This window comes from Rhamphochromis sp. 'chilingali', assembly GCF_963969265.1.
Source record: "Rhamphochromis sp. 'chilingali' genome assembly, chromosome: 15".
NCBI lineage: Eukaryota > Metazoa > Chordata > Actinopteri > Cichliformes > Cichlidae > Rhamphochromis > Rhamphochromis sp. 'chilingali'.
Window position 1 is genome coordinate 29946960 of NC_137942.1, and position 144179 is coordinate 30091138.

At 40.5% G+C, this 144179-nt stretch overlaps 7 protein-coding genes across 25 annotated transcripts; all 7 read left to right on the forward strand.

The window, feature by feature from the left end:
* Window positions 1–8493: 8493 nt before the first annotated feature.
* Window positions 8494–24178, forward strand: LOC308411518 (homeobox protein Hox-B8a). 3 transcript variants are annotated; one of them, XM_080905444.1, is made up of 3 exons: window positions 8494–10073; window positions 14408–14813; window positions 23182–23317. In XM_080905444.1, the coding sequence occupies exons 1-3, from the start codon at window positions 9641–9643 to the stop codon at window positions 23186–23188; spliced, it is 846 nt and encodes a 281-aa protein (XP_080761570.1). In that variant the 5' UTR covers window positions 8494–9640; the 3' UTR covers window positions 23189–23317. The 3 variants fall into 3 exon arrangements, with proteins under 3 accessions (XP_080761570.1, XP_080761571.1, XP_080761572.1); XM_080905445.1 differs by having other exon boundaries at window positions 8502–10073; window positions 14411–14813; window positions 23182–23315; XM_080905446.1 differs by lacking the exons at window positions 8494–10073; window positions 14408–14813 and adding an exon at window positions 16579–18711 and having other exon boundaries at window positions 23182–24178.
* A 2542-nt stretch (window positions 24179–26720) lies between these two features.
* hoxb3a (homeobox B3a) lies at window positions 26721–106025 on the forward strand. Of its 17 annotated transcripts, none has more exons than XM_080905047.1 (6): window positions 26721–27357; window positions 55631–55932; window positions 68370–68751; window positions 91408–91474; window positions 98439–99148; window positions 102195–106025. In XM_080905047.1, exons 5-6 carry the CDS (start codon window positions 98560–98562, stop codon window positions 103064–103066), a joined length of 1461 nt encoding a protein of 486 aa, XP_080761173.1. In that variant the 5' UTR covers window positions 26721–27357; window positions 55631–55932; window positions 68370–68751; window positions 91408–91474; window positions 98439–98559; the 3' UTR covers window positions 103067–106025. The 17 variants fall into 17 exon arrangements, with proteins under 17 accessions (XP_080761173.1, XP_080761172.1, XP_080761179.1 ...); XM_080905037.1 differs by lacking the exon at window positions 26721–27357 and adding an exon at window positions 47282–47560; XM_080905046.1 differs by lacking the exon at window positions 55631–55932.
* LOC308411217 (homeobox protein Hox-B6a-like) lies at window positions 34330–38437 on the forward strand. Its single transcript, XM_080905058.1, has 2 exons — window positions 34330–36367; window positions 37996–38437. The coding sequence occupies exons 1-2, from the start codon at window positions 35794–35796 to the stop codon at window positions 38274–38276; spliced, it is 855 nt and encodes a 284-aa protein (XP_080761184.1). The 5' UTR covers window positions 34330–35793; the 3' UTR covers window positions 38277–38437.
* On the forward strand, window positions 38593–45613 carry hoxb5a (homeobox B5a). Its single transcript, XM_080905057.1, has 2 exons — window positions 38593–43359; window positions 44658–45613. The coding sequence occupies exons 1-2, from the start codon at window positions 42678–42680 to the stop codon at window positions 44903–44905; spliced, it is 930 nt and encodes a 309-aa protein (XP_080761183.1). The 5' UTR covers window positions 38593–42677; the 3' UTR covers window positions 44906–45613.
* hoxb4a (homeobox B4a) lies at window positions 60630–66062 on the forward strand. Its single transcript, XM_080905059.1, has 2 exons — window positions 60630–63003; window positions 64293–66062. Exons 1-2 carry the CDS (start codon window positions 62532–62534, stop codon window positions 64595–64597), a joined length of 777 nt encoding a protein of 258 aa, XP_080761185.1. The 5' UTR covers window positions 60630–62531; the 3' UTR covers window positions 64598–66062.
* A 3561-nt stretch (window positions 106026–109586) lies between the features above and the next one.
* On the forward strand, window positions 109587–115494 carry hoxb2a (homeobox B2a). Its single transcript, XM_080905056.1, has 2 exons — window positions 109587–111544; window positions 112893–115494. Exons 1-2 carry the CDS (start codon window positions 111061–111063, stop codon window positions 113699–113701), a joined length of 1293 nt encoding a protein of 430 aa, XP_080761182.1. The 5' UTR covers window positions 109587–111060; the 3' UTR covers window positions 113702–115494.
* A 21977-nt stretch (window positions 115495–137471) lies between these two features.
* On the forward strand, window positions 137472–142490 carry hoxb1a (homeobox B1a). Its single transcript, XM_080904543.1, has 2 exons — window positions 137472–139340; window positions 140660–142490. Exons 1-2 carry the CDS (start codon window positions 138512–138514, stop codon window positions 141004–141006), a joined length of 1176 nt encoding a protein of 391 aa, XP_080760669.1. The 5' UTR covers window positions 137472–138511; the 3' UTR covers window positions 141007–142490.
* Window positions 142491–144179: the final 1689 nt, after the last annotated feature.

Consider the following 144179-nt stretch of genomic DNA (forward strand, 5'->3'; position numbering starts at 1 on the left):
GAAGAAAAAACAAAGAAACAATAGGTCGGATGTTGAATCCTGGCAAGGGCCTGCATCCAGTAAAGGGTCACCAGGCTATCCCCCCATGCCTACCTTGGAACATGAAAGCAATACATAACTAGAAACATACCCAGATGTCACCAGGCTTAATATCATCTGTGTCACATATTATCAGGAAATACCAATGTGAAGTAGGCTACTGGAAAAAAAAAACATACATGTTGCTATACTTGCCATCCCAATGAGCAAGGCCGGCGGATCTATGGATGAGTAGAAAGCTATCATTCTCCCTGACCAAGAAAATTAAATTCTATTATTTTCTATGTGTGTTTGCGTAATTGTGTGTACTTGTATGTTTTGTCTTTCTTCTCGTTCTTTTCCCACACAAGGCTCCAACATTGTTACATATTAAGCACTTACATCAGCGTGTCGTCCCTTTCCCACATTTTGATTTTACCCTCTGTCGTCTGGATATGTGTAACTCTGTGGTGGAACACAACAAATAAATAACTTTGCTTGTGTGTCTCCCTAATAATAAAGAAAATACTCTCTGCTCAGAAAACCCTCAGTATTTTCAGGAGCGAGACGATCTGGAAGATGATAAAGGGTAAGAGTTTTCAAAACACAAGTTATTTGGTCTTTTTTGTATAAGGCACTAGATAGGAAAGTAAGAGACTCAGGGGGAGTGGAGCATAGGAAGCAAAGGTCCTTGCAGTGTGGTATAATCTGATTGTTAGGGTTTTCTCTCTCTTTTATTTTCTGTGTTATTGTAGGGTCTTTACCTTACAGTACAAAGCAACTTGTGGAAACTGTTATTGTGATTTGGCACTATATAATTAAAACGGAATTTAATTGCTCTAATTAATTCAATTGAATTGTACAGCAGCACTGTCAAATCATAGTCTGACAGTGACTTTGAAGAAGAGGGTGAGACTGTATATCAGCTAGCTCCAAAACAAGCCTGTTAGCAGCTAGTAATACAAAAAAGTATTTTATGTTTTCGATCCAGCAGTACCAATAAAAAGAGCAGCAATGTACAATGGAAAAAAGCATTTTTGCTCAATTTGCAAGTTTGCTCACAAACAAAAGAATGGAACAGTTTCTAATTGTTAAGGTATTTTAACAGAGGGAGGCGGAATATTTAAAAACACGCACACATGACATAAACAATATAAATTGAATTGCATGTGACAGAGTGAACAATGTGTAGAGAGAGAGTGTATTTGAGTGCCAAGCAAAACAATACTTCAGGTTAGCACATATCTCAGGAATGATTTTGACCCACCCATGCCACGTCTTTGAACAACGTGCTTTACAAGTTAGTTAACAAACACGAGCTCCCTCCTCAGTTTTTCTATAGGATTGTGGTGTGGAGTGGCTAGGTCACTGCTTCTTTAGCCACACATTTGTTGCTGAAGTTTTTGGGTCATTGTCATGTTGGAACACCCATTAATGATCTAACTTCAGTGTTCTCTAAGAAGTTCTATGAATTTGACCCTCAATGTGCTGAAGTCTTCCTGTACGCTTAACAGAAAATTGTTTTCACCTTCATGCCTGATTGTAGAGATGCTGTACTTTGGGTCATATTCACTATTTCTCTTCCTGCAAACTTAACATGTTGAGTTGATGCCAAAAGCTTGATTTTGGTTTTGTCTGTACTTTCTCCCAGGCCTGTACATCTTCACAGATCCTCCAACATTTCAGTCTACGATATTAGAGGTGCTGCAAAATGTCAATCCATACTGACACAATGTATTGCCAATACCGTGCTTAGTGACTGTGGTCCCAACTGCCTTAGATCATTAACAAGCTCATCCTGTTTAGTTTTGTGCTGATCCATCACCTTTGGGGCTCCAGATCCAGGGCGACTAAGCATTCTTATATTTCTTCTATTTCTGAATAATTGCACCAATGTGTGGCAAGGTCAGATGTTAAACAAATACAAGGCACCTTGAAAAAGTGTACTAAGTCGCATTGGTCTTGTACAGGAAATGGCTACTGAGAACAAATGGGGATTAGATTTAATTTAATGTAATAACTTAATGTATAAGTTATTGAGTCATATAATATTAAAAGCATCTCGAAACTCACTGACAAATTTAAATATAGGACAAATTATCTAGAAACCCAACTGCCTAACCTGTAACCTTAGTAGGACAATTAATAAGCTCAGCACAGCTTCTGGACATATGTAATGTTAACACTTTAGCACAGCTTCTGGACATATGTAATGTTAACACTTTAGCTAAAGCATTCATAAGATATTAAATTGCTTAAAACACCACTGAACACAATATGTTACCTGTAATTAAATAAAAGGCAGTTCTGGGAACAGCTTATAGTTATCAAAAGAAACATAACACAGCATAATAAATATATTAACAATCTTCTGTCTGCTGATTTCTTATATATTGATTGTATTCATTAGATTTGAGTTTTTGTTAATTAACATATTTTCCATTTAATTTTGAGTACACCGATTAAATTATTACATACATTTTTAGTTAATAAAATGAAGAATGGTAATAATGGTTGATATTTTTGTGATGGTTCTAATATGAAAGGCTTCTAGGAGGAGCAGTGGAAACAGCTTGTTGGAAAGGGTTAGAACTGTGATGGTGACTGCAGTTTGAGCACAGCCTTTCTGCTTCCTCTTGGCCCAACCAATGAAGCCTGGGGATTTAAGCAGATTTAGACTCTGGCCCCAACAAAGACAACCCATAAAACATCTGTGAACTCGACAGCAGATGATTGTGATACTTCTCTGAGGTCTGGCAGGGTCTGAGCTTCATTAAATCCAGAAGCGCCTGGTCTCCTGCATCAGGCCTCCTTCCAGCCTTAGCCTGCTGTCCCAGGGAGGGCAGCTGCAGACTGTTTCAACCTAGTGTGTATGTGTGCACACTGAGGGGAGAACTGTGACACATGGCACAGTAAATCTAGGAGAATACTCCAAGCAGGAGTCCCCCATAACAACATGCACAAAGATCGAGTTAGGTTCGGAATAGTAGTGCAGAAACACAAGGGTGATATTATGGTTATATCTAATGAAGGAAGCAGTACAGTTATTGCGGATAAGAGAGACTTAGTAGCAAAACTGGACTTTTTAAGGAATAAACTGCAGGTAGTTTACCAAGCAAAACATTTGCAGTAGCACAAATTTTTTTCTGAGATTTATTAAAATTTGCACTGTCTATGTAGATTTGTGCACCAGAAGAAATTCCTTTTCTTATTGATCTGTTTTTAATAAAATTCCAACTCTTTGGTCTGGAGTCAATCTTGGTCATAGTGTTGAATTGCAATCCAAAAGCCATCAACTCCAGCATACAATTCCACTGCTAACTCTACTATTTTGTCTGTAATGTATCCCAGCTGTTAGATAATGTAGAGATTCAGATCTGCTCATTGTGCAGTGATTTAGCTGTGTGGCGAAAGTAGGCACAGGTCTCATCATTTCAGTGATATTTTCAGGAACTAAATGGGCTGAACAAGACAAAGCACGTGGTACTATTGCTGGCAAGAAATCATATTTCAGCCCACGTGGATGTGGCCAATCCAGTACATCTTCACTTTATCCTCTCATATTAAGTCCACAGATAATAACTGCCTCTGCTGACACATTCTGGGTGGATCTGAACGCGTAGCAGACCTGCCTCCCCCCCTGCTTTGAGATTCTTCTATAATTCATCAAGCTGTAGAGGAAATCATTCATATTCATAAATTTACTTAAAAAGAGTTATGGTCCTGCTGATATAAATGACTATATGGATCACATCATATCAGCCATTCTGGACTCATTAGCAGTTGGACAGCAAGCCAAGTGCTGTTGGCTGCATCGCACATGTTACAGCTGTCTCTGACTATGCTGAACAACAATAATAATAATAGCATCAAACACAGAAATAATAACAGTATGTGCACATGTGACAACTGCCTATTAAAGCATAGAGAAAAAGAATATAGGACAGAGGAATTAATAACTGCTCAGAAAGCTGAGCATGCTGCTTGTTTCTTACTGAACAAAACTATTAAAGAACTAATAGGACTGGGGCAAAAATTAATTAACAAGAACAATGAAAATAACAAAACTACTGATACAACTACTACTGTTTCGACAAAAAGTAACAATAAGAATACAAAGAGAAATATGTTTACAACTCTTACATCATAAATAAGGAAAGATTTGAAAAAGGAAGTTTGAGAAAAATAAGTAATTCATATCAAACTTCCCAGGACAAATTTCATGTGCAGATTTCATCATTTAATATATTTTCAATAATATTTATTATCTGAATTTTTAACCTCGATACGGGGTTAAAAAAATACAGTGCTTAACAAAGTTATTAGACCAACACCCACTGTATAATAATAATAATAATAATAATAATAATAATAATAATAATAATAATAATAATAATAATAATAATAATAATAATAATAATAATAATAATATTATTATTATTATTATTATTATTATTATTAGTTGCAGTAGTAGTAGTAATTAGTAGTAGCAGTAATAATACTAAAAAATATAGTTTTTGAATGATGAGCAATCTGTCTGATATAGACAAATAGATATCCGATCGTAAGGTATTCTCTCATTTAAGGCCAATATGTCCGAGCAGCGTTTTTCTATTGCGGCTCTTTTTCTTGTTTGTCACATAACTTATTTTACACACTTCCTATCTTCAAACACGGAAACAAGCAGCAAAAGAGGAGCAGGATGTGCTACGTGTGTGCCTTGGGGGGGAGGGGGGGGGGGTGAATGGGAACGGATGCGTTAGAAGAAGCCGCCACCGACTGTCGTAAAAATAGCGAAGAAGAAGATGGAAAAGAGGAGAATAGGCGGGAGAGACTGAGAAAAGATTCAAGGCGGTGCGGCGCAATAAAAGAATATGATGGCAATAAAAGTTTATAGCTTATAAATTTCTGAAAGTTAAGAACTAAACGGCTGTAAAGCAAACACACCTAGAGAAGAAGAACAGCGAAGCAAGGAAAGCCACAAAGACGGAGGAAATATGAAAGCAAAGTTTCAAATCTCCCTGCTTGATAATTTATTTGAAGCCTTTTGTGAACTTAAGCTGGAGTCATGAGATGAAGGCAAATGTTAGTCCAAACGTTGAAAAATTGTAGCTATATTTAAGACTTCCTGGCTTATAGATAAAAAACAGAGAAAAAAAACTTAGAAAAAAGACAAAACAATAAAAATAAAAACATCCTCCTTCTCCTTTTTAGTTTTCAGCTTCAGGACTTTTATGGCTCTGTAGCCGTTTGGTTCTATGGGCCTATTCTGGCAGCCTTGTGTGTGTGTGTTGTCTTCAATCCCATCTCCCTTTGTTTCTCTCAGATGCATACTTACAGCGGAAGCCATAAAAGCCACCACCACAAACAAAAAGAAAAAAACGCAGACTGCAGACTCAGTCAGACAGATTGAGAGCTGACCAAGTATCGGGCTTGAGCTCGGGCTGTACAGGGTGGGAGGGCAGAGCAATCTCCGCATGTTGCTGAACCGATGGATTGAGCTGCAAGAGGATTTTTGTTTGTTTGTTTGTTTCTCTTTCGTTGTTTGTTTTTCCCTCAAGGGGATTATAAACATGTGATACATGTGCTAAGCTATATTCAGAGACAGAGTCTTATGCTTTTATTACTTATGCTAAGTAATAATGTTATCCTATTCATTTCTCTGTGGTTTTACCATTCGGCAACTTATAGTGTTCACATTCCCACAGAGGTGAAATTGAGGATCTGGGCGGCAGTCTCTTCAGATAATGGTAACAACTGCTTTTTACAGTCTGTTTACAACCTGCAATTTAGCCACCGCGCACACACGCGCACACACAATCACGCCACAGGTCCCGCCAAACATTAAAGAAGCAATCATGCGCTGTAATAAAACCGGTTTGTCTGCACTGAACTGGATACAGAGTGGGAAACACACTGTTCACTTTACATCACTGCGGCTTTGCTCATTTGAAAATAGAAAATCAGGGTAACCAAAACACAATTTCAAAATACCATTAAAAATGAAAATAGCTTTCTATTTTCTTTGACGCTTCATCATTAACCTACTTACTTCCTCTCTTAACTAACTGTAAATAGTGGACTGAAGTGTCACAAAAATATAGTATTAGGATCCATATAGTATCAGTCATTCATTTATAATCTGAGAGAATCTATAACTGACGAGAAGGTCTGAAACCTTATATGTACAACATTAGTTACTTATAACATTATCTTATGCACATTTTTGGCAAGTTACATGCCTTTGTATTTGTATATATCGCGGTTATGATAAAAAAACCCGCTAACTATATTAGAAAAAAATAAAAACATAAATTGTATATTTATGTGTACATTAGTAAATCTATTATATGCAAACCGTTACATAAAGTCTAGAAGCTAATCGTCCTGGGATTAAACGTAATCTATTTTAGGTGGGCTATAAAACCTTACATAAAGAAAAGTGTAGTGTGGCGTAAAGAACACAGATAAAAAGCTGCAATCTTAAAAATTATAGTTTTTACTGGTGTTACATTTAATGTGGAGGTTCCTGGTTTGAATTTATTCGTTTGTTGTTGGTTAAAGAGGTGTCCTTGAGACAGAAAAATAAATCTATTATCTTTAGTTCACTTTTGCTTTTGGGGCAGTGTTTTGTGGTATGAAAGTAAGGCAAGTACAGTAAATTTCATAATGCCAGAAAAAAAAGAAGTATATCAGCTACTGGCTGCTTTAAGCGGATTATTTCCCCTTTAATTTCCAGAAACACATTAACGTGCCACGGATCTGTTTTCATTTCACTTCATTTTTTTCGCCACAAATCCCAAATCGACCCTCGCATCAGACTCACAATTACGACGCAGGGTTTTATTTTAAAGCATCTTATTTAGCTTTATGTGCCGACATAATAGAACCATAAAGCCACATTAGAGGCTGTCTTCCTCCCCTGCGGCCTTACTGTAGCTGACCGCTTGATGGCACTCTTGCTTCACGGATATTTCAATTCTCGATGAGGCTTTCCCTGCCTTGACGGGAAAAGGATTCATTTGAAGGGGGCGAAACTGGGCCTATTCCATTTTGATGTTTTGTAAAGATTTATTTTAAAGAAGAAGATGATACTTTTTGATTTTGGTTTAGGAAATTCGGATACCTGATGACATTTTTTTTTCACTTTGCTTTAGAACAAATAGTGAAATCTGAAGTAGTTGTAGGGCGTTTTACAGCGCAGTGGGCGAAGAGGAAGAGGCTGAGGCCTTGAAAAAACTAATAACCCATTGGTATGCGGGATATGTATTTTCAGAATTCTCATTGAAGACCTTGCTGCGGGGTTGTAAAGGTTTGCTCTAAAAGGTGAATATACTATATATGTTTGTCTTAATGGAAACGTTTTATTTTAAATATCATCAAGGCCTTACCTCGTGCGATCATATTCTTCTACCCATTCTCTGATATTTTGATCAGAGTAGATTTAATACGTAGGAATTGTTAGCATTGTTATTTTTCATTTAGTTAATCCCGCTCTAAATGCGCTGCTGTGAGTGTGAACGCATATGTCTAGATGTTTACGGCAGAACTGAACTCTATTTTTCTTTGAGCCCTCGTGCTGTTTTGCCCAGTGTGTGAACATTTAGCTGTTTTTTTTTGGTTTTGGTTTTTTTGAGAACCACATTCTCATCTCACCATGTAGATATCAAATCTCATAATCATACTCTTTATTGGAAGTGTAAAACACGGAGTGAAGAAGTTTCAATAAGATCATATTCGGGAAATAAAATATGGCAGCAATTACTCCTCGTAAAGTCAGGCAGACAATCAGCTGATTTAAAGGAGCTCAGTCTGTAATTCTGGCTGTTGCCGGAATTTTGGCCTCTTGTGTCATGGCCGTGAAACGTAAATAAAATCAATTCTGGTAATTTTAATTCATTTAATGTTTATTTTGGCTGCTTTTAGCAGCGATAGCTCGAAAATAAAATAATATTAACCGAGTCTGAAAACGACTTTAGAGCAGCTGCTGTACTGGAACTCCCATCACAAAGTGGATGAGTCTTGGTAATTAGATCAAATATTTATTTATTTATTGTTGCTGTTGTTATTATTGTGCCGGAATTGAAGGAAGACGAGACGAAAATTACGATACGTAGCAAGGATAGGGCTTTTATGGCCTCCAGTTTTGCAAAGGGCGCGTCGTAAAGCCCCCTTTTTGTTTCTCAGCTGAAAGGACATAAACAAGCAAACCAAGCCCCTCTGCTTTATAATTTGTCTCAGCGTTAGCAGCCACGTTCTCCTCGCCTGTTACATTTGCTGGTCATCCTTGCATATTTATACAAGCACATGATTATAAGAAGACGTGTTTATTTTCTGGCCACACGCAAACATCAGCAGTCGAAACGGAAAGAATAATGCTAAAACCTCAGTTAAATTTATAGGGAAACTCTGGTCTACTCACCCCCCATCTACCCTCCCCATCTCTCGTTTCATTGTGAGTTAAACACTCTCTGTCGGGTTCCCTGATATTTTCACGCCTTCGCTTCCACTGCAACTCCACTTGAAGGAATCAGGGTGAGAAATAAGAACGATTCATTAATGACACACATAAACATAGCAGCACCGGTGCAGCCAACACTAACCTGTGCAAAACTTAAGGCTTCGCTTTTTATTTTGGTTGGATAGAGGAGCGGTGTGTGCGCGCGCCCGTGTGTGTGTGTCCTCTTTTCTTGCTTTATATTCTTCACCTTCTTCATCCTGTTCTTCTCCTTCCCCCGTTTCTTCTCCCATCTTTTTTCCTTCTCTCATTACATTTTTATAATCACAGGCGCACAGAGGCTCCGTCAGACGGAAACTATCATCTATCAGTTTATAAGCGCGTGCGTGCGCAAAAAGAACGGGGGAAATTGAAAAAAAAAGACTCCGCATGTGTTTGTGTGTGGTTTGCGCGCGGGCTGGTGCACACTTGTCGGTATGCCTCGAAACCCAATGGGATGAAGAGCTGATAACAGATGCAAATTATCCTTGAAACACACACACATACACACACCCTGGCCCAGGAGGCGAGAGAAAGAGAGGGCGCGTGAGACACAGCCGGAGAGAGGGGGGGGGGGTGAGCGAGAGAGAGCGAGCAAGGGAGAGAGAGAGAGGGAGAAGGAGAAAAATATGAAACAACTCATTTGCAGGGGAGTAAATCACGGAAAAGCCGTTTGAGAGCGCGACAGGGCTTACAGCGCAAACACCGGAATTGTGATGCGCACGAGCCCTTCCTTATCCTCTTCTTCTCCTTCCTCTTATTTTTCTTCCTCTGGGCTGGAAATTCTATGGAGTCACTGTGATTATTGTTATATTATTGTTGTTGTGGTGCTGGTTGTGGTTCTCACATTTCCGGCTGCCGTCACCGTTACTCACACCGCAACCGACTCGTCTGTTGCCGCCGTGAGGTGGAAAATACTACAACAACGGTCACTTACACCGGCGGCGGACTTGCCTCACTCTCCCTGCTCACTATCTGTGTGTGTGTGTGTGTGTCTGCCTCAAACCGTACCACAGAAGCAGCAGGAAAAAAAAGAAAACAGTTGAAAGCCACTGGTCTCTTCCTTCACCCTGACTCTGACTCTGCCGAGCCGAACACAAATTAAAACAGAAAACAACACAAAAGATGAGTTCATATTTCGTCAACTCGCTCTTCTCCAAATATAAAAGCGGGGACTCGTTACGTCCGAACTACTACGAGTGCGGGTTCGCGCAGGACCTGGCTGGCAGCCGGCCCACCGTGGTGTACGGCCCGAGCTCCGGCGCCACCTTCCAGCACGCTCCGCAAATCCAGGACTTCTACCACCACAGCGCCTCGACGCTGCCCAGCAACCCATACCAGCAGAGCCCGTGCGCGGTCACATGCCACGGTGAACCAGGGAACTTCTACGGATACGACGCCTTGCAGCGGCAGACACTTTTCGGCACCCAGGACGCGGATCTGGTTCAGTACAGCGACTGTAAGCTGGGAGGCGCGCCCGGACTCGGGAGCGAGGACGCGGAGGGCACCGAGCAGAGTCCCTCGCCGACGCAACTCTTCCCTTGGATGAGGCCGCAAGGTGAGGAAATGGCGAGTCTAGTAAATTTTTTCTCTTCTTTTTTCCCTCCAAACCATAGAACTTCACTCCTACAAAGCAGTCTGCAGTAAGAGCAAAGCTGCTTGTCCTCCAGGAACCGAAGGCAGAAAATATAATCATACAGGGAGCAGGAAATAGTGGGAGAAAGTTGGAGAAGTTGTTTTGAAAGCAGCAATTTAGGGAGAACAATTAGAGGTTCCTGCGTTCAAAGTGGGGAAACAATAGCACGTTTATGGTTTTATTGGTAGCAGCAAAACATGTGTGAATGACTTTAGGGTTTAATTGCACCGTCCCAAACAGAGAGAGGAAAAGCCCCGGGATAAGAAGGGGGTGATGGAAAATAGACAAGAAACGGGGAGAAATGGTGGTTGACGAGGGGGAACTGAACCTCAGTGCCTCCAGTTAGAACTAAACGCAGAAAATCTTAGTTTCAACAGACAGGAAGAAGATACCGAGATGTTGAAGGTAGTTGTTTCCAGCCTCACCGACACATTTTGGACATGGAGCTCTGACCCCGGTTAAACTTTTACTGGGCTTTGTTTTTTTCGGTTTACGACTTGCCTGTGGTGGGATTATTTGGCTACACGGTGGTCAGTTGTCTACAGAGCTCAGAGAATGCATGTGAGAACAGAGAGAGCATTTTTTTGCCATTGCACAGCGTCTGTGGTTTCTAAATTCACAGACCTCGCGTAACAAAATTATCCCCCAGCAGAAGTCCCTCGGATTCATATTTAATTCGCTTTTGTGTTTTGTGGTGCAAAAAGCCATTGATATATAGATGAGGCCGGATCGGTTCAACTCCTTCACATTATAAATCACGTAAGATGCATAAATGTGACTTTCTTTGAAAGAACTGTTTTAAAGCAGAGCCGGGTTCTAATTTATAACGTAAGGCAGCACCACAGTCAGACCTAAAGACTTGTGCAAGTTGGCATTTTTGTTTTTTGTGCTTTGAAGGGAGAGAGTGAATGGACTGGCATGTATAGTAGCCTGTTTTGTCTGAGTCCATATCTCTCTCTCCTGATCTGTGTGTGAGTATGTGTGTGTGCGCGCGCGCTTATTTTATGGCTTATGTTCTCGGCTGTATTTTCAAAGTAGGGCTGCAGACGCTGTTATGACCTGTGCTGAACTTTTGTGACTTCAAGCTAATGATCATAAAATTAAAAATAAATAAATAAAACAACAACTCAGATGTGTATTAATCTGAAGCTACCTTCTCTCCATCCTTACAGGATGCAGCTTTTTACCCAGCTGCTAAAGAACCTAGCAATAATAATAGCGGGCAATTCACATTTACGCACGATTTAGCAAAGCGTTTCCTACAACATTTCCGCCTCAGCGTTAGTGTAAATTCTGGTATTTTACATCTTAAAACGATGTACTTGCTCGACTCCCTGCTTATCATAACTGTGTGTGTAAAGTCTCTTTACAAAAACAGAAACAAAATAAAATAATGATAAAATGGAGACGCACCAGAGACCGAGCGGACTAAGGTTTTAGTCTTTTTACTCTTCTTCCCCTTCCATTTCATTTTATATATATATTACACCCCTCCTTTGGAATATATATATATATATATATATATATATATATATATATATATATATATATATATATATATATATATATATATATATATATATATTCCAAAGGTGGGGTGTAATATCAGAGTTTGACTGTAAACTTGCGAACATGAGCCAGTTTTACGACTTCACCCCTGTGGTTGGAAGTCTTGATAAATGATTTCTCTGTACGACCTTAAACATGACACAAAGAGAACAGAAATGTGATTAGGCCAGCTAATAAATGTCTATGTGTAATGGTATTAGTTCCCGTTGGCCCAGCTTTCACTGGCATCTGCTGTCTCCTTCCTCAAATGTCATCTCCCGTACATTTATTTAGTATTTGTTCCAGTGGCTTTGTAAAGGAAAACAACTAAATTTGTTTCATTACTGTAAGCTTATAACAACATTTTCAACAATAGAGCATGCCACAAAGGTAGCATATATTCTTAATGGAAAAAACACAAGCTAACATTTATATGAGAAAGATAAGTAGAACTATTATTCTACTTATCTTTCTCATAGACACATATATTCTTCGAACACAGGCTGTACGTAAACGGCGAGGATTGAAGGTTCAGTTCCTCGTGGTGTTGCGTCGTAAGAAACTGTATAGCACGGCTACTGTCACACTCCTCTGACAACACACACAGAGGACCTCTACACCGCTTACAACTTTTTGCATTTCCATGTCTAATCTTTTCCCGCGGCTTGTTGCCATATTGTGGACATGTAAACTTTGTGCTCTTTTTAAAAATTAGACCGCAACCTGTACAACTGTTTCGGTAAGATGTGTTCTTGATACAGTGTAGTGCAGGAAATTTCAACATTTACCTAGTCACCCCTAGTGTCACCCCTAGTGTCACCCTATATCAGAGTGGTCGACTATATGAGACTATGCCCTCAAACTTTACTTAAACCCTTACATTTTAGCTTTGCGGAGAGATAGTTGTCTGCATGTGAAATGGGGGCTGTAGACCCAGAGTCCACTAGAAGTCCATTAGAGGCTTGACGACCCCCCGTCCCCAAAAAACAAAAACATCAAATATGAATTTTCTCGCTCTCTCATAAAACATTCTTATTAGTCCAATACGGTTCAACGTGTTCCCAGATCGATGGTCTTCGAGCACGATTAGCGACAATCAATACAAAACTTGTAAAAGCTGAGTTTCCCTTCAGAGCAATACTTTGGACGCAGCCTTTTTTACTTCAAAGCTTTTATGGCCACTGGCATATTTTGTCCATGGCACGGCGCTCCCTTTTTATGACATAATAATAAAGGCGAAAGACAAACATGTTTATGGAAATATAATCACTTACACAAATGTCCTCTTTGTATAAACCGTGGAGATACTGCTGCCAGGCTGTCATGGTTAAATGTGTCGTTTTAATCGTCCACTTTACGCTGAAACAACTTGGAGTTTATTAACAGCCCCAAGATGTCATGTTGGATGCATTTTAGCTTAACCTTTAGACATTATTTCAATTTAAAACATCGCCCAGTTTGTTGAATAATGTACCTTCCAAGGGTTTATATAAAATGATACGAATGCCAGAAAACAACCAAACCATATCAATAGACTACAGCACAATGCGGACCTGCATTTAGCAAATGTTTTGAGAAATAGTTCCTTCTTATTCCAAAATTTCATTGTGGGCATCTTTTAAAGTCCTTAGAAAAGACCTTTAGGCTCCTCTCAAATACGCTGAGTATTTTTCACGTTTGAAAAGCATTTACGATGCATTTATAGTACTAAATATTTATATGCACAAGGGGAAGTCTTCAGTTGATTTGTCTACATAAGAGACGTCTTAATTACTGCAGTAAAACCGGCTGAGCGGTATAGAGTTTCAGTTTTTAGACTCGTGTTCAAAGAGCGCGTGCGTCCATTTTTACTGTGCTCTTGTAACTTCACGTACGGCTGTCACATAATTTCACAGCGCCTGCATTAAACTGTTTTTTTTTTCCTTTGGCACATGCGTATTTGATCCAGACTGCAAATTGTATAACACTGGACGATGTCTCGCTTTGTGAGTCGTGTTCATTTCTGTCTGTAAACGAGCCTACTGTAATTGGCACGAAAGCTAATTCCCCATCATTAGCAGAACAAAGAACTTGTTGGAGGAAAAGCGATGACCTGGGAGTGTACATGCCAGTAGACGCCTCCAACAAGGTGAGGTTTAGACGTACAAGGTGGCAATTTGTGTATAGTGTTGAAATTGTTATAAGAGCAATATGAAATATAGACATGTAAACATTATAAGTTAAAGGTCAACACGAAAGGAGCCATAGCAAGTAGACAAAAAGCACTGATTTAGATGGGAGAATTTAGCAACACTTTGGAAACTTATTTTCAGGCAAAGTCATCAAACGTTTTTTGTTTGCTTAAGTTAAATTTCATCCACATCCACCACTCTTTTGTGTATTAAAATCAGAGGCGTTTCAAAATGACCGAGGAGACTTTGCTAACACCACGATGCACTCACTACAATATTCGCAGTCAGTTGATATTGGTAAAGGTACAGTAATACGTCAGAAATAATGAGAGCATTACCAAATCCATAAGAAAAAGAAACACTCAAAATATCACGAAGGCGAAGGTAAATTTTCACGAAAACCTGAAAGTGCTGAAGGTTTCCCACGCAAGTGCATTTGAGTGCGTGTGTGCGTGGTGTCAAGTTGATTATTAGACATGGAAGAATGAAGTTTTGTGTCTAACAATTTTCTCTCTTCACTCTCCCACCTTCCCCCAGTAGCTGCTGGCAGGAGGCGGGGCCGCCAAACCTACAGTCGCTACCAGACCCTGGAGCTGGAGAAGGAGTTCCTGTTCAACCCCTACCTGACCCGGAAACGCCGTATCGAGGTGTCGCACGCGCTGGCGCTGACGGAGAGGCAGGTGAAGATCTGGTTCCAGAATCGGAGGATGAAGTGGAAGAAGGAGAACAACAAGGACAAGTTCCCCAGTAGCAAGAGCGAACAGGAGGCAGTGGAGAGGGAGAGGAGGGAGAAGGAGCTGCGGGATGGCGTCAGCGGCGGAGGTGGCGGTGGTGCAGGAGGAGGAAGTGGAGAAGGAGGTGGTGGAGGAGGCTCGGTGGCAGGCACAGCGGGGTCACAGGCTTCTGTGAACGACGATTGCTGCGAGAAAAGCCACAAGCAAATGTAGGGGAGAAAGAAAATGGGGTAGATGGGGACAGGGTGGGTGTAAATGTTAGGCAGGATGGGGTGAGGGGTGGGCTGTTTTTTCTTAACTGAGGCCACTGGACTCCCCTGCTGTCTCCACGATTCAATCGTTGGAAGGGAACGTGAGTTTCTAAAAATGGTGACTGGCTAACTAGATGGACTTGAGAGGAAAAAAACGTGACAATGAAGCAAGAAAACATAGTCTACACTAGTGTTTAAAATAAACTTAAAAAGAAGAAAAAAAAGATAGCTTTCTTTCTTTGTGGAACAATTATCGTGGAAACATTTCTATATTGTTAGAAGTTAATCATTAACAATTTTATCTTTGGCAGCTGTATAGTTTTTAAGTTAAAATGATGATGATGATGATGATGATGATGATGACGATGATAATGGTGCACTTTTTACTGTACTTTTCACTTCTATGTTGTTGTTATGGCAATGATTGATGATGATGGTGATGACGTAGCAATTAATGAAATTTCCAACAACATGAAACTGCCTATTTATGCCGTTTTAGTAGGTCGGGTCTCTTTTTTACACCCTCTAACTGTCGTTTTTTCCCTTTGTTTATTTGTTTGTTTTCTTGTTTTATTTTGTTTTTTGATCGGTGGTGTTTGTCTTATGTTGTTTTCTCTTTGGGGAGGGGGGTTAAACGCATGCGCGCAGTGCAGATTCAAAAGCAAGAACATTTATAAGAATAAAAATGGGAAAATGTGATAAAAAGTCGAAGCTGAGGGTTCCTTTTATGTCTTCGTATAATCGTATAATCCCCGCCTTTCATCTTTTGTGTGGCACTCTCCATCCTTTCCCGCATCCTTCCATCCTTTTCCTTTTTATCCCTCTTCACTCTATCACCACGCAGACTTGCCAGACCGCTCAGTTCACGAGGCCAAACATTTAGCCTTGACTCGGAAATCTCTTCTTAAAACAACAGACATCCACCCTCTTATACCCTCACGGTGACACACTCGCGCACAATCCTCATCCTTCCAAACATTACTTTATTTATGGCGTGCCACTCCACCTGCATTTACATTATTAGAGACCTCTAAAGTTATCATTACACCGTCTTCCATCATCATCATCACGGTGATACTTCAGATCCGATTGTTTCCATATGGGAAGCTCAAATTCAGGGAGCATGCGCTTGTCCGCATTCACCTAAACTGTAGCGTATCCGTGAAGTCTGGGTTTGAATGCTATCAAATCACTGAATATTTGGCTGGTCGGGTTTTCAGGCGTTGGCTGGAAGACAGATTCAGAGTAAAGCTTTAATAGGACGACAAATAGGCTTCGAATAATTGCACAAATCTAACAGGCTTTGACATATTGAGGCAAAGTGGACCACATGTGCAGTTTCCACAATAAAAGCACATGCACTAATGTATACCTAAATGTTCGAAATATTTCATTCTGTTTGTCATTTTTAGTTTTAAGGTAATGAACCACAGTTAAGAAGCCTGTACTTGAAAATATAATTTCAGAGTACATATTTACAGACTGCACTTGTTCATTTCACTAGCTGGGCTTATGTCCTCAGTTTAGGTTTGACAGCGTTTAAGTAGATAAAGGCGAATGGCTCAAACATGAATTAAGCTGCGGTTTGGAGAAGGCCTTGGAGGGGACCCGTGGCGGCTCCCGGGCCTGGCAGATACTCATACTAATGAGAAGTGAAGACGTGAAAGAATTGAAAAAAAAAAAAAAAAAAGGGGGGGGGGGGGGGGGGGGGGAGAGTGGGGCACCAAAACGAGAACGAACGGCTTGTAGAACTGGGATAATGATGTGGTCCCGCTTCTGAAATTCAGATATTTTATGTCCAATAATATTTTACCAGCAGGAGATAGAGACACACTGTAAATGAGGGATATGGCAGTTGTAGTTGTCAAAATATAAATGTTTTGGGGCACACTGGACAACATTTCCAAGGAGTTTTTTTTATCATATCTGATTGGTGAGCTAAGTAATCATGACTGATATATTTCTGATTTAATAAGCACTTTAAGTATGATCAAAGCATACTATTAAAATATCTAATCTCGGCGGGGGGTTCCTGATGTTAAACAACTGCATGCAAACGTCATAGCCATGCTTTGCGATCTTGTCCTGCTACATGAACAGTTAAAACCGAGACAGATGCCACCTTTTTTCAGAGGTTGAAGCGTACTACATCCGATTATGTCTGACTAGTCACCAAAAACAAATCTTTTTTTCTCAATCCTCAAACTCTCCCTCGTTCTTCCAGTTCATAACTCTTATTTAGACTCAACTCGCAGATTTAATCCTGATTGAATTGAATGCTGCGTGGAAATTGAACATCTAAGGACGTAGCAGAGCACCTGCACACTAGGTGAGTTTCTCTGAATCTACGAGGGCGCATGATTCATTAAAGCTGAATTCAAGAGTAAAGGTGATTTATGAAACGGCATAGAGAGGTGCGCTTTGTGTTCTTCGGTGAATTTGTATAAGATCAAGACTCGGTATGCTTGTTCTTGAAACCATATCCATTACTCGTTAACTTTTGTTTGGCTGCTTTATAGTTGGAGCGTGATATGGTATGAGCAATATTAAAACGTAATTTTTTTTTTTATATTAGTGGAGAGATTTCATCTTTCACCGTTGGCTCACAGAATTATTTTCAAAGTGACACCTTTGGACTGCTTCCATTAAACGTTATCTGTTGTTTGCATTACATCCTCGTCTATCACTCTGCCTGTACTGACCAGACAGCAGCGGCCCACTGCAGGCACACAACAGCTCGTCTGTTCTGCTCTCTGCATGTGTGGTCCCCTCAAACCATGAGCCCGGACAAGACACTGAGAACAAGAGAATTCCGTTTTCTGTTGAAGTCTGCTCGGCTGCTTCGCATACGTTCCAATTGTTCTTCTTCTAATAGTGTCCTCTGCTGTTTGTTTGAAGCCCATTTCAAGTATGGCAGTTAATGATTTAACTTTGAGTTGAATATTTGTCAGATTTCAGTCTTCTTGGTTTCTAGGTGATTGGCGAAGATTCTGAGTTGCCCCGACTTTTTTGTATAATGTTCTACATGTTGTAGGAGTCACTCCCTGTGATCCCTTTATGATTTTGCATCCGGAGGGAAACCCCGTCCGCCATTGGACATCTTGACATCACATGGACGCTCCGTCACGTGTTCTTGGAGGCAATGGGAGGTGGGGGATGAGAAATACAGGGTGGGGTGATTGTGTGTGTGTGTGTGTGTGTGTGTGTGTGTGTGTGTGTGTGTGTGTGTGTGTGTGTGTGTGTGTGTGTGTAAAACTATAGACAGTAATACCCCACCAATAATTCACTGTCGCTCCTAAAAAGATCGACATTCAACCACCCAGGCCCACAAATCACCGGAGCCAAATTATGAGTTCGTTGGACTTCGCCAACGCGCTGTTTACCAAATACCAACAATCCACAATGAGCTGTGGACTGCTTTCAGCGGACACTTCAACTTCTCACTGTCCGTCTTCTTCTCCTTTTCCCGCCGTGTCTTCTTCGTGCGCCTTCGTGTCCAGAGGATATCGCCACCATTATGCATCCAGTGAGAGAGGCAGCAGCAGAGTCCAGTTTCCTCCCTCTTCTTCTTCTCCTCCCTCTTCCTCTTCTCCTTTATCATTTGGGTCTTCTCTTTCGGGACTAAACGGGGGCATTAGGGGTGTTGAGGCTACAGAAATATGCTCAGCAGGAGGTTATAACTCACTGGGAGTTCGGCCGTTGAGGTGCCCCGCAGAGCTGTTCCCACTCAATCGGACTCAGTTATGCTCGCTGGCTCCGAAGCTTCCTGAGCCGACCTCCAGGAGGCAGAGCAGCCCCGATCAAAGAAGGCTAAACCACGAGAGACTGCGTATTTACCCCTGGATGAAAAGCTCAGGTGAGGAGAGATGGGGATAGAAAGTTATGAGAGGTGATGAGGCGCCCTCCCCTCTCGTCAGCTGGGAACACAGGGAGGTGAACTAAGAAAGAGAACTGAGTGTGTGTGTGTGTCCTTGTTCGTTAAACGGTCTTTAAACTGTTGGCCCGGTTGCGCAGCGGCCACTGTGGGTTGATGAACTATGCCTGTCAGGGTCTTTTGCAACTATTTTACAGCACCCCTACCCACTCTGCAGTTCTTTTATGGCTCTGCCATAATGCCATAAAACCAGAATTTAAGACTTTATGAATATTCATGAGGTGATATTGTGTTTAAAAGGGGGGCAGGGTGGAGCTTTATTCTGACTGTTTGAAAATGAAGAAAAATAGTTTTCACCTGGCCGTCAGGAGTGGAATCATCACAGTCAGTGTTTGGCTCAGCTCACCTCATCCTTATGTTTCACTGTCTGCACAAACCAGTCCGCTGAAAGCCCATTGTGCTATTGTACTGTCACACAATAAGCTAACCACTATAAACACTATAAACTAGCAGATCTTTGAAGGCTTGCTCTTTCCCACGAACTGATCTGGCATGCCGACATCGAGCTGTATGCAAAATGGATACTGAGTCTCGAACTACAACAAAGATACCATGTTTTGTTTTTATAACTGGTAAAATTGAACATGTGATACAATATGGGATGTAGGTTAGGAATACTGTTGCGTAAAACCTCCGTAAAAGCGCTGAAGATATCTTTGCCCCACACAGTAAACAGTCACGTGGAATCATATAGGAGAGAAGTGAAAAATGTTAAAGCTTGCCTTGCCTCGCAGGTGAGAACCTGAAGGTTCTTCCTGCGCTTTTAAGTGGCACTATTATAAAGATGTATGGTCAAAGCTGTCATAAAAGGAAATCTTATAACCAAGTATTTGTTAAATAATTAATGTACACTTACTCTGTGCTTTACTTTATGTTTTTACGATAAGAAAAAAGCAAAGACAAGTTTCGTGTGTAGGGGACCCAGGTTTCACTATTATTTATTGTCACCATACAGTCCTCCTGTCCCACAGCCCCCGTGTGGGTGCTTATCTCACTGACAGCATAACAAAAAATTTGAAGTGTCTTTCATTTCAAGAGCTCCATAATGTATAAACATTAAACTGTAAAGAATGAAGAAATTATTTTGGAGTTTCACGTTTTCAGGCAGAAAAGTGAAAACAACGTGTGTCATATAGAATTATAAAAACTTAGTAATGGACAAATAAAATACTAGCCCACATATTGTGGCCTACAAATATAATTAGAATATTTTACCAAGACTAATTAAAAATCTTTTAAAAAAAGAAATGGTGGGAAATCACAGGCAGGCACTGCAGAGGCACTGCAAAATCCGTATTGTTGTTATTCCTAGTCTTCTCTATTTTTATTTAATGTGTATTGAGAGACCGAGTGTTCTGAGGTCGAATCAGCCAATCAATTTATAGATGTTGATTTAGATCCAGGCATCCGAAGATGACTGGACAGAGAAGACCCGGATGTTCCCGTTGATAGTGTTGATTAAGGAGACTGCTGGCCTCTCTCTTCGAATGTGTATGTGCGCACAAGCACACCAACAGACTTCTTTTCAATTACTTCGTTTTGGTTTCCCGTGTGTGTGTTTGCACCAGAGAGAGAGTAAGCAACAGCAAATCCCCTTGTTGTCACTGACTGCCAGAGAATTCCAAATCTGGCTCAAGAAAATCACTGCTGAGCAGAAAATATTACCAGCGAAAATGAATTTCACTCTCACTCTCACTCACACACACACACACACACACACACACACACACACACACACACACACACACACACACACACACACACACACACACACACACACACACACACACAAACTAGCAAAACATGTCTAGGTGCTGACAGTTACACATACTGATCTGTGGCACAAACCCAGAGGAGACTGCACACACTGAGATACTCGACAATATTCTTGGTGAGCCTTTAAGTGCAGGTTATCGACTTTCTCTTTAAGGACAATGAGAGCAATGTGTATGTAGGCATATATGTAAACAAATATGAGTTTATGTTTGTAATTACTCTCCTTCAATCATTATTAATTATTGTTATGGACTGTGAGTTAAGGGGAAAAAATACCATATAACGTGTATACGTGAAACAGGAGAAAACAGTGAGATATCCACTGACATGAATAAGAATAAACAGATAAACGCATGAACCAGCCAGTTATTACAATGTCCTCAAACACAAATAGCAGCTGCAAGGATGGAAGTAACTGGAAGTATTTTTTTAATTAAATGTATTGATTACATTCATAAATACATTCCCTGAAATGTGTATTTAATAATTACATCTAAAAAGGTGGAAAAACAAATAACCGTGGACAGGAAATAAACATCAGAACATCATATTCTCTTTTAGCATTTGAATGTGACAAGGTTGGTGTCTGTGTGTGTGAGAGAGAGAGAAGAGAAAGAAAGAAAGAACAACAAACCAAAAAAAAGAAAGAAAAGAAATTGAGGGCTTTTGGCTGAGTGAGTTGACATTCACAGTGGTGCAGTGTTGTCTCACAACAAGATGTCCCTGCGCTTGAATCTCCTCTAGGGACATTCGCTGTGATGCGTGCTCTCTGTGTCTTTCTCTTCAGATACTCTGTCATACTAAAACAGTGCATGGCATTATGCCATTTTAAATCGACCACAGGTGTGTGTGATCATGAATTGTTATATGTTATTTGTCTGTGTTACCTTGTCACAGATTAGCAGTATTTCCAAGCTATATCTGTCTTCTTGCCCTGTGAGACCTGGAAATCGAATAAGTGGAAGGAAATGGATGGAGTCAAGATTCTTTTACAAGCTCATAGACTGATTTTTACCCAAAAGATTTCATTTCCTAATTATATATAATTAGGAAATGAAATCACATCATGCATAATCACACACACACACACACACACACACACACACACACACACACACACACACACACACACACACACACACACACACACACACACACACACACACCTACCTACCTTTCGTAAGTATGTATTTAATTTTTGCTTTTTGGTGAAATTTATACACACAGAAAGGAATGATGGCAAATCACAGACAGGCACTGCAAATCCTTTATTGTAATTTCTTAAATTTTGGTTTTGATATAGATTTTATGATTGCACATCTGTGATATATGATTCTTGTATAGTGACAAGTACAACAGACAAAGATTCATGAGCTGTGCTTCCATGTCATACAGTCAATGTCATTTAGGCAGAATAAGAACACATTCATCAGAAGACCAGATATTCTGATTAAAAAAAAACTAACCTTTAATAGATTTTATCTATATATATTCACTAAAAGTATTTCATTGTCTTGAATGGTATTCAAGCTACAGCTGCAACTTTATTGGGTTCACCTACAATTCACATAGTAGAAGAAAACGTTTAGTCAATACAACTTTTATTTATTTTTTGTATGATCATTTTGGAAGAGATAGTTTTACTGTCAATATAAAGCGCCTTGAGGCGACTGTTGTGATTTGGCGCTATATAAATAAAATTGAATTGAATTGAATAGTTTGTTTTGAAGCTGTACAGAACACATTACAATAAGGGGACTAGATTTGTCTAAAGGTTTTTCACAAAAATTATATTTTCAGTACATAAAAATACTCAGTCATCATTCCTAATGATAAATATATATTTGCCCCATTAATGATGTCTTTATAGACAATGATGTTGATACAGATTGTGATCCGTCCATCATGTGTAAATATTTTACAGGAACCATGTAAAATACCTTCTCGGTTGCTATACCTAGATTTTCACTGGGTTACACCTAAAAATGTCGTGCACTGTGATCCCAATTGAAAATCGTCCAGTACACAATAGATTTCCACTGATCTCTAAATGTCATGGGTGCAGTACAAGAAGCTTTCTTTTACTGCGATGTGCAGAGGAAATGCGCTTGGACGTTTTTGTGGTCGGCAAATGACCTTTGAGATTTAAAAATGTGACCTATTTTTTTTTAACCTTCAGGCGATGTGTGACCTCATAAACACAGGAGGTCAATGCAGTTTCACGGATTCATGCATTTTTCACAAGAAGAGGCTTTTTTCTTTAGTTTTAAATTGAATTAACAGTTCTCTACCAACATTGCCATGTGCACGTGTCCGTTTACACTGACTGTATTAATTAGTTAAAAATTACACATCAGTAATCACAGTCAGACTGATTATGCCCGTTTCTCTAAATTCTTTCATTATTTTTGTAGGTGAAAAGGATAGAAGTATATCTCAGACAGGCAGAAGCTGAAACTACGCGTTTCCCCATCATTTAAAAGTTTTTCGGGTTTGCCAGAAAGTGGAGTCGAAAACTAACCGACGAGTCAACAAGCGTTTTTTAACCTACATCATATTTCCTAATCTTTCGAGGAAGATTTTGTTTTGAAAGAGAATGTGTTTTCTTCTGTCCAGTCTCTGACAGACGAAGAGGCCAACAGACGTACACGCGGCATCAAACCCTCGAGCTGGAGAAGGAGTTCCACTTCAACCGGTACCTAACGCGTAAACGGCGGATAGAGGTCGCGCACGCTCTCGGCCTCACAGAGAGACAGATCAAGATCTGGTTCCAAAATCGGAGGATGAAGTGGAAAAAGGAGAACATTGTGACGAAGAGCGGCGCCCCCACAGCAGTGAGTCGAGAAGAAGAGGAGGCGGTCGATGAGGAGGACTGATGTGTGACCATAGATTTTAAGAGATAAGAAAAATGTATCAGAATTTACAGGATAGGACCATTTTCAACAAAGAACTCTTCTGTTACAATTCAAGAATCCTAGACTCCTTCGTGTTATTACCTCAAGTGATTTGCGGCAGAAAGGCACGAGATGGTTGTTGATGCAATGAACAGCAGCACTTGTGACTTCTGTGGATTCGTGTTATATCTATTCCATGTGCAGTTGTGTATGTATATATTTTTATGTTTGAAAAAGTCTGAGCCCATAAATCACAATCCAAGAGCTATACTAGCTTTTTGTTTCTGTTATTATTGTTCTTATTATCACTTCAGAGCGAAAGTAGGCAATCCTCTCCGCAATATTTTGATTTGTCCCCTCAATATTTAGCGGAAGAGGTTAATTTATATCCCCCCCTCCCCCCATATTTTAATGCTACTAATAGATTAAAACAGTAAGATTTATTTTTTTAATGACTCAGCAGGTATTCTGCTTAATGGGAAAACTGTAGGAAGAATTGTCCGCGAGCAGTACTGCATTATACTCCTGTTTGTTTTTGTGTTATTTAGTGTCTGAAAGTTCTGTTTTACCTTATAAGACGTTGTTACCATAAATGTATAAAGATAGACCGAGACATTTCATATGAAACATTCATGTGGTAAGGTGCTCCAACAAATTTCGTTGCAGCAGAAGGCTGATTTTTATTTTAAATGATCGCGTTTTTAAAATAAAATTAAAATTAATCGACTGTTTGCACCAGTGCTTCCTTACTTAGTTGCTGTTAGTGCATATATATATATATATATATATATATATATATATATATATATATATATATATATATATATATATATATATATATATATGTATATATATATATATATATATATATATATATATATATATATATATACTGAGTAATTTTATATACTGAAAACATAATTCTAGTGACAAATATTTAGACAAATGAAGACTGAATATAATATTTTCCCCTAAACTTAATTTTTAACAGTCGCTTATTTTGAAAGATGTGCTTAGATATAATTGATGCTAGCACAGTATTCTTCGAGCCCTGTAAAACTAAAGGATGGAATTATAATGTAATAAAATACAAGATTTGGTATCTAGTGGGATCAAATATTTGTACAAAACGCAGTTGTTTTGTTTGTTTGCTTGATTTTAAAACAAACAACCAAACATTATTGACTATACATCGATCTATAACATTAATAAAGGCTAACGCTTTTTATTCATCACCATTTCAATATTTAAAAATCTTTTTTATGTTACTAAAGAAAAGGGTGTTATTTACAAAAACGTGCTTCAATAATCCAAGTCCTTTAGCATCAGCAGAAAATCTTTGTTACTTAAGATAAGAAAAAAATGGACTTTCTTGTGTTGTTGTTGTTCTTCGGCCAAAAATATCAAGTTTGCGCCTTTAGTATCATCAGACATTTCAAGGAGTGTTTGCCTTAAAAAGCCACCCAGTATCATAACATGAGTGTGTGTGTGTGTGTGTGTGTGTGTGTGTGTGTGTGGGGGGGGGGGGGGGGGGGGGTGCATCCATGAAGAGGCCAAAAACTCCAATAAAGGCATCAGACGAATAAAGCAGATGGGAGGATGGACTAGTTCTTCGTCCTGCTCTATCTGCTCTATGCAGTTGTTTTGTTTTCAGTTAAAATTTAACTCGAGCTATTCAGATAGAGGAAGCATCGGATCCCCTTCTCCTGCTAACCAGACAGTGTGCTGGTTTGGAAAGGTCACACATGGGTCAGTGAGGGTTTAAAAGAAAATCTGAAATCTGCCAAACGTCGAGCCTGTAAATAGGACGCATCATACAGAGGATGACAGAGATAAATGCAGACCAACTTGACTAACAACACAGAAAATACTAATTCTGCTAATATTGGCGCTTTTGATCATATGGGATGTGGTTCCAGTCTGCTGTCAAAGCAAATTCGCTTATAAACTGGGTTTTAATATCAACGAAACCTAATTTAAACGTTTGAAAGGTCTTATATTCTTTGAAGAGATCTTCTTGTAGTAGATGCGGGGAATGGTTCGTCATACTGCAGCAATTTAGACTGCAACCTCTTTAAGATTCAGGAAGCGTTGGATTTGGACTTCTTTGTGGGAGAACAAGACCTGCATTACCAAATAAAATGATGCGTTCAAAGACTTTACGTCAGGTGTACTCCAGACACTCGTCGTTGAAATGAAGCTCTGATGTGCTTGAACACACAGATTTCTAACTGTATATCTGTAAAAACATTAATATACTTTCGCTGCAGTTTCTGGCTATCCTCGGCTTCGGGCCTGCAGGTTTTAAATGGTGACGCCTTGCCGCATTGCGAAACCACTTTTACTCACAACATTTCAAGCCGGGACAGGTACTACACTCCACTGCTGTTTTTTGTTGTTGTTGTTGTTGTTGTTGTTGTTGTTGTTGTTGTTTGTCTAGGGATCTCTCATTTAACTCATTTTCACTTATACATTTCCACAGTAGGCTACGATACACTGCGTTCAATCCCTTGTGTCATAACACTTTAAACGCAAAGAATGACGTTTAAACTAATTCATTAATAATTAAAAAATGTCGCATAGGCGGCTTCAAAAGATGAGAGATTTCTGTTGATTCAGCTGATTCATATTTCAGCACCAGGGACGCAGACTTTACGTTCGTGCCACTTTCACAAAAGAAAACTTGTCTGTGTTTTGACACCAGGTCTTCTTACAACAGCAGAACACGGAATATTGGTGTTGTACTAAAAAAAATCTCAAATGCAGTATGGAAACAGAAACTTGTTTGCTCCACATTATTCCTCCTACCTTGTCTTTATATAGCTACATCTGGTTTCTGAAACATTTTGGGTCTAAATATTGTCACGTGTCGTTAATGAAAATATAATGCAAATATGACAGTGAAGATAATAAGGAAGCTCTGTCTAATTATCTAAAACGAACAAAAATCAAATAAATATAAAGCATGACATGAAAAATCCACAATAATGCGTGGCAAAATTCTTCACGCTCTCCAGTGCTTTGAAAGCTTTTAGCTTGCTTTTTAAGAAGCGGTCGATGAAGAAAATGGCGGCCTGGAGAATGAAATAAGAGAAGGAGCAGCTCGGTTCTAACAACACTCCATGAAGAAATGCAATAAATTCTTTGTTGTTTTATGAAAATTTACAACTTTGTGATACAAGTTTATGAGTGACCGCGCGCGGGGATTGGCCGACGGGCGGGTCATGTGGACGCGCTTAACGTGAACATGAACTTTTTATGATTTCCCAAGTGGCTATATTGCTGCAGCACTCCGCTCCGGCCCGAGCTGCCGCCTGTCCTTCCCTGCTCCTGCAAGGCTCCACTCGGAGTCCGACCACCGCCAGGAAATGAACACCCGGCTGTAATTAAACGAGCGAGTTAATGAGAATATTTGTTGTGACTGTGGAAACCGGCACGGCGAGACGCCGACAACAAGCCGCCCCTCCCCCTCCTGCTTCTTCTCTTCCTGCTTCGCTATGGCTTCTTGCTCCGTCTGGTCTCGTGCTGCTGCTGTCTATTCCAAATTGGCGGATCTGGATGAGAACAGTTCCGCTGTGATGAGACAAAGAAGGGGCGAGCAGTGGGACCCAACCCGGAGAAAGCATCCCGGAGATGCCCTCATGATTTACATTTTTAATTTCAATTTGACATTTGATTTGTCACTTGTCACTGCAAGGATGATGAAGACTACGGTGGTGGTTTGACGCCTGGGTGACAGCAGTCCCCCATCCCCAGTTCCTGCACTTCCTCAACATTACATCCACCTAATTACCACCCAGTGCAGGGCTGTCTCGTGCCATTCCAGACTGCCTGACTTGTTCGAACGCAAGGAAGTGACCGGCAGGTGTGTGGGCTCGTGACGGATTATCAACAAACGGTAAGAGCCGTCCACGCACGTTTAACGCAACCCTGCATGATGCGCATTGTTAAAGGAGCAGAGAAAATGAGTCAGCGCAGCTTTTCTCAATTCTGCAGCATCTAGTTGATTCATTTGTTTTTTGTTTTGTTTTGTTTGTTTTTTCTAAACGAAGCGTTGCTCCGCCATTTCAGAATAAACGGTTTCCTAGCTGGATCTATACAGATATATTGGTTAGTTTAAATAGTGGTATTAGCTGTCGAGGAGCCATCTATTGCTCGAAACTCGGCTGTTTGAGAACTGAAAGATTAGCTTCCAGCTTTTCCTCCAAAAGCTGCGCATTGTGTTTGCAGGAAGGAGGCAAATGTGCAAATGAAAAAGACTGGCTTTGATCTGATGGCTTTGGCAGAATTTGAAGTCCCTCATTTACTATGACTTTTAAAGATAAAAGCAACAGTTTTCTATTTTGGGGGTTTGCATCTGGCTGCAGGTGAATTGAAGATGAGCTTCTGGGGTTTTGTCAGTGTTTTACTTCCAGCGTGTAGGTTTTTCTGTTTCGATTTTTTTTTCATTAGATTGACAGCGGGTGTGTGTGTGTGTGTGTGTGTGTGTGTGTGAGAGAGAGAGAGAGAGAGAGAGAGAGAGATAGTTTACAAGCAAGGCATGTTTGTCTGTCTCACTTTTATGACTTTGGTTCCCTTCTCATTTCCTCCCTGGAGCAGACGTTTTTTTTCTTTCCCTGCAATCACAACCCCACAGTCACAAACACACCTGTAGGTGTCATCTCCTTGGTCTCCAATAGCCAGACTTTTCATCTCAGAGCGCGCGCACACACACACACACACACACACACACACACACACACACACACACACACACACACACACACACACACACTTGATCACAAGGACAAAAAAAAGAAGATTTTATCTTTATTTTTACCCTTGTCTGACAAATCATCATCACCCAATGTTTAAAGCTTATGTGGTTTTTCTTATTGTAACATGTTATTTACTAACGCTCATATGTGCTCCTTGATATTCCTCCTCATACAAAACAGGGTCTGACTGATTATCTAAGAACATTGCAGGTCTGCAAACGGCTGTGGAAATTTTCGCTGGACAAATATACACTTTAACAACTTGTATTTTACCTTATAGTCATTTATTTGGTTGTTGTCAAATTATTCACAAACCACTCATAGAAATGTATGCACATGTATTTTTACAGTTAAACCACATTTCGAGTCGTTTCCAATTCCGCTTTGTAGATGAACAGCTAACACAATCATTCTTATGCAGGATGGTTTAAAACACACAGTAGACACAAGGATATGCCTAATAGTAAGCTGTAGCATGATGAACATATATCCTAGAATCAACAGTCTTGCTTTGTGAGAAATTCAGTATTGTCAATAAACACCAGTTCTTTAAGATAAAGTCACTGCCTCGTTTTAGGGATATATTGTGAGCCACATGCAATACGCCGTGCCGGACTTTCTAAAGCCACGATCACACTAAGTCGTGGCTACAGATCTGCGGCACTTTTCCAATTCTTTATTCCGTCTGTAGTGGTAAACGGAACATAAATCAATCGTGCATTCGTTAAGTTACGGGGTATGCTGAACGTGATAAGTAAAACAAACGCAAACATAGAACAGAGAAATAAAATGTATAATAAATTATGTATATTTTTTTTAAATCTGTTTGCGATTAGAAGGCATTTCTATTGTAGGGCCTATCTTACAATATAAAGCGCCTTTATGAGACTGTTGTGAGTTGGCGTTGTATAGATAAAATTTAATTAAATTTGAAATTGAATTTCTTTTTGGTCCCAGGTACCGTGAAACATTTGCTTTAAAAACATGACTTTACTGAAATGCATTGAGCATACTTATGGGTTTTAACAAACACGTATGCTAAAATATTTATATTTTTGTCGCAGATATCAATATAGTATTGAGGTTATTGAACAGAGAAAGACCACGCAGAATCTCAAATCAGCTATTGACACTCATTATTGTCAGCAGTGTAGTATTATTTTTATTATTATAATCATTGACTAGGTTTAGAACAGCAGTATGCGTGTGTGTTTATGTATGTGTGTGCATTAATAATCACGGACTCGAGAGATGTTTACGGTCTTATTTACCATATTTAGAAGTGTCATCTTTAGTTATACATTTTTCACATACTACAGATGTAGTTATATTTAACCGTCAAACAATTTGGATCATATACAGATGTTAATGTATGTCTTGAAATTCTGGAACTAAAATGGATAATTTAACACAAATATAATTGTTATATAATACTAAATGAAGACAGTAACATTTAGAGAGTGGTATATAAGGTACGAGCAATGTGTGTCTTTCTGTCTTGTGTTCTCTGTTTTGGTAGATAAGTTGAAGCCAATAGTCTGTTTTCCTGTAAAGCTGTGATCACACAGCTCTGGGAGCAACGGTTATAGACAGACACAATCCGGAGGCTGTTTGTGTTCGACGGCAGTCCTTACAATGAAGCTTCAGAGCAGCCCAGAGTCCGCACTTAACAAGACACTCTGGTGCCATCTAGTGTTCCGTTAACAACAATACCAAAGAGCACATAGACGCATACACAGGTTCTTCTTTCTCAAGACTCGGAAACACAAGTTATACATCCCTGGGTCAGTGTCAATGCGATTTACAAAAACCATGCCCGCAATTTTACTTATGTATTACCTCTGGAAAAATAATACCAGGTCAACCCCAGCGAGTGGCACAAAAAGCTTTTGTGTGCTTTCACAAGAGTGTATGCTGAAGATTTTTTTTGTCTTTGATGTAGGGTTGGAAAGGTCGACTTGTAGCACTGAGGTAGAGAAACGGGTGTTTCTCTCCGTCCTGCTTTGTTGCCAAGGTTAGGCTGGGTGCTGTTACACTGCTGAATGAAACGTGGAGAAAACCGTGTGTGTACAAAATCCCAGAAGAATGCTGTGCTTGTGTGTGTGTGTGCGTGTTTGCGCGTGCGCACGAGCACTGGATGTGCTCAAGGAAAAGTAATTCTGGATGCAAAATTTATGCTGATTGGTCAGGAGGGCTGTTTCGGAATAGAGCGGCAAGCAGGGAATGTGAGTGCATGGGCTTCACCGTGTTCGTGTGTGTGTAAGCATATTAATTCGTCCTTGCTTTGTGGTTTTATCACTTGCGCTTATCTGTAAATCTGTTGTGCAGCCCCACTCAGATATATGTTTCCAGTTGTGAACGTGTGTGTAATCATCTGAAAGACCCTCATGGAGGGAAAACTATGGCGTTCTGTTTAATTTATGACTTTAGCATAGTCTCACTTTAAATTGAGTATTCAATTTCAGAGTATTGAGATCAGATACAACATTTGTTTTCGCTTCACCTATTTGTGGTCTGCGCAGCGGATAAATACCTCGACAGGATTTTCTGTGCAGTTAGAATAACGATTGCCAGGATGATAGTACCAGATAGTGCCTTATTATTATTATTATTATTATTATTATTATTATTATTATTATTATTCGTCTGACCAAATAATGTCGAACAACACAGTTTGAATAATCAAGCTCGAGTCTTCTTATTTAGCCGAAAAATATGCGGCTCTTTCTGATGCTGCATTCACCCACCCGTTAAACTTTAACTGGTCCCGAGGCCTTTTGTGGCTGAGGGCTCGCGTCCACCGGTAATAGTCCAGTGAACTGACCTGGAGCGCGTGCTCACAGTACCCTGAAGGACGCGGCGAGTCGACTGGCGCTGCCTGGAAACGATTAATATATTAAACAAGAGAAAGTACTAGTCAGGCAGTTTTTTGGAGTTTGTCATTAACTGGTGCAGCAGAAGAGGTCTCTTTCTCTCTCTCGCGCGCGCGCGCACGCACACACACACACACCGAGCAAGAGAATTAGCAATAGAAGCTCTATGTATCTAAACTCTGAACACATGAACTTTTTATCTCCAAGCATCACAACTTCTGCAATCTTCTATACGATCCTAAGAGCGAAAGTATTCTACTTATATCAAAAAATGTCCCCGTTTTTCCTGACATGAGTAAAACCCATAAAATATCTAAATTAATGACATTATAACAGACCACCTACTTAAAATGTCTGCTCTGCCAGACAAGGACCAGTCTGATGCGCGCAGAGTTTTGAACTCCTTTTTGTAAATAACTCGTACTAAAATGACACATAAGAGTAATTTAGTAGGATAAGCAGTGAATTTTTAATTTCATAGACGGTTAATTATTTAACCCGTGAAATGCTATCGATCCTTTCACTGCCACGGCTGAAATAAACCACAGGTGAGCTGCACAGTGCTCGTTACTTGTGCGGAGAACAGCACATTTGTTCATCTGCTGTTTTGCTGCGGGCCTGTTTTTCAGTTCGTAGCCATTCCTCGGACTTTACAAGGAGTCATAAAAAGTCATAAAACCATAAAAGTCCTGAGTTCTCTCTTTCTCCTTCGCACATACCCCCCTTCCACACACACACACACACACACACACACACACACACACACACACACACACACACACACACACACACACACACACACACACGCAAAAGGTGAAAGGGACCCATAAAGCCATAAAGCAGCCGCCTGACTCTTTCAGCTTTAATTGTCGATAATCTCTGAAGTTTCCCGGATTCCTGGAGTTCCTTCAGCGCCTCTCGGCTGTTTACTCTGAAGCTGCACCATTAAATTTACTGTGCAGGAATACAGCAGGCTTAAAACGCATATCCGTTTAGAAAAAAGATGGGATTTGTAATTGTCATCCAACCAATTTTTAACGTGGGAGAATGTCCCAGAATATTAACTTTTTTCTTTCTTTGTTTTCTGATATAATCTAGACCATTCCATCTCTCTACAGTTTCTATTTATTTGTGTCATTATGATTCATATACTTAAAACAGATTTCGCTTCTTGTCATTACCCTGTTATTAGTGTTGGACCAGTGGTAAAAACTTAATAACTATATAGCTAATGACTGGAAGGCTGTTAGCCTACTGATTTTGGGGTGGTTAAAGCAGCTAACAGGCCATCCGAGGTAGCTTATGTTATTTGTGGTCTTTTAAGTCTCCCATTTTGTATTGTAGTTACTCAAATAAATAATTCGTTGAATTTCGGCACAAAGGTCTAGCACACCCAATGTCATGGTAATGCTCTCAGCAGCGTCGGTACACAGCCCCGTTCCCTTTTTTTCAATACTGGTGGACGGCAAGTTAAAGTTTGGTAGACTTCAATATCCCCGTCAACACAAGGAAATATCAGGCAGTAAAACGCAACAAAGCATAAGGTCACGTGACATAAAATGTGACTTCTTTACTAGCTTTAAAGCAGACTATGTCCTTCTGCTATTCCTTTATGTCCACCCCACTCCTCTCCCTGACACACACTCGCACAGGGACCAACCATCCGGTTCTCAAATAGCAAAATGTTTCCAAAGTTTAGGTCGTTTTTTTCTTTGCTCTGCTCTTTCGTGTCGTCTGCCACTCGCTTCTCCCAACTGCAATTGCATCTGCAATGACACATAAATATATGTCCACGTGCAACATGGAGGACAATGTCATCATGCAGTGTTGCCTATGAATATTTCCATGCAGTCACATGATATAAGATGATAAGATGATGATATTTCATGTTGCTTTTCCAGCATTAGAACCAAACTACAAGTTCGTGAGATCTCCTCTGAAGTTATTCTTAAATGTTACATTAATCTATACTTTAAATAAACTGCTAATCTCTGCAAAAATTGTCATATAAAATACATAGATGCTTCGTAACAAAACTTTCGGTATGTTACTATACCAACACTTCAATTGGCTTGACAATATTCTTAGCTTAAGCAGAGCTGTACCTCGAATCAGGAAAAGCTATGATTCTGCCTTTATATTATTATTAGTATTATCATTATTATTATTTGTATTTTTCAAAGTTCTTTCTTCATATTTACTCTGTGGGCTGGTGCTGGTATAGGCCTACCACAGATATAATACCAAAGCCACAATCACGTTAATACCGTGCTAATGCAAATAGGCTGTATATATAATAATAGTATTACCGTCTTGTGTGTGTCCCAGGCTGTAGGCCATGCCTGTCCTGTCCCGACTGTTAGTGCTCATTAATGATTACACCACAGTCAGCTCCAACACAATGCTGTTGCTTCCCGTTCCCACAAAGTGGAGAGGAAACGGAGCGTCCTGCCAACAAGAGAGAGCGAGAGAGAGAGAGAGCGAGAGGTCAAAATAAAAGTTCAGAAGACAGATTCTCCATCAGTTTGTGTAATCCTGCATAGAACGCGCGGCTCGGGGATTAAATTTCATATTTGTCCTCCTACGACGAACAGTATTACTTTAAAACGAAGAGATGGGGGAACTGATGAAGTGGGGAGGTGAAGTAAAAGTAAAAATAGGCTTTGTCTCTATCGGTAGTCAAACTGTCTACAGTTTGGCCATTCAGACAAGTCAGAGCCTGTAGAGGAAGCACAGAAAGACACCGAGAGGGGGGGCGACTTATTTATGACTGCGGTTATTTTACGACCTCAGCGACACATATTCCGTTTGTGGCCGCGAATGAAAAGCACGCCGAAATACCCGCACCCTCCACCCAGCTCGACCCTATTTATTCTCCTCTCTAATTTTGAAGAAGGAAAGGGAGGTTCTAATGTTTCTTTGCGAAAAGAGTGCAAAATGTGTCTGTGTAAATTTAGTTTTTATTATTCTAAGGGATGATAATAATAATTTGTGACACTAGTGTACCCATTAGCTATGTTTTTTTCTTTTACATTTATAATTATCGTTCTACATTTATAATTATCGTTCCATATAGTGTAAAACTGAGAAAAAAATATAATATAATTTTACAGTAGTAATGCAGTATGTTTTTTTTGTTAGTGGTAAAACTAACAAATCTATAATAACGGCGTTTTTTTTTATTCGAAGACTTCATTCTAATTGTTTTTTTTAAACAATGCAATATATTTCGGTTCAATATAAACATGGACGTGGCCATATATATATTGAAAGAGCTTCAGGCGCGTGGGTCTAATGAGTGTCAAGATGACGCTAAGAAAAAAAGCAGAAAGAAAAAATACTTCTTTTCTTTTTTTGTTTTACATTTCAGGCTAATCAGTGTCACCGGAGAAGAAAAAAGGAAAATAATAAATCACTGCACACATTGATCAGACCCAGCACCCTCTGGCACAGTATAGGAGTTACATTTTTCTGACTGAATAGTCTTATGGTACTCTTATAGCAGCATATGTATGTGTGGATATATATATATGGATATATATGGATATATATATATATATTTTTTTTTTCTACATTTCTAACTATCAGATTATGTGCCGAAAATCCCTTCCAAATTACTAAATTAGTCTTCTGCTTTAGAAAATAGCAGCCTGCGATAGGAGTAGGACACACACACTGGCCGAAGAGGGGACATAAACTACCCAATCACCAGATATACCAATTGCAAATATACAACACTCCAATTACATGGCCCATATTATATAGTAGGCTGAATCTAATACTAGCATCACACACACTGCACCACACACAAGACGCGCGCACGTTCCCGGCTGTGATTTACGCTCCACAAATTCATTTTAATGCGGTCGGTATTATCTCCAAAGCGCCGGGAAACATATTTTATTATTCGGTTGCCTTCTCTCCCAACCCCAAGGGGAAAACGCGCATACGTGTGAGAACTGCTGGTTTTTATGGGTCCAACAACAGACGGAGGAAGACACACGGGGAGAGAAAAGAATCAATTTAACGCGTCGAGGATTCCGGTGTGATTGCGCAATGTCACCGGGAACAGAAGGAAGATTAGAAAGAGAGATTAGATACGAATTAAAAAGGAAAGAAAGGAAGAGAGCGTGTTTGTGTGTGGTGGTGGGGGTGTATTCGGTAGTTCCCAGACCTCCTCCTCTTCCTCTTCTTCTTCCTCTCCTACGAAAGGAAAACAGCGAACGAATGCCAGGCACAGACGCGTCCCATTGGTCAGTTCGAGGTCAGCTGGTGTCTGCCCTCCAACCCCCCACCCGATACCCCTTCTCGCCCCGTCCCGTGTTCTCCGATCGCATACACACACGGAGAGGTTCTCTCTGTTGCCCCCCACCCTCCACACGCCCCTCCGTCCCACACTGGCACTCAGCCCACCTAATACAACCCCCCCCCTCCTCCCAATCTGCGATACACTAAGTGATAGCGGCAGCCCGTCGGACTGTCGGCTATAAAACACAACAAATCATAAAGTGCAGGCAGGGGAAGGCAGAGGAAGCAGGACGGGAGGGAGAACCGTTAGCTGCTAGCCGTTAGCCTCTGCCTACTCCTCCTCCTTCTCCTTCTTCATCGAGTGAACGTTGTTATTGTGTTTGTTTCGTCCCCTCCTGTCCTCCCCTCTCCTCTTCTCCTCTTTTCCGGCTTCTCCTCTTTTTCTTCTTTCTCCTGATGAATTCCTATTTTGTCAACTCCTCTTTCCCGGTGACGCTACCGGGAACGGGTGGAAGCGGGCAGGCGGCGGCAGCAGAGTCGTTTTTGGGTCAGATACCTCTCTACTCATCGGGATACGCCGCCGACCACCCGCTTAGGCACTACCCGGGGGCAGCAGCCGTTACCGCAGCTGTGGCATACAGCACCGGCGGACCCGGCGCACACCAGGACAAACCGTACCCGGCATCCACCTACTACCAGCAGGCGGCCAATGGAGCATATACCGGACACCGGGCGACAGCAGCAGCGGCGGGGGTCGGTGTTGGGGGCGCGACCGGAACCGGTGCCTGCGACTACGCCACGGCAGCGGCGGCAGCGGCGGCCGCAGCTGCAGCCACGAGTTTCTACAGGGATAAGGAACACCCGTGCGCTCTGGAGGAGCATCAGCTCGCGCTCAGTCAGGACGGCGTGCAGCGTAAAACAGAGTGCGTAGGGCTCAGTGCAAAGGGGCTTTTCGGAGAAACGATGGAAGACAAACAGTCGGCGTCAGTGCCCATTTATCCATGGATGCAGCGGATGAACGCCTGCAACGGTGAGTGTCTTCTTCTTCCTCTTCCTCTCTTTCTTGCATATTTTATGATCCCAGTCATAGAAATGACGTTTGTTTCCTCTGTCAGCCTCTGTTAGATTTCCTTTCCTTTTCCCCTCCTCCTGCCACAGAAGCTGCTTTATGATCCCCGTTTGTTGACCTGTCAGTCCGTCATGTGCGCTGTATTTTATTGTCCGTCATAAAACGGGTTTGTTTGCATTGCGGGTCCTTTTACTGTAGCCTGTGTGACCCGTGACGATGCTACCAAGTAAAGCAAAGTGTGGGGGAAAACAAGGAGCAGATAAAAAAAAATAATGATGTAGATATAGAGGAAATACAGAGATAAGTCTAAATATCCACACTCTATTAGTCATTCGTTTATTCAAATGTGTCTGAATAGTTCATCTTTTATTTTTGAAAACGCTTTTCCTCTCAGACATACTCTGCTTTGAGACATGACCAATAGGATGCGATAAATACTGTTTTGTTTTTGCTAACGTTTCTTTTCTGTGCTGATAAAGATATATCACATTTCCTGTTGCTATTATTGGTTTTGACCTTTTCTATCTTATCGTTTATTGAGCCTCCGCAGCGTAGACAGTGTTATTCACTGTTGATTCAAATCGTATATAGATATAGCCTAAAGTTTAAAGTGAAAGTGAGGCAAACCGTGGCGGAAATAATGTGAAATAGTTTCATTTAGTCGGCTCTCCTAAAAGTTTGTGCTTTTGCACTCTTGCATGATTTAACCTAAAGTGTTAAACACTGTCCTGTGCTGCAAACCATCCTTAAGAGAGAAAAACGGCCTGTTGAGGGTAGAATGAGTAATAGCAGATGATGCAGAGCTAGTGTTTTGTAAAGCCCTGCAGGACACTCCGAGTTATGACAGATGAGGTGGGTAACATACTTCGCCGCAAATAAATATATATGGAGGAAAACAAAGAGCGCGTTATAAATGACAGTTAAAGGTGCAAATAGTAGCCAGAGAGAGGGGAGAGTTATTTATGGTCATTTGGATTTAGATATGAATAGCTTGTGGCATGCAATCCATGCTCTTACTTTCAAATCAATACATAAACTGAAGTTGCCTTAATTGCCTTATTAGTGAAGATCGGTGTATACACACCACAATGGGAATTTATTTTCTGAATTTACTGCTACTTACCATCAGCAACATTATATAACATAGTTATTCTCCGTGTTTCATAAACCATGAAGTTCAACTTTCCTGTAGAATGATTGTTATTGTTTTTATTAAACAAAATAAGAAATCCAAGTTTTCACTTTTCACAAAGCCAAAAATAATCCGCGGCTTCGCAGTCAGAGTAAGTAAACATTTTAGTAAAACAATGTTAAATTCACATTAAAACAGTGTCCTTAAGGGATGGCGCACATTGTTAGATGGCAGCCATCGTCTGCATTGTTCTTTAATGTGAACATTACTAATTCTTAATTTAAGCGGGGGCAAATAGCCTTGATAATACTAAACAGGCACTGTTGTGGAAACTTGTAGAATAGAATAGAATAGAATATGCATGTGATGAAATTTTCTGGTAACGTTTTCTTAACAGAATAGTTAACGCCTCAGTGTTGTTATCTTGGTTCAAATGTATCTGTCTCTTGCTTCTCAGGGACCTTCAGTAGCCCCGGGAGACGCGGTCGGCAGACGTACACCCGCTACCAGACGCTCGAGCTGGAGAAGGAGTTTCACTTCAACCGGTACCTCACGCGGCGACGTCGGATCGAGATTGCGCACGCGCTGTGCCTCACGGAGCGACAGATTAAAATATGGTTCCAGAACCGGAGGATGAAGTGGAAGAAGGAGAACAAGCTGATCAACTCCTCTTCTACATCCTCTTCTTCTTCCTCTACGGCGAACGGTGCAGATGAAGAGGAGAAACGGACTGAGTAAAACAGGACCAAAAATAAACTAATGTAAGACACGTAAAAGGAAGGGCAGAATAAAAGAGAAGACATGCTGATTAATCTCATGCCTCCAAGTTTTTCAAGAGCACCCCCCGCATTTTTTTCTCTCTCTCTCTCTCTGTTGTTTTTTCTTTCTTTCTTTCTTTTCCTCACCTGAGCAGTGGTGAAACAACGGAATGGGGGGATTTATTTTTATCCCTCTTACATCAACTCTTTCTGTAGGCTGTACTTGAGTGGTCTTATATTTGGTAATAATTTGTAAAACACTCTATAGCAAGGGTTATGTAACTGTGGAAAGGGACAGATACGATAAAACCTGGGAGGGGAAAGGAACATGGCGTTAAATTAAAGAATACAATAGATGAATGAACACTTTTTTTAAAGGCCACCAACACAAGGCCACAAGTAGTTTTGAAACACAATTTATTGCTGCATTCCGCCTACCGATTTTTTTACTGTACTTTTTTATGGCTATGCATATTTAATTTATTTCATTTTATTTTTTATTCTTTCAAAGACATCATGTAAGGCACTTGTTTTAGGGTTTACAACTTGTTTTGGGGGCTTTAGAACTTGACTTCCGGCTGTTTCCTTCCCGATTTTGTTTCTTATTATTTGTAAATGTGTGTAGCCTTTAATACCTTTAAGTACACGTGCAAGTATGCTCTGCATATACACGAAGGGAGGAAAAACTATTGGAGGTATGTATGTCTTATGGTGTTCATATTTAAACTGTACAGAAATAAGCAAGGGAAAAACACCTTGTATGGTGAAAATAATGTAACTACGGTTGAGGGGAATTTTTCAATATCGGGAAACCTGTTGAAGCTTTGGGTGGGGTTGCGGTTGTTAACCTACTGATGATATTCGCCAAACTACCTAAAACATTCAGGAAAGTGTATATTTTATCGATTTTTACATGTTTTGGTTATGTGTTATTGTCAAGTAATCACATATACTACCTATGACAAATGTTTAATAAAATGTAAAGGAATTTATGGAGAAAGGTTATTTTTATAACGGGGATAGGGTGTGTTTGTGTGTGTCTTGGGGCATGAAATGAATTTTCATTTATTCTAACATTAATTAACGCGCAGTAAAGGTTAGTCAAACTCAACATTACTGGATTTGAGATTGGTTTATTTTATGATTTAGAGGACAACTTTAACACGCTTGAGCCTTTTAGCCTCTTACTGGTGTTAAACGCGAGGCTGCGGCCAAACAGGCGCACGCGACGATCTGGAAGGAAAGCGACGAGGAGAGTGAGCTGCTGATGGCGGGCTCAAACTAAATGATGACCAGAGCGAGGCAGAGAAAGTTGACCTCTCCTCGAGCCCTGCAGCCAGACACGTTACACATAGACACACACTTCACGCAGACAAAGTGGACAATGTCCTCGTGACCTTTTAACTCTACTTGTCCCCTGAGTGACCGGCGCGTTGTATCCATCTTGGAAGTTTCACTGATGCGGGTGCAAACACACACACACACACACACACACACACACACACACACACACACACACACACACACACCACTGCACATTAGCTTATCTCATGAAACATGAAAACCATAAAGACAAATATGGTCTAAATCAGAGTTACTTTAGAATGATTTCATTTGCCGGCTTTTCATTCGGAACATTCAAGATATATTTCTGAATTTTCCAGTTATGGGTATAATAACACACATAATAAGCATAACAGAGAACAGATATTTATTTATTTATTATTTGACGGTCTTAAGTCATACCAAGCAAGTGCTGTTATTATAGCATGTATCTAACGAATACACATTTTAAGTTTAGAAAAAAAAATCCTGTTGGAATACTACCAAGACAAAGATGGCATAAGCTGGTAGTAAATAATTAATAAGCACACCTAGAAAAACCAGCCTCGCCACTGTGCGAGGCGAAGAACTAAAGCTTTCACATGATTTAATTAATGATACTTTTAGTTATGTTATGTTTGAATTTAATACTTTGAGAGACAAATTGAGAATATAGTGAGACTCGCAATGAAATGACCTCAAGAGAAAATCTATTAAAGCGTATTCTGCAGCACAGACATATTCAGTGTACGTTGGTTTCTTTTTGTGTTGTGGATATGACTCGATTGGCGATTTCGTTCCCATTTTGAATCAGTTGTATGACTACGTGCTGGCAGATGTTCTATGTTAAACACAGTGGAAATGGTTTTACTGTGAATCAGGGGGGCTCGTCTTTACATATTGCACATACGTGCTTGGTGTTTAACATATTTTAAGGAGAGAAAAACGAAGAGGAAATGTTTCATGTTGTTTTGTTCTTTCTATCTCTACTGAAAGCTGTTCTCTACTGAAAGTCTCAATTTTGAAGAAGAAAAATTGTTTGTTTGTTTTTTGTTTATTTGTCTGTTTAAGACAACTGAACATTAGTTAGAAAGAGTTTGTCTTAGACCACAATCTATAATTGGTTAAAATATCAAAATCTCCAAAAATGAAGCATATTGAAATCTGCGTGGCTCTTTGAATGAGATTATTAGAATAAAAGGAACTGCATCTGTGCGCAGGCACTGGTTGCAAAATGTGCTCTAATCTGGGCTCATACCTTAAATTCTGACCCTCCTTTATTCTTACTCAGAATGCGACAAATTCAATATAACATAAAGTAAACGCAAAACACGTGCAGCTGAAGAGATAGGTAGGTTGAGCGAAAGAAAAGAGATGGATGGATGGATGGATGGATGGATGGATGGACGGACGGACGGACGGACAGATAGTTTTATTCTATGCTAAAACTGAATTATGATTGTCTTCAAACTGGCCTTATTGAAATATTTAAATGTTTTTCGTTCAGTGAGCTCTTTCATGGAACAAATTCAGCGCGATTGTGCTGATCTATAAATACCAAAGGCAGTGTGCTGAGAGGAGTGTGACAGCTGGGTCTTTTGTGGCTTTAAACCCCATGTTGCTGTTATGTGTGCTTGCCCGTGTGTTTTAAATGTGCCTGCTACTTTGTAATATTCAAGATGAATCCCATTCCAACTGCTGGTTTCTTTAGCCGAGACTCTGAAATGTGGCCTGCAAACTGCACACATTTCCCCACTGAGCACATCCATTTGTATCATTTCACACATACACACAAAGCTCTGGAATTCTTCATCTGTCGCCTGTTCTAGCTGCTGTGCCGGAGTTACAACAAAGCGTGTACACCCGAGTGCACACTGAGGCCTACTTCAAACACGCAAACGCTTAGACACACACAAGCACTCCCGCGGCTGAAATGCACCCAAACCCGGGAATCAACAAATCATAAATCAGCAGATTTCCATCCAGTGTGGACGTCACAGATCAGGTTTAACATTCCTCGTCTGCAGCTGCAAAGAAGGCTTGCAGTAAGAAAGAAAGAATGTACAGTCGCAGGCCAGTCGAATTGTCATAACTCAAACATTTTTTGTAGTATTGACTGTTTAGTTTGGTCTGTGATGTATTTATTTATTTATTTGTTTGTTTATTTTTGCCTAATTTTTGTGATATTTTGCACTATATTTCCTACTGGTGTTTTGTACCTGTGCCGGAAGTTGAGGTACAAACAATTAGTGCAGCAAGTCGAAACACTGCATAACACAAAAAAAACACGTGTATTTTATCAGTGAGACCGCTTTTTGGTAGAACTCCGGGATAAATATCAACAGCTATCAGATGTATGTGGAGAAAGGCTAGTTACTATTTTTTTACCATGGTGTTCATTATTAACGTTTGATTTTACGGTTCTTACGGCTCTTAATTGTGAGACTAAGCAAAAGGTCAATTAACAGAGCTGAGTGATGAACAAACACACACACAATGTTTTTTTTTTTTATAGCATGGATATGTCATGGACTCTTGTGTGTCCTTTCTCCCTTAACACTTCTTTCTGTACAATAAATTATATCTGCAGTAGGTGGCGCTCTGAGCTCACCCCCGACACCTCTAGCAATAAAGAGAGAGAGAGACGGAGAGAAAGAGAGGGAAAGCTTCCCCCGCCCAATCTTTATCATTTGAAACCTCAGAGCATAAATTACCTCTCTAAAGTCATCGGCGAGAATTTACGACTGGTCAACAAAAGCACGTGACCGTCCCCCTCCTCCTTCCTCACTACGTGTGTGTCTCTCTCTCCTCCCTCGCCTCACCCCTCACCTCCCCCATCACACACACACACCCCTCCATCCAACACACACACACCACCCCACCCCCATATTTGGACGGCGCATACATAGCTAAAAACGAAGTACAGTGCAACGCCATAATTCACTAATACATCATAAATCGTTGAAAGTACCAGCGTTATAACGACCCAGAGAAATCTAACAAATCAAGCGCCCCTTAGTACTCAACTATAAACCTGCAAGTCTCTAAAACAACCTAAATGAGCTCTTATTTTGTAAACTCGTTCTCGGGGCGCTACCCAAATGGCCCCGAATATCAACTGCTAAATTATGGAGGCAGCAGCGGCGCAATGAACGGCGGGACGTACAGGGATTCTTCCTCCGCCACCATGCACCCTGCGACGGGCTCTTACGGCTACAGCTACAATGGCATGGACCTGACCGTCACTAACCGGGGAGGGGGAACCAACAGTACCGCCAACGCTGGAGGACACTTCGGGGGCGGCTCAGTTGGTGGGGACTCGCGGGGTTTCGGCTCCCCGGCCCCGGACAGGGGGTTCAGACAACCATCTAGCTGCTCCCTCGCCTCTGCGGCGGACTCCCTGCTGTCACCCGGCAACGAAAGCACAAAACTGGGCGCCCGGAGTTCGTCTCCTCGCTCGGATCAAGCAGGAAGCGGTAATCTCAGCTCACCAAACCTGTCCTCCGCCTCCTCCACCGGCGGTGGCGGCACAGTGCAGCGTTTCACCGAGCTGGATGACGCGTCACCAGAGATCGAGGACTTGCAGCATAACCGGGACACCAGTCACGCCAGCAATCCGCCACCCAGGACCGGGCATAAGCAGGAGGGCGGTCCGACGGGATCAGCCGCTGGCAACACTGGCAGTGAGGCGCAGACACCACAGATATTCCCCTGGATGAGAAAGCTACACATTAGTCATGGTACACATTGCTCTTGTGTTTACAACTTATTTTCCATGTATCCTAGAAGTTTCGGGCGATAACATTCATATGACTGGTTCAGCAGAATAGCCTCCGTGTTGACACATGGGACTGGTAACAGTTCAGTGCTTGTTGTACCTATATCGGGGCTTCTTAAAATGCACATTAATGATTGTGCAGAATTATTGCTGCTTTGATCTGTGTAAAGTGGATGCTCGAGAACAGCAGGAAGATACCCAATTAGCCACGGTTCTTCGTTTTTCTCTGCACCTTACCAGACTTTTTTCTACTGCGTCAATTTCATATTTTCGTGTGGCAGTCAGAAATCAGTTGTCAAGATTATGAATCTCAAATGAATGGCATTTAATCGTGCGCATTGTGTTAATATTGATGCTTTCATTTTAAATTATGTATTCGTGTTTTAAATACTGATATGAAGATCTAAAAAAATCGAAGCAGTACACCCCAGAAAACGTCTTAGTAGAAAATTCCCATTACATTTTCGTGTTTTAGAAATCAGGAACGCCGGACAATTGCCCCTTCTGTCTCCTCTTTTTTATTTTAGCAAATTCCACAAAAGCGTCATAAATCTGTCAGGGGAGAGACGAAGGGAAGAAAAACTCAACAGGGCTGGGAAGCTGCAGACAAAGCCGGGCAAAGAAAGAAAAAAAGAAGCAGAAAGTGAGGCCAGGAAGGCTTTGGAAGCGGCTTGCTCCTTTGAAAAGTGAAGCTTTATTACGGATGGGAACTTTATTAAAAAGGTGAGGTAGAGGACGGGGCAATAAAACCCTGAAGGGTGTAAAAAAATGGGGCATATAGAGAGGTGATGGTGAAGACGGGTGGTTAAAAAGGGAAAAAAAAAGTAATGTGACAGATAAAAGCAAATGTTTTAACCCAGGCTGTGGAATGGAAATAGCAGAAATAAAATGTGTCAAGAAAGGTTGTGGTTAGGATGATGGACAGTTTTACTGTCTCCCTTTACGCTCGGTGATTTTGATAAAACAGTAAGTTTAATTCCTTGTGTATGCGTGGGGGCGTTAGAGGTTGATACAATAAAACAAACACCTGTGGCTCCAGTCTATGAGAATCCTTTGACTCATAGAAAACATCACCCTAACAGAGGCGTTCCTGACTTTAGATTGATATTTTCAAGTAGTTCTCTTATACTGGAGTGTACTTTAGAGCGCTGTAAAATACTGACTATATATTGCGCACTCTATTTTTGGACTCAATAACAGCCCGTTTCTGTCGCGTGTTGGCGCATCTTTAAAAGCCCTTTGTCCTCTCATCACCCTCAGATATGACGGGCCCCGACGGGAAACGGGCACGGACGGCATACACCCGCTATCAGACTCTCGAGCTGGAGAAGGAGTTCCACTTCAACCGGTACCTCACGCGGCGGAGGCGGATAGAGATCGCGCACGCACTCTGCCTCACGGAGCGGCAGATTAAAATCTGGTTTCAGAACCGGAGGATGAAGTGGAAGAAGGACAACAAATTGAAAAGCATGAGCCTCGCCACTGCTGGCAGCGCCTTCCAACCCTAGAAATATCTTTGTTTTAAACCAGAATCTGTCTTCGTTCATCTCTTTAGAGATGATACTACCATGTACACGCTTCCCTGGAGGAGGGAAGAAACAAACCAGAAATAAAAAAAATAAAAAAACTTGAAGAAAACAGCAAAAGAGAGGCCAGCAAAAGAAGAAGACGAAGACGAAGAAAAAATATTCCAAAATGTAATCAGAAACACTTAAGAGTACTGTACAGCAGCGCAGCACTTTTCATTTGTTCGGTATGTCGGTCTTTGGTGTTTTAGGGCAACGTAAAAAAGAATCATGACTGTGGTACTTGCTCTTGTAACAAAAAAAGTGTTTCTTTATGATGTCCTCTTTTAAAAAAGGAGGGGAGTCACGGATAAATATGCTACCTACCTTATGTCCTACTTACAACATTGCTACCTACCTATTGTTTAATGTCTACGTATCGTTTTATGTGTCAAGTGTGAATTTTTGTAACTGACCAAGTGCTTTCTAGAAAAGTTAGCATGTGAGCGTTTATTGTAAGTTATTTACATCCAGTAAGGCACGTATATACCCTCGCCTACCCCAAACCCACTATACTCGCTGTCTTACCATTAAATTCTGCGCTATTTGAAGCAGAAAGGGTGTGTGTGTGTGTGTGTGTGTGTGTGTGTGTGTGTGTGTGTGTGTGTGTGTGTGTGTGTGTGTGTGTGTGTGTGTGTGTGTGTGTGTGTGTCCGAGTTTGAAACTTAAAATAAATCACTTTGCCTGTATCTGTTTATCCATCCAAAAAGTTGTGTACAGCTCTACTATTCAAAAAAAGCTGAACTGTATTATATTGTTATTATAATTGTAATTATCGGTTCTATGCTTCTCAAATGATGTATATAGATATATATATATTGACATTTTTAAATGTGACCAGTTGGCTATTTGTAGGTGCAGTATGCGAGTTCGTGTTTATATGAGTGTGTGTGTTTATGGCTAATGGCTACCGTCCATTAAGGCCTGTAACCTGTCTGCCAGTGAGCTTTTTGTATTTGTTTGTAGCTTCAAGTAAAAAAGCAAAAACAAAAAAAGCAAACAAGAAACCCAATAAAGTTCATTGTACTCATTAAACAGAAAGACTGAAGCAACTGCTCATAATAGAAACAGTTCCACAAACAGCTTAAGGGAAATCTAGATTGATACCGGCTTTGTGTGTGTGTGTGTGTGTGTGTCTGTGAGTGTGTGTGTGTGTGTTTGTATAACATACTGAAGAAGTGATTCGAACACATATCGTTTTTGCATATTACCTCATCTATACCATATTTATATCATATATCTTTATGCAAATCTGGGGCTTTGGTTGGCATCAGTTGCCAAACACCGGTGGCTGTGGCTTCTCCAAACTGCACGCGGAAGTCTTCTTTGGCAAGATACCGAACACCAAATTGCTCTCTTTGCATATCCATAGGTGCTGTACCAATGTGCCTCAATAGTTAGGAGTGGCGTGTGTGGTTATTTACTAAAGCAGTATTATGTATTGTGCCAACAATATCAAACCATTTACTATTTTTACCTGACTTCCAATATAGGCTGAAATCAAGTGGTTTGATTTTACATTATGTAGATCTGGCTTAACTCTTCAATCCAAGTTTAAGTGTCTATTTTCGCCTCTTTTTGTAGTTTTTTAACGCACTTTCTGACATATAATGCACAATAGGTACACCATGCATAAAGACGCAACACATCAAGCATGATTGTGAGCATCAAGCGCGCAATCACTAAGGGGGCCACACACACACACACACGCACGCACGCACGCACGCACGCACGCACGCACGCACAAACAGAATCACTGGGTTTACTGACAGTTTCTTTTTCTTTCTTTTATATGTGATGAACATCAAAAGTGGTCAACACACACATAGAACAGAGAGAATTACAAATACAAGTATACACAGAACACACACTCACAAATCAGTTCTCGACTCTGCTGACCAACTCTGACAAGACAACAAACTACCCGCGGTGGACAAATTGGTCACTTTTTCTCCTTTCCGCCCGAACGAAGGCTACTCCCGGGCAAATTAAGTTTCCTCTCCTGTAAACAAGCGACTGAACTTTTAAACTCACCGGCTCATGGTGCTGCCGTTTCCCTACTCCTACAAGGCTTTCCTTCTGAGTTGCTGGGGTGGGGGCTGGACACAGCCTCTATCTCCTGCTTCTCCTCTGTGTGTGTTGAGATATATTTTTAAAGCTAACCTCCTTCTACGTTGGGCTAAACTGTAGAAAAAAGAAGGCGGCTTTGACATTTACATGTCAAACAAATAAGGGTTTTTATCTCCAAGTTGGATCGTAAAGGTCAAGCCTGGACTCAGACTGATACCTCTCACTGGTTCGCTTGCAGTCACGTGGGGTCCCATAAGCTTAGTTTTATGGTTTTGGGGAGTTGACAATGTACTATATATTTCGCATTCTCCAAAGCAAGTGACGGTTTAACTGCTTCACGGGGATCCTAAAGAGGTCAGTAAAGTAGACAGAGAAAGGGAGAGAGGGAGTATGTGTGTGTGAGAGAGAGCAGGCCACTACTACTGGCCGCTACTCCAGCTCCGGTTCACAATACACTCAGAGACCGTTGATCTCCGCTCTGCTTTGCTCTGTGGACGCCGGAGAGAAAGAGCTTGGACTCACAGCACAGTAAGTAGTGACGGCTGTCTGCAAGTGGGGGCTAAGTGGGGAGAGGAGTCGGTAAAGTGTGTGTGTGTGTGTGTGTGTGTGTGTGTGTGTGTGTGTGTGTGTTAGAGAGAGAGAGAGAGAGAGAGAAACAGAGAAAGGGAGAGAGAGCGGGGGAGGGTGTGGAGGTGGGGGGTATAATTACCTTGTCACTCACTATGTAGTTCTAGGGTATTAATGCGCTGGCGGAGTGCCGCCAAGCTCCGGTGTATTTGCCAGCGACAATTAGGACTCGGAGAGACTCGGAGAGTCCTTGTCGTCGCCGGTTCGGGACGTCCGATAGTTATTACCTCACAGATGACGCAAGATTAGAATTGTCTTTGTATGTGCCAGTATCCCCGCATATACGCGTTTCATTTTGTGCATAATGATGACGCGCAAAGTAAGAATGGTAATTACTACTTGGTTTACTGTGGGGAGAGGTGGTTGGCAATAAACACAAAGAGACTAAATTCATACAGTGATTTTAAATCTGTGTGTATGTGGGTTATATGCTGAACTTTAGGAAAATAAGACGGAAAACCTGTGCGCGCTATTTTACCACTTCTATTTTGCATTTTCAAATTTACTTGAACTATTTTGATAATACGTTAGCTGAAAGGCTAATGAAATCACACCGAACAGCAAATGTTGCAGATTTCGGTTTATGTGATCTTTGAAAGCATAAAACTCTTGTGACTCATATGTTCACTCCGTTCATTCTGTGATCAAATAACATTTTTACCCACGGCCAAAGTGTGCGTAAAATGGATTTTGTAAATGATTATGAGTTGTTAAAATCAGCCACTACACTGATGGAGAAGAACACGCAGGCGTGTATACACAGGCTGTGCTGATAGGCGTTCTTGGGGACAAGACCTTGCCCCCATGTTTTTCTATTTTTAATGCGGGATGCATGTGTGTGAAACAGCTTTGTAGATGAAAACAAGGCTCGCCAACTAAGTCTTTAGAGGTATTGGTTTTACGCCGGGGCTTGGGCCACACACACACACACACACACACACACACACACACACACACACACACACACACACACACACACACACACACACACACACGGAAATGCTGGTAAATTAACCCAAACCTGCCAGACCCCAAACTAGTTATTTTACTCTGACCAAAGTGTTACCAACTTTCACAGGTGCAGGCGCTGGAGCGAATATTGGTGAAATTGTTGACACAAATACAGACGCTTAAAAATGCAACATCAGACATGTATTCTAATACGAGCTAAGCGTTCATCACATGACACTAAAGCACCCTTGATGAAAATATAACTTTAGATTTAACCAAACCAAAACATGATAGCTTTACTTAAGCTAGCAAGCCTCTATCAGTCTTTAAGTTAACCGGATACCCAAATAAATACTCGTAAAGAAATGAGTTCTGGTACGGGTCCTTGACAGAACAGAATTATTGCATATTTTAAGGAAATGTTAACGAAGGTAGATGACACAAACATGATTTATTCAATCAGAACATAAGATTCACACAAAATACAACGCGAACTAATCGATTTAGCACGCTATAGCATATAGCCATAGTTTATCCTCTAAAATGAACAGGATTGTACATTTGTTTTATTTGTGACACGGAAAATCGTAGTTTAAACCTTTAGTTGGTGAACACCAGTACAATTTTATCAAGAAATATACAAGCTGGTCGTGTTGTGAGTAAACTAGGAGAAGAGTGGTAACTGTATAGCTCTTTTTCCGACCCTCCAAATCAAGCTCTTCTTCTGTCTAGAGTGGGACTGAAGCTGTCACACGAGCCATCCTCTGCCCCGTGCACGCACTCACCCTGTTGCTTTGAGCCATCGTGTAAATTGTTTAACTGAAGCTCAAATTTCGATACATATCAAGTCCAAGCTTGTTTCTATCAGTTCTTTTTTTTTTTTTTTGAGAGGTCAGTGTCCACTGGTCTAGATCGCCATGGCGTCAGCGACGCCATAATAACTCCATAAAATGAACAGATTTCTTCATTGAAGACGGTGACAACATGAGGAAGATGATTCCCAGGCACAAGAGAAAATGCTGTCTGCTAAAAAAATTCATATCTGTTTAGAGTTATTATTACGCTTAATAGAAACATGTCACATTAAGAAACCATAATTTGGAATAAAGCAGAACAAGGCCAAGATACGCTGTTTATGTTCTGACAAAATGTAATCTGTTCACAGAAGGATTTTTTATGCTGTAGTTTGATTTTTTTTATTTTTAAGCAGTTATTTTGTCTGCTTTTTCAATCTAATAAAACCTCTCAAAGGAAGTATTCTCCACTCTGTTTTACAAAGTGTTTTGCAGTGGAAGTAAACCTGAACTAAACCTATTCTTACAATATTTATACATACAAGGCTCCTTCAAGTACGAGCCTATTTCTCCTACCTACCACCACCACAGAGTTAATCCTGTGGCCTCTGTGCTGCTCTAATAAGAGAGGAGAATTCCACTTTTCGGAAGTCCCTCTCTCCGCTCAAACTCTCATTTATTATGTTCACTTTACATGCGAAGTAAGTCCGGCTGGCTGGTTGGCCCGATGTATTTTCAGTCTGGGGATTCCTGGCGCTGCCCTTCGCCATCGCAATGATTTTTCACGAGCGTCACAAGAATGTTATTTAAAGTCATGTTTGGGATGCCATAAATTATTGAAGCACCGGTTGAGGGAGGAAGACTGGGATAGGGGAGTGAAGCAAGAAGGCTCTTTCCCTCACTGTAAACGTTTATCTGATAAAACAAATGAATTCCTTTTTTAATTAAAAAAATGTAGTTGATTAATTACCTTAAAATAATAGAATGTTTCCCAGAATCGCAATGGTTTTTATTTCAAGCCATTTTTAGTTTGTGGCGCAGTTAAGCACAGTCGAACGTAATTCCAAAAACAGAGAAATAAGGAAGATTTTTTATTTTTAAAATAATTTTATTTAAATGTAATGTAATGTAATTTAATGTAGGTCCGTTTTATTTTGTTTTATTTATTATTATTATTATTATTATTATTATTATTATTATTATTATTATTATTATTATTATTATTATGTTCCTCCTTTTTCCGTTGGTTTATAAATACATACACACGAGCGTTTAGGGAGCGGCCTAGGTCCTTGAGGAAGTTTCAGTTCGGTAAACAGGAAGGCAAAAAAAACCTCCCTATTTCATTTTTCATCAATTTCCTCCTTTTAGTGATGATGCAGGAACACCTCCCTTTAGCACCAAGAGCCTACACTCTCCCTATAGCTCCATAACCTGTACACACGCAGGGACAGGACATGACACGCGTGACACAAAGTAGTTCCTTTTCTTGTCCGGGTAAGCGAGAGAGGCTATGACATGGGAAGGCGCAGCAATGGCTTTGTATGGGCTCCTTTGTTTTTGGTGTGTGTGTGTGTGTGTGTGTTTCCCGTTTATGTACACAGGGCAGCTCCAGTGTACAGACGCGCTTCTTTTCAGTATTATGTGTAATATGTGTATTATGTGTAGAGACTTGCTGCTCCTTTGAACCTGTCCAAACTGTCAAAAGGCGCTGAGTTTGGCTTTACAGCCTGTGTGTTGGTGATGATGAGTGAGGTGAGTAACTAATGCGATCGGCCCTTTTTCTCCTTCCCATTGCGCTGCAAAGGTGTGTGTGTGTCTGTGTGAGAGCGGCTGCTTTGTGTAGGAGTAAGTGGGGTGTGTTTTGCTGTGTTTGGTAGATTTATTGGAAGGGCATGAGAGAGCTATGTATATGTGTGTGTGTGTGTGGGGGGGGGGGGGGGGGGGGGGCTGAGCATGGGAAAATATTCAAATTGTGAAGAAATCACTGACTTGTGAGACAAAGTTATAAAATAAATAACTGAAAGAAAAACAAAAACAACAAAATCCAACTGCCAACCTTTGCCCATTTTCCGCAAATCCCTGTGTCTTTTCTTCCCTCGTGTCACTTGGTGTGATTGCGCTGCATTTAAATAGGCATTTGCGGCCTTAATATCTTCAGCATAGTCTTGGGGTGAACCACGCGGCCAAGCCTCATGAATAATGCATACCAAGAAGTCACCGCCAGGTCAGCAGAGCCTGTCTGCTGACCTGGCTCTACTCTGGAGGAAGAAAGGCTTGCAGGTCAGCGTTAACAACCCCCCCCCCCTCTTTACAGAATTCAAGTGTATGTATATTTACCTCACCAACATAGTGGGCGGGTGGAATGAACAGGTGGTTGCTTTAAAGTGTTCTCCATTTTGATGGTAAAAAAGGGAAATTTGCCTAAGCCAAACGTCAAACTTCGACAATTTCAGGCAGAGCACTGGGCAAATAGACCGTTCAATTAACCCACCACCAAAAGGTTGACTATTAAACACACTACCAATAATACAATAGCCATAAAACCAGCGCTCATTTTGGATTTAAAGTTGCTAATTGAAAATAGCCTGTCTAAGTCACTGAAAGGCACCTACAATCAGCGCTGGATGCTGGGAATAAACAGAAAGATGCTCTCACTGACTTCCTAAGTGTTTGCACTAAAAAGGCCTTTATTAGTGGCCCTTTGTGCAATTTGAATAAAGCCCGGGTAACACCAGAACGGACTTGTTTGGCAATGGGTTATGAGAAAGTTCAGGTTATGTCAATATTTGTTCTTTTCAAATATATAATTTAATTTTGTTAAAGTTTTATGTATAGAAGTTGCGATCATTTTAGATAGTTCAGTCACATAATAGTTATCATAATGGAGAAGTATGCATTTAAATAACAGCAGATAGGAAGTAGCTTATAATAACATGCAACATATGTATAATGAAGGAAATATACACATTAACTTGTTGCAACAATCAGTGTGTCACCATCAAGCGTTTTGCCATCACAATGGCGTTTTGCCATTCCAATAATTACTGTGCCTTCTGTGCTAATTCATATTTTTAGAGCGCTTTGGGTGGTGGTGAGGTTGTACTCTTCTTTCTATTTACCTCCATTCTGTGGTTTCAACATGCCTGGGGAGGTCATATTTTTTCCTGAGAATGCAGCTCTCTTGCGCCGCCACCAGAGCCCGCTTTAGACCACTAGGAGGACGAGAATGAGCTCAAAAGACCCCCACGTGCCCTGCCCTGCTCTGCCTGTACCTCTCTCCCTCCCAGCACGTGCATCCCTTTGAATCCTAACTGACGATAACCTGCAACAACCTCCCGTCTATCTCTCTCTCAGTTAAAATACACAACTGTCAGAGCGGTCGCGCTTCTCTGAAGCTGATTGATGGTGATTGTATAAAAACACACAAGTAGCCTGTGCCATTAAGTGTAAGGTTCAAAAAGTAAGATAAAAAAAAATGTCATTTAAGCACTTAATTATCATTTCCTTTAAACTGCATTGCTAAGTAGCAGCAGACTCAGGTAAAAACACAAAACCAGGCAACATTCAGTCCAGCAAGCAAGTTATTATAGCCTTTAGCTACTATAGGTTTCCTCCGTCTTATTCCGGCCCAGGGCAAAGACGAGGAGTCTTATTATCAAGAGAAAAACATAACTGGATGTCCGAGCTACTACCCAGCCTGCAGAGACAGGGTCACTGAGTTGAAGGGTCAAAAGTTCACCGTCTTGCGTGAGTTCCGCCCTCGTCTCTACTCACTCACTCCATCCTGGACCAATTGCTGTATGTCAAAGGCAAAAACGGAGGAGGGAGGGAGTCAGAGTAGCCGAGGTTGGGAAGGGGGTACGGATGAGAGAAATGATAGCAGGAGGCAAAGGAGAGGCGAAGGCCTGACCTTGCCTTCTCTTCCCCAGTAATAACAGCAAAGCTCCTCCTGCAACAATAATGTGCGGGCGGGTAGAGAAAATGGAGGAGTCAAGGTGGTGGGAGGGGAGGAGGTAAATGGATGTCTGGGGGGATTACAGGTGTTTGGTACACATTTTGTTCACACCAGCTAGAGTTTGTTTCAAGTATTCACGTTATTTTTTTCTTCTTTTTTTACACCCTTATACTGAGATGAATTACCCTTAATACCGTTTGCAATAAATTTAAAGATTTCTGAATATTTGGCACACGCGTGCATGCGCGCGCTCACTTGCATAACTAAATATATGTGGTCTTCAAGCAGGGGTTTTATATTTGATACTAAGACATGTTGATGTGTGTTTGAGGATGCAAGTTTAGTAAAGCAGAGCTCTTCCTCTCCGGAGTCTTATAGGCACAGCCCCGTAAAAAACCCCAAAAAACAATCAAACTCTTATCTCGCTCTACATCCAAAAAAATATTACTCCCCTTATCTGATTTTTCCTTTGCGAGATTAACGTCCTGTACCGTTTGCTTGGATTTCCCCCACACGTCTTTTTCATTTTCTCATTCTTTCTTTCCGGTGCTGCTAATAATAACAGCAATAATAATAATATAAAATGAACTAAAGTTGTTATAGAAAATCTAGGGAAATTTAATAATTGTTGCAGTGTTACATTCGGATATTCGTCCAACTCGGGAGATGCTGCTCAATCATTTCTCATAATCTAATAAATTTAACCTTAAAGATGATGATTAGAAGTAATCTTAAACTGAACCTTTTCTCTTAGAACAGGGCAGTGTAGAGAGGGAAAGGATTTGGACTCTTGGAACAGCTGATTTTCTCAATAAATTAAAGAATAAACAATGAATCAACTTTGGCATAAAACAGGCTGACTTTTCGTCTTTTCCACCAGTACACATACGCACATCCTCCGAAGGTAATGGGGGAATAACTCAGTTCAAAAATGTTGCGTTTCTCTGGGTTCATCCAGAGTTCACCTCATTAATTCAGTGTATGTCGCAGCCCACGCGCCTGTCTGCCTATAGCAGAACGGTTTTAATAATCTAGCTTCCCCATTTGCCCGTCTATAAGTACCAGTTTCTTTGCCTTGGTCCTTATCTATCCAGATACATACGAAAATATAACCCAAACTGAACAGGTACCGAACAGAAACCTACATTCTACCGATAAAAATTTTCAAATTTAAGCGCTCTGTGGACATGTGGCTGCAGTGAACTCGATAAGAATCTATTGGCGGTTTGCAGAGCGTAATAATATCAACATAAATCCACCTGATACCCATGTCCGCAGGTTCCAAGACCGTTGAGCACAATACAAGCATCTGTTTATACGAACCCCGCTACAGTGCACTGCATTTGTTTGGACAAAATATTCTTTTACAACTCTCTGAAGAGGCGGTGTCGTTATACGATCTTGGTCCACATGACACCGTGCACTATTTATATCTATGCAACAAAAGGAAAAGGAGAAATGATCCTGGAAGAAAAGACTGTGTGTGTGTGTGTGTGTGTGTGTGTGTGTGTGTGTGTGTGTGTGTGTGTGTGTGTGTGTGTGTGTGTGTGTGTGTGTGTGTGAGAGAGAGAGAGAGAGAGAGAGAGAGAGAGAGAGAGAGAGAGAGAGAGCCCCTTCTTCCTCCACATGTACTGGCCATTTTTCTTCGAATTAATGACTCCAACTCAATTTAGTATGACAGAGAGAGAGGAGGAGAAGAAAGACAGAAAGAGGGGATGAGGCACAGAAAGGAGTGGAAGAGAGGTGGAAATGGCAGAAGAAAGGGTGGGGAAAGGGGAGGGAGTGGGAGAGTGAGAAAGAGAGGGAGAGGCTTGGCTTTGCTCGGGGTGAACGGGAGGTCAGCGCGTCTCACCAATATTAAAATGCGTACCGGGGACGCGGGGTGACACGCCTCGCCCGTTAAACAAAGAGTGTGCCAAACTGGCAGATTAATTTGAAAACTTGAGTTCATGCACACGCACACAACACTTAATGCCTTAAAGAGCCCACAGTCTTCACAGAAGCCCTGCTCTCGCGCTCTCTCAGCCCCAAACAGCTCCCCGTAGGACCGGAAAACACGGGGAACGGCCACCGGTGATGGGGGAAAGAAGAGTGCTTTATCACTGAACATTTTTAGCGCTTGGCTGTGATGTCGCAGGGTGAAGCTTTGCCGTTGTTTGCGCTGGATTGTCGCCATTACACTGGCCCTTGCTCTAACACTATCACCGCATTTAGGCACGGATTGTGAACCGTGCTGGTCTGACAGATCCTTGTTTACTCTCACCACAGGGTCTATCTCTGCCCGTGTGCCGGCACGCTCGTGAGCGACAAGGACTTTTTTTCTTTTTCGAAGAGGTCAAAAACATCTGTGGCGTCGAAAGAGAGGAAAGAGCGAGAGAGAGAAAAGGGAGACTGAGGTGTGAAAGCTGAATTAGGAGGGAGGCTTCGCAGTACGGAGAGAAAAAACGTGGAACGCAGCTGCCGAATTATTGCAGATGTAAAGAAGAAGAAGATAATGATAACATAAAAAAATGGTTGAGCTTAACGTGACGACGCTAGAACGGAAAGGAGGATCCGCGAGCTTCAGAAGAGTGAGTACAAATCGCGCTGTAGAAGAACAAGCTGCCTCATCTGCATATGTGTATGCCCGCATTTTACTCGCACCGTGTATTTGTGTGGCAGGTGCTTTGCCCACAGGGAAGAGGGGAAGACCACGTGTAAGAGTTGGTGCAAAACCCCCTCCTTACCTTCAATCACTGCCACCCTTCTCCCCCCCCCCCCCCCCCTCCCCTCCCCCCACCCTACTCACCCTTCGCAAGAATTTTTTTTACGATATAGTGACCTTATCAATTCATATTTTCGGACTGTTGGAGGCTGTGCACGTCACACTGCGGGGACATGAACTGTGTGTTTCATCTGTGAGAGCTACATTTCCTTTCAATACCCAGGCTATTAATTTGCTAGCCTAATTAAGCTTGGATCTATCCTACTTGAGAGTGCATTTTATTATACAATTTAGGGTGACTGAGGTTTTACATATCCAAGAAGCACAGTTTTTACTCTTCTCAACCAGATAGATAGATAGATAGATAGATAGATAGATAGATAGATAGATAGGGTGAAGGCCTTGCACCCTACTACAGATGCATGTGAGTTATTTTGATTCACCATTAGCATCGCTGCAGTTTTTTTCATATGTTGTTTCCTACGACCACGTGGTATATGAAGCTTGGGCCGATAAATGCCACAGTTTTTCAGGTGTATGTTACTGACCGCCTGTTTCTCTCTTCCTTTGGGTGTTGGGTTGTGAGCTTGTATTCGGATAAAACGAATAATTTGTTTCTTTTGTTTCTTTTCTGCTTCTCTGTCTGTACAGAGAAGCTATTCCTGGTCCTATATCATATGCTACTAATAGGACAAAAAAGTAGCCTAAGTTACTGCAAGCTTTATGTGTTAGTCTAAATTATTATTATTATTATTATTATTATTATTATTATTATTATTATTATTATTATTATTATTATTATTATTATTATTTGTCTTTTTAGTATGTTGAGTATTGAGAAGGCTTATGATTTCGCTGTATCAGGGGAAGAAGAAGCGATGTTTTGGAAATGTGAGGGAAATAATTATATTTGCTCTGGCTCAACCCACTTCGCTTATCTTGTTCTTTTAGCACTATTCAGTTGTACCTACCGTCAGTTTGTGAAATTATCTTTTACTCTCACAGACGAGCGTCCAGTCTCCACATAATATATATATATATATATATATATATATATATATATATATATATATATATATATATATATATATATAGGCTGCTGCCCCCGCGACCCGGTCCCGGACAAAGCGGATGAAAATGGATGGATGGATATATATATATATATATATATATATATATATATATATATATATAATTTATTTTTTTTTTTTTTAATTTATTTATTTATTTTTCTCTCCAGACGAATACTTGCCACAGGGAGGGACGTGCTGCAACGCTTCATTTTTCCCTCTCTGTCCGTTAATTTGCATGACAATAACCAGGGGAATGGAGCTCAATTTATTTTTCAAACTGCACAAAGAAGTAAAGCACATTTCTCTTCTTCGTCGTTGTCCCTGTAGCTTTTTCGCCTCGGTAATATTTCAGAACACTGACAAGTCCGGTCGCTGCACATAATAGGGCCGTTTAACCCTTCAGTATGTTCCCTCTAGTTTTCTCTTACCAGACTTAAACCATATAAGACCTTGTGTTGTGGGAAAGTTCTTAGTAGTTTAAAAATGTAAAAAAAAAAAAAACATAAATAAATTAAAGTAAATTAAAAAAAACCCTTTCAAAATAGCAGTTTTCTGCTAGGATAGTATTGTATACGAAGCGCACGATTTTGTACTTCTAACACAAGTATAGCCTACAAGACTTTTTCATCTGTCTCTACTGTGAAATCTCACTATTGCTATCCCTTCAATGTGAACTCATACTTTAGTGTCCGTTTACATAACTCTGTTTCAAATAAGAATTTAATCCCAGTTTACTGTTAACTACAAGCATTGTGGAACAGGTGCTTTTAACAGCTTTCAGCGGTAGCTGAGATTGTGGGCTTCTGAGACGAAGACATTTGAAAGTCGTAAATTGTAATGGGGGCGGCTTTTAAACGTATTTATTCTCCTGCTCCCTGAATATTTTATTGCTTTTCATTTCACCCCTAACTTCTTGAGCTACCACTTGAGCCTATGTGGTGTTTCAGCTGTAAAAGGAATTGACCCGCAATAAAACTCACATGCTGAAATGCAAATCGCTGACCTTTTCCATTCTCTTTATTTCGCACTACTGCGTGCTGTCCTCCTTTAGCTCCACTCTCCCGCTTGAAATATGCGCTGATATTACGTTTACATGCTATAGCTTAGAGAGACACCATGACTTTTTAATTGTTTGACTGTGTAGCACTAAATTAAGTATTTTCGCTTGTGGACTGAAAACAGGACGGTCTGGTTGTTTCAGATGGGAGTGCCGCAGCTAGTGAAGTGGCCCTTAGCCTCCGACAGGTGAGGATTTATAATGTTTATCTAAACTGTAAGATCAAATCAGTGTATTTTACAACTAGTAAAATAGGCGAGACGGATCCTTATCATGTTTTGCTACTATTGCATAGCATGATGTCTAGATCATAAGACTCTTTTCTGGCAACAAGATCGCTTTGCTTTTGTCTCCTTGTATCTTAATACCTGTGAGTGTGTCTGGATCTGTGCTTCGCACACTGACCTTTACCTGTAGCCCCAAACAATGGGCCGCCCGTCTACTGAATGGCTACTGCTGACAGACTTGACAGAGGGAAGGGAAGTGCCCCAGTCAGACTTAACACACCTTGATCGTTACCTGAGATGACCTGCAAAGCATAGAGACAGGTCAAGGTTACAAAGAAACACACATAGATAGATAGATAGATAGATAGATAGATAGATAGATAGATAGATAGATAGATAGATAGATAGATAGATAGATAGATAGATAGATATTCTGTATTTCATTTCTATGTAGTAATACATATACTTTATGTTATATATTTATTGTATTTATTGTAAATGGTAAACCGTAGTAACTGTGATAATTACAAAATAACATTATTTAAACTGTAGGTATTTACCCATAAACCATAACTAATCTTTCTATCATATCACAGCGATCAGTTCCTTTAAATAAATCATAAATAGATCATAAATAAATAAGTTACTTATTTCAGTTGTTTTAATTAGCTGCACAACGAGCGTTAGAGTCACAAAACCTACGTGGGAGCAGCGTGACAGAAAATATCACTATATCAGGACAAACATGTGACCGAGAACAGCATGCCACTCCTTTATAAATTGCATTTAAATTGTTTATTTATGATCTATTTATGATTTATTTATAGGAACTGATTGCTGGGATATCATAGGAAGATTAGTTGTGGTTCATGGGTAAATACCTACAATTTAAATAATGTTATTTTGTAATTGTCACAGTTGCAACGGTTTACCATTTACAATAAATACAATACAACACACACACACACACACACAATATATATATATATATATATATATATATATATATATATATATATATATATATATATATATATATATATAGCTCCCAGGCCTCTGGTAGAGGACCCGAGCTTGAAGGATAAACCGCCCGCAGGGGCGTGATGGGTGTTTTTTTTTTTTTTATATATATATATACATATATGAAGACATAAAAATAGGTCCTCCCTATACAATCCTCTCTATGGTGGCTGATTAGATCATTTTTTGATTCATTTAAATCAGACTTTTGAAGACTGACTGCAATTCATTTAGTACAGTGAACGGACAATCATCCATTTATTCACCACTCCATTCATTCTTCAGTCAGATGCTCAGAACTATTTCTGATAGGACCGTGTTTCCCTGTGCCAAGTGATTTGTCTTTTCTTCATTAATTTGTTTTCATTCTGTTAGTTGCTGCACAGTTGGAGATGCCAGGATCTTTTTTCTTCTTCTTTTTTTCTTTCTTTTCCTCTTTTCCCCCTTTTGTGACTAATTAGAACTTTAATTCTAATTAAATTTTATTTGAGTTACTTTTGTAGAGTTCATGAATATCTTGAGATTCAATCAAACTTTTTTTAATTTCAAAGTCAAAAGAAAAAGAAAAAGAATTAGCATTTATTTACCAAAAAATGTAGTTGATGAATATATATATGTGTGTGTGCAGTCATTTAACGCACATTCCATTAAAACCAAGTAAGGCCTCTTTTGTTTTTGTAGGCCATATTTATGCTTGCAGCTCCACAGTGAAATTTCAGTACTGGAGCCCACCTATATTGCTTGCTCCGACCACTTATACCTTATCTCACGACTTCATTCATATATATATATATATATATATATATATATATATATATATATATATATATATATATATATATATATAATATTTCTTGTTTGGTTTTGGGTTTCCTTCTTCTTTTTTTGTTTCTTTGCTTTTTTGGACACCGTCGAGTTACAGGAAGCGTGAAAGTATTATAACTTCATAACTTCATCTGCCAACTCCCCACCCGCGGTGAGAGGGTCACGGGTCAGAGATAGTACTGACGAATGGAATTTTCCTATAGTGGCAACACACGGGAATTTCTCTAAGCAATAAAATCCTGTGGACGGCGTAGATATGCGCCCCCACACCGTCACTGTCAGTCAATGTCTTCTATATCTACCCTGTAGATCCGGATTTGTGTAAAAATCATTAATAAAATCACAAATTCGCTTCTAGGGGAGTATATAGTGGATTTATACACAACGGCGTCGAAGGATCCAATACAATGAGGAGAGGCCTTCAGCTACGGTTCCTGGCTGGTACAGCTTTTGTTCAGTTAGATTTTTATAAAATTCGTTCGTTTAAAAAAGAGGGGGAAAAAAGAAAGAAAGGAAAGGGGAGTTTTGTAATTTTCAAAATGCATTTGGACACATAAATACAGATGTGCATTTTAAACCACTTGTGTCTGTTCGGTGATAAAACTCAACTGTTATTTATTCTGGTCATCAGAACGCTTTGCTGTCTTCAATCCCAACTCCGGGCTGAATTGGACTTTTTATTTCTTGTTGAAAAATGATGCTGCCTGCTTCACTGTTCATTCGAGAAGGCGTAAGGGGGTGGGGTGGGGGGGGGGGGGGTCGAGACGGTCAATTTTCTCGAAACAAAGGACTTTGACATCTACATCATCATTCCCGTGCTTGTGTGCGGGTCTGAGCATGAACCTTTTATCGTATAACACCAGCGAAAGCGGACTGCAACTTCTCCAATCTACCGAACGCATAATTTGTGTTTTCTTTTGCTTTAAATGTGTTTTGCCACGTTTTGATGCTGATGATTATAGAAAAAGCAATTCTGTGCAAAAGGTAGTTATAGAGAATAATCAGATTTATCAGTGGTGCATGCTGGAACGTGCTTCCCTTGTCTGCAAGTAAAAACCTTTGTTTTTCGCTGTTTTGTTAAAGTAAAAAGAAGCGACACCAAGCAGAGATTGAGACTGTGCTACATGACACTGGGTCAGTATCTGACACGAGGAAACACAACTCTCAAAGTCTGTGGCAGCTTGTGTGAGATGGTCAAAGTTGGCAAGATGGGTTCCAAAACAAAGAGCGTCGTACCTCTGTTCAGTAACAGCTCAAGGGCAAACGCATGGAGTGCGTGGACTCAATATGCCACGGAAGTTGATATTAGGAAGTGCGTGGAAACAAGTCCTGTTTATTCATGCGATCCCGGTCCAGGCAGAATTATTATGCGAGGCCAGTTAAAAATGTGAAATGTTGAATGGAAGCCTGTAGGAGCAAGTTTTTTCTCTATTCTTTTTTTAGGGGGTGGTGGGTCCCGTCTCTAATGCAAAGGTCTGCCGGTGATTTAGGAGGTATGTAACCTGAATTAGTTGATGAATTTTCTATCGATCCCAAACAAGCCAAATTTATCTCTGACACAGTGCTGCTGCTGGGTGGCGGCGCAATAGAAGAGCCGGGCCACTCTCCAATTCTCGTTATTAGCGATTAGCGAAGAGCAGGGGAAAAAAAGCACATCCAAACACACACATCAACTTTAAATCTACCCAGCACTTTCTTTCTGTTGCTTTTTCCTCTGTATTTGTCTATTTAAAGTTCCAATCGGACGCGTCAGAAGCAGAGAGGGTTCAGTTGCAATGCGGCGTGGGGCGTGTGTGTGCGTGACTTCGTGTGTGTGTGTGTGTGTGTGTGTGTGTCGTGGGGGGGGGTTACTCTTCATCTGCGCCGTACTCTTTTGCTCGACTTTGTCAAAGCAGATTGGATTTTTTATCGTCAGTGACGCACTTTGTTAATTTTATAATTCTCCGTCTGCTGAGGTGGAGAGATATAAAGAGGAGACATATGGAGAGAGACGGGAAAAGTATTGAGCGCCCACGAACTGAGGGCATATAATAGTGCGCGTGCTGGGGCCGTGTTTATCCTTAATCCTATTTCCTTATCCGGGGTTCCTTCTGGATGTGCGCCATTGGCCGACTGTAGTCACGTGGTGTCTTAACTTTGCTCACTTGACAGAAAAGTAGGAGGGTTCAACGGAACAGGAATAACCGAAGAGTAAAGGGATGAGATATAAATTTTAGTTATATATTTTCCAAGTAGGTGCAGTTCCACAAAAAGACAGAAATTAATGGCCATGAGCTCCTATTTGATCAACTCCAACTATGTGGACCCCAAGTTTCCACCTTGCGAGGAATACTCACAGAGTGACTATTTGCCCAGTCACTCTCCGGATTATTACAGCTCCCAGAGAGAGGAGCCTGCTCCCTTCCAGCCGGACTCTCTTTACCACCACCATCAGCACCACCCGCACCAGAACCACAGCCAGCAGCAGCGAGCCGAGCCTCCATACACACAGTGCCAGCGTGGATCGCAGACCGCTTCGGTGGTGATGTCCCCACGAGGTCATGTCGTCGCCCCGACCGGACTGCAGACCACTCCACTCCCGGAGCAGAGCCACCGCTGTGATTCCGTGACACCGAGCCCGCCTCCACCTCCGTCTTGCGGTCAAAGACCCCACAGCCAAAGCAGTTCTTCCCCAACAAGCACTCGTAAGGACCCCGTAGTGTACCCGTGGATGAAGAAAGTTCATGTAAACATCGGTAAGAGAAGCATACAAACTTGTTTCTCTCCCCCCCCCCCCCCCCCCTCTCTTTTTCTTTGTGCCCGTGTATAGTCAGCTAGGTTTCCACCGTGAAAAGCTCCCCCGTTTTTTCCTTAGGAGTAGTAGGAGAGTAGCCTTTGGGTCGAGATTTACGATCGTCTGTTTGCGGAGCCAATATAATTACACCCTCCATAAATTTTTATTACACCTCTTCGCTGAGGTGCCTTTTGAAGTCCGATCTCTCGCTCGTCGGCTCTAATTCGTCGCCTTATGACAACTCAGACCGAGCCCATAAGTTAGCTTTTATGCTGTGATAATTTGATTTTAAGTGGCCGGGTTGTATAAACGGTGTACTTTACTCTGTCTAGCCTTCCTTCCCCAGTCGTTGTTCCATGGGAGGGAAAGTTTTATAGCAGCTGAAATATTCATGTTTATGGATCCGGTCGTAAAACACTAATGCAAGACCGAATAGCTGCAGTCTATTATAGTTTATCTGTGATGCTTTAACATACTTGCTGCATACTGGGATAAGCGGAGTCACTTTTGCACCGTAATGCACTCACTCCGCTTCGCTGTATACTTGACAAGAAAGAAGAAGAAGAAAGCTTTGTTTCTTTCATTTTCATTCTCTCTCTCTGCTTTCTCTGTTTGCTGGCTGCGTAAAAACCGTATGTTGCAGTTTTTGAAATTTGTTGAATCATTACCTAATCTGTCAGTGACTGTCGTACATATTACCCACCCCTTCACCCCTACCGCAAACGTTGCTGTACCACCACCTTTTATTCCTAAACACCAAGTAATAGACGATGCTACAATCTCTCGCATAACATGCTGAAAGGGACGCTGCAATTGGCCCTGCTGCTTGCCATGATCCTGTATTGCAATGCCGGTCGTACGTTGCGCAGACGTGTCAGTACAGCGCCGCTTTTCAAGCTTACATCACAACATTTGGACATCAATTGCAAGCTGGCAGTATTGCCAGGATTCCCACCACCGCAGGGCCCAGAATGACACCTGACAACACGTTTCAAAATATAATCTCCTCCTCAAAGGAGACACTGTAAAATAAACCAGCCAGGCTGTAAGCTCGGCGTTTGACAGGAAAGGATGAAAGGGGCTGCAGTCATGTCCCATTTTGTAGATCCAAACGCATTATTATTATTATTATTATTATTATTATTATTATTATTATTATTATTATTATTATTATTATTATTATTATTATTATTATTATTATTATTATTATATGTTAATGCTATAACGTTCATTGTTATTATTTCTCTACAGTAAGTTCAAACTACACTGGGGGTGAGCCGAAGCGCTCGCGAACGGCCTACACGCGCCAGCAGGTTCTAGAGCTCGAGAAGGAGTTCCACTACAACCGGTACTTGACGCGCAGGCGCAGGGTGGAGATTGCGCATACGCTGTGTCTGTCGGAACGGCAGATCAAAATCTGGTTTCAGAACCGGAGGATGAAATGGAAAAAGGACCACAAGATGCCCAACACCAAGGTCCGCTCTGGAACAGGCAGCAACAATACAAACTCCCAGGCTCTAGCCGGATCCCAGAGCCGTTCTTCCGGACCACTATAGCCCATTCTTTGGCTGTTTGTCTGATGCAGGCAATTTGTCCTTCCCCCTTTGCTCCCTGAATCCCACACTGAAAAGACGGGCCTGACACGCTTGCAACCACCGGAACCTGCACTTTGGGCCGGAATGTTTTTGGTATGGGGGGAGAGAGAGATGTCATAGCCGCCGTTCTGGCCCTGATCTGCGCTGATGTTTCTCACAATAATATGACCTTATGATGTAAAAAGGGATGGCAAGGGAGATTTCCTTTATATATGAAAATGATCAAAACTACCCGAAGAAGATGAAAGAACTAAGAGAACGTTGCTTTCGCCCGCTTTCCTTCTTTGCCTTCCTCTCTGTACTCGTCCTTTTATAATCCTCTCTCTCCCCCCTCTCTCTCTATTATCCATCTCTCTCTCTCTATTTCAAACTCTTTCTCTCTCCTTCCCTCTGACAGAGCAAAGGGTGGTAGGCTGAAGATACTGTTCCCAGCGCGTGTGTGGTTCTTTTCCTGTTCCTTTACTATTCAATACTTCTTTTAATTTAAAGATGTATCCTCGTTTTCATCTTTATTCATGCCAAATTCTGCCCCCGTTTGTAATGTTTATTTTGTGGGTATATAGCAAAAGGGTGAACTGCTCTTCCCAATACACCACTCCCTACGACATCCGTACTACTACTACTACACACACACACACCATCACCACCACCCTCTCCCCCATTGTCACACTTAAGGCGCACGTGTAATATATTGAACTCTCCTTTGGTCAAGTGAAGCATTCTTGCACTCCATACACACTCATAGAAAAGCCACACATGCTCGCTTACCTCTATGTGTCCTTATAGTACTTTAACATACAAACCACGATATGATCCAAAGTAACACCAGGCAGTTTGCCGTCTTGCTGTTTAAACTGGTGCTTTTGTTTTGTTAAACGGCGAACTATAGTTCTTCATTTTTAGTTCTAGTTCTTTTTGAATTTAGTGTTGAAATATAAAATGTTGTTGATGCTGAGAGTGACGATGAGCGTTTTGTGATCAGTTGATTTTTCGTAATATGATGTTGTATACAAGCAAACAGTGTAACAGGGTTATTAAAGTGAAATTAAGTAATTTCCATCAACTTACAAAAGACACTAATGATCACACCAAAATCCCGGTACAGATACTTTAATGATGACAGAAACACAGCACTATACGATGTACTACCTATTACCTCAGTTCTGTGTGTGTGTGTGTGTGTGTGTGTGTGTGTGTGTGTGAGAGAGTGTGCTCGCGCGTGCGTTTGTGTCTCTATCTATACGCGCTGGATCGGACGATATCGATAAGTTTATTTTTTTATGTAATTTTTTTCGCTCGTTTAATGAAGTGAAAGCTTTCTGAGCTCCTATATTTTTAAAATTGTGTGAAAATATATTATTATTATTATTATTATTATTATTATTATTATTATTATTATTATTATTATTATTATTATTATTGTTATTGTTATTATTATTATTATTATTATTATTATTATTATTATTACCTGCCATACAAAAAAATCTTGTGGACATTTAAAAAGACAATTCCACAACTGTGCAGCAAAGAGACATTCATACAAACAAGTATCCTCTGCATGAAAAGTGATTTATTTCTTTTTAGATGCCCCTTTGTTCTTTCTCCGCGCATTAAATGCGCGCGCACTTCATTTTCTCTTTGCCCCTTCCTCGTTTATTCTTTCACTTTGTGTCTCTTTTTAGATATTTTATTCTAAAAGTGTTATTTCTTTCCACTGATGCCATTTTCTTAACATTCCAAAGATCCCTTTCGATCGTTATTGATGAAATGGTGCTGGTGAACATGTGTTACATCCCCCGATGTGTATGTTGCTCCGTCCTCTTATTTGTAAATAGTCCATAGACATTTAAATAAATGACTGAAAACGTACCCTTTCTATCTTATTATTATTACTTGTTATTTTTCCATTTTCTATATGTAAAATGGGTTTTCTAGGAATAACAGTTGGAGTCCTGTTGAATTTTACTGTTTCTGCTTACCTCCCCAGATTTGAGTAGTAGAAGAAATGCTTCCATACACAACAGTTTCATACAATTTCAAATTTGGTTTTTCCTGCAAAGGCAAAGCAACCTGTCTTTCGAAATCAAGAGCCTGCGATGATTAATCTGTCCCGGCCGTGAGTGATCTTGGTACATTACATCCTGTAATCTCGTTTTAAATCACAAACCGTCCCTCCGTTTCGCGGCCGTCCTCCGGTTAATTTAACGGCTGTTCAGATGCGCTTGCACCGGACCGACACACCATAGGTGACAGCTCCCCTCCCTTCTTCCTTTCTGTGTGTAGTTCTGAAGAACAAAATTAGTTTCTCGGTTCGTGGTCTCTTAATGTGCTAATGAGTGTAATTTTTGCACCACACTGTTTTTTTTTCTCTCTGCTCCTTTCGTTGTTTTCTGGACTGCTGAGCGCGCCCGCGCGCGCACACACACACACACACACACACACACACACACACACACACACACACACACACATACATATATATATATATATATATATATATATATATATATATATATATATATATATATATATATATATATATATATATATATATATATTACAAAAAGGGAACGGGCCCGCACCATAGCTCAAACCCTGACAACCAAATAGATAATCAACAAGACGAATGGCTTCTTTTGTAAGGCGCGGCTCCCGTATTAATTTTCATTTTCTTTTGTTAGAACAGGTATCGAAAAATATAGAGAAAAGGGAGGGGGGCACGAGAAAATAGCATTCTTCTCGATGAACTTTAAACAAAAAAAGTGTGCCCCCCAAATTGGTTCTCTCGTATTCCTCGGCCCAGAGAAGATTCCCTATTACTTGTTGGTTGATTTCTCCCTGGGCTTCTTGCCACACAGACTCACGTTGCCCATTTATCTGTTTTCTTCCCATTTATGAGAGGTTTCTCCAGCGCAAAAAGCCACCTCCAATTAAACTGTACCCCTAGATGTGCTCGGGCACCCACTCGAGTCAAAACAGTAAAATCGTACATTTCACTGTGTCATTAGTGAAACATTTAATCTCGTCTTTTGTTTTTCTATATTAAACAACGTGATTTAATCCAAAGATATTAGGCCTGCATCTCCAGTTGTTAAAAGTAAGCATACATTTTCTTCCTATATTGTGAGAACAATAGTGGTTTAATATCGCCTCCTTCACCCTGAGGCTGTATACCCCTCCTTATAATATGATATTTGTGTCCAAATGTGGTAATATCTGCTACACATCAGTTGTCCCATATTGGGAATCTGAACACATTCGCACACACACACACACACACACACACACACACACACACACACACACACACACACACACACACACACACACACACACACACACACACACACACACAATGACGACCTAAATGACGACCTAAAGCCCCATGATTTGCGTGCAGGCTGACAATTTTGCATAATAAAATCCACCAAAAAATCCTTATTATTTATTTATTTATTTATTTATTTATTTATTTATTTATTTATTTATCAGCCGGGACGTTCTGCTGCTTCTGTGAAAGCAAGCAGATTTTTGTGAGGATGCCCAACCCCCACCGCACACATATCAAATCTCTGTGGAAAAAAAAAATGTTCACCGCCATTATTTTCTGGACAGGACAGAGGGGACGGCCCCTTAAGAAAAATGCGAAAATTATACAAGAAACAATCATTAATCACTTGTTCTTCTTTAAACAGTTCTTTTACTTTTCTTCTTCTCTATTGTCATCCGGCAGCCACACACAAGACCCCTTCTGGAGGTGGTGGTGGTTGGGGGGGGTTGCCAGAGGGACAGAAGAGAAAAAAGGAGACGTCTTGGAAGACACTACGAAGACACCCCCCCCCCCCCACACACACACACACACACACACACACACACACACACACACACACACACACACACACACACACACACACACCTCCTTTACACACACGCCTCCCCTTTCCACCCAAGCTATTTTTTACTCTACATAAACATGCTGCCATAAGAAGAAGAAAAACTTTTTTTTTCTTCCTCGTTGGAAAGAAGAAAATCTCTCCAAAGAACTCCAACAAACCATTCAGAAATCCCTCACGACGAAGCAGAAGATGGCTCACGGGTCGATAAAAGTAAGAAAGGTAAGGGCCTGAGACTAAATTTTGTCTTTTCTTTCTCTGCTTTGGCTTCTGTTGCCTTGTGTTGTGTTGTTTTATGTTTTTATTGCCCCCCCGCATTTGGCGAGGTCACGCTGTAAGAGCATTTACGGCCGTGGGGTTTTTGACTGCAAGCGCTTTGGGAGTGTTTGTGTTGGAATGAGCCTGTGTGTTGTGCTCTTTTTTTCCTTCAGTTTATGCAACCATTGGTGTCAACTCTGCGTCTGTTTGTCAACCACGAGATCCGACGCTTCCTAAACAGCTGCTGTTGTGCGTCGAACGTGCTGCGGTGCGTCTTTTACGCATAGTATTTGTAAAGAGCCCGTTTTTGTGTGCTTTTTCGAAAGGCAGATCTTTAATTTTTGATAGGTTATATAATATTATCGAGTTGCTAACTTAACAAGGATGCCTATGGAGTCCCGTATTACTCAAGGAAAATTATAAATGTTGTTGCTAATATGTGACAGAAAGGCCCACGAGAATAATTTCTGGTTCCTGGAACTTATTATGCATTGATTCTTAGCTACGTTTCTGCGGTTATAAAGTGTTTCTGTGGTTTAGGACCTATACCTTTTAATGAGATATTGTTAGTGTATGTGTACTTTGTTTGCCAGGTGCAGGCTACAGACACTGCAGTGGGAATATGAATAATACGGCCTTCAGTTAGACAGGGGGGGGGGGGGGGGGGGGGAATTAAGCGAACTGAGGGGGCGCGCTGGTTAATGGATACTGTCTCGGTTGCGCTTCAAAACAATTTAGCTCGAAAACAAACGGTTCGCGAGGCTTTTCAAATGAACTGCCAATGATCGCCGGTCGCGATGCGAGCTCAGGGCCTCTGCTATCTGCTGAGCCTAACAGCGACGGCCTCAAGAAGCGCGTTCACTTCAGTTTGACCCCTTCAGAAATCAATCTGCCAGCGATTCAAATTAAGGGGTAGCGTTCTGCTAGATGGGCCTTCAACCTCTCAAGGGGACGCGTGGTGCGGCGTGATTCGATGTGTGGAAAGGAAGGACAAAACGGAATAGAAAGAAAAAAGAGAAGGAGAGATGGAGGAGGGAAAAATCAATGGTCATACACGGAATGGCCAAGCTAAGGCCACAGAGGGTTCAGCCAGGGGACACGTTTTTTTCTGACCGATGAGGTCCAGTGGCTCTGAAACCAGAGGCTGACCTGTGGCTCCCCTCTTCATCCTCCACACCACACCTACCCCCTCTAGTCCCTGTCCCCCTTGACCTCACTAGGTTGCGCTCCCTCGGACATTCCCAGACCTCCAGAGCCACCAGGCCATTTAGTCATAACAGACTGAGTTCAGGGCACTGTAACCCAGGGGTAACAGTGATATCTCCACTCCCACACCCAAACAGACAGACAGCAGACAACTCATCCACCTCTACAGGGGTCAGTAAGAAGCCACTTCTGACTGGGACTTCAACTGAAGTGTGGTGTAGCGGTTTGAGTCATCTGAAACTACTGGAAATGTCTTTCCTTCGTTGAACCCTCTGTCGTTTAGAGAATATAAGACCGGGGCTCTCTGCGTCTGGTCCTGAGAGCTAAAGTGCGAAACTGTGTCGTAGATGTGTTAGGTCTGATGCTGCGCAGACCTCGATGATAATGTAAACACAGCATGCCCCTTCTGTCTGCATGGCTGCAAAAGCTGCTAGTAGCCTTTTAACTAGTGGACGTTCACGCCTGTGTGTGTGTGTGTGTGTGCGTGTGTCTTCAATAGTACTGATTCAGCAAAGCAACAAGTATATGAACAAGAAGTTGTGTATCAGTCATAACAGTGTCTGTGTATATTTATTAAAATTATAAGACATTTCAATTACATTAAACTTCAAAAGACATTTTAAATGAACCACTAAGAAGTAGTCAGACATTTATACATGAGCTGCTGTGAATTCACTGGTGGCGGAATCCTTAAAACTGTGCTATGCACTTTGCCTTGCATCGGGAAAACCTTTGACTCAGGTCAGCCATGTACTATAGCGTAACGATAAGATGATCGTTAATTGACAGTTTTTCCACTTACAGCAAATGTGAAGCTGGAGTGGTTCAATGCCACAGGTTACAAATAGTTTAGGACAGGACAGGTTGAAGTTTATAGAACTCTGATTTTCTGAGTATTATTGGGAATCTTTGGAAACTTCTATCATTTCTTTTTCCACAATCTGTTTTTCCATGTGACCCAGCTGATAGTTAGCAAAATATATATTTTTAAATGATCTGGTGTTTTCTAGTTATTACATAAGGTTTATAGGGTTGGCAAGGGTTTGTACAATCACAGTTAACTATAAAAGTATTCAGAGTAACCATGTCAATTTTTACGGTTTGAAATGTTCAAACATGTTATGCTTATTTTGGTAGTAGTGCAACATTCGATGAGTCGGACACAGTACATACAGACACAGATGTGGGAAAACGTACAAAAGCTGTAGACCAGCTGTTTTGTTAGGATTTTTTGTTTTTGTTTTAACTTACATTTCTGTCAAGTCCCGTAAGAACTAACGGATGCAGTTTTAAAAATAGGCAAGCCATTCCAGCATGTGACAGAAAAGTGTTTTTGTGCATTTTGGTAACAAATACCGCAGTCAGGTGAATAAATCTATAATACAATATTACAATTATGTGGGGAAATTCAAACTTGACCCATCCCTCGATGTTAATGTTGAGTGTTAATGGATATTGAAATACTATAATATGATTCATAAAGGACCAATTCTTCAAGTGACTTAATGTAATTTCTACTTTGAGCTCTTGCAGTTTCACTGAAAAACAAACAAACAAACAAACAAACAAACAAACAAACAAACAAACAAACAAACAAACAAACAAACAAACAAACAAACAAACAAACAAACAAACAAACAAACAAACAAACAAACAAACAAACAGTATCTCTCTTATATCGCAAAGGTCTGCTGAGCTTTCCTTTACTGAAAGATACTTTATACCTGTATGCTTGTGTGAAGTGTTTTCTCTGTAGCTTGACTACTTGCTCCTGATGCTTCACTTAATCCAAAAGAAGACTTATTTTGTAGTGTCAGGGGGATTAGCATGTAAATAACTATAAAGTAAAAGCATGAAACAGCCGGGGATCATACAGACAGATGTGACCTGCAGTTTACAGACAAGCAGCTCTTTGCTTTGCACGCTGTTTGGAGGCTCTAAGCCAACCGATGGAACTGATGTTTCAACAGCAGCTTTGCACAGGAAACAGAACACTCACACATGCAGTGGAACATCAGGTGCCAGGCACCGAATATGAGCGCATGTGTTCAGCGATCGTCATAGACTGGAACACACACAGATACACAAAAGTTACACAAACTTCTGTATTTTCCTCCCTCCCTTCCTCCCTCCCTCTATGGCCCGCGTTTGCTAATTGCTAGACAAATCGCCCGCTCCTTTTCCCCGTCATCTCTCTCTCTCTCTCTCTCTCTCTCTCTCTCTCTCTCTCTCTCTCTCTCCCAGCATCCACGTTGCCCGAGAAATTTATTATTCTGGAGAGCTCGAGGAGCCGAAGAGGTCACAGTGTAGGCGCGCGGGCTGCAGGAGGAGGTCGTCACGAGAGATATATGGTTGCCAGGCTTTTAGTGCTGCACGGGCTGAGCGCGTGCATGAGCGCGTGCGGGGGAGCCATTTAAAAGTAGACACGTATTAAGTATTAAAAAGAGAGAGCCAAATAGCGGCTGCCAAGTAGCAGCACGCGCATACACGCTCTTTGTGGATTCCAATCCGTGCCTGGTTAGTCAAAGGGTTTTCTAAATAATTAAATACTTTTTTTTCAATAATGTGCCAATTAATCACGAGCTCAAATATTATTATATCGTTAACCCAGGCAATGAAGAATTACAGAAATTGCTAGTGTCTTGCCTTTATCAGCACTAATAACTTTATTAGTAGCAAGGACGGCAGAAGAGCTTTCGAGTGGACTTCGCTGCAGAACAAAAGGAATGATGGAATGATGATTCTAATGGGGTTTAAACAACTTTTGATAATCATTTGTTTGCTTGGTTTTTGTTTCAGCTCTGCAGCTGGCTCGTATTCAACTCCAATGTTCCCGTCCCTGATAATAAATGTATAATGAAGAAATCACGTGTCAATTTGTGACCAAGTGTTGTCAGACTTCCAGTGAAATTTGAAGACAAGCAGGCCTGCAATCTGATGAAGTTACTATTGTACGATACAGCATGCAGCTCTCATATCCGTTACATGTGAGTGATAAATAGGTTTCTGTTGCCTGTATGACTAATGGCGGAGAATTAGGAACCAACTTCTCTTTACTTTTTACTGCAGCATCCTAATGACAAAGACTCACTGCCTTTTCATATAAAGTATAGTTGGAATAGCGCACTGAGAGCAGCAAATCGGAGACACGTAAGAATGAGGATTTGGTAAAATCTGCCGTTTGTTTACGTTTATTATAAGTCACTTCTAATCGTTTTCAAGCATTTTAGAAAAAAAAGATATCTGAGTGGCATGTTCTAAAGATCTCAATCATTTACACGCTGGCTTACCCTCAATTCCACAGTGAGGATTTCAATGAATAATGTGTCTTTAAATATAGCTAGAACTTCACAGAGGCAACAAAGACAGTTGTAAATAAGGTACATTTTGTAGTATTATCAGTTTTTTTCAGGCTATAATATTTATCATTGTTTCTAAAATAAGTCTGAGCATTATAATATTGTTGCAAATGGCGCGTTCGTGGCAAAATGTTTTGTGTGCGTCTGTCGCTGCTTGTGCAGGTTAATGCTGCATTAAATACCCCGTAACAGGGCGGGGGGGGGGGGGGGGGGGGGGGGGGGTGTCACTATAACTGTCTATCGTCAGTAGGGATGATAGTAAAAATCAAATGTGTATGATAAAAGATATGATAAATAATTGTCTAATTATGCTTTTTGCATGTTTTTACCTTTTGGATGCTTTCTTTACGGACTCTCTGACCACCATCATGTGCTTGTACTTTGAGTTTAATTAATTTTTCCTAAAAAACAAACACACATTAAGCAAAGTTGGCCATGAATTTGACGGATAAAAATATTGCTCTTAATTTTTTTTGTCCAGTTTTCCATTCCATTCCATTTTGATGTTTTTACAGATTTGTTCCTCACAGTCTTGTAAAGTGAAAATCTGACAGACATCAATCAACCCTGCAGTTTATATCACGCTCTATTATTGATATTACAACACAATAAATAAACTGTACGTGGATATATTAACTGCTCGCTAATATCTTATATGATATAAATTACTGTGAAGCCATAACAGACTACAATATGAAACTAATCCATACTTTTTCCATTTTCCCTTTAAAATGAACTAAAGTGAACCACTAACCCACCAGTCTGATCATAAACGGCCACACAGTTGTGGTTGTGTTTTCTAATTATTCCATGCAGGCGAGTTTCGAACAGGATTCTGAATAATAATAATAATAATAATAATAATAATAATAATAATAATAATAATAATAATAATAATAATAATAATAATAATAATAATAAAATAAAAAAAAAATAATAATAATGTTGCCATAAATAATAATGTGACTTAGTTCATTATATAGAGCAGAGAAGAAGACAAAGAAGGAGGAGTAAAAGAAGATAGTACTTCTGTTTTAGGATGTTTAAAACTATACTCGTGAAACTGACCCGGGGACGTCACCGCTTTAATCCCAGAGCGACGTCACCGCTTTAATCCCAGAGCGGAGGGAAGACCTCACGTCTCGCACGTGGAGAAGAATATTAGGGGGGGAAATGGTTGTATGCGTACTGCTATCTCGAGACAGATTTACGAGGCGCAGTAAAAGGCAACGTGTCGGGGCAGGCTAAATCAATCTCTCTCTCTCCCTCTCATTGTCTCCCCTGTTTCTCTCACACACATCTCCCACTACTATTACTACTACTACTACTGCGACTACTGATATTATTATTATTATTATTATTATTATTATTATTATACATTTTCTCACCTAGAATATGCTCACCTAGAATATGTGAGCGATAAATCACATCTCGGCACTTTCATTTTCAGGCCATTATCCATCTTAACAAAAGATTTCTCTCTTTTTATTCAAAACTTAGTTAATCATTAACGACGAGGAAGAATCTACCTGTCTATCTACCATCACTGACCTAGAAAGCCCCAGGATCTCAAAGAACTCTTTTACAGTCTTTTCAAGTGCCGACTCTCAGTTCTACTGATAAATCTTAAACTAGCTATTTGAAGCTGGCATGGATCGCGCGGTGTTGTGTTGTAATGCTGAGTATAAGTGAATTATTCGAGGAGTATAAATGTAAAATAATGCATGGGTCATTTTGTTCTCATGATATGAATGGATAAAGATGCAGATGAGTGAAAAATCCTCCGCCCGTCGCTTTTGGGACGTTTTGAAACGGTTTGGTGTTTTGCGGTAATGGCTTTGCATGCGGTTGTGCCAAGTTTACAGGACTGATTCTATGGCTGTTGTCAGGCCGGCCCAGGTCTTCGCTGCTGCTTATCTTAGCTGTTGTTTCAAACTGTGATTGCTATAATTTATGGCCGTCATTAAAGACGCCATCATCACCACGGCAAATGTTTGATTTCAATCTTGTTGTGGGTAAAAATCTCCGCGGTGCTGGCAGCGTATATTTAAAGGAGTATCTGCATGTTTTTAGTGCATCAGAAAGAAGAAATAAATACACGTCCAAGCAGGTCTGTCACTGTTAATAGTTTACAGCCACATTTGTTTCCTTTTGCCAATTATTTGGAGACGTGTCATGGGTAGATTGCATTTTTAAAAGCAAACTGGCCAGTTGCATTTCTGTACTGCACTTTTGAGAAAGCTACTCTTTGTTTGCCAATATTGCTCTTTTGTGTCACTTGAATAGAAATCGAAATATTTTTACCTTTCCCTGACGGTTTTGGTAAGTCCCTAAAAGAGGATCCTTTATGTTTTAATGGATGATTTTCTAAAAGCTCTTTAAAAGTCTCTCCATCGCCATGAGCGGAAAAATCAGCGCTTTCTTGAGGATCCCGAGGCCCATGCTTTGACCTTGAAGTGTTTCTTATTTGCTACTCAGCAGCTAGGTTAGCCTTCAGAGCCTAAACATTTTTTTCTACTCCAAGTCTCTATTGTTCTGCTGGAGTCGGCTCGAGCTTTGGTAGCCCGCAATAGAAGGATTCCAACGTTCTATTGTTGCAGCTCAGTCGGCCTCATGGCGGGGGTTTTGTCAGTTCGCTGTTTCTTCATCTACTCTTTTCTTTCTTCCTCTGCGGTCTCTTTCTTTTTTTGTTTTGTTTTTGTGAGAGCTCTCTTCTCTTCTTTGCTACTTTACCGAACTCGAAATAAGTAATACAAATCTCATTCTAATCGAATTACACTTCGCCACCGCACCAAAATCTTCTTAATGGGATTAAAAAAAGTAAGGTGAAGTTGGTTAATTGAGTCCAAGCAAAATATTTAATTCTGAATTTTATTATCCTATAGAGTTCGGAGAAAAGCCTGCCTTATATTTAGTTTTGGGTTTCCAGACGCCTAACAGGATGTCTGTCCTAATTATCAAACAAACAGATTTGAGGAAATTTGTTCTCACTGACACAGATGGCAGGTAGTCTTTGCTACCGTTAAATATTTAGTTTAGCTTCAAGACTGGAGTGAATATGACACCGAAACAAGAAAAATACCCCCCCGCCATCATCGGGTATTTCCTTTTTCTAGAAACACTGAAATATAGCACAGGCTCAAATGTAAGACGGAGCAACGGAAGGAATCCCGCTTCTTTGGTCGGCTGACGGCGAGCTGAGAAAGAGATGACAGTGAGCAATAACGAAGAACGAGTGTGAGGCGTGCAGTCATTTTTAAAAGACGAATTCATCTTTTATCGGCCCCTCTGTGTGTCTGTCCCAGGCCTCCACTGCTTTACCCTACACACGAACATCCTCCGACTGAAAAGTCAACACAAGTGTTTCCTTTTCTTCTTCTTCTTCTTTTTTTGACTTCATTTGGACTCCTGCATGCATGCATGCATCCACGGGCCCGTGTGGGTCCCACAAACGGAGAGAGCCCCCACCACCACTACCGCCAAACACCTCCCGCCCCGAACAACACATCACGTGATTCATTAAATAATTAATGCAGAGGTTGTAGAATAGATATGTTTTCGTCAGGAATATAACGGCGAGACGTGCCGCTGCTCTTGACGTAGAACTGTCCTTTCACCCCCCCCCCCCCCCTCCAAAAAAAAAAAAAAAAAAACAGCGGTGAAAGAGAGCGAGAAGAAAAAATAGAAAGAGAGGGGGAGAGAGGGGCAAAAGAGGAGACACCAAGAAACACCAACAGAGAGAGGGGGAGTGAGTGAGAGAGAGAGAGAGAGAGAGAGAGAGAGAGAGAGAGAGAGAGAGAAGAGAAAAGATAGAGGGAGGCTGCAATAAAACAAATTTGGACGGGCGTGTATCTTGCGGGTCGTTGTGGACACCGTGAGTATTGCGGAAGGAAAGGAACTGCATGGGGGGAAACCACACTCCTTCCTCATCTTCTCCGCCGCTGCGCCGCCTTCTCCCGCATCCCTCTCTGTGAATCATAGGCTACTTTAACATCGTGGTAAATATTGCCCCCCAAATACTCGTCTTTCGCCGTGTGTTTTTTATGTCGTGCATGTTTCTGTCGTGTTGTTTACACATCACCCCCCACCTATCATCATCACCATCAGCCATTGTTTATGGGTTGTAGCGTGCAGCCGAGCAGCCTGAAAACCAGAGAGAGAGAGAGTGAGGGAGAGAGAGAGAGCGGTGCAATGCTAGCCGACGGCTGTTTATATTTTAAGAAACACTTGGATATTCTTCTCCATCTTTCGTCCATCACTTCATGTCTGCTTTTACATCTCTCTCTATCTGTCTGACTCTCTGTCCATTCCTCTCTCTCTCCCTCTCTCTTTCTCTCACCCTCTCCCTCCCTCTCTCTCTCGTTTCCCCCTCTCTCTCCCAGCTAGCTACTTCTCTTGATTTATTGTAAGGCTCGGTGTCAGCGTGCGGCCGGGGCTGCCGTTGTGTGTTTGTGAGGGAGCGCTGTTGTTTATGGCGCTGCCCACGATAAATCACGGTTTCCTGCGCTGTGTGTAAGACGGCTGGGGAAAATGACGGTCGATGGACCGACGGTACAGGGGAAAGAGGAAGGAGAGCAGGAAGAGTTCACGCCACGGCTGCGCCACTGGCTCCTCTTTCCCCTTCCTCCTCTTCCGGCTTAATTTCCACTTAATCTCTCTCGTCCTTCTCGGCCCCCATGCACGCCCCTGTGTTTTCTTTCTTTTTTATTCTTTTTTGTCCTTTAGCTTTGTTTTTTTACACTTTAATTATTACTCCGGGCGTTTCGGGTTTTCCCGCTTCAGTATGACAGTATTTGGCTGTAGCTTTCAGGTCTTGAATTACTGAGACGACCAATTAACGAGAGATTTGTTTAAATTTGGCACACCGGGGCACGGCTCGGCCGGCATGAAATCTCATAAAAAAGACCAATGGGCCAGGAAAAGCTCATCTATCTAGCCGGGAGGCAGAAATGAATCCAAGTAACTCAGCCAAGGAATTCGGACTAAAGATGGAAATGACAAGGAAACCTTGTTGATCTTCATTAAGTCCCTGGTTTGTAAATGAAATGCAATCATTAGGCTGCTTTCTGCACTGAAACAGGCTTTGCAGTGAAGATGGACTTTTTACGTACCAACAAACCTAACTGCATCTTATTGTACATTTTAAATTATCTACTGTTAGGCGCTATGTGGCATCAACTTTAACTTAATGCAACAAATAAAGTTTTGTTTCTCCTTATTGCCCATTTTCTGTGGATGCCCGTCGGAATGGAGCTGTTCGCCATTACACATGTCAGAGCTCAGTGTCTCTGCTTTGGCTCAAATCCTCCACCGTGAGTCAGAGCTTCTAATGTGGTGAGCAAAATAAGATGCAGACATGGGAGGACCTTCCTCTCTATTTCCCCATCCATGTTTATATTCACACGTGTCTGCTATTAAGCTGGGTGCATTTCGTGTGCCCTCTTGTAATGGAAAGTCAGACACTATGAGATGTTCCATTTTTTTGTCGTTGCCATTGCCAGTAGGTGTGTGTGTGTGTGTGTGTGTGTGTGTGTGTGTGTGTGTGTGAGAGAGAGAGAGAGAGAGAGAGAGAGAGAGAGAGAGAGAGAGAGACACAGTGTACTAGGCTTGCTGCGTTGTTTTGGTGTGATACATTTGCAGCATTGCAAACAATGAACTGCAAGACTGTTTTACAGATTTTAGTGTTATTAATATTATTAATATTTTTATTACAAATTACAAAACAATAGGGTTGGTATTGGAACTGATGGATGTGCCCCTCGAATCGTTTTACAATTAAGGCCGGGCCCCTTTGCAGCATGGTCCTCTCTCTCCTTCAGTAGTCTCGTTCCCCGCTTGGCCATCAGCAGCAGTGTAAACCTTAGCTTAACCAAATTAGAGCTTCTCCGCCGGCCTCCCATCACATAATAACGACAGCAGCAACAAAAGGCGGCGCTTTTCAAGATGTGTATTCCTGCTCTCCGCAGCCCTGTCAAAAACAATATCTCGCCTCATTTCTGTAGACAGAAAAGGGGGTGGATTGTGGCACCAACCCCCAATACCCCCCCCCCCCCCCCCCCCCCACACACACACACACACACACACACACGTATTTAGATGACGATGCAGCATTGAAATAGTGCTTGAAATATTTTATCTTATTTTATCTCAGCCATGTGTCCACAGCTAAGTATGTTTGGTATGACAAGATAGTTCCAGCTCAGACTCATCTGAAATAATTGAAATGTTTGAAACGGTCCTGAGAAATGATATCGCGCCCTGTCTGACATCCATTCAAGCTGCTGCTGTTATCCACGTTTAACTTCTCTGAGACCGAACTGTGTTCACTCGGTCCGGTATTTATGTAGCCTTATGTTCTGTAATACAAATGTGGAAAGAAATTAATATTAGGCATTAATGTGTTACTGAGGCGTGCCTTCTATTGAAAGACCACAAATAACTGACGCTGAAATTAATGTTTACACCGAAGCCCGCTGCAGGGCAATTGTAATACTGGCAGCTCGTTTTAGCAGAGAATAAAAGAGGCAGCTAAAATGCTATTGGAATAAAAAATAAGCATTTGTTCACGGTTTGCTTTCCACTCTATAATTACAATGGTCAGAAAAGTAAAGACAATATTTGATCATATTATGTTAACTATTAACTGTCTTTTTTGTCCAATTAACCAAATGTGAAATACCTATGCACGGAGAGTCCGCAACTGTACAAAAGATGTTCAACAGATGTTCAAAGCTAACGTTATCATATTACAGTACATGTTTCAATATCACTGGTGTTGTCGATCGCGGTTTTTGTGATACGCGTATTATTTCTCATTAAGAGCAGTTTGTCGAAGTACCTTCCTTTTCATCCTTTATCGGTGCATTGCTTGTTTTCTTGTGTTGCTCTTACGTCCTACGTTTCTGTTAACATTCACTGTGATTGAAGCATCCTTTTATTGCACATGTTCATAGACAAGGTACAATCCTACGCATCTTAAAGAGAAGCAAAAGCAAGTAGGCACAAGACACAAGACCTCACACAAGGCATCTGCCCACTCATTGCTGAGACTGGCAGCCATATTGACTGCTTCACTGTTCTTTTTCCCTAGCAGGAAATATTTTCAGTCCTGGGAGCGACCAATCTGAAAAGAGTGAATCATTCTTTTAAAAATTGTATTTAAAATATTTAGTTCAGTTTTAACGCCCTCTCTATTTACACACAAGCTAGAGATATAGTAGCCACATATTAACGCAATAAAATGACATGTAACCTTTGTGCGGCACATACATCCGTATAGAGACAGTGCGATTTTGTGAAATTATACATATGTATGTTACATAGCAAAATGTTTTTGTTGTGACCACATTTAAAAAAATAATCATAAAGTGTATTTAAAATACTCTGTTCATGCAAATGAAATCCAAATGAAGAAGCAGCACTGACGAACTGAACAGTCCTCAAAATGTGTCCCACTTCTAGCAGAAGACTGGTGCCTAAAGTTAAACTGATTTCTTTTTTAAATTTTTAATTGTATTTTCCAATACATCGTGCTCAATAGTCGCTTGCAGAAAATCTCAGTTTAATTGCCTGCTAGCGGGTAAAGCGAAAAACAAGGGAAAAAAACGAAACGAAAATGGAAATGGAAAGACAGAGAAGAGTAGGGTTTCCTCGAAAACAGTCAAAACATAAATCCGAGGACTACTCGGCCTCATAAATCTGCAGCTGATGGACGTTAACGAGGGAGAGATTTAGCGTGGGAAAAATAATGTTTACAAAAACCGGTTACATTCTTTTAAAGGACCCCTAACATGAAAGATTTATTACAGTACAGACACACAATTAACCAATGTAAGCACGACGATATCTCATTATTATTATTATTATTATTATTATTATTATTATTATTATTATTATTATTAATAATAATAATAATAATAATAATAAACCGAAAGTCCCATATCTCTTACTGGCCGGAGTTAACCACTCTCACGCTCCGCGCGCCAGGTACTTCCAGAGCTCTTTCTTGCGCGGAGACGATTACCCGTTTGAAAATAAATCAGTAAGAATCCTTCTGCTAATTTATAAACGTCTGCGTGAAGGTAGTGATTCGAAGCTTGTGAAAAATGAGACGCTGAAACCGTATCCAAAACCCGAGAGCTCCATTTTTTTCTCTCCCTTCATCACCCATTTGAACCGGGCCGGAGAGCCAGCACAAGCGCGATAAGACAGCCCGAGCTGCTGAGGCGGAAATGTTTCCACCAGGAGTGGAGGGAGAGAGCAGGCGCGAACTGATTTCCTTTCTCCGTTCTCTTTCTTCTATCATAACAGAAAACTAAAAATACCGGCTTTACTTTTGTGTAATTGAACTTGTCTCTCACGTACTCATTCGCGCGCTCTCTCTCTTTATCTCTCATTGTGTGTGTAGAGGGCATGTTTACAAGCGTGGGCAGATGACACACGTACCTTTTACAAGCGTGAATTTGTGTCTGTGGTGGTGGTGGTGGTGGTGGGGGGGGGGGGGGGAGGCAAGTGCATCTGTTTGTATCGGCGCAAGTAAAGATAAACAGGACTTAAAATCCACACGTGCAAAGTAGATTAGAATACTGTTGCTATAACGCTTCATATCTAGTCACCGTTTGTATATCACATCAACATCATAGATTTGAACACATATATATCTCTTGGTTGCGTGGTTGTATGCAACTTTTGAACCTTAACATTAATAATGAATACATCGGAGATCTTAAAGTAATTGCGCATAGGCTAAAATCGCCCACTAATTGTGTAAAACCAAGCGAGGTGGAAATGGCTCCCCTCTGTGAACGCGCAGGTCAAATCACAGCGGAATTTCTGCTCTCTCGGCCTCCTTCTCCCTCTTCTTCTCCTCTGATCGCGCTCAGTTTGACGCCATGTAATAACCAACATCTGGCCTTTGCGCAGGCAGTATGAACAGGCAGGTTACGGTGAACCTCGCTAACCCTTCTGGTGCACCTTAACCACACTCCCTTATTGGACAGGAACAAAACCAGAACTCCCTTTTCTCCCTCCCAGATTCCCCAGGTTGTCTAGGTTGTCAGACTGCAAACTGCTTCAGGAACAGTTCACAGTGTCAAGCCGTCTGTCCAGAAAAGCAGGGACCGCCGAGAGAAGAGACTATATTCCAGCGGTAACCAAAGAAGCAGTTACGACGCGCCTGAAGATACGTGTTTTAGGCTTAAACGTAGATTGCTTTGGTCTGCAGAGGTTTTAGCTCACCAAGGTTACTCATTGCTAGTAGTAGCAATAATAATAATAATAATAATAATAATAATAATAATAATAATAATAATAATAATAATAATAATAATAATAATAATAATAATAATGGTGAATTTGGTTAGCTTGCACCAAAGAGAGCGAGGGAAGATGAAGACGAAGATAGAGAATGGAAAAGGAGGACTGCGTGACCCTCTTTTTAGTTAAACGAAAGAGAAGGGAAGAAAGGGGAAGGAGCAGCGAAAAGCAGCCCAGGGAATACAGCGTCACCCTCAATCCAGGAAAGCTCTATCCGTTTTTATTCTGAAGTCCAGCTCAGAAAGAGGCCCACCGGAGCTCAGCAGTCTCCCAAACATTAGTGGGGTGGACAGTGTCAACTCGGACGACAAAACAGACAAACGTAAGCCCTGGATGTGGCTCTGACCAGGAACGTACCAGCCCGCTACAAGGGGAGTTTTACAGCAAAAGGCGGAGGGGGTGAGCGCGTGCATGCGGTGTGTCGTTTAGGGTAAAGTCGCACCGCGAGCCCCAGACCAAGCGGGTTCCGTCAGCGTGCTTGCTGTAGGTAGGCTTGACTGCTGGAGATTTATAGCAGAGCCGCTCCAGATTTATGTCTTTTCCCAAACCGGTCATGCAAACGATTGGCGTCTCCTTTACGCCGTGTCACAGAAGCGCCATAATGAGCTCACCAGTGCTATAATAACAGGTAACGGTGCAGTTTAAACGTCGGCTTTAATTGGCATAAATAAAGTTTTAGTGCCATTTTGGACTCCAACCTCTAGGAGCGACTGCTTGTATTTAAGTACAATTAATTAAAAGAAAATACGCCCAAGCCTTTCGGAGAGGATTCAGTGGTCATCCTAACTGTAGCTAGTGTGTCCGTCCGTGTCCAAAACAGACTGAAACCAGGAAAAAACCGAACACCAGGAGGATATCCATCTGGAAAGACACGCCAAGAGCGCAGGTAAGGTCTGTCGGGCTGCTTCTTGCTCAGTGTCCCCGTGCTTATTCCCGAGGCGTCCCCATTCCACACACTCCACCGCTCGACATGTCATTAATTATCTGTTGTGTGACCGCGGTCTCTCTCAAACTCGCACAGGCATCCATAGGGTGAAACCGCGTGCAAGCTCTATTGCTAGCCAACACTTTTTCTGTGCGCGCGTGCGTGTAGGCAGCTGAAGACAGATGCATCCGAATTGGTAACAGAAAATAGGACGAACTCTGTCTCTTACTTTCTCAACCTCCCTGCTCACTCGCCCCACATTTGGAAAGCAGTATGCCTGCTAGACTAAGTGAGGTGTTAGTATGTGCATGTTAGCGTGCGTGCGTGGGACAGAGAGAATGAGTCTCGGCGATTAGGGGCATGGCTGCTATGTATAAAGAAGGAAGATGCATGCTAGCCACGACGAAATTTGGGATAGTGTGACAATTGCTTACTCAAAAAATCAACCCCCATCTCACCCTTTGGCCCCACAAAAATATTAGCTCCAACCAATTTTAAACGAAATGGTTATCAATAGACGTCGAATTACAAATGCAACTATTGTAAAATAACTACAAACAGAAATCATTTGGTCTAATGCGTTGCCTTTCTCCTCCTTACACCAAGACGTGGGTCCATTTATTGAGTGATCACAAGGATATGAAAACACCATAAGCAAAACTGGATCACAATCAAATTATACAATGGCTGAGGTGAGAAATTAAGGTCCATAAAAAAGTGCATTAAATATAGATTTACCATACAACCATCAGTTCTTGAGCCCCTTAACACATTTATTGCGAAAGAACAAGATTTCAGAGTCAAAACTGTGACTTTATTCATTTATGTAGTCTCCATATTGTTTATGAACTGCAGATATAATAACTGCACTCATCCAAGGAAAACAGCCCACTAGTATACTATGCTATCATTATTATTATTATTATTATTATTATTATTATTATTATTATTATTATTATTAAAGAGAAACACTTAAAGGTTTGGTAACTATAAGAAGAGCTATTCCTGAGAGCTCACATCCACCAGTCTGGAAAGGCAAAAGCAAAAGTGCTGTCTTCTGTTGTTTCTAAGAAAGCAGTTATTTCAAAAATCCTAGCTTGTTTGTTCTTGTGTATTTTTACATCTAATGTCAACTGATATATATGATTTTAATCAAGTTTAAAAAACGGCCATATTCTAAAATGCTGAACATATCAAATACTCCCACCCTGTATCATCCAGGCTAAATCTGAGTTGCTTATGCCATCTCGTGTAACAGTGGTTAGATCCTCTGGACTTACCTTGAAGTATTTTGCTAAGTATAGAGGTATATAGATTTAAAAGTTATGAAAACCCACAGCAAGTCTAGCACAGCTGTGATTTAATCGATTTCCTCGTGTATCACTGACAAAGTATGGGCAGAATACCAATCATAGTAAAATAGTAGGGGCAAGAACAACTAACACTGTTGCTGTGTATAAAGCCTGACAGGTCTGGCTGAGATCCATAAAGCTGCTTTCTCCCGCTGTAACACACTACTGTCTGCTGCTAGGCCAAGTGGCCCGATTATATTACAGTCACTGGCTTCTTTTTCTGAAACTTGCATCATAAGAGGACCATGTTGTCAGGAAATGGATGCAGGCCTTTTATAGTGGTGCAGGTTGTTCAACATTCAGTGTAATGAGGCCTCAGAGCTATATAATAACAACTTAGGAAAATCCATTTTGAAAGCCCTGCCAAACCACAAATTACTATAGACACATATCACTGAATGCTTCTGTCCCTAGATGGACTAACTCTCAAATGCAGAAAATGATTGTTTTTGACCAACAGGCAGCCACAATGGCTGCATGTCCAGAAAGCCTACATACCAACAATGACAAATTCTACAAAAAACATGGTCAAACGAGACCTTACGTTTATTCTCCTCTGATCCATAATAATACACCAAATCTAATGGAACTCTACAAGTGGCAGCATTCTATTCTGCATTAATAAATAATCTATGTCAAAGTGAGTTAAATATTGATGCGGTACAAAACTCTGTGATGTCATTATTTTTGGTCTTCAGCATATGATCCAGAAAGAACCGACTGTGTAATCCCACTACCACCATTATCCCCACCCACCACCCACCCATCACTATTTATGGTGGGTCTTGTATGTCTTGTATACATACATACCTGCATGTCACTACCTGTAACAGGTTTCCGCAGTGCACAATACTGACCAATATAATCACCATCTATGCGTCTGTCTTAGATGTGAATAAAGAAATATTAAAAATAAAATATAACCAGGTTCCACCTATTAGACATATGAATCAAAATGAAAGCGTTACAAATTACAGACTGACTCAAATTTTAGGTCACTTTTGAAATCTATTACATTTGAATGTAATATTTACAGATAAACAATTTCATTTTAATATGCAGTATTTATATTATATGGTGTTTGATTATGAATTTAGATAAAAGTCAGGAAGTCTACACATCTAAAAGTAATGCTTAATTACAATGTAAGAAGTGGAGTTTAATATGCTCAGTAGCCCGCACCACTATTAGTAATGTATGTCCTTTCCCTCCCCATGAGTAACATTTACAGTGTAATTGCTTTATAACTGCCAGGTTTTATTCCCTCGTACCTACAGTCTACATACTGTTAAGAGCAATTTGATATTTATAGGTATACGTGAAATCTTACATTTAAAAAAAAATATTTGGAAATCTTGGAAATTTTTGAGACATTGCTGACTGTATCATTAACTGCCAGCTTTTTCCTATCGCGATGAGCTTTTGTTCAATATTACACATTTAGGTAAAAAGGTAATTAGCTAACCATTGACTTTGTGAATACTACCTGCCACTCCCCCACCCCCAACAGACACACACACACTTGCATGGGAGGTCACATCCATCCCTGTTCAACCTATGCCTGACAGGCTTGGTGAGCTTGGCACTTTTCATGGCCCAGGAGCAGAAAGAACAATTCGACCCCCACATCATACCTTCTGGTAAACCCCAAGAACCCCCCTTCCCCTTCTTTCCTTCTCCTAGTGTCAGGGCTTTCTTTTAGTTTGAGGTCAAAGATTAGCATCTCTGATAAAGATTAACTCCGTGTCAAAGGAAGGCGTTGATGGTATGAGTTTCTGATTTAGGACTCTTAGTGAAATGGGGTTAGTTCTTTGGGAAGTTGTGCGACCCTGCCTGGAGCAGTAAAGGAGAGTAACACTGGGCTAAAATGATATACAAGTAGCTAAGTGTAGAAAAGAAAAAAATCATACAATGAAAGGGTATAAGGGATGTAAGAACTTGTTAAGCTCAGCCCTTGTTGTTGGATATGTTTGTGCATAATCCCTGTTTGAATTTGAGGGGCCATGAAGCAGAAAGCAGCTTCAGCAGAAGCACGTGGTTTACATAGAGTTCAAACAGGTCTTTTGTACACAGGACGAGTTAATGCCTCAGTTATGTGTCTACAGCAACAGACATTAAGTAGGTTTATTCAGATTTCACAATCCTGAATGACAAGAAAGTATTCACTAGGTGAATAGCATACCAGCAAAGATGTGAACTAATATTTTTTAGTTCACATAAAAAACACTTTTTACAAATTTGGCTGTACACACCTATGGAGGTTTAGCGTTTTCTCACAGAGTGGCTTGTGGTTGTAAACCTTACTAATAAAACAACAACACCAAAGATATGAATTAGTAATTTTCCACATGGCACAGTTACACAAACATGCTCCTTGGCTGAGATGTTAAAAAAAAAATGCTTGTTCATGCACTTGAATTGTTTGAATTTGATTAATTTGACTTTCCAGGCATTTTGTTTTTGCATTAAATTTAGAATGGAATATGGGAAACAAACCAAAAGTCCTTTCACCCCCTCTGAGACCCACTCCTTAGTTAAACAAACTGGAAGCAGATGAACATGTAAGACTTCTCTCTCTCTCTCTCTCTCTGTTTCTTTCCCTGGTGCATATCTGCCCTCTGAAAAATGGTGTTGAAAGTGGTATGTCATCTGCAAGAGGGGAGGAGATGAAATGTGTTGCAGTGCTAGGTTTGTTGTTGTGTCTGTGATGTCGGTATCAATGCTGCATGGCTGTTCGAGCTCATTACACTTGAAGAAACTCTGCAAATAGACTTGATGAAAAAGTCTTTTTTGGACACAAAGAGTATGGACATTGACTGATCTCTGAGGAAGGTGGTGGTGATGGCAGTGGGTGTCCTTATGGACATGGAAGTATCCCAGAGTGTAACAGGTATTCCATCTGTTCTAGAGAAAGGTGCGTGTCATTGTGATAAAACGTATTTTTATTCAACAAAGCATGTGTGAAATTTAAAAACTGACTAATTTTGGGTTTATTGTGGAAATAATGTTTTGAACTTTGAATCTTTTAGAGTAAAATGAGCAAACATGGAAGAAAATCAGATATAAATTAATTCCGACAAACAGTAAATCATTATGTGACATCAGAATGCCAAAATTCTGATGTTAATATTTTCATCTTAGAAAGCATGAACTAGCAGCTTCTCTTCTGTGACTCCATTTGCTATCTAAATAAAATGCTAACCACTGTGATCATTTGAAAAGAATGCAAGTGGCCGGAAGCCCGCTGAAGTTGCACATGATGTCAAATCCAGAAAGTGGATGCACACGGGGGATGTGCTCAGCAGATCTGCTTAAACAAGCCTTAAACAAGCTATCTATAGCTTGTTTAAGGTAAGGTCAGATTGTTTTAAAGTTCTTAGGTACCTCGTCATGGAAAGCTCCACAAAAGAGTTACCGGCAGAGTTATCTGACATCATAGACAGAGATTATTTAAAACCTCACAGCTGACACCAAACACTGACAAAGAAAAAAAAAATCATTGCGATGTGGTTAAATAGATAAATATCAAGCTAGTTTGAATAATTATAGAAACAGGTGGGTTGCAGGCATATTATCAATGACATTCTAACTAAAATAAATTTGCCAGTGCCAGTATGGAAATGCTGTTTCAATAACTGCTGCTGACTGAAGACCTATACTTTAAAAGTCTACTGACTTATTGAGTCTGCCTCGACTGCTCATGCTTGCAACTTAAAATAAAGCTGAGTGCTAAAGGTTATCAGAGTCTGAGTCAGTGTTCAAAGCAGAAACTGGAATTCTAGTTGTGACCAGTTGGTTGATCATTGCAGAGCTTATCCATTGCTGCTCCAGGGTCAAAGGTCACTTTTAGAAAGCTGTTATCCAATATGTCACTGTATGAGTGCTTCAGCGAGAGCTTTCAGCTTTTCCTGTTAGGCACAGGATTGAAAAAAATTTTTTCTGCTTTGATTAGTTGGACTAGTGCAACTAATCAAAGCAGTCCAACTAATCTCACTAAACGCGTATCTCTAAAGACTCAGTGTGTGCATATGTTTTCTGAAAAAAAAACTCTGTGTGTGTGTGTGTGTGTGTGTGTGTGTGTGTGTGTGTGTGTGTGTGTGTGTGCGCGCGTAAGTTTGGGGGAGTGGGGTGGGGGGGTGGGGGGGGGCAAGACTGGTCTGGTGATTTCACCGCCAGACCCGGCAGAGATAAGAAGAGAAAGCCGAAAAGCACGAAACTTTTTGCACACCGCGAAACTTTGAAGCCTAGCAGTGAGCAGCATCAGGTCCCATAAACCCTCTCAGCCTTAAAAAAAAAATACATCTTCGTAAAAAGTAGTAGACCTGTTAGCTGTAGGATGCAATGGAGTCTCAGAAAAACAAATGCCTTCGTTATCCTAATCCTTGAATGTTTACAGCCAACTATATGCTGCAGTATTGCTGTATTTATTAAAAAGAGAAAGAGAAAATCACACACTTGTTTCATTTCGCGCTCCTCCTTTCCTTTCCCTCTCTATGTCTCCATCTCCCTAGAGTCTAAAACCTGCTGTTCACATCCACTTCACATTCTGATAAATTATGGGCCAACAGCCTTTGTTGCACACCTTTTTCTGCTGCTTCTTTGTCGCTCCTTTTAAACTTTTACAGAGAAAAGCTTCCATCCATATTGTGGTATTTTGAGTCCTGGTTGCAGCCAGAACTCCCCTTCTCTCCCCCAGCCTCCTCTTCCTCTAAGAAAAAAAAAACGCTCATCAGCTGTTCTGGGGGCTCTAGGGGCTCTGGAGGCGGCCTCCTGTCTTTGTCTCGGCGTACAGGCTAGCTGGCTAAGCTAGTCGGCCCTTGCATCACTTTCTGGGCAACTTTAGACTAGTCCACTCCTGCCTGCTCTGCGGCTGCAAAAATCAGACCGTAACCGGCGGGGCTGAGGGGGAAGGGGGGCACACTGAGGAGACCCAGACTGAAGGAGCTGCAATGGGTATGCACAGTAGCCAGAGCGGTGCGTGAGTTCTTGGATGGAAACGATAAATAACTTTATAGCAGCAGGAGCGGTAGTAGCCTGGTGGTAGTAGTAGTAGTGATGTAGACTTGTGCGGGGAGGTCGGGGGATCCTTTGCGTTTGATTTATGTGTTTGGGTGAAGTTGTCAGGAGCAGAAGCAGAAGGAGAACGGCTCTGAGATTTTATTGCAGCACTTTAATAATAATAGCCAACAACATGGAATACACTTTTCATCCTGTGATCCACTTATATAATTATACGGTTCCGCTTTACGCAGTGTTTACGGCCCCGCGCAGCAGCAGATGGATATGTGTTTATCTGTGGACAGAGCTAGATGTGATCTCTTGCTGTGGGTCCTCAGCCCGGCAGTAAGACTGTCCACAGGACTGTCCAGGATGAGTGTTTTCTCACTCAGTGATGCTTGAGTTATTTATGGGCCGCGTGGATCAAACAGCTGTTTGCCTTATGGGGCCTGTTCTCATTTTGGTTCGCTCCTCTTTCTCTCTGTCTCTTTCTGTTTTTTTTCTCCCCCCTATTTTTTGCTTCTCTTAAGTCCCCGTTTGGTGCTTAACAGAATTTATGACTTTGGAAAGTTGTTTTTTTGTGTGGGTTTTTTTCGGATGTGTTCATTATTTATGAAGTTTATTTAACTTTTGAAGTTTTTAAACGAGACCCTGCATTAAATTCTAATGATCATTTTTAATAGCAAGAATCAGAATTTTGATGCAATCGGGGCATGCCTTTCGATTTCGATTGCAGTTTTTAGATTTCATATATATATATATATATATATATATATATATATATAATTGTGTTAATCCGCGTGTGTGCTAACTGGAGCATTATTTCTGATGGGTAATTATGATTTACGCATACAGTTTAGCTATTTATGTATTTATTTATTGCACAAATCCTTCTAACCTAAACAAAGTCTATGTTTATATATTCTAGGCCATTGCTACAAATGAACAATTTCTAATGCATTCTATATATTCCATAACTCTATTCCCTACATAACTCATTTTGGTACGCTGACGGGATAAGCAAGATTATTATTGAATATGAAATCATGCGTGTTTTTGTTTGTTTGTTGTATTTATTTATTTTATTATTTTGAGGGAAAGAAGACAAATGTGTAATTGTGGTAACCAGACTCAATAACATCTCACACCCTCTAGCACAAAGGTCACTTTTAGAAAGGTGTTAGGCACAGCATTGCCTCGTTCTTTGTTGTTGTTGGTTTTTTGTTTTGTTTTTTGTTTTTGTTTTTGTTTCTTTCTTTCTTTTTTTTTCTTTTTTTGTGTGTGAATTATTTAGGGTTTGAAGTCAAGCGGTTGCTGCTGACCCAACCATTCGATTCGAGTACAAGAGGTGACCCGCCTCTGTATCTGATTTTACCGAGATGTGTTTGATTGCATATGTCTTCTTTCTCTTTCCTACCCTTTTCCCATCCCCTCCGCATGCCCCTTTTCCCGCAATATACGTCAGTTCTTAGGAGCTTTCTGGAAGCCGTTTTCCTCCATTAAAACTTCAGGGGAAAATAGGAAATATTCCGGTAAGTTCGGACTTTTTTTGGCATTATTTGTCATGATGCAGCCTGCATTAGAACGAAGTCTGAAGTTTGTGCATGGGTGCTGTGTACACGCTAATAGAATTATAAGATGAGAAGACAGTGACGATTTTGCAACGTGGAAGGTGCATGACGGGTAGTTTTTCCTTTATTTTTAGACAATTAGGACGCTGCATATGTTGAAAAAAAAACAATATCCTCTGCATATTATATTGATGTGTAGAATGTATACTATTTCTACAGGAACTGATTTGTCTATTCGTAGTAGAAGTATTCTCTCTATAATTTAATTTATATCGTTTAAGCATAAATGCAGTTACATATATATGGAAAATATTTATGAAGTTGAAAGTGATTGTAATGTTGAAATTCTACGGGTGTGCGCGCGTGTACGTGTGTGAGTGATGTAATATCGTGTAATGACACGTGCTTATGTAATATAATCCTGAGGTGTGAAAGGAAGTGTATGATGGCCGCGGGTTATAGGCAGAAGCATCATTTGATAGACAGTTATTAAAACTGCATGTTGTAACTGCGGTAATGGCATTAATGCTACCACTGTTCATAGCCTATTAATACAGCTATATTTACATAACACAGCAATTAAAGTGACAGCGGCTGAATTAAATAGTTCACAGTTGGAGTCCTGTAAAAATCATTCTGCACTTGTGCACGATATTTTAACATTGGCATTTCTCAAATCGTTTGAAAAACAGAATCAAAGGGAATTCCTGTGTCATCCTCAGTGGCCTACATATCTATAGTCCCAAAGGAGAAAGAAAGTGGAAAAAGGAAAGAAGATTTCCATGGCGCAGGAAGGCACCGCGTTTTAGTTGTGAAACCCAATATCCGTGACTCAATCCGAAACATGCAGAGTCGATGCGCGTCTTCCATCCGAGAAAAACAGCCGTCCTCCACAAGCACTGGCGTGCTTTTGCAAGTCAGTGCATAGGTGTAATCCGTTCTGCTTATTTCTCCACATGCACGTCTCTCCCACACATGGAAAAAAAAAGAAAGACAAAAAAGTAGCTGATTAGCTTTTTGGTTAATGTGTAATGAGGTTGGTTAGCAGATCCTTCAGTCCACACAAAGGCTGGTTTAAAGGAAAAGTTGCAGATGGACACATTTCAGGCTCCCACCTTCCACCTACACCGAGCTCATCCTCTCATTTCTGCTGCCCACAGCGAATGCTATCTGTTTTAAAGTCGGGCTGTTTACACACACACACACACACTGCTGGGTGCTAGAGAACTCATAAATCTTACGTAGCCATAAACGACAGGAGTAGCGTCCTGAATAATAAAAATAGAGGGAGCGGGGGAGAGTTAGAGAAGAGAATGTGTGTGTGTGTGTGTGTGTGTGTGTGTGTGTGTGTGTGTGTGTGTGTGTGTGTGTGTGTGTGTGTGTGTGTGTGTGTGTGTGTGTGTGTGTGTGTGTGTTGGGGGCGTAATGACAACATCATAGGACACCCCTCATATTTTCATTTCCATTTAGGTCTCTCTCTTTCACCCCTCTCTTTCTCTCAGGTTTTTTTTCACTGTTGGTTATTATTTTTAAGCCCACTTCAGTTTTCTTTCTTTAAGTGTTGTTGCACTGCTGCTTCATCTTCCACCTCGGTGCTTTCAAGTCAAAACGCAAGACTCTTTAAATGCTTTCTTTAAAACCCTGTTAGTGAAGCTTTAAAACCAAATTGATCACATACAATCTTTTTTTGCTATAATGTTAGCGTAATGTGCACCTTCTATGTTAGTCTTGTCCCTCTCACTCTGTCCTCCGTTACATACGTCTTAAGTGACGTTTATGCGGCGAGGCAGCAGCAGAAATATTGAAAAGAAATTCTGAAAAAATCTTGAAAACTATTTATGATGAAGGAAATTTACATTTAAATGAATGCTAATATTTTATCCATACTTTAAAAGAGTCGGATTGATGTAAACAAAAACACATAGCAAAGTCATCCTGCCGAAAGAGAAAACTACAGGAGCTTAGCCCAGGAGCTTAAGCATTTTCCCCACAAACTTTGCATTTGTCGATGATATGTCCCAAGCAGTATTTTCAGATGAGGTCAGCAATTTTAATAAACCTTTTACTGTGAGCGACTGTCTTGTTTTATATGTTGACCTCACCACGTGATTTTTTTTTTTGCTTGTTGCCTCCTATAGACTTTAAAGTACACAGATGCTCTCTACAATTTCAAAAATAAATAATTAAAGCTAAATGTAATACCAGGTTAACTTTATAGACCATAAAATATAATTTATGATTAATAATGATACACATCGTTAGTGACACTGTTTGGACATTTACTAGTTAACCTGGGCCTGGTTAGAGAATGCCCACGTGGCCTATAGTAGCATATAGACAGCCTTTAAGTGGGATTTTTAAAACATCTAAAAAATACTTCTATACAAACCTCTAAAATATAGGTTTATTGAGAGTATTGCCTCAATACCCTCAAAAAAGTTCAATTTGTTAAAATATAAACTTTTAGGTTATATATAACCAATATAACAGGAAGTGAAAAGCACAAAAAAGTCAAAGACTTTATTAGAGTTAAAGTTATGGTGACACGTGGAAAAAACAATCTACATGTGTCTAGCCTGCTTGCATGGCTAGATCCAGCTCAATTAGCATAATTCTTGAGTGACGTTGACTTTTTGATGAGGGAATCATCTCGTCCAGCCGTCAATCTGGTTACTCCGTTCGTTACAGGGCCTGTGAGAGTCTCTGATACTGGGGCATATTTTCACCATCATAACGAGAATATCCAGGCTACTACCACAACCACAAAGAAGACTGTAGGCTGTAAACTGGTGCTGCTGCTAGCCGTGTGCAAGGCACACACCTATAGCCTACCTAAGACCGAAGCAAGGAGCACAGATCCGGGGCAGACGGGAATAATACCAGGGGAAAATGAGCCTCGGGGAGACTTAGAGAAGAAGAGCCGTAAGGAAATAAAAAACAAGAATAGAAAACTACCTAAAATAAGATGAAGTGACATTTTGTGGCGGACATACTCCTCTGTGGCTGTGTGAATGACTGGCCGGCCGTGTGAAGGACAGTGGCTAAAAGAGAAAGAAATTTGAGGCCATTGTTATCAGCCAGAAGCGGTGCAGGCAGCGCTGGCGCTGGGGTGGAGGGTGGGTGGGGTGGGGGGGATGGGGGGAGGCGGGGGGTAGCAGGCATGCTCCCCGGTAAGCTCGTTCAGCTCATGCCCTAACTAGCCTGCCTGTAGCCTGCACCGAGCCCGTCTGTTAATTCTTCCCGCACACTGAGCCCCCGCCGATAGTCTTGGATCCCTCCGACTCTCTCATCCGCCAGTCGTTCATGCCACAAGGTGTCCTGTTCGCGCAGCCCGGTCTGCCGCTGCTGGGGCTTCAGGAGGTGTTGTTGAGGTGGTGGTCGCGAGCAGCCGTGCTAGTCTCGAGACAGCACCGGAGGAGTAGCGGGGTTTGCGGAGAGGAGAGAGGAGAGGAGGAGGAGGAGGAGGAGGAAGAAGAGGAGAGCAAAACGGACGACCAAACGAGCGGATTTGTTATTTAATTATCTGTTATTGTTGATTACCAACTGAACGCGTGCGAGGACTAATCTATGATGCGGTGCTGTTGGGTCCGTGCCGGACTGGACTGGGATCACCGGTGCTAAGGCAGGTAAGGAACATCATCGGCGGGCAAGCAGGCCAGCCGGTCATGCGCGAGCTCAAACAACAAGCCAGAAATACATAGTGTGTTTGCTCGCTGTGCAGTTTGTGGACGCGGAGTGGCTGGCTCAGTGATTTATGGCCTGTATGACTTCAATCCCGGTTCAAGAAGAGTTCACAATGCTTTAAACTGCCGTAGCTACCCGCCACAAGCAACCCCCCTTTTTCTTTCGACCGTCCATCTCTGTCCTTTTCTGTTCAGCTTTTTCCGTCCTCATCTCTTCCACTACGCTTTCCACGCCTCTTCCTCACTTAAATTATATTTAGGAGCGATGGCCGGCTGTTTTTCTGTAATGGGTGATGCACTTTTCTCGTTCAATTTTTGTCCCTCCACAGGCTCCTGTTTTATTATCATTTGGGTATATGGGATGCATTGTAATTATTCCTAAAATATTTTGATGGTGTAATTTTAATCACACATGAATATTTAGCGCCTTTAGCGATTTCAGTCTAAAATGAGACCGTGAACATAGCAACAATAGCTCTCTTTATTGTTTGTCGTTTAGAGTCTGTATAATTGGTCTCTCTCTCTCTCTCTCTCTCTCTCTCTCTCTCTCTCTCTCTCTCTCTCTCTCTCTCTCTCTCTCTCTCTCTCTCTCTCTGTTAATGGGATAAAGAATACGTGGATTGTCCAAGTTAATGCATTCTCTCTGTCTCACTGTCTACATAGCTCTTCATGGCAGACGCCATTTGTAATTTTATATCCCAGGATAAAACACAGACACTGGACACCAAGGCCGACCCGCCTCCTCTCTACCCCCCCCACACCACTTCTCTTCCCTCTCCCCCTCTCTATCTCCCTCTCTGTGTTGTTTTTGTTTGGGTGGCTGTTTCTCTGTCAGTGTAAGTGGATTATTCAGGCAGGCGTCTAGCAAAGTTGGTGATTGTATTAAGCTGTAGCACTACAAGCCAGGGGCAGAGACATTACGTGTCCCGTTTAATGGCGAAACAGCGATATGATTTAATAACATATTCCTCCTACACTCACTGCCATGCCCCCCCACTCCCCCCCACCCGCCTCCATCTTTCTCCCTCTGTCGTTGGGACTATTCCTTAGAGTAAATAATTAGGATTCCAGGTTGTCTACTAGAAAGATAAATGGGTGACATGTGTGACGTGCTGAGAGCCGGAGAAAGGCTGGACTATTTGATTTTGAGAAAAAAATGGGAACACATTTTAAAATAGTTGAAAAGTGAATTATATTATTTTAGCACAATTTTACCAATCTATAAAGTTATTGGTGACTGAACTGCGATTTCTTGGTGTTACTGGTAGAAGACAGATATCAATAAAACAAATTTGATGGTTTTTGTTGTTATCACGCTGATAGCATTACTATCTCCAATTCCTTCTTCTAGTATCTTAAGTTATGTTGGCGATATATCATTCAGGCCTGTTCTTTATATATACCGTGTGCAGAACCATCAGTAGGCTATATGAAGTAGACTTCGATACACACAATCCTATTTTCGGTGCAGCTTTCATGAAGCTCGGGCCTGGTATCTGTCATTCTAATGTATCGTCTTACCTTCGCACGTGCTTTAGCAAATTCTTTTCTTTTTGTTTTGTTTTGTTTTTTAACCTTATTTTTTTCTATACATTTCTCCTAAACGAGATCCACTATAGCAGGACTAATACAAAAATATCTTCGACATTAGAGCGAAATAAAAGAGATGGCTAATAATAGTGAGCCGTTGTTGCAATATGGAGCCGGGAGCCAGGCTAAAATACTGGTAGGGTTAACTTGGAAAGCCCCAGTAGGCCTAGTTTTAGATGTAGCTAGTGCTAGCGCTGCTCAGCTTGTGTGTAATGGAAGAGCTGCTTCATCTCCTCTTTTCTGCGTCAGACAGTTTATCTCCACAGAAGCAACGAATGCCAGGTGTTCTCTCGTGTCTGTCAAGCCGGCCTTTTACGGCCACAGGCCCACACCAGCGGTGAGCGCAAGATACAGTGTGTGGAGGCTAACCCTGCTGTTTTTCCTTTCCTTTTTTCTCTCTTTCTCTCTTTTTAACTAAAGGCGCCGTGATTGAGCATTCTGACAGCTTAACCCTCATGGGTTGTTGACTAGTGAAATTTCTGCCGGGAGCCTCCTTTCTTTCTTGTCTTGTCTTTTTTTTTTTTTTTTTTTTTTGCAAAAAACAATATAAATCGTATATTGTTGAGCGCAATTACATTTTATAATATGTTTCCATTTACTGTTTACCTCACGATAAATCAATCAATAAATCAGTAAATACATAAAACATTACTTGTATACTGAGATCCGAGTTCTAACCTATACTTCACCTTTTAAATACTTTTCGTCATCAGTAATATTTGTTACTTTTTTCTCCGTTTAAGATAGATAGATAGATAGATAGATAGATAGATAGATAGATAGATAGATAGATAGATAGATAGATAGATAGATAGATAGATAGATAGATAGATAGATAGATTGATTGATTCTTTTTTATGGGGGAAAAAACCCTGGTGAAACAAAAATCCTTTCCGCTTGGATTCCTGTGAGTGAAGACAAGTGAGGTAACAGCAGAGAGAACACAGTAAATCACAGGCGGAAAGTAGAGGTTGACAGAAATAGACTACCTACATCAGTCACAAAGGAAAATAGATATGGGCCGTGTCCACTGCCGCCATTACACATAAAATGTCGTTTTCAGCCCGAATAACAGCACACTTTTGATGGTAATTCTTTATTAGGAAAACTTCAAAAATAACGAATATCTCTGGAATGTATGGAAGAAGAACCAACATATCTTAAAATTTTATGATGATGGATTTTAATTTATTCTGTTTAAAAACAAATCTAAGTAAATTGCGTAATTTTCGTTGCATAAAAACAGAAAATAATTGGTTAAAATCATAAAAAAAATAAAAGCCATTAATCTACAACTACAGATTAATGGCTGTTATTGATAATAACAAACTATAGCAGTAATAAAAACTGCAGTTAATTACAATTTAAACAGAAATTGCAACATTAAATAACTGACCCACCCAGCAGTGTGTGTGTGTGTGTGTGTGTGTGTGTGTGTGTGTGTGTGTGTGTGTGTGTGCATTTGTACAAGAAAGGCTGTGCAATGAGATCAGAAGAGCGTCTGCAGGCTGTGCACTGGCCTCCAAAGGGAGGGGGATGGGGGCTGTGGAAAGAAAAGCAGTGGTTTCTATTCACGTCATGGTGCCTTTCATTCAAGGAAGATGGATTTATCTTTCTCATTTCTTTCTTTCTGTCTCTTCCTAACCTTTTAGGTCAGGTTGCAGGGGACCGTTGGAGAGACACCGTCACGTGACCCCCGGTACCAAATGGTCTTCCGGCAGTGGCTCTCAATAAGGACCGGAGCACAAGAAGACGCCGCCACTTCTCACAGAGATGCAGAAAACAACATACTACGACAACTCCTCAACACTTTTTGGTGGCTACTCATCCTACCCAGTGCAGGGGGCAGCAGTGGGAGCAGGAGCAGCCGCCAATGGCTTCGGGGGCTATGATGCCCCGGTCCCAGCATCTCACCACCAGCCGATCTTCCAGTCGGCTACCCATCTGGATGTGGATTCATACCAGCGCTCTGCCTGCTCTTTACAGTCACTGGGCAGTAATGGTGGCCACCAGCAGCAGCAGCTAGCCAAGACCAAGGAGTTGAATGGCAGCTGCATGCGGCCCAGTCTGCCACCTGAGCACCACCCTGGCTCCCAAGTGTCCCCTCCACTTCCCCCCAACCCCAGCAACGGTAATACTGGGGCTCAGCAGCCAGGTGGCAGTACTGGGTCCTCCTCACTCTCTAAATCAGGCACCAATAAGTCATCTACTTCTTCCTCCTCTACATCATCTTCCACATCGTCTTCATCCTCTTCACTGCCGCCCAACCCAACCCTGGCCAAGCAGATTTTTCCCTGGATGAAAGAGTGTCGTCAGACGACTAAGCAGAAAAACTGTTCACCCAGCAACAACTCTGGCAATGGTGTGTTCCAATACACCTGTCTCTGTCGGTCTTTCTGTCTTTGCTTTGATTTCCCCCATGGAGCACCACAGTTACAGCACAGCCTACCTCTTTGTATCTCTCATTATTGCTTTCCCTGGCTCCCCCAGTCCTTCCTTTCCTCTTTCATTTTCCTTCCTCATTAGCATCTTTGTTCCTATTATCCCACATCCCTCTTTCCTCACCTCTCTTATCAACATCCTCTTTCCAGCATCAGATCCCCAGAGAATTTACAAGGTTTCTTAGGCTTTTATGGCAAGCCAGGTTCCCACAGGCACTAGCTGAGACAGGGACTAGTAGCCGCCTGTTCTGTTCTCTCTCTGTATCTGGTGACTGAGTTTATTGTAGTTCTAGTTAATTTTGGTAGTTAATAGTGTAGCTGGTAAGTGGAGTTTACTAAAGCCATTGATCTCTGAGTATTTTCAGTGACCAGTTCACTAACAGAATGGTTACGTAAGCTCCAGCTTTAGTTTGTTTCCATTAGTAAAAGACGCTAAAGGTCTAATGTAAAACTGTCTGGCCAATATTGAAAACTAAAAGAAGTGTTCAGTAAAATACATGAAAAGGGAGGAAAACCCATTTACTTCTATTAGCAGCAGAAAATCCATGTTCTGTGATGTGTCAAAAATGAAATGTTTGCATGCTATAGGGTTACGGTCAACACCAGTGATGAATTAGACTTAGCCCGTAGTTAAAATAAAGACTTGAAGCAGGAAGAAACAGCTGGCGTGGTTCTGTTAAGAGCAACTATACCTTTAAAAGTCAGGAAAGAAAAAGGTTGTATTTTGCTTTGTTTTGAATAGCAGACAGGTAAAAACAACATTGTGCAGTTTTACAGTCATATCCTGGAACTACTTCTTGATGAACAACAGTTGGAATTTGCATTGATCTTCTGGAACCTGTCAGGGATGGAGTTGTTAGGCTAGTCAAATTTCAATGACAAAATGTGAAGCAGTCATGAAAAAGCAATCTGTTTGTTCAGGTACATCGGCATAAATTGTAAACATTATGTTTTGAGACTTTGAAACTATATGTAATTATATGAAATATATTTAATTCCTGCAATACATCTTTACACTCTTTCAACAGAGAGAATGTATCACCTTGGCAGCCAAGACATTTTTTAGACCAAATGAATTATTTTTATTATCTAACTCTACAAAATTTGTACATAAATACAGAGAAAGTATTTTCTAATAACTAGATTAAATATTTGACAGTTTCGAAATTGATAGATAGAATTACAAGAATAACAAAAGGTATATTTATTCATATTTGACTGAACTGGAAAATTTTGCAGACATTCAGAGATGACAAATACCTGGTTTTACTGGGAATTAGTGTCAAATCTTAGGAAAAGAATAATAGTTAAGCGAGTTACATAAACCTTGTTGGCAGGCTATCTTGAGATGACTTTCTTATCAAGTAAGACTAAAAACTTCTCTAAAGACATCACTAAGGTAAAAATATAATCTATCAACATGCTGCCACAAACCTGCAACCAGTAGCTTATACCTCTCTTCATTCTTCCACCTCCTCCTCCCTATCCTGCACTTCTTTCTCCTTTCATCACTCCATGAAAATGATTTGCTTTCCGATTGCTCGCCTTTCTTCCTTCTCCTCATTTTTGTTGCTCATTGAAAAGCCACTTTAAGTAGAAAGATATTAACAGGAAGAATTTAAATGTCATGTATGATAACAGATAAATAGATTTTCAAGGAGAGGGTGAGAGAATGATGAACAGACATTTGAAATGGAAGATATTAGCATCTGGATGATAAATTTGAATACCATCAGCATGTCTGATAACGGGAAAATAACACAGTCATTGAGGCAGACAGATATGTTATTTCATTTGGTGGTTATCATTCAGAAAAAATGAATATGAGTGTGATAATCATATTCAAAAACATTTCAGCTGACCAGACAAAAAACTGAAAAGAGATTAGACTGTTTATCAATGAAAATTTCAAACAATCATTTAGAGAGTGTCACTGCTCCAGACTAGTTACTGCTCTCATCTTTCCATCTCTGTTTATAGAAATACGATAACAAAGAAAACATAATGAATGACTGGATCTAGGTTTCCTTAAACTGTACTGTATCAGCTGTTACTAATGAGAATGCACCGCTAGCACGCACATACAAACATTTATATCAGAGGCTGCTGTGCCACACGTGCACACAAGGATGAGAGAGGTTATGTTGTTTTGAGCAACTGTATAACATAATCAAAAACTCAAGATAGGAAAAAAAAGAGGTTGAAGCTATCGGATTATCCCGTGTTACTGTTTTAGTTTAACTATCAGGTACTACAGTTTTAAAAGCACAGGAGTTCATTGCCATATGGAAAATTCTGAGCTAAAGAAAATAACTTTAGACTCAAGCTATTTCACTTTCATCACTAGTTGTCTCAGAACTTCACTGGATCCACAAATGTACTTCCTGGGAGAGAAAATGATAGGAAACAGGTCTTTATCAAATATGCATGTGTTCAATCCCTTTTCTCTAAACAACTTTCTGTTTCTATTAGAATTCACTGTTATAATGACATAAATGAGATGAGAAGTTTGACTTTTCCTGGCAAGCAAATTGAAGTGAGTGCAGGTCAACCTCAGTTCCTGCTCATGAGTCCTTGTGCTGCAGCTGGTGTTGCTGTGGGGGGTTTGTCTTTCCAGCCAAGATGCAATTTAGCTTCTCTCGGCCAGCACTGGGGCCTCCACAGCTTAATAACTGCCACTGTTATGAAGTGTTGACAACTAATATCAAGGGATTCAGTCGGCCTGCTAGACCCCCCCCTCTGCTTTATTAAGAACCTGAATGCTTTTAATTTCCTTCAGCATGCAGCCTGATTATGTTATATTCTCTCTACCTTTCTCGATCTCTCAGCTTTTACCTTCTTAAGATGCCAACATTCTTTTTTAAATATCCTTGGTTTCTTGCCTTTCTTCCACTGTCAACCAGGTATTTTTCTGTGGGTGGCTATGCCCTCATGTTTTCTCACATTCACTTTTTGTTCTCTTGTCAGCATCAGGAGGAGCTGAGAGTGGCAGCAGCGGGGAGAAGAGTCCAACTGGTGGCTCGTCAGCATCATCTAAGAGGGCTCGAACAGCATATACCAGTGCCCAGCTTGTTGAGCTGGAGAAGGAGTTCCATTTCAACCGGTACCTGTGCCGGCCACGACGCGTGGAAATGGCCAACCTGCTCAACCTGTCAGAACGCCAGATCAAGATTTGGTTCCAGAACCGACGCATGAAGTACAAGAAGGACCAGAAGAACAAGGGCCTGAGTTCCAGCTCTGGAGGGCCCTCACCAACAGGCTCTCCTCCTCTGCCCTTGCAGTCTTCTGCCAGCTTTCTCAATTCAATGCACCCAATGGGAGGGGGAGGTGGAGGAGGCAGCACAGGCTATGACGCGCCATCTCCACCATCCTTTGGCAAGCCCCACCAGGGAGTGTCTTACTCCATGTCCACTGCCTATTCAAATGTCCCCATGAAGGGCTGCCCCCCCCAGCAGAAGTATGGCACCCCAGAACAAGACTATGGTGATCCCCATCCCCACCACAGCCTAGTGCAGGCTAATAGTGCTGGCTATGGGACACCCACCAATATACAGGCCAGTCCAGTCTATGTGGGGGGTGCTAATTATGTGGAACCCATGCCTGGCTCAGGGCCTTCCATGTATGGGCTTAACCACCTCGGCCCCACCCCACCCCACCACCAAACCATGGACTACAATGGCGCAGGGCCCATGTCAGCTGCCAACCAGCACCATGTGGGTGGAGGGGGTCCCCCGGGTCCCTGTGACCCACCTACACACCCGACATACACCGAACTGTCGGCACACCACACCTCGACTCAGGGCAGAATCCAGGAAGCACCCAAGCTCACTCACCTGTAGCAGGTTTGGAACAAAATGACAACATACAAAAAAGTGAAGACCACATCGAACAAATCATGGCTCACAAACAGACTTACACATAGGGAGACTAGTGCTGCAGCAGGATAGCATGAGAGGCAAAAGAAGACTCACAGGGGCCGTCCAGTGGTTTGTCCTGAGCTCTGAAGTCACAAAGGGGAACAGCCAGTGTTGGGTAGTGTTCTGCCACCGCCCTGTTTTCACTGCCTTCATAAAGAGCTCCACTAAATCTGATTAAGACGAGACCTTTCAGTGCTACCTTGAAACGGCAGGTAATTTAATTTTAAAAAGACAGCAGTATCGAGTATCACAGATGAACCCAAACCTTTCATATTGTCAAATAACTTGATGAAAGGCATATCTGCATATCCAATGCTGGAAACAACAGCAGTGTATTATAATGCAAACTCTTTTTTAAAATAGATTTTTCAAACTTATTAAACTAACTAGTATAATGTCTATTGCTCTAACTTTATGTAACACAAACTTTAAGTAACACAAATTTTAAACCATATTGAATCATATTTGAATTTGGATTAAACATTTAACTTTTACTTTAGTGGTATAGTCATTTTAAAAACGAACCCATCTACACAGTATTCCACAGCCCCAGGGAAATGAGGTGTATTGTAGGGAGAGGTCAGGTGTACATTCAGTCCCCATGCTGCTCTTTGCTGCTGCAGACAATGCATATCAAGGAGCTTGTCTTATGGCAGAGATACATTGGCAGCTGTTTAGTATGACAGGATCCACGTTGAGCACCGTTGTATAGTCATTTGTCAGATTGAGACTGAAATGAAAACCACCATGTTCGCACAGAAAAAATCAGGAAGATTTGTTCAAAACAGCATAAAAAAACCCTAAAAATTTTGAATTTAAGACACTTAGCAATAAGTACAACATTATTAAAACTAATTTATTTTATAATTTAATATAATGCTTTCCCAGACTATACAGGTCTCCTGATACTGTAAAAAACTGAGAACTTAGTTATGTTTCTATTTTTAGCCTTTCAAGTAGAAAGTGGGGTGAGGAGTGATTGTGTGTGTATGTTGGGCACGTGAGCACAGCAAATTCTGGAGTAGTTTAGCTACTGTGTATTAAAAGGACTCTTTTGGAGGTAGCATTTAGTCTAAAATTGTACTTTGATACTTAATAGGACACATATATGAACGCAGCTCTCCCCCTTCTAAATGAAATGATTGAAATTTTAATGCCCAGTTAACAAGGTGGTTAGATTTATGGTGCTGAGTTCTCTTCCCCTCCAGACAACACATGTTGTTGTCAGCCAGGTTGAGCTATGTGGAGGACTCTGTCTCTATACCAGCTTGCGAGAGAGAGAAAAGAAGGAGACAGAGTGAAATGGAGAGCAGAAATATATAGCTGGAGCTGGCAGAACACATCTTCTCCTGCAAAAACCACTCGACGGTCACTGTCCCTTTCTGGCTCCTGCTGTATAACCATCTCAGACCCAGTCTTTACTAACCCACTGTCTCTTGTCTATGGCAGCAGCACATGGGTTCAGAAGGAGGCAAAACCTCCCACAGTTCCCCAGACAACCCCCCCACCACCACCACCACCACCTCCACCCCCTTTCCCAACCACATACACACACATCCATCACACGGACAGCCTACCTATCGCTCGAACAGGGTTTAAGAAGCTATGAGCTCAATTGCTAAAGTACTCATCGACACACATCTGTGCTAAGCTACTTTAGCTAATCACACCTTCATGCACACACAGCAGTGCTAAGCTAGCAATGTTTCATCAACACACCTCCATAGCCAGGGTACGCCAGCTGTTGACACCTTCAAACAAACACACGAGAGGACATGGAAGAAACATTTAAAATTCCTTATTTTAGCACATTATTGACACAGGGTAAATGCGAAAGAGCAGAGAATATTATTTATTTATGTTGAGGTATATCATTGCTGTCTCTCTCTTTCTCGCTCTCTCTTTCTCTCTCTTTATCACTTTGGAAGAGTTAACTTACAATAGAGGACACCGATGCATAAAAGTCCACACTTTCTCCTGTGTTGTTTTGTTCTCACATATCTTGACTTTTAACATGGATACAGGGTATATATTTGAACAAGAAATGCATGTCCCAGAAGTCAGAGCTGCTGTGTAAAACACATTTTTAAAACTACTGGGTTTATTTGCTTGAACCATCAGTGAGTGCATACAGTGCACACAGAGCCTATGCAGTGTGGAACAAACACAAGCAGTGTGCGCTCGACTCTCTCTAAACTTGCTGATGTTTAGGAAGTGAATCCCTGGTTTTGTTTTTAAAAGTGCATGATTTACACAAAAGCTTGCCACATCTGGGCATCATTGTTGCACTTAGAGTTTACATTTTGATGGTTAAAGGTAAAAAAAAAAAAAATAATAATAATAATAATGAAATCTTATTTTGAAGACGAAAGGCCCTCCAATCAAAGCGTCTTTTGCCAATGTGTGTTCAAGTGAACATTCATATAAAATATTTATTTGTTATAGCCAGTTTAAAAAAAGACTTTCTGTTTTGTATGACTATTATTTATCCTTCATGTATTTATATCGAGAAAAAATACTGTACTTTTTTAGTATTTACCTGTTATGAAAGAAAAAAAAACATTGTTTCTTCTTGTCCATTGTACTAAAGTTACATTTTTTAGTTCTTGTATTTTAGAAGAAAATTAGTAGTTTTTATGTTCCTATACTGACCCTTGTACATAAATGTCCTGGCTTGTACAGGGGAAAAGGCAAGTGTGGGGATTGTTGAACCACCCATGCATAGTGGGAAAATATAGACTAACTATTAGATGGAAAAAAGAACAAGTCTTTTTGGAGAAAAAAACAAGTTCTTCTTTTGTCCTTTGTAGATCCTTTTTCTTTCACTGTTGAGAGAGTTGAATGTTGAACAATTCTTTAATAAAATGTTATGTTATTCAGAGCTAGCCTCAGTGTTTTAAGAATCACAGGAGTGTAAAGCTTGATTCATGCTGTTTTGGTAAAAAAAAAAAAAAAAAGACTGAAAAGTCAGCATCAGATAATGTTAAAACAAGCAGAATACTACTATCACAGTGAAGGTATCAGCAGAGAATCCTGCTCCTCTTATTTAGATTATTATGGTCAAACGAATGCTGGATTTCCTTGGGTTAATATGAAATATCAAATTTACAAATAGGAGATTTGTTGCTAAGATAAAGTTACAATTGCTATGATTATATAAATATGTAGAATGTTGATTATCACAACATATTCAGTATGATTGAAAATTCTTCAACCTACTAAAATCTTTAAAGCCACCACACAAATAAGCAGTTAAAACACAAATCTTATAGATACTGACATGTGTGAAAGACATGCTTGTTATTTTACTTAGATAACGCAAACACAGTGCCTCAAATATGTCAACACAAAAGAGGAATGGATTTTACTGGCTTTTTTCTAGATGTGCAGTATTTAGGAAAGGTGTCAAATAAAAGTAAAATTCCAAGTAAATTTGCTTTCTAATTCACTTCATACAATCGTTGTTTTAGGTGCTTTTATAAAAGATGAACTCAGAAATGTATTTATGATTAGCCTAGACTTTTTAGTTGGTTAAAGGCACTTTGTGTTGTATGTGTTAAGAGACAGTGATATGAGTGTTTGTATCATTCCATACAACAAACAGTTTTTACTAAGATTGGAGCAACAGTCCTGACCTTTTAATAGCTAAATCTTCACACAGTCTAAACAGCACTTTTGTTGCATTAGTTATAATCTCAATCAGTAAGAATTAGAAGTTAAACATTCACCATCCCATCAGTCTTTCACTGCATTCTGTAAGATTCCGTACTAAAAAGTACCATTTTTTTAAGTGAAATAAATATGCATAAAAATACTTTTAAAGATGAAAGTAAAAACTTGAACTCAGAAACTCATAATAGGACTTGGTACTTGTTTCAAAAGCCTCTAGAGTGCATAATAGTGTCAAAAGGTTAAATCAGATTGAAAATTTGACTGTCAAATTTGTTAGATAGTTAGTATAGTATAGAATATATATAATGTAGATATAATATAGAAACAAATGCTGCTCATAAACCACAGATTAGGTGTGGCCGTGACTTAGTTCAAACAGCTTGTCTCTGATTCAGAGATGACCTGACTCTGGTGCCAGTAGTGAATACTGGGTCGGTGTCTGAGGATAAAGCATCACAGTCAGAAAACTTACAGAATTGTCCAAAAAAGAAAAGACCTTTAGCTTTCAGAAAACCTTCTCGCTGCTTCGCTTTGCTGTACAAACTAGAGAGAAGAAGGGCTTTATTATCTGATACCACTGTAAGAATAGGAAATGTATAAATCACCACCTATTACTCTGCTATTTAGTTGCTGTCTGGTATTAATTGCTGGGATAGCAGCAGCAGCCATCCTTTTTGCTAATATCAGGTGGTCTTAAGGTTGGGATTAATATTAAAGTACAAAACCTTTTCCTACAAAACCTGAAAAATAAGCACCAGATACTGTACTAATGTGTTTTGAGTTTTTGTTTTCTTCTGGCAGCTGTTTTTTTCTGCGGGCTCAAAAAGTTGAATAAAAGAATGAGCACCAGTCCCTTCAGTCAGATGCATTTTGGTGTCATGATCAGTTAGCTGTCCTCTGGCAGTTTGGCTTTTGACACGTGTTCAGCAGTGATTATTGTCACTAGTGGTGAAGAAAACATTCAGTTTTGGTGTGCTGAATCCAGTCATTACTGCAATGATGAAGATCACTTTATAGCAGGAAGGCATTCAGTAGCCAGGCCAAACAATTTGATTTATTTTGCTTCACTGCAGCTCTCCTTAGGTATCAGTGTTTATCCAAATTAAGTAACAATTTGGCTTGACGCAGTACCAATACTAAGAATTTTCCATTCCTTTTATGTATGTATGCATATTCTTATTTATTTAGTGTTGTTCTTACCACTTTTCCAAGGTGACGAAGAAATCTTCTGATGCTAATTTAATGCCCCCAGCTTTAAATCAAAAGACAGATAAGCGCTCTGACACCTCAGGATGTTAATCAGTCAACAGAAAATACTGGCTAGTGTGCAAAAATACTGAAATCCAGTGAGTGAAAACTCCAAACAACAGCTATAGGAACAATGAAGCTGACTAGGAGGTTGCTGGAGTTGTGCAAGCTATGTATACCCATAGAGCAATTTCAATATTTTCAACAAATCCTCTCTTAGGCATTTGTGGCTAATGCTTTCCTCTTTGAAGATTTCTCATCTTGCATGCAGCTCAGCTATGTGTCAGCTGTGTGTTTATGACTAAAAAAGCCCCGAGGACTGCGCCTCGGCTCTATCACGTGATCGACCCCCACCCCTCTTCTCTCTCTCTCTCTCTCTCTCTTTCCCTCTCGCACCCGCGTGCTTGGAGGGCTGAGAGCCTCATAAAACTTGAGACATAAATCAGACTCCCATAAATAATGGCCGCACTTCCCTTTACATCTCCGTTGGACTAACAGACAATAAAAACACCTATAAGCAGAGATTGGATCTAATTTATTGCCTCATAAAAATAGACGGAGAGCTCGGATCCGCTTTAGCAGCGCAGGCACTACTGAAAATCGTCCAGCTATTAGTGTAGCACACTCACAGCTACGTAAACACGCACATTTCTCCACTTAGAATCTTTTGATTTTCATGTGTTTTGTTAGACAGAAGATGTGACAAAGCCGTCATCGTGTTATCATCCAGTATTGAACTATTTGACTACAGAAATGCTATTCTGCACATAGTATTTGTACGGTCATGATTGAATTAGAAGTGTGTTTACTGTAGTATTGGTAGTATTAAAAGAAGGAAAAGTACAACAACCTGGTCATTAGTGAACTATGAAAAATTTGAAGTTACCGAGTCTTTTCTCACGTTACATGTTTAACCAGAAATTGGGCTTTAGGCCAATCAAAATCTCAAATAATATTAATGAAAAACTGTATTTGAGATAAACAAATAAAATGTTAATATTGTCAGTGGATTAACTAAAAATGTATTTTCGTAATAATCAATTGATAATAATAATCAAATAACCGATTGCCAAAAGCGTTATTAAAATAAAATAAAATAAAATAAAATAAAATAAAATAAAATAAAATAAAATAAAATAGAAATTACACGTTCCCATCTTCAGTCGACCAATCCACGCTCTTCAGGTCTTTACTGGCATGTGGAAAAACGTTTTCTGCTCGCCACAAAATCTTCATATAAACTCCCAATTCTTTATCAAAATTTTAAAAATATGCATTCATATATATTATTAAAAAATAATTAAATTAAAAAAGAGAGAGAATGAACGCTGCTCGCTCAGCAACTTGTGTCTGCCTTGTGGGCTTGTGTTTTCCGTGCCCATACAGCCTCGGCCTACTCACTGCCTGCGCTCAATGGCGTTTCCTCCCACACACATTTCTGCCTTTTTGCTGCCTTTTTCTCTTTCTTAGAGCCTGGGGTGAGGCAAAGCGACTTGGAAAGAAACGTGGCGGGGGGGGGGGGGGGGGGAGCTAAGAACTTTTCAGTCTTTTATTTCAGTCATATCCATAATACGTCGAATCGAGCCCCGAAAGGAAGAGAAAGAGTGAGGGTGGATTTTTCCTTGTTATTTAGGGAGAGAGAGAGAGGCTGCTGTCAGACTCTTTGCAGCGAGAGAAAGATTGATCACCGCACTTCGTTTTCTTCCACTCGGGGCTATTCGGGCCCTCCCCAAAATATTCCCAGCTAAACAAATGACCGCTTCTTGATCTCTCGCAAAATCTACATGTGCGTCCTGTTGAGTCTAAAGGCCACTCTCACTTACAGTTACCATTTATACTGCTGCTGTATTCTTTTTATCATAAGAAGTAGAGTAGCGTTCTCTCCTTTTTCCCCAGCTGGGTGAAGCGACCTCGCTGTGAACTCTCCCTCTCCTTCTGCGTAAACACGGCGAACATTTTAACACCGTGGAGAGAGGGTGGGAGAGGAACCGTGGTATCTTGCAAGAAGAATTTTCGAGCCTCTCTGAAAAGGTTATTTTAGGGTAAGATTATATTTAGACCTTGTTTAAAGTTTCCTCCCCTCTCATACACACCACTACGTAAATGTGATATCTATTAGATATAAAAATCGCACACTTACACATCAGTAGGCTCCCCTCACTGTCTGTCCTCAAATCTAAGCTATGCTCTTGTAAACTGTTCCCTCTGCACTACCGCTGAGCACAAATCTTCATCGTCCACTCTTCGTGCACTTCTGCGCCATCTAAAAAACTCCCAGAATGTTCTAAGCGTGACATTTCCACCCTCTGTCACACCTTCTAAGATTAATGAGCAGCGCGTTGTAAACAGGAGACATATTGTAGACGGTGCTGGCCGGCTCCATACACCTAACCGTCACCACATCACCCAGAAGACGGGGACAACATGCTCAAGAAGAGGATGCTCTATTGTTTGTGCAGCATCACCGGGCCTGGATGCGCCGGCCAGTCGCCCACACTGCGCACATGGCGAATGGCCACCGTATCGGGGCTTTTTTTCACGCCCTGTTAAAATACAACAATGGCAGCTACCCTGCGAAGTAGTATCCTGACACGACATTTGATGGAAAAAAAATAATAATGCTGCTTCCCACAGCCATCACAGCCGCCTGGCCTGGGTCCAGGATTGGCTGATTCGGATCACGTGGCCAGGAACTGGCTGCAATTTCGCCCCATAGTTCTTCAGTTTAGACTACCCAGGTCCCCACACGCTAGTAATATCACCAATATACACAATTATTATATAGCCACGGTGTTTACGCCATTGCGGTCGGGAACCTACATGTTCGTGCGTTTTTTTTCAGTTGATTTTTTTGTGAAGCCATAGTGTGTTGCGTGCGTGTGCAAGGGTGCGTGCGTGTATGTGTTTTTGTTGTTGTTTCTTCTGTTTTTATTTTTGGGGAAGGGGCTGTTCGGAGGGTATCGCCGTTTCGGGGTAAAAGCCCGTTTGAGAGAGCTATGAATTTTGAATTTGAGAGGGAGATCGGTTTCATAAACAGCCAGCCGTCCCTAGCAGAGTGCCTGACGTCCTTCCCCGCCGTCCTGGAGTCATTTCAAACTTCATCAATCAAGGAGTCGACAGTAATTCCGCCTCCCTTTGAGCACACCATCCCCAGCTTCAGCCCCTGCACAGCCAGCCAGCCGAGACCAGCTGCGAGAAGCCAGCAGAACCGGAGAGCCTCCGCCACTAATGGCCTCCAGACGCATCACGGAGCCGCCCAGCAGCCATACACGACCGGCCAGGCCCCCGCCCCGGCCACGGTCACCCCGACCGGCCCGATTGCCCACGAGTTCCCCTGGATGAAGGAGAAGAAATCATACAAGAAGTGCCCCAAGCCAGGGAGCAACTCCAGCGGTACCGGATCCATCATCCCCCCCGCCTCATCCTCCCCGTCGTCAACTGCCTCTGGGTACGCTTCGGCGGGCATCGAGTCACCCACAGGTCGGTATGGTGGGATGCCGGGTAACAGCGTGTATAGCTGCATGCATGTGTGTGGTAGTGAGTAAGAGAGTGTGCAGCATGTTCTGTTCTTTTTTTACTCGCATCACATTTCCAACAGTTATTACACCCTGCGTGGATATACTTGAATGACATTGTCTTTTCCCCCCTCCGTGTGTGTTTGTGTGTGTTTTGTGCAGCGCTGTGTCAACAGGGAAGCCATATCTAGACCACTGCATTATGCTGCAGTGCTTTGCACACTCTTTCATCATGCATTAAACAACCCATTAACGTCTTACAGATAATCCTTGTCAGTGCGGATCAATACGTGCACGCCAGCCATACTGAGGGCAGATCTTTTACATAGGCACTAAATAATTTCAGAACTTTCGAGAATCGAAAATGTATTAATTCCATGTATAATTATTTGTCTTGCGTAAAAACACACACGGGAGTTTTTTTTATTTCTCTTCTTTTTTTAATTTCATGTTCATCGCTTACATATTTGCTATAGCATATATCGCTTTCAACCTTCTTGGACGATGTGCAGTAGCAGCATGGTCATGTTATTATAGATTCATAACACAAATGAGAAGGTCGCCATGTTGGATGGAGGTGGGAAAAAATAATGGCGAGATAAGGACAAAATACGTTTGGGTGTGGAGGTGGTGGTGGGGGGTGTAGGTTTCGTCCCCACAGGAAACGCACTGCACACTATCTGATTTTGTGGGATTCAGGTTATTTCTATCTCTCACACTGAACTCTCTAACAGTCAATGCATTTTTCAAAATAAATAAATAATTTTGCAAATAAATAAGTAAGCAAACAAACAAATCGATGAAATAATGAAAGAAAGAAATTCCAGTTTTCCATTCTTATCCCCACACATTTAGAAATCTACCTCGTATCAATTTTAATGGGAATTTCTCGGCAAATTTTCTGCCTTCTTTTCTGAAGTACGAAAAAATCAAATCGAGCTTTCAGTTGTGTTTCTGACAAATACCGCCACATTCGTCTAAAAAAAAATTCCCACATTTCCACACGCATTTCCTTCTAGCTCCGTGATTTATTCGTGTTCCTCTCTGATCACAGAATGCAGAATCTCATAGCCCTCGCTGATTTACAAGACACAGAAGCACACTTTCATTGATGACATAGTTATCTTTCACTCTTCTGAGTGACGGTTGCTACTATAAGTGGAAGGTATATTTTTTAAAATATTAGTATTAGTTCTTTTTTTATTACAGGCGAGGAGCCAAGGTGAGCTCGGCGACGAAGTAGCGTATTTCTTGCAGGAAAAATAAATAAATATATATATGGGGTTTCATTTATTGTCTTTGTTCCTGTCCAGACCCGAGTCAGGCGGGCCTAGACGCTGGAGGAGCAGGCTCCCGCCGGCTGCGCACCGCCTACACCAACACGCAGCTGCTGGAGCTGGAGAAAGAGTTCCACTTCAACAAGTACCTGTGCCGGCCCAGGAGAGTAGAGATTGCCGCCCTGTTGGATCTAACCGAACGGCAGGTGAAAGTTTGGTTCCAAAACCGGCGGATGAAACATAAGCGGCAAAACACGCACGGGAGCGGAGGAAGCCATGAATCCAGCGACACGGGAGGCTTTGAGCCGCTCGAAGGCGCTGACGCCTCCTCCCCGTATTCAAGCCAGCCTCTGGAAGCATCTGGCACAGGGGAGACTGCCTCGGAGGGAGAGCCGGGAGGCGGCAATCCATCTTCGGCCGCCTACGCTAATGACAGCGGGGACAATGCACAGCCCACACCAGAGGAGGGAGACCGTTTGAGTATCCCCGAGCAGCCACCGCTGTTTACGGCATCGGGGTGCTCTGACTCTGCGACGGCTCGTCACTCTCCGGCGGTCACCAACTCTGCTGACAACCCGGGCCTGATGCAGCTGAGCGAATCCGTGCCTGGATTAACAGCAGCTCCCGAGCAGCAGGACTCCTCAATTACACCCACAGCTTCATCTGCTCCTTCTGCCGTATCTTCATCGTCCACCCTACCCGACCTCACCTTCTTCGCCGGGGACCCCTGCCTGTCACCCAGCCTGCAGAGCACCCTGGACAGCCCTGTGGATTTCTCAGAAGAGGACTTCGATCTGTTCACAAGCACACTGTGCACCATAGACCTGCAGCACCTCAACTTCTGAGACCTCGACACAAATTGAAAGTAGGGTCAAATAAAAGCGAGTGGGGCAGTGGGCAGAGGGGCCTGCGTTAATGAGAAATCCAGCAGAGGACACAACACTTATTTATTTAACAGAAATAAAAGAATATTAAAGCTTTTCGGCAACATTCCTGAAACCTTTCTCCATTAAAATATGTTTTTTTTTTTACATATTCTTCTTGCTTTTTTGGAGGGCATCATAGTTTCAAAGAAATCCAATTAATTTTTCACTTTAAAACATCGAAAGGATTTTTTTCCCCTCCTTTGAAAATATGACAATATGTGGATGTATTTTTTGTACTTCACTTTCTCGGTTTGGAATTTTTTTTTTTATTATTTATTTATTTCTTCTTTTTTTGGGGGGGGGGGGGGGGGGATGTAAATCAATCCTTATGAGTTTGTGGATTTGTTTCCTCTAGTTCATCCTGGTGCAGCTTCATGGATTCTTAAAAGCTTCTCAGGAACTGTTCACGGAGTCTGTAGGCGCAGATATCTGGACCGTTTTGACAAAATCCAAATGGGACAATGAATGAATGAATTCTCTCTTTGAACGGCACGACGCAGAGAGAGGGAAGCCCTGCTGATGACCGGAGGTTTAAACACTAGTTTATTTATTGAGATTCTTTAATAGTGAAAATCCAAATTATTTATTGTACATATATTTTCATAGTGGAATAACAATAATAATAAAAATACAAACATTTATACTGTGCCCCATGTTTTTTTTTATAGTCTCTGAATTTATAAATTAGCACATTTACGTGTGTAACCCTAACACATAGTATGGATTAATTTATTTGACAACACTAAATAGGTTAGAACGTTTTTAGACCAACAACCTACAAAATTAATTTTTTACAACACAATTTTTTACTTGTTTATTTATTACAACTATTTTTAATTATTTGTATTTTTATATATAAAGCCTATATACATGCTGTGTTTTTTGCACGGATACTTTATACATTATAACCACCTCCAAAGCAATTGAATCCAATACACTTTTCAAATTTCTCATTTCAATTCCAGTTTCAATTTATTTATTTTTTATTAGATAAGGATTAAATAATTGACCTGTTAAAATTCCTAAAATGCTTGTTTAGTTTTTCCAACTTAAAGACTATAGCCTAGGAAACTATGTATAGCTAGTGTGTTTACATGGAGATAACCTTGATAAATGGGAGCAAAATAACACATTTTCCGGAGCTGCTTGCCTTCATCAGGTGTTAGCTCAGCACGGCTAGCTCTCTGAGTACAAGCTAAGGGTTAGCACAGCGTGGCCCTCCTCCACCATCACCACCACCACCAGCAGCAGCTATTATTACAAAGTAGCAACAACAGCAGTGCTAAAAAACAATGTAGCCTTTTTTACTGACAGTGAGTGGAAGAATAGCAAGGCTCACCTGCTGCTGTAGTATGTAAACATGGAAGTTAATCCCTGATTGGCGTCCTTTTATTAAAATGTGAATGTGAAGTTAACCATGAGTGTGTCTGCCATTAGTGTGTGCGTGATTGCAAAGCTGCTCCTCCTCCCGCGGAGTCAAAATGGCGCTGAAGACAAAGCAGGATGTGAACAATAAGCAGTAGCAGCCATTACAGGATGATCAGCTCAGTGTGACAGGCAGGATGTTTGTGTGAGGACAGCGAGCAGAAAGGACAGAAGAAACATTTTATATTTATTTTAACAAAGGATTATGGTTGACTGTTCCCATCTTATAAGGAAAAAAAGTAGAGTATAAGATGATAATGGCAACAAACTAAAAAAAAAGCTTTATAATTATTTGAATGTAAAAAACAAAGCATATCATACATACATATATACATATATAAAAATTGTAAAAAAAAAAAAAAAAAAAGAAAGAAAAAAAGAGCTGCATTCTATTACACAATAATAATAATGTATAAAAGTTATAATCTGATAATAAAATGTATTAGTTGCTAACATAATTAAAAAGTCCAAAATATAAATATGTTGTACCAAATTTAAACCATTTTTGGCTTATTTATTTGAAACAATAAACTGCACAGATCAAAACTGTCCTGTTCATGCTTGCCTGTGGGTATGAGCTGTATTTCTTTGTCATTAGAAGAATATAAAAATTTTCAGAATCAAATTTTTTAAAAATCCGGTGTCAGATTTTACTTTTCATACAGGGCATGTGCCCAAGTTAACGGGCATTGATGTCCATTATTAACCTGCCACAGTCAGTAAAGAACATTTCACATTAACATCTTACCATCAGCACATTTGTTACACTTGGGCACCAGTGGCCTTGACTCTAGGTTTAAATAAAGTAGATCTTTTGGTGAGTTTTAACCCTTGACTTAACTCCTATTGGTGAGCTGTATTGTTTTTCTGTTTTTTCTTTCTTCTTTGGTTATATTTACTTTGATAGCATATACTCTCTACCCCATGCACGATTCATATATATATATATATATATTCCTAAAATTCACCATAAAAAATAACAGGAAATGGTATAGCGTGTAACCATCAGCAAAAAGACAACACTGTTTTCACAGTGTCTTAGTAATGACAAAATAAACAGAGACAGAAGCAAGTGAAGTCTATGCATGTAAGTACAAGTTGTAAAATGGATAGATGTATAAGAGTGATTCCCATGGGAACCAGCAGGTACAACAAACACCATTTTTCTAACAATAGTGTTGGGTGAAGACACTGACACTGGTATCAAAATGTTCTGCATCAGCTATCCAAATTGTTCTTAAAACTCTGCTGAATGACATACTGATCTGAGTAGCAATTGTGTTTTCACTTTCTGTAACCGCAAACTGCAATGTCACATGCTGAAATTATTTTGCAAATATGATAAGATGACAAAATATGATGAGGGGGAAGATGTAGGGGTTATTACAATGTCGTTACACAGTCAATATCCACCTCAACATCACCACATCCAAACACCATATCCTTTATTTTTAAATTAAAGCAAAAGTCTCAGTTAAGGAATCTGACACTTATATAGCACTTTTATATTCTAACTGAGCACTCAAATTGTTCTTTTAAAAAATAAATTAATATTTAATATTTAATATTTATTGGCTAACGTCATTCCATTCCAACAGGACTCCATTAGAGCCTTACCTAGATAAATATAAACACCTTTACAAAAGTCTCCCTTCTTCTTTCATTCAGTTCCAGTATGCTGTTAAATTGTAAAGAGTTTGTCTATATAATATCCGACCAGATGCATTGGTTTAGATTATAGAGAGGAAGAATCAGACACTGCAGCCATGCTTCAAATTACAAATTATAACAAATTATCCCAAAATACAGATGTTTAGAATGTGCATAACGTTTTGGACATGGGAACATATCCTGTGTGTCTGTGTGTGAACAGATGACACATGCACATTTTAGCAGGTTACCTGAAAAATAGACAGAAGCAGCTTAATAGATGGACTGACCCTTACAGTCCATAGTTCTTATTTGATCATACTGAACTCTCAAGCCCTTTTGAACGTCCATAGATATCCACAGGAATGCAAGATAATTTAGTTTCTAATGCTCAGAAATTGCCCAGAGCAGAACGTCTACATGTGTCACCACTAATACCCAAACACAGTTCCATGCCTGTGCCCTGCAGCAGCACATAGGAAGAAACACTTGTTGCGCTAGAATAGAGCCATGAGGAATATGACTGACTGAAGGCACTGTGAATTTAATTTTACTGCTTTGCTGTTTTAAACAAACCCTTTTGATACCAATGCTAACAATTCTGCTATACTTCTTAAGACACTCAGCTAGAATTCATATTGTTTAATTTAAAGCTGTGGTAAAAGCTTTTCGATTGAGCAATTGCTTAACCCTCTGAGGTCTAGAAGCACTGTCATCTATAATGACTCCAACCCCAACTCTAAACATATCCCTAGGAAATCAGAAAAAAATTAAATGTCATTTTAATAAATTGTTCTCCCTTGTCTTGGAAATCAACAAGCAAAGAAAATAATCACTCTGACACAAATCTCAAATTATCCACACTGTTGGATCTGTTTTCTGTGATAAAGAGTTTGCGCAGGGTTAGGGTTAACATCTGTGATGACTTAGACCTTAGATGGGTAAAAGAACATTTCCAAGAAAATCCTTTGGTCTCTTTGTTTTGTTAGTGTTTAAGGAAAAACTAACATTAAAACAGTCCCGACTTGAAAAATGGCAAAAAAAAAAAAAATCATATTTTGCATGGTTGAATCTTAACAAGGTTCCAAGTAGCGCTTTAAGCACACAACAATAAGAAACCGGAGTGAGATAAAACATTTTTTTGAACATGCAATTTATTGAAAACAATAATAATTTTACAGCTGGTCAAACGTTTAGGAACACACCTCCAAAAAACCCATGCCTTCCCCCCACCCACCCAGAAATCAAAGCTCCAAACATGAACTCATTAATGACTAGCTCCACCATTATTGTTAATCACTTCAAAAATTAATTGCAGCATCAGTGATGCAAGCGTTTCCATGAGCTGAGTGGGAACATTTCTCCAAGTGGTGAAGACGGCAGCACGAAAGGTATCTACTGTTTGGAACTTTTTGTCCAATTTTGTAAACCTCCCTTGCCATCCATCCCCAAAGGTTCATGAATCCACATTTTCACACAGATTTGGCCTTTTAAAGGGATGTGGTACTAAACTTCTGATCAGCTTTAAAACAGCTTTTTTCAGTTTAAGCATTGTTTTCAGTAAATTGTGTGCTCCAAAAATGTCTTGTCTCATTCTCATTTCTTATTGTTCCATGTTGAAGCTCTACTTGGAACCTTGTTAAGATCCAAACATGCAAAATATGATTTTTTGCCATTTTTCCAATGGTCTTAAACTTTTCATCGAGGCTGTATAAAGACCAGGCACAGGCCTTATGACAAGCTAAATTACACTGTACCATAAAGACAAGAAATTAAGAGATGTGCACACTAAGCAGTTTTGTGCTTTAAAGGTTTTTGTTTGTTTGTTTTTGGTAAGAGCAGTTTGAAAAAGTTCTTGGTAGGTGTGGTTGTTATGATGTGTTTGTCTCACCCTTCCTATATTGTGAATAGTGTATATGTCAAAATATTCAATCTTATCTTTATGTCTTAAATAGAAAATGGACTGGTTCTTTTATAGTGCTTTTCCACTCTACCTGAGCACTCAAAGTGCTCTCATACAACATGCCTCGTTCACCCATTCACAGCCACTGTTTTTGTGTTTAAGTATTTACTATTTTATACTCACTCTCTAATAGATGCATTGGAGAGTAGCTTGGAGTTGCTTACTTGTCCAATGATATTTGGCACCCACAGTAAAAAAAAGAAAAGAAAAAAAAGTTAAAGTTAAAAAAAAGTTTTATTTTTTTTTTAAGTTAAAAAGAGTATACTGGTGCTGTAACTGATTTTATATAATTCTTCACCTTTCATAACTACACTGTGGTTGAATGACAACAATTAAACAATCTTAAACAATGAGAGCACACTTCCTGTGCCTCAATATTTAATTCTGCTAGGTTACTACTGTGAAACAGTGCACAAGTAGTCTAGCTCTACCAGGATGGCATGTCCATAGGTACATTTACAAGAAGCAGGACAAGACAGGATCCTCAGTTGATGTCTGATGTATACAGTTGATGTCTCTGTATACAGAGACATCAACTGAGCCTCAGAATCAATGTTTTTGTGCAAGGAGGAACAGAGCAAACTCTGCCAGTTTTTTAGTGGGACATCTCTCACAGTCCAGCACCACGCAAATTGTCTGACATTCCCCAAAGAATACTGGAGCTGGCTGGTCTGCCAGTGGTATCTTGTTCTTTTCACAAATAAGAAAAGGTCCACACAATTTCAGACAAGATGACATTCTGCTACTTGCTCAAAGTGTTTTTCTTCCTTTTATCATCTTTTGCTAAGATTTATTTGTTGAATTAAATAAAAAATAAAATAAAAAAAATAGTAGTCAGTCACTAAACAATGTACTTTACATATATATATATATATATATATATATATATATATATATATATATATCACCAATAAAAGCAGCAAAATAGTGGCAAATGCCGGATGGATGAATCTGTGTAAATCCAAAAAAGCATTTTTACGGAATACTAACTATTGTGTATAAGTAGCTGAAAAGCTAAAACTACTAACATCACCTGAGTCATTAGCTTTGCTAGCAAGCTCACTCCTCTCTTGATATAATAAGAGGGAAGAGTTGCTTCAATAGTTTAATAATAGTTAGCAGACAGCTCTGTTAACTATATGCAGTGTGTCAAGGTATATTGCTGGAGTAAAGACTGTATATTACATTAGAAAGCTATTGCCACTGGACTTAAATTTGGTATACTTGCTTTGCAGATGCAGCATGTTTTGTTGTGCCTGCTGGGGATTGTAAATGGTCCTTTTGCCTCCCTCAGAATTAGTTACTGATGTTTTTACAACAATTTTAAATTCCTTTTTCTGAAAGTAAACACTGGTTGGTTTTGTAAGGTCCATGTGCGGTCCATTTCCTATAATCTGCAATACTGCAAAAAGTCTGCAAAAGGTTTTCCCATGTCCATTATTATTATATTATTATGTTCATAAAGCACAAGGTCCAGTTAGCTTTGCAAAAAATTGCTGGTACAAATGAGCTACTTTTTACTTTCTTACTTACATTTCATAACGTGTACTTTTTCACTTTTATTTAAGCAAAGAATTTGAATCAGTACTTCAGTTTTTACCAAAGTATTTCTAATATGGGTGTCTGTAAGTACAGAGTGTCTGTACTTTTGCCACCTCTGGTACCGATGCCATAAAAAGGTTATAAACAGCAGGAGATTTGTGTGGAACTCCTGTTTTCATCTCCTGTTCGGATATTCACTCATGTGTCATTCTACATTGCATACTTATTATAAAGTGCTTCATTAGGAAGGAATGGTTTCTCAGTTTACTCTTCTGCTGTACATTAGTAGGTGAGCACTGCATGAACTAGAAGGATAATTCAAACTATCCTAAAAAATATTTAACCGAAAAGCTATTCTAATCACCATATAATAAGTGTATTAACTATGAGACTAGGCTGTGCGACATGCAGTTAAACACAGTTGCAGTTACAATCTCTCTTTCTTCTGTAACCATTCATCTAAGTGTGTCTTGTAGACAAAGAGATTACAGCAATAATATGTCTCCCAGCATCTCTATGCTGGGAGACATATCTTACCTTCTGAGTGGCTGCATGTGTGTATTGGGGACAGAGTGTGTGTGTGTTCCAATAATCTCTCTCTCCTGGCTGTCACCGCCTGTCGGCCTGCTGCCATGCTGTAATATGCGGGCTGCTCCTTTATCTCTTGCATCACCATTGCCATCATTATGATTTCTGCCTGTGTGTATGTGTGTAAGGGTACGTGTGTGATACTGCATAACTCAGGTGTGATAGATCACCCACTTAGCAGCAGTGGTGAAATATGTGAGTAGTGGATTTTTATCATCCTGGTTGTCAAGAGGAAACTTTCCTCTCAAAAGACTGTCATGCTATTGCTGCTCCTGCAGCTTCTTCGCTAGCTTTGCTGCTGACCTACAAGTCAAAGGGATGGGCTTAAATAGAAAATGAAACACTATTTTTAATGGCAGAAGTTTTATACTTAACCTTCTTTCATGTAGAAAAAGAAACAGTTACTTGTTAATACAACAACATCACACCTGAATGCATAAAGACTACGGCAAAATTAGTTTCATAACCTGGCAATCAAAAAAGTTTACAAAGAAGTGAATATTTTATCTGTATCACATTACTGTGCAAACTGTTTTTTTTTCTAACACTGGAAACATAGCTTATCATTTGATATATTTATACATAATCTTTTCTGCTTATCCAATTCAGGGTCACAGGGGGCTGGTAGCTATCCCAGCTACCATAGAACTAGAGGTGGGGCACCCTGAACTAGTTACCAGCCTGTCTCAGATAAGGAAATCCATACATGAGACCAGTGGGATTGCTACATAAAATTGTTCGAAATTACCCCTAAGTTACATATTGAATTGAATAAAACTGTATTTTGTGATAAACCCTTTAATTTAGATCCAGTAATGGGCTAAAATGAGATAATCTTTGCATTCTGGAAAATTTCTAACACCCCTATTTTCTATTTATTTATTTGTTGTTGTGATTAAGCATATCAACTAGCTAACAGCATGAACAGGGCAAACAATACTGTAGCAGGGGGATCTAATAATAAATAATAACAAGTCCTCCATTCTAACCACCTTATTGGTTGTATGTCTCTGCCATAGGAGAAGGTAATAATTGCAGGGAACAGAAAAAATCTGTAAAATAAATGATCCTATGGTAAAGACTTTAAATATTTATTTAAATACTAATATTATGTCAATAGTACATTTGGGGAATTATGCAACTGTCCTTCTTCTCTGCTTTTAAAAATATGTACTTATGTAAGTATTTTGAGTCTAATTAAATTACCAAAAAGCCAAGGCCCAATAAACAAACTTAGAGGTGCATTTCACTGATAGTATCATTAACAAAAGAAAAAAATTCTTGTTCAAATCCACTCTTGTTTGATGGACCCTCCTATCCACCCTGACCTACTGTTTATGCTGATTTGGGGGATCTAAAGACAAAGTCACCTGACTTCATCTTTTGTTCCCATGAAAATTGCTCTGGCCACTAGAGGGTCCTGTCACTTGAGCCAAACCAGACATCATTTCAAGGCATTCCTGAAATGACTGATGGTCACATAATTGTTTTCTTTAAAACCCCTTCAACATTTGCTGTGACGCTGTAAGGGTTTAAAACAAAAAAAAAAACCAAACCTACCTATTTATTATAATAGGATGTTAAGGTTATTTGAAGCAGGTTGGAAGGATAACCTGCTCTGTATACAGCTCCGGTAAACAAAACTACACTTCTGCTTGTGGTGTCAATGAGTGCAGCTTTTGAATTTCATTTGGACCTGAACATTTGGTTTTAAGAGCAGCTTTTCTATGAGTAACTGTATGATGAGTTTCACTGCTGCGACCCTAGGACATACATGATTTACATATTATTTATAGATGCTGTTCAGGTTACCAGGCACCCAAAAATGAAGAAAGCTAAAAATAAAGAAAGTTTTATTAGAAATAGAAAACACAGAGCCTGTGATGAAGTTATGTATTTTATTGGCCTCAATATCCACCCTGACCTCCTCCTTATTCCAGTTTTGTGGCTCTGTGACTGTTAATGGATTTCCTCTTTTGTCCTATCATTACTAGGGCCACTGGACCATTCTGTCACTTGAGCCTAACCAGATGCGGTTCTGAAGCATTCCACTGCTGGAATGGCTTATTATATTTTTCATAACTGGAACAGCTTACAAAAAATAAACAAAAAAAACGAAAAGATAATTTCGAGAGTTTTTGAAAACTGTTTGAAACTCTATTTTAGCACAGTTTCAAAACACAAGAAGCTCTCTGCACAACTGTCTGATAAACAGACAGCTATCAGACAGCCTTGTGTTAGATTGGCTAACTCAAAGTTGTCCGTTTTGTTAGACTGCACGGATCAGTTCCTAGATTTGTCTCAAGTTCTGAAACTCGTGTACACATCAAGTTTGTTTGGTATTGCCATACTTTTAGGATTATTTTCAAACCTAATTTTATCATCTGATATGATCAGATGCACTTGTTATTATCTGCTTAAATATACAGCAACATATTTGAAATCATATATCACAGCACATATCCTATAATGCCAGAGAGGGCAACATTTCTAGTATTAGATGAAAGGCATTCAATAATGCCGGTATAGAAAATGACTTGTTACTGTACTTTTTTCCAAAATTGGAAGATTGAAGCTGTTTGTTTTTAATCTTACAATAAGGGACAACATAAGGGATTCACTGAAAGTCTCTCCAACCTGGCAACAGGTAAACTAATGTGCATTCTTGACACAATTACAACACATTTAAACAGTTTTGGGACCTGAACAAAAGGTCTGTCCAGTTTGTTTGAAAGCAATAAATAAAATAAAAATAAGAGGTGATATAAGGAGCAGAGTCATAACTAAAGAAAACAAATGTGTAACTGGGGTTTAGAGTGTGTGCATGCTCTGTCCTTGAGTCACATACATGTGTACAGTGACAGAATCATTTCCACTGTATGTTAATGGTAGGTAAACTACCTTCCATTCAGTCTTGTATGTGAGCCAAAGAGAGGTGAGCAATACCTATGAGGGTGCCATCAATATACTGTTTGTTGTGGATGTGAGAGCAAAGATTGGACAGCTATCCCCCCCCCACCCTACACAGACACACACACAATTCTGTATATTGAGTGGTCAAGTGGTAGCCTTGGAGGACACACACCAAACACAAATCACTCTCCGTATGTGCACAAAACTCTCTCATGGACTCGCTTACTAATAGGTCAATAAAGAGCCATTCCATGGGATTACTGGTATTTGCCAAGGGACCAACACAGACAATTGTCAGTCAATTCAACTGCACTAATTAACTGCCACTAAATAGACTGCTGAGTGGTCGACTCATACCACTAACCGGCAGCCAAGAACTGAGAAAAATCAAATAATGATGATGCATCTAAAAATGCATGGTGGAAATACTACGATGTGTTTTATAACATCACACTTAAAAAGGGTGCTCCAGCTTTTTATAAGACATTATAAACTTATCTAGTGGCCAGAGTTGAAGGTAATTAACCTTTTTTGAAATACTATATTAAATAAATTTTTTGTTACCCAAAACACTTTTTTTTTTGCAAAATTCTGAGTTTTCATAAAAAGTCTGTTTAAGATGTCTCTCTGTCACAAGGGGAAATTCCAGATTATGTGATTTGCTTGCTGCAACTTTTAACTGTCCTATGATTAATTTTACCTGTACCTTTGATAGCTGTGTCCATCCCCCTCCAGCTCTGACTTTTCTCTTCTGTTCTCCACTGTTCTCTCACATCACCATTCTGTGTGCAGAGGAACACTACATAATTACTCTGACCTCCAACATTTGACTTCAGTTTGAAGAGTATGAAATGCATAGCTACTACATCTATTGTGAACTTGTATTATTTGCGGGCACTAATAGGCTTCTTATTTTGTTGAAGCTAGGTTAAGATGTGGCTTCATGCTGACAAAGAACACTACAGATGGGATATTTGCTTTGAGAGTGTTGTTGGAGATGTAGAGAGCAGTTCAGGAGAGTTTCACAAAACTTAAAGAAGTCCATTTGTCTTCTTTTTCAGGCTCTTTAGACCACCATGACTTGGATGACAGTGGTGAGGTGTGCGGTAGGAGTGACAGATGGGTTCAAGGTGGGGGTGGGATTACATCAGGGACTGGCTCTGAGCCTCTTCTTGTTCTCAGTAGTGATGGACAGGTTGACAGATGAGGTCAGGCAGGAGTCTCAATGAAGTATGATGTTTGCAAAGGGCATTGTAATTTGTAGTGAGAAGTAGGAAGCAGGTGGAAGGGAGCTTGAAGAGGTGGAGGTATGCACTGAAGAGAAGAGGAATGAAAGTAGAGGCAAGACAGAATACATGTGTGTGAATAGGAGGGAGATAGTTGCCTCAAGGCGTTCAAGGCCCAACACCCTAAAATAATACAGAAAAAACACCAACAATCAAATGACCCGCTTTGAGCAAGTACTTGGGAAGGAAGAAACTGTTGGGAAGGGAAGGGTGGCCATCTGCTGCAAGGGAAGGAAGAGAGGACAAAAGAAAGTTCTGGAAGAGAGCCAGAAATTAATGATTAAATGCAAAGTGCTGTATAATCTCTCAGGCTCTCTCTATGACTTATGACTTTTGTGTTGTGTTGTGATCAAAAAACATCAAGATCCTTTTCTTCTGCATGTCAAGGAAGTTTTTATTAGTGGTTCCCTTACACTTGAGCTCCTTCACTGTTACAAATGGTGACCCTTCAACTTGGTTCTCATTTTGTGAAGAGGAAGAAACTGTGGAAAACTGTTTGATCATAGGTAAATGAACTTTCATCACAGGTAACGTGATGAAAGTCAGGTCAGCTGAAATTGCAGAGGCATAAGAGCTCATTAAGAGACTCAAAGCAGTCCTTTGATACACAAGAAGATCACCTTCATCTTTCACCTTTTCACTGTTGGTTCTGTTTTTTTTCACCATTTGATATACAAACGATAACAAAATTTTTAAAAAAGCATTAATGACATCACTGTTATGAAAGTATCCACATTCATTGATTTGACTATAACCAAACCACAATTATTTTGGTCCAGTCAATGTCAGGAGATTAAAACCGAAAAAACAGAGTATATTTCAAAACAACAAACGTTGACCAAAGTACTGCAAAATGTTACAGAAGCCAAAAAAAGAGAAATAAAGATCTTGATCCTCAATGATTGTGAACAATAATCATACCCTTTAATGCTATCAAAATGTTAGATTTTTGTCTTTGAAAAATGTTCTTAACATTATTGGCAATCAGGGGATATATATATATATATATATATATATATATATATATATATATATATATATATATATATATATATATATATATATATATATATTTTTTTTTTTTTTTTTTTTTTTTTTTTAAGTGCTTCTCTTTTTCTTTAAAATACATGGTAGTGATTGCAAATATTAATAACCTAGATCCCACATGGTTGATAATAAAGTCTCAACTCAAACTGGATCAAAAAAGTGTGAAGAACTGTTTTAAATTTGAATTTAGGCACCATCAGAGCAATCTCATTAGATGATCTAAGATATGTGAGAAACTACTGTCCATTTAGGTCACATGTATGGCATGTTTCAAAAAACAGGAAGAACTGTCTAATAACATACTAACTACATCGCAGATCATGTCTCACTTTTCTGCCTTGGTGCTGTTTGGCCCCAGGTTTGTTGATTGATTTACAACAGCCTGTAGTAGCAATACTTAGAGGTTCTAACATCAGCCAAGTATTCTTTTGGATGTTTCTTCCCTTTTCCAAACATGGAATGTTGAAAAAAAAAATGAAAAGAAAAAAAAACAGTCATGTTGCATTACATTAAAAAAAAAACTGTGTTAGACGGAATCAGCATGCTGGATCTGTGAATTTGACTTATAGTGACAGGAGTTGTTTGTTTTTTGTTTTTTTAATTAGTTTTTTTCATCATTAATTTCTGTTTTCTGTACACATTTCCTGCAGGATCTGCAATGCATTGCATTTTGGTTGTCAAACATCAGTAAATTGTGAAATGATGATGTCCTGAAAAGGTACAAAAATTATGAAGTAGAAGATCTACTTCTTATTTAACATCATCACTTCACAAATGCAGAAAATGTCAATATCACTTTAATTTCATTAGCAGGTTTATTTAATGTCATCTGATGGTGCTCAAACTTGGAAAAGAAATTAAAAACGAGAATGTCAGCGATGCAGACAATTTCTCTCTCTTTCTCATCAGCTGAAATATGTGTAAATGTTATTAATAAATTCTGTTTAATATCTGCATCAGTGTTTCAGGTTACAGAGTTAATGCAACTATGTAAGCAGTCTCCTCCGTTTCCTTCACTCAGTCAGTGCTTTGCTTTCACCATGTCTCCTATATCATCTTTCATGATTTTCTGAAAGCCCCTCAGATCACACACACACACACACACACACACACACACACACACACACACACACACACACACACACACACACACACACACACACACACACACACACACAAAATTGCATCCACGTGCATGTACAGACAAACAGACACACACATATCTCCACTCTTTTCCAGGAATACTGGAGCACAACTTCCTGATTCCGGAGCCATTCGGTTGACAGGAATATTAAAATGAGAGACAGACAAATAAAGAAAACTGAAGAAGAAGCATCTAAAATCAGACTGATACATTTCTTTGAAGAAGGGATTAAAGTTACAGTCAATCACAGTTAATCAGCTTTCTGTTTTGTCTCTGCATCTTAATGCTACCTTTTAACCTATTTTAATTTAGTCCTAGATAGACACCACAAAAAATGCAAACACTCAGAAACATAAACAGACAGTCAGAGGTAGTTTGGTGCTGAGCTTATAACTAAGACTCTCTGCCTTACCTGAGACAAGCCTCACAGCTCACCTGCCCTCCCAGCTAGAGACTCTGGTAAGTGGAAAAAGATAATCAGAAAAGCGACCCTAACCCTTTAACTTCATATTTCATATTTCAACAGGTTTGCACATTTATTTCATTTTTTTTCCAGGACAGCAAAAATGACCAATAATACAGGTCAGTGGGCAGCAGTAACATTCTATAACTTCCAACCTAACCTACACACCTGCTGCTCATATACTTATCAAGCTGCCAGTATTTAAGAAGCAGCTCTAGCCACTACTCTTTGCCAGATTGGTACCAATGGTGGTGGAAGTTGGGCTCCTAAATGTTCCCTGTGTGTTCTTGAAATTTTAATGTTCCTGTTTCTCTGTTCTGCAGAAACCTCTCTGGGTTTCCTCAAGTGTTGTCATTTCCTGTGGGAAAACGTAACTTTTGCCTCGGTACTGGTCTGATGCTCTCTGGAAGAATTTGCTCAGAACTCAGCTGGTACCTGGTACAGGCAGATAACTCATCTGCCTGTCTGTACCACTGTTGTCACCCACATGAGGAAGCTTGACCAGGGTATCCATCACCCTGTATCTCTCAACTAAGCACTAGGACCAATTCATATTCAAGTCCTCACCTTTCATCAAATGAACTGCAAGGCAGAAATTCACGCAAGAGACTTGGTTTGAACATTTTTACATTTTTGAAATTCAATTCAATTTTATTTATATAAAGCCAAATCACAACAACGATCACCTTAAGGCACTTCATACCTGTAAGTTAACATCCTCGTTAACCTACAATAATGCAGAGAAAACAGAGAACCCCAACAATCATATGGCCCCCCTATTAGCAAGCACTTTGGTGACAGTAGTAAGAATGAACTTGCTTTTAACAGGAAGAACCTCCAGCAGAACCAAAAACTAGTTTGTTTCGCGTCACTCTGAGACAGGATGCTTCTAATTCTAGAGACATTGTTCAAATGGAAGAAAGCATCCCTACATACATGTTTAATATGTGCATTGAAGGACATATCCTGGTGCTTTCAGGCTAAAACTCTTTAACACACATTAAACAACTTACATTTATATAGTACTTTTACACTTTTACTAGCCAAAGCCACGATTTAAAGATTTACATTCATAGATTGCTTGTAAATACTACTGCTGCACAATGCTTTTCCTACCACAAATTCACTTCTTTCACTATGTCAGCTGTCTTCCTTTCAGCCTGTATAGTGTTTAACAACACACTATATTTTTTTTTCAAACAGAAGAATAGGAAGGAATAATATAAATATAAATATTTTCAAATTGGTCAAAGAAGTCCAGACGCTTTTCTTTCCAAGCTCATTAGACAATTTTCATGTTACCACTTATCAGGATTACCATGTTAGGGTAAGTGACACAAGATAACAGATGGATATCTTTGTAAAGTTGAACCCTATAGTGCAGGCTCCAGGGGGAGCCTGCACTATTTCTGTGAAGGCAAACAAGTATACCTATTGACCCAAAATAGTCTCATAGTCACAAACTACTGGTTTATTTACAAGGACACAAGTTTGATATTGTTACATATAGTCCCAGAAATTCATAGTAGTGGTTCCAAAGAGCAACTAAGCCCGCTTGAGACTGAGTAGGGGGCACATAGATTTTTTACCAAACAGGCTGAAAAACTTACATTTCGTTTTCATATATTTTTTTCATTGGGCCTAAAAAGCTACTTAATGGGCTTTTATGGAAGACTATGGTCTGGTGTCTTGAACCAGTGGCTCTTTTGGCCATCTGAAGAAACACTTTATACTTTTGGCAAAAAAAATAAAATAAAATAAAAAGAAATTGAATAAAGAAGCGAACACTTATTTTAACATTCAGTTTTATTTTTGATTGCTGTAAGTGATTCATCACATTTTTTAGTAATAAAACTATATATCCCTAATAGCAAATTTAAAATAGATTTATCCTAAAATAGGATTTAAGTTAGTTAAATTAAAAAAAGTGTCTGTTTTTAGAGAAATGTTTTATAGAAAACATTGTCTTAAGAAAATATTGTATTAAGTGTCAAGTCATCTCCATTCACTCCAGTGGACCATTTCTTTATTGCAATAGTAGATCATGGACCCTTTCAGTAGTTCATGGAGGTTAGTGCCATACAGTAGCTATTCCACTGAGATATAGCATTACAGAATGTTTAGATGCAGTTTTAATAAGTAAAACAAGACCATATGTTAACATCACATGTAAATCAAATTAAAACATGTTAGTGGAACAGTAAATTAGGAGTTTTGTGTTAATTAATGCCAGAATAGGCTAGCAAACACAATAACAACATTTTTAACATTACAAAATTAACAATGGCTTCAGTTGACTGAGTGAAATATTAGTCATTTTAGCATGTCGTTTTCTGGCCCATTTAAATAACTGTACCCACTGAGTATAACCTACTGTGTTTAAATGATAACTACAACAATCAGGGAAACAGCTACATTTTTTTGTGAAATTTGGCTGTAAATAATATGCGAGAGCATATTTGAGAGATTTTGTAAGCATTTCAGGCTTTGTGGTCTGTTGTTGGGGTTTTTTTTGTATTATATTGGAGTTCAGGCCCAGAAGAGTTGAGGTGGAGGACCCAAATGAGACTGAAAGCACAAAGTAGATTTTAAAAAAGCCCAAAAGTCTGAAAAAATGAATCAAATGGCAAATGGTAAATGGCCTGTATTTATATAGCGCTTTACTAGTCCCTAAGGACCCCAAAGCGCTTTACATATCCAGTCATCCACCCATTCACACACACATTCACACAAAAGGCTAAATGGGAATTAAACTGAATACACAACAACACTCACTTCTTTCTTCACCACGGCAGACTGGTACAATGTTCACATTACTGCAGGAACAGTAATGTTATCCAGTCTATCTACTAATCTCCTGTTCGCCTGTCCCCCTACTTGTGTTTAAAATCCTAAAATACTTAAACTCCTACACTTGGGGGAGCAAATCATCCCTGACTCAGCATGGGTATTCCACCCTTTTTCAGCTGTGCACCATGGTTTCAAACATAATATGCACTGTTGTTGATTATTTACCTGCCGCATTAACGGGAGAGGACGTGCAAACGTTACCGCTGCTGCTGGGTTGAGATTCACGAGTCCAGAGCGGAATTAAAAACACGACATTCATTTAAGGTAATCGTGTGTTTTTTGCATATTCGTAGTGTTTCCTCCCTTAAATGAAATATCTACTTTGCAAGTTGCCCCGTTGTCATCCGTTCTCGTAAAGTATAACCAAACTTTTGAGCGTTTGAGCCGCTTAGGTACCTTGTTTCCTGCCAGGTAAATGACACTCCGCAACGTGGTGACCTCATTCGGGGCGACTGGAATCGATAAGGGAATCGTTTGCAAAAATGGCAAACAATTCCAAGGAATTGAAACAGTGGGAACTGGTTCTCAACAAGAACCGGGTTTCGATACCCATCCCTACTGAGAACTGCTCCAGTGTGAGCTGGAGGCTACGCCTGGTGAAGCCAACAGAATCACATCATCCACAAAAACGTGAGACGAGATCCTGAGGCCACCAAAGTGGAATGCTTTCCCCACTTGGCTATGTCTAGAAATTCTGTCCTTAAAATTTAAGAACAGAATTGGTGACAAAGCGGAGCCCTGATGGAGTCACTGGGAATAATTATGGCTGACTGCCAGCAATTCAGACCAAGAGCTTAATACAGTTAATGGCTGATACCAACAAACTACAGCACATACTCTCCCATAGTACCTCCCATAGTAGCTCAGTTAAATGGAGTGAAATGTCTACAAAATACATGTGTTGGCCAGAGGGGCCGATGGCGCGATATGGCAGCCTCGCTTCTGTCAGTCTGCCCCAGGGCAGCTGTGGCTACAACTGTAGTTTGCCTCCACCAGTGTGTGAATGTGAGAGTGAATGAATAGTGGTATTGTAAAGCGCTTTGGGTGCCTTGAAAAGCACTATATAAATCCAATCCATTATTATTATTATTATTATTATTATTATTATTATTATTATTATTATTATTATTATTATTATTATTATTATTATTATTATTATTATTATGTAGCCTAGTCAGGTAAACTCACATGTAGACTTGAATATGTCAAAGGTATTCCTTCTATGACAGGTATAGGTAGTGGCAGCCACAGATCCATGTAGCTGCCTCAACAATGGAGGTGTGAAACATGTTTAATTTAGACTTGATGTTCCTAGCCTCCCTCATAATGTCTTTGAAGTTCTGCAAGACTTGGAAATTGAAGATTTTGTGGTCAGGGGTCTCTGTCAGACACTCCCTTATCATATGATTGAACGCTTACTATACATTTGGGAGGGCCTCTCCAGCATCCTCCCACACCACTCTACCTCACTATCATGTGGTGCTCATTGAGAGCTCATCTAATGATGGGATTCCAAACTCAATCAGGGAGTCCTGGTGCCACATGCACTTTTGAAAATCCTTATGTTCAAACATGGTGTTCATTATGGACAAACTGTAACAATAACACAATACCACTCAGGTTCAGATCAGGCACCCATTCCTGCTAATGTTATCTACATGGGGCGATCGTGGCTCAAGAGTTGGCAGTTCGTCTTGTAATCGGAAGGTTGCTGGTTCGAGCCCCGGCTCAGACAGTCTCAGTTGTTGTGTCCTTGGGCAAGACACCCCACCCATTGCCTACTGGTGGTGGCTAGCAGCTGTGGCTACAATGTAGCTTGCCATCGCCAATGGGTGAATGACTGAATGTAGTGTTAAGCGCTTAGGGGTCCTTAGGGTCTAAGTAAAGCGCTATACAAGTACAGGCCATTTACATGAGTGAAGAAGAACTGGAGTGTCCAGGAGGGGCACTGTAGGAGCCATTTTTTGTTTTGTTACCTAATGTGTGCCACTAGGGGTCACTTTTTGTGTTTTACTGTATGGTGTGTTTATGAGACTGTATTTAACCTCCTAGGACCTGGCGTCCACATATGTGGACATCACATTTTGGGTTATTTAGACCAAAATACTGAATTTTGCTCTACAAGGGCCTGATATCCACTGACGAGGACATTATAGTGCTACTGTTCTATCAAAATTTTAAATGAATATCCTCATATGTGGCTCTCATTTTTCTTAAAAACAAAAATAAGGCAAAAAAAAAAAATCTGGTAATTCTTTGTTTTTACATTCATCGGGCCCCAATATGTCCAAATATCAAAGAGAAATGAAAAATGCATGCAGTGGAAGAGTTCGGGTCTTAGGAGGTTAAGGTAGACACACATAATTAGTGTCAGGTGTTATTGGTCAGAAAGAGCAAACAGTCTGTGACCACTGCGCTGTTGTCATTTATGATAAATGACACTGGATAAAAAGAACTGTTGAACAACAAATACAACCAATGGAATACAATAAAGATGTTAAATTGACAAGATGAGTATGGCTGGAGTTATTGGAGTGTGGCAAGTTTCATTCATAACAGTGGCATCGCGTTCAAGGTTCAAGGTTCTTTATTTGTCACATGCATAGTTATACAAGTATAACACACAGTGAAATGTAGCCTGACACGCTCCTCGACATGTGCAAAAATGGGGGGGGGGGGGGGGGGGGGGGGTGTAGAGGAAGAACATTATATATATATATATACATACATATAGTATATACACTGGGTGAATGTGCAGTAGTAGCAGCAAGCAGGTGAATTCTGTACATTAATATGAATAGACATCTGACTATTTTACAGGATAGACAATATAAACATATTTAAAATTAAAGGAATTGAAATGTACATTGTGCCTTGGTTTAGAGTGTCTGGAAGAGAGTCCTGTCTCAGTCAATTATAGATGATGTGAGAGGGCGGGTGTGTGTGTTTAGGGCACGGATGGCTTGGGGATAGAAGCTCCTCTTGAGTCTCTCTGTCCTTGCCCGGAAGATGCGGAACCTTCTACCAGATTGCAGAAGTTGGAACAGTTTGTTGCCTGGATGGGACGGGTCCTTCAGTATCTGCGCTGCTCTAGTCCGGCATCTCCTGGTGTAGGTGTCCTGAAGCGGGGGGAGAGCAATCCTGCATCAGCGTTCTGCTGTACGGATCACTCTCTGGAGAGCTTTTTGGTCCTTCACACAGCTGTTCCCAAACCACGATGTCATGTTCTGTGTGAGGATGCTCTCCACAGCGCCTGTATAGAAAATCCTGAGGATCTTTGGAGAGACCCTGAACTTCCTCAGTTGTCGTAGGTGATACAGGCGCTGCCTAGCCTTTTTGGTCTGGACCTGAATGTGGGCAGCCCATGTCAGGTCTGAGGAGATGTGGACACCAAGATACTTGAAGGACTGCACCCTCTCCACTGGAGCTCCATTGATGATGATGGGCTTGTAGTCTCTGTGCTGACCCCTTCTGAATTCCACCACCAGCTCCTTGGTCTTGCTGACGTTCAGCTGGAGGTGGTTGTCCTGGCACCACGATGCCAGATTCTTCACTTCATCCATGTAGGCCGCCTCATCGTTGTTGGAGATGGCACCCAACACCACTGTGTCGTCAGCAAACTTCACAATGGTGTTGGAGCCATGGGTGGCCACACAGTCTGAAGTGTAGAGGGAGTAGAGCAGTGGCGAGAGGACACATCCCTGAGGTGCTCCTGTGTTGATGGTGATGCTGTTGGAGAAGCACCTGCCCACCCTCACCACCTGAGTTCTGCCAGTGAGGAAGTCCAACACCCACCATCGAACACCTCAGTGGCTTCAAGCATAGGTTTAGCCGCTGCTTGATACACCCAGCAGCTCTGTGAAGGCTGAGTGTATCAAGCTGAGTAACAGTGCTTCTACAGTGTTACTCAGCATGGAAGCACGGATTATATCTATATTTATACATCTGATGCTATATCTCAACCTCATCCTCTTGCTCAAGCTCCATCCCCACCAGAGAGGTGACGTTCTATGTCCCAAGAGTCAGCCTCAACAGCCAGAGATTGGATTGCCAGGCCTTCACTGCTTCGCTGCCCAACACATGTTGCACCTGACCCATATGTGACCCATGTTGTGCCTTATGTGGGTGGTGAGCAATGAGGAGTAAGAAAGAAATACAGGTTGATCACAACTGCCTTAGTGAATGAATTATATTAGCCAATTTTTACTATAATTTGGTGGAATGGTAAGTGGTGGTTTAGTTGAAGCTAAATAAAAAAGAGCTGTGGCTTCACTTTCCTCGTGTTTTAATTTTCTGTGTTTATTCAAAAATAGTAGTACTTTTTACTTAGTTTGCACATTTACACCTGCTTACTAGATCATGTGGCATTATCATGTGTTAACCAGGTACAAACCTGCACAAAAAACTAACATTACAGAATTACATGGATGTAAAAAACTAAACATGGGGACACAGTCGAGTTTGACCAGTTGACCCCGCTCTCTCTCTTTTTCTTTCCTTTAGGCTCTCCACCACCCAGGCAGCGGTGTAGGCGTCATTTAATCTTTTTCTTGTCCTGGTCTATTCCTGCAGACATCCTGCCCACTCATTCTGCCTCTCTTTCCTTTCAGCCCCTCACTGATGATTAACCTCCCTCCTTGTCGCTCGCCCACGCCGCTCGTTCTGATTTCGTCATAGCGGCACGGCTGCAGTACGCCTGCTGTCAGGCACTTCACACAGGCTCTGGAGGGGGAAAATTGATGATGGGTTCATTGGAGGCAGTTATAATGGAGGCTAATGACCAATGAGAATGTGTCCAGGCTGTGAAGTACACACTTGAGGAACAAATGTTTAATACATATGAATGTAAGAAATGAAGAGATGTTGTTCCCCTTTCTCCTTGAAAGAATATAACAAAAACATAGAAAGACTAAAATGAATTAAAAGTCCTATTCTGAAACATTTCCACTGAAAAGACTTCTTCCAAAAAACCTCAACGATTGCACAGTTGTAGACCGTTGATATATACACATGTACACACACGCACACACAGAAAGTACATTGTGTTGTCATCCTTGCTTCCTGCTCTGCTAGACCAGCAGGATTTGGCCCACTAAAATGCCTCCTGTCTACTTTAACCTCATTTGTGTAACAGATCAGTTCATTCATTCAATTAGCACACACTCACACACGGGCACCTGCACATGCACATTCACTCATCGGAAATCTATGGCTTCCCAATGCAATTGTTGAAAAGTAAACTGACTCCCATAAGTCCCTTGCAATTGAGCTTTCTGATCAATAGGAGCCCTTTAATCCATAGAGAGATTTTTTCTGTCCTGTCGAGAGAAATGTTTGTTATAAAAAACAGCTAACTTTACCCCAAAATGGCTAAACGTGTTCCTAGTGTTTAAGTTATATTTTATGTGATATATGTATGTGTGTATTAGTTGGCTCATAAATACGCATTCTGTAAGTGCATAAGTGGCTGTTACAGGAAGACAACGAGTCAGTACACCATCCACATACAGATAAATGTCAGAGCTGAACAGCTGGTGCTCAGCACAGTGTCACGCCTTATCCAGTAATTTGCTCATCACATATTGCATTGTAGCTAATAGTTGATCTCTAGTAGACACTGCATGTAACCTAATTCATTTTTTTCAAGTATTTTTTGTAGACCTGTTCACAACAACAGTCATCCCATTATCGGTATGCTGTAAGATAAGACAATGCAATATTTTGGAAAACCAAATATTGTATTCCTTTAAGCAAACACGTGCAGAGGTGGGGAAGAAGAACTCCCTTAGCACCAGATTCAGAGAGGAGCAGCCATCTGTTGTGGACAGTTGGGGTTTGAGGGACAAGAAAATACAGAAAAGACATATATATTTACTACACTATCCTATGTCAATGAACAGTTTTTTGCTGTCATTGGTAGTTGCTTCAGTTCTTTATCCCAAACTTAAGATGTGTTTTACCTGACACCACTCCTCATCAACACAAGTGACAGAATTGTTATTAACATGCCAAGGATAAATGAAGTCAATTACTGTTTCTTAATGTAAAGTTGTTTTCACACATGAACTTCTGTCAATTTGTGGAAAATCAGGTTGAAACACTTTCCATAGATGCCTTTCCTCACATTTAAAGAGTCTCCCTTTACAGTATTGCATATACGCCATGTGGTGAGGGAAAGAGAGCTATCTAAGTAGAGTATGCAGTAAGTCAGAACTAGAGTCTTCAATGCTGAAATCTAATTTTGAAATAGATGATTGTAATTTGTGTCACCTGAGGGGTTTTTTACAGAGCAGCTGAGGTGGCGCAGGGTTTAGGAAGCCTTCAAACACTAAGGAGCTATGTTAAAAGATAATTCTAAGTTCTTTCAATATGGACCCTATATTACTTGCTACAAATAAGCACAATAACATGAACAAGGTTTATTTTGAAGAAATTTAAATGAGAACAAACAGTTACATCACATACCAAACTAAACACATTTCCTGTTTTAGCACTCTCTTTGTCTATTGGTTTTATTGTTACATGCTCAGTGTTATTGTAATGCCTGCTTCCAAAAAGGGGAGCTATATCACTGTCTTTTTTCCGTCCAGATATACAGTAGGTTTGGATATACCCAAAGGCTCAACAGTGGACTGTGAATTATCACTGACTTTGATGTGGTGTTGTTCTGTGTTTCTGAATTACAATTTATACTGGAGTGCAATGTTATACTAGCTGAGCATGGACAAAACTATAATAAATTTGATATTTTTTTTATTGTGTAGTAGATGTAGAACCAGTATTACTTGTTGTATTAATATTTAATAAAGGGATAGTAGCATGGTACCAGTGTACTGTATTTAGTTTGTTTAGTTTCAGTCTTCTTTCTTTGAGCTTTTTGCAGGAAGGAGGTCTGGAAGCTGCAGGCCGGCTCACAGGTCCTCTTTTATTCTCTGCCTCTCTCTTTGCTCTGACAGATCCGTGCTGATATCAGATTGATGGGCCGGTTTGATTGAAGTCTCTTTGTCGTGCTAATGTCACCGCGAGTGATGGATGAGGCAAATGGGCCAACTCAACGCGCGTGCGTGCAAACTCGACTCCAGAACCGAAAGAAAGAGCCTCTCCCCTCCTCCCGTACACACACACACACACACACACACACACACACACACACACACACACACACACACACACACACACACACACACGGCTTCCCTCGCTCCCGTGACCAGCTAACAAACTTCTGGCCTCCGGTCACCATAGGCGACGAGCCACGTGACCTGCCATGGAGGTAAGAAAAGGAGTGACACGGTAAAACGGAGAGAGGGAGACAATTGAAGAGCAAGAGCCAGAGAAAATTGAAGAATTTGAAGAAAAAAGACAGACTTTAGGAAGACTGGGTGTAACCTGTGTGAAGCTGAAAATGTGACTGTATTCTTTTCAGTCCTCTCCCGTTGTTTTCCACTGTCACTGACGAGCCTTTGAAACACAGGTTGAGTTACTGATAGAGTAGGGCCTTTAAAACACACACAAACTGCAGCAGACCACATGTGTTTCTGGTTTGGAGAAGTAAAGCCTTCGCATTTTTTCATTCACATTGGAAATGTCTACAGTTTTTTATTTGTAATGTAATTTTGTCGCGACTTTTTTTTTATTACTTTAAGGGTTTTTCAATTAAAAAACCAACACGATTTTTGTACTGCTTTTTGCACACAACAAGGAGATTCTATATCATACTGCCGACTATAGGAACAACTTTCAAATGGATTTTTTAGTTATTTGATTTTTGCTTTTCAACGAATTTCTATTAACCTCGGTCGTGTTTCTTGCTGATAACAAGTCGAGACATTTTACCAATTCCCTGGTGCTTCGAGTCTGCATGGACAACATGAACTCCTTTGTGGAATACTCTATTTGTAACCGACAACCAACTGGCATTTATTCTGCGTCTAAATCCGGATACCACCATCATCACCTGCACCATCACCTTCCCCTGGATCAGCGTCAGGGATTCCCCGTGAGCATCCAAACAGGCCTCAGCGGTTCTCCTGTCCCCGGGTCCAGAAATGACAACAGAGACGTAGGAGCGAGTTATACCGCGGATGGAGGGATGTACGTGGGCGTTGGGGCGGACACCGCCAGCGGAGGAGTAAGTCAGCATCATCAGCAACATCCTCCTCAACATCACGAACAGCATACGCACAGCGGCTACCAACATCCAACACATCACAATCACCCTCAGCTTCACCAGAGCCAAAGCCTGCAGAGTGTAATACCTTCTCCTTATAGTAACGGCTGCAACACGGGGGCCTATGTGGGCCAGGCATGCACCACAAACTCGGAGTATGTTGCTGCCACAGGCGCACCAAACTCCGTCCATCCGCAGTATTTCATGGAGGATTCTTTGGCCTCCACCTACTGTCATCAATCAAGCTTCCACAACTCGGCCTCAACCGTCGGCCCCAGTTACAGCTCTCTTACCGGGGTCTACTGCGGGCCTCAGCGCACCCTTGCTGGGTCACAGTACCCGCAGCAGATCGGTGGGGGGGTTCTTGACGCAGGAGGCTACCTGGAGCTTTCGCCTGGGGGAGGCTACGGGGAGCTGCCGGTATCTCAGGATCGTGAAAGAGGGGACGATGAGGTCCAGCAGGCCGGGCAGGGGCAGACCTTCGACTGGATGAAGGTGAAGAGAAATCCACCGAAGACAGGTGAGAGAGGGTTCACTTATCCGTTTAACGTCTTAATAAAACCTTATCGTGAGATTAAGTCTGCAGTCCGTCAAAAGTTTCGTATAATATTATGGCATGTTTTTCATATGAAATGCAGTCAAAAATAAATGCACGAATAAACAAACAGAGCGGGGGAATTCGTTTTAAGACGGTCAATGAGGAGTGAATGTAGCTTGAATGCAGTCAGGAGCATAATTTGTAGATCAGAACTTTATGGTACAGAGAACAACATTGTTTGATCGAAATGATTTTTACAACATTATTTTATCCTTTCAGAGAAAATACATCATATTTTTACTACTACTTTCTTTGTGCGGATGGCAGGCTTTTATTTTTTTTATTATTATTTTTTACTTATCTTAATTACTCAATTCGTCAAAGAAGAGGAAAGAGAGAAAGAAAAAAATAACAGTTGTGGTTTTCCAACATAAATAAGGCCCATAATGAATTACAGCAATTCGTTGTTGCGAGCACTTAAAAAGAAGACAGAAGTTCCCATATAAAAAAAAGATTGCTCGTTAATACCATCCAGCACGACTAATGGTCACAGATAAATTAGGCCTTTAAATAATTTCACTTTAAATAACTGGTAGAACAGATGTTGAAAAACTGATATATGAATACACTGTATTTTTATTAACAGAGTGCTTTGTTGCATTTAGGAACGCTTTGGACTTTATTACTGTGACACAGTTAATTGAATGGCACTAAAAGTACAAATCAGAGTCGTTTTCGGACTTCACTATGCAGTCGTATCTGTAGATACTTTGGTCTGGGTCAGCTGAGCCCAGGAGTGTGAGCTCTCTCTCTCTCTCTCTCTCTCTCTCTCTCTGTGTGTGTGTGTGTGTGTGTGTGTGTGTGTGTGTGCGTGTGTGTGTGCGTGTGTGTGTGCGTGTGTGTGTGTGTGTGTCTTAATGATTACAGCAGACAGGTTATTTCTCCGTTGGAAGTCTTTCCTGCTTTGTTATCTTTAAAAGCAGCCCCTCCATTAACCAGCTCCACCACCAACACCGACACCCCCGTGCTGGTTCTCCATCCCTCCTTAGGCCCACTGATGTGTTTCACTGCTTGTGTTTTTTAAACCTCATCTTTGTGATGCACTTTGTATTTATTTTGATGTAATTTAATAAATTATGGATATCAAACCACAAACCAAACTCTGACTAAAGCTAAATATATCTCTATTTTCTAATTAATAACGAACACATCTAGCTCCAGTAACAACGAGCGTTTTTCTCATTACACGTACAAGTAAAACATAAAACATTCGTCTAACAGCTTGTCCATCTCTTTCGCAGTCAAAGTGGCCGACTACGGTCTTGCCCACAACAACGCCATGCGCACCAACTTCAGCACGAGGCAGCTGACGGAGCTGGAGAAGGAGTTCCACTTTAGCAAGTACCTGACGCGAGCGCGGCGCGTGGAGATCGCCGCCACGCTCGAGCTCAACGAGACGCAGGTGAAGATTTGGTTCCAGAACAGACGCATGAAGCAGAAGAAGCGCGAGCGGGAAGGCGCCACCGCGTCTGCGCGGCCATTCTCCTCCTCTTCCGGTACCGGCAGCAGCTTGAACAAGGAGCTGGAAGACACTGACCGCTCTTCCGCGTCTACGTCTCCAGGCGCGTCCCCGAGCTCGGAGACGTAATCTGGCTTTGTACCACTGTGATACACCCATCAACCCATTCTTAAAAGACTGCCTGTTGAACAGATTTTCCAAGTCCCAGAATTCTATAATGGCCGACCACCCATTCAGATGGACTTTTATGCCTCATGTACATGAACATGGAGAAAATAAGTTCTCAGTGCATTTTAGGGAAAGAAAAAATGTATATTAGTGACATAATTGACAGTTACATACAGTAAGTGCACTGATTTGACAAACTAATGGCACTTATGCCATGGAGATAACAGAAAATGCATAAAAATATCTGATTATAGATTTTGATACAAACTGGATGAGGGGAGCAGTTAATGTTGGGTCTTTTAGTGAAACTCATTCATGTAGATGATGATAATGACGATGGCATCATCTTTATATGATCAATCTTTCAGTCTGATGGGGGGGGGGGGGGCGTACAGTTCTTTTGTTAATAGTTTAATATTGTTTTGGGGGGAAAAATCTATTTTAGTCATTCTGTTATAGCATTTAACTTTCTATATTTAAAAAAGTCAATCCCATAAAATTTGCTTTTACTATGTCACTAAAACTCACCTAAAAGCCTTCATGAATGCTGCAAATGTAAATGATCTCGGGGAGATATATACAAAACTGTGAAGATGATGATGTGGGTTCTGAGCTATGTTGGTAACACAGGAAGCCTAATGATGAGAATATAGTGCTATCTGGTACACTTTGAACATACTTTTTTCCCTGTTTCTTACTGTTTCTAGTGTTGGCCTACATGTGTCTTCCTATGCAGCTATGGTCTTTGCACTATGTGACTACAGGGTGACACTTTCAGACAGAAGATACATGAAGCTGGAATGTTATGTTTTCTTCAGGTTTTATGAGCATTTACAAAAGCTGTGATTCTTCTGCAGTCTGATTTAGAATATAAACATGTCAGTTAGATTCAGGTTAATGTAGAGTGTTTGTTTGTGTGCACTTAAAAGGACAGGGTTTAGGGAAACTACTGAACTTAAGATGAAGAGTGGAAGTGTTTAATTTTTACTGACTGGGTCCTTGCCATTGAGAATAACTTATTGGATGTGTTGTTTATATTTCTGATTCTAGATAATATGTCTGTGTGTGTGTGTGTGTGTGTGTGTGTGTGTGTGTGTGTGTGTGTGTGTGTGTGTGTGTGTGTGTGTGTGTGTGTGTGTGTGTGTGTGTGTGTGTGTGTGTGTGTGTAATAGGGGGGTAATGTTCCTTTTCCAGACAAAATGATTTCACATAAAGTGATTCACTCCTAAATATGACTTTAGAAAAATAAAATTGTGTTTGGAATCTCCCTTCGCCTGTACCGACTCCAGTACCAGATAATTTTATCCAAGCAGATCATGTTTACATTGTTCAGGAGTCTGTTTTCCTGAACAATGGCTGGGTTTGATGTCAGCCTGTACCCTGAACTGACAATGATGTGACTGATTTTTTCTTATATTGTTTTTAAATGAGAACAGGGTTCATTTTAGTTCTGCTGCCTTGAAGAGACTCTCAGTGATATTTCTGCCTCCTTTTCTACTTTGAGCTACCTCATAAAATTATTTTGTTGATTAAGAGTTGATTCTTTGTTTTTAAACTGACCGTGAAGTGTCTAATGCATGCATGTCAAATTCCTTTTAATTAATGGAGTGCACACAGCCCAATTTGACCTCAAGTGGACCAAAAAAGTGAAACCGTTGCATAAAAATCTGCAAAAAAACCCTCCAAAAGGCTTAATTTCATTCTGCTTTCAGATTGAATGAACGGTGGATTTACAAAACAGATGATATACAGCTTGTTGTAAGAAAAATATGTCCTAAATTCCATATATCTAAGTTTTTCCACATCTAGTCAGTCTACTCGCACACATGGAAAAAATGAAGCCCAAGAGGCCATGAGAAGGCTATAAAACTGAAGATAATTCAGCTCTGTGGCTTGGAAAAATTTAAATAAGCACTCTGATGACTTAATGACTTGTAACACACTGCTCTCTTTTGAAAATACAGTAAAACATTCCAAAATTCCTCTATTTTCACACATTGCAAAATCATCTAGAAGGTATGCTTATACTCTTTGGCTGTTATTTGGACACATTGGCCAAACATTTGACACCAGTATGTGTATGATATGAATTGATTGGTTCTTCACTCATAGATAATACTGTTTTGTTTTTGTTTGTTTGTTTGTTTGTTTGTTTGTTTGTTTGTTTGTTTCAATTTTAAGACTGTATCAGAGTGCTGAATACATCAGAAAAGTCTCAGGAAAACCACTTAAAGGTATGAAACTGGATTTCCATCTGTCTAAACTCAGGAGATGCCAGAGGTCCACATTTATGTTTAATATTGTTGTTTTTGATTTGAGGAAACAATCCCACCAGTGTTCTTATTATTTCAGAATGCATCATGTGTGTTACATTCATAAATTAATTAATAACAATTTACTGTACCAAAAGCGTAGGACAGCCCCTAGAACCCAAATGACTGCGCTAATCCAGTAGTTAATCCCAAATCTGTTTCCATAATAGCTAATTCATGAGCCAAGAGGAACGGGAAATGCAGTGCGGAAATGGATTTTCAGATGAGGAGTGGAATCACCATTTTAAATGTCAAAAATAAATCTTTGATTCCTTTATCCAATTTTTTTTTCTTCATATATTTAAAAATCAGGTTTTTTTATTTAGAACTAAAAATTGCCTTTTGAAAATCTGTTTTCACTGAGAATTATTTTTTTTAAAATGAAATTCATTTTGGATTTAAAGTATTTATTAATGGATTAATAATTCATTTTGAAAAAATTTGAATGATAAATAGTGTTTTTATTTTAAATTAAATTATTTAAGTAAATTAAATGAATAAAAATGAATTTGTAAATTATCCATCCATCCATTCGCTTCCGCTTATCCTTTTCAGGGTCGCGGGGGGCGCTGGAGCCTATCCCAGCTGTCATAGGGCAAAAGGCGGGGTACACCCTGGACAGGTCGCCAGTCTGTCGCAGGGCTAACACATAGGGACAGACAACCATTCACACTCACACCTAGTGGCAATTTGGATTATCCAATTAACCTATCCCCACAAGCTGCATGTCTTTGGACGGTGGGAGGAAGCCGGAGTACCCACGCAAACACGGGGAGAACATGCAAACTCCACACAGAAAGACCCCGGCCTGATGGTGGAATT

What these genes read in the sequence shown, in the direction of transcription:
- LOC308411518 (XM_080905444.1), top strand. Translation starts at nt 9,641, where the DNA reads ATGAGTTCATATTTCGTCAACTCGCTCTTCTCCAAATATAAAAGCGGG. An exon ending in CCCTTGGATGAGGCCGCAAG is followed by an intron (nt 10,074 to 14,407) that starts GTGAGGAAATGG and finishes ACCTTCCCCCAG; the next exon opens with TAGCTGCTGGCAGGAGGCGG.
- LOC308411217 (XM_080905058.1), top strand. Translation starts at nt 35,794, where the DNA reads ATGAATTCCTATTTTGTCAACTCCTCTTTCCCGGTGACGCTACCGGGA. An exon ending in GCGGATGAACGCCTGCAACG is followed by an intron (nt 36,368 to 37,995) that starts GTGAGTGTCTTC and finishes CTTGCTTCTCAG; the next exon opens with GGACCTTCAGTAGCCCCGGG.
- hoxb5a (XM_080905057.1), top strand. Translation starts at nt 42,678, where the DNA reads ATGAGCTCTTATTTTGTAAACTCGTTCTCGGGGCGCTACCCAAATGGC. An exon ending in AAAGCTACACATTAGTCATG is followed by an intron (nt 43,360 to 44,657) that starts GTACACATTGCT and finishes CATCACCCTCAG; the next exon opens with ATATGACGGGCCCCGACGGG.
- hoxb4a (XM_080905059.1), top strand. Translation starts at nt 62,532, where the DNA reads ATGGCCATGAGCTCCTATTTGATCAACTCCAACTATGTGGACCCCAAG. An exon ending in GAAAGTTCATGTAAACATCG is followed by an intron (nt 63,004 to 64,292) that starts GTAAGAGAAGCA and finishes ATTTCTCTACAG; the next exon opens with TAAGTTCAAACTACACTGGG.
- hoxb3a (XM_080905047.1), top strand. Translation starts at nt 98,560, where the DNA reads ATGCAGAAAACAACATACTACGACAACTCCTCAACACTTTTTGGTGGC. An exon ending in CAGCAACAACTCTGGCAATG is followed by an intron (nt 99,149 to 102,194) that starts GTGTGTTCCAAT and finishes TTCTCTTGTCAG; the next exon opens with CATCAGGAGGAGCTGAGAGT.
- hoxb2a (XM_080905056.1), top strand. Translation starts at nt 111,061, where the DNA reads ATGAATTTTGAATTTGAGAGGGAGATCGGTTTCATAAACAGCCAGCCG. An exon ending in GGGCATCGAGTCACCCACAG is followed by an intron (nt 111,545 to 112,892) that starts GTCGGTATGGTG and finishes GTTCCTGTCCAG; the next exon opens with ACCCGAGTCAGGCGGGCCTA.
- hoxb1a (XM_080904543.1), top strand. Translation starts at nt 138,512, where the DNA reads ATGGACAACATGAACTCCTTTGTGGAATACTCTATTTGTAACCGACAA. An exon ending in GAGAAATCCACCGAAGACAG is followed by an intron (nt 139,341 to 140,659) that starts GTGAGAGAGGGT and finishes TCTCTTTCGCAG; the next exon opens with TCAAAGTGGCCGACTACGGT.